The sequence below is a fragment of the Tasmannia lanceolata genome, unplaced genomic scaffold (genome assembly GCF_043159265.1).
Source record: "Tasmannia lanceolata isolate RefF3 unplaced genomic scaffold, GAP_Taslan_0.1 ptg000026l, whole genome shotgun sequence".
NCBI classification, from domain to species: Eukaryota; Viridiplantae; Streptophyta; class Magnoliopsida; order Canellales; family Winteraceae; genus Tasmannia; species Tasmannia lanceolata.
This window is the reverse complement of record NW_027518703.1, coordinates 8,154,653-8,277,163: the sequence shown is the minus strand read 5'-3', so window position 1 is coordinate 8,277,163 and position 122,511 is coordinate 8,154,653. Positions and strand designations below refer to the sequence as shown.

General features: G+C 38.9%; 9 protein-coding genes and 1 pseudogene across 13 annotated transcripts; 5 read left to right on the top strand and 5 right to left on the bottom strand.

Moving 5' to 3' along the window:
• Positions 1-1,882: 1,882 nt before the first annotated feature.
• On the bottom strand, positions 1,883-11,712 carry LOC143858659 (uncharacterized). 2 transcript variants are annotated; one of them, XM_077369359.1, is made up of 7 exons: positions 11,488-11,712; positions 11,171-11,292; positions 9,991-10,080; positions 6,424-6,476; positions 4,594-4,696; positions 3,962-4,084; positions 1,883-2,022 (listed from the first exon to the last, which is right to left on the bottom strand). In XM_077369359.1, exons 1-6 carry the CDS (start codon positions 11,675-11,677, stop codon positions 3,968-3,970), a joined length of 675 nt encoding a protein of 224 aa, XP_077225474.1. In that variant the 5' UTR covers positions 11,678-11,712; the 3' UTR covers positions 1,883-2,022; positions 3,962-3,967. The 2 variants fall into 2 exon arrangements, with proteins under 2 accessions (XP_077225474.1, XP_077225473.1); XM_077369358.1 differs by lacking the exon at positions 1,883-2,022 and having other exon boundaries at positions 3,604-4,084.
• Positions 11,713-14,299: 2,587 nt separating this feature from the next.
• LOC143858600 (uncharacterized) lies at positions 14,300-20,483 on the bottom strand. Of its 4 annotated transcripts, none has more exons than XM_077369283.1 (12): positions 20,344-20,483; positions 20,203-20,250; positions 20,040-20,091; positions 19,827-19,900; positions 19,197-19,327; positions 19,012-19,105; positions 18,786-18,896; positions 17,977-18,407; positions 16,744-17,868; positions 15,861-15,986; positions 14,953-15,020; positions 14,300-14,640 (listed from the first exon to the last, which is right to left on the bottom strand). In XM_077369283.1, the coding sequence occupies exons 1-12, from the start codon at positions 20,366-20,368 to the stop codon at positions 14,637-14,639; spliced, it is 2,289 nt and encodes a 762-aa protein (XP_077225398.1). In that variant the 5' UTR covers positions 20,369-20,483; the 3' UTR covers positions 14,300-14,636. The 4 variants fall into 4 exon arrangements, with proteins under 4 accessions (XP_077225398.1, XP_077225399.1, XP_077225400.1 ...); XM_077369284.1 differs by having other exon boundaries at positions 19,015-19,105; XM_077369285.1 differs by lacking the exon at positions 15,861-15,986.
• A 2,000-nt stretch (positions 20,484-22,483) lies between these two features.
• Positions 22,484-35,079, top strand: LOC143858730 (DEAD-box ATP-dependent RNA helicase 20-like). Its single transcript, XM_077369446.1, has 10 exons — positions 22,484-22,753; positions 22,837-23,096; positions 30,447-30,626; positions 30,737-30,898; positions 31,004-31,158; positions 33,728-33,820; positions 33,912-33,997; positions 34,084-34,310; positions 34,395-34,628; positions 34,758-35,079. Exons 1-10 carry the CDS (start codon positions 22,698-22,700, stop codon positions 34,817-34,819), a joined length of 1,515 nt encoding a protein of 504 aa, XP_077225561.1. The 5' UTR covers positions 22,484-22,697; the 3' UTR covers positions 34,820-35,079.
• Positions 35,080-37,195: 2,116 nt separating this feature from the next.
• On the top strand, positions 37,196-38,471 carry LOC143858515 (zinc finger protein ZAT2 pseudogene; annotated as a pseudogene).
• Positions 38,472-39,579: 1,108 nt separating this feature from the next.
• On the bottom strand, positions 39,580-53,342 carry LOC143858514 (glycine dehydrogenase (decarboxylating), mitochondrial). The gene is made up of 16 exons (XM_077369154.1): positions 52,595-53,342; positions 51,412-51,974; positions 51,025-51,270; positions 50,860-50,937; positions 47,905-48,005; positions 47,538-47,733; positions 47,318-47,443; positions 46,974-47,159; positions 46,250-46,363; positions 44,150-44,302; positions 41,553-41,741; positions 41,101-41,178; positions 40,885-41,010; positions 40,706-40,804; positions 40,351-40,468; positions 39,580-39,871 (listed from the first exon to the last, which is right to left on the bottom strand). Exons 1-16 carry the CDS (start codon positions 53,238-53,240, stop codon positions 39,777-39,779), a joined length of 3,114 nt encoding a protein of 1,037 aa, XP_077225269.1. The 5' UTR covers positions 53,241-53,342; the 3' UTR covers positions 39,580-39,776.
• A 3,330-nt stretch (positions 53,343-56,672) lies between these two features.
• Positions 56,673-66,150, top strand: LOC143858758 (enhanced ethylene response protein 5-like). Its single transcript, XM_077369472.1, has 13 exons — positions 56,673-56,954; positions 57,071-57,207; positions 57,300-57,393; positions 57,491-57,580; positions 59,951-60,016; positions 60,172-60,261; positions 60,406-60,462; positions 61,195-61,256; positions 61,584-61,671; positions 65,227-65,303; positions 65,377-65,451; positions 65,541-65,646; positions 65,731-66,150. The coding sequence occupies exons 1-13, from the start codon at positions 56,787-56,789 to the stop codon at positions 65,860-65,862; spliced, it is 1,242 nt and encodes a 413-aa protein (XP_077225587.1). The 5' UTR covers positions 56,673-56,786; the 3' UTR covers positions 65,863-66,150.
• A 6,900-nt stretch (positions 66,151-73,050) lies between these two features.
• LOC143858611 (uncharacterized) lies at positions 73,051-75,204 on the top strand. The gene has a single exon (XM_077369303.1). The coding sequence runs from the start codon at positions 73,340-73,342 to the stop codon at positions 74,810-74,812; it is 1,473 nt and encodes a 490-aa protein (XP_077225418.1). The 5' UTR covers positions 73,051-73,339; the 3' UTR covers positions 74,813-75,204.
• Positions 75,205-79,266: 4,062 nt separating this feature from the next.
• Positions 79,267-81,451, bottom strand: LOC143858715 (large ribosomal subunit protein eL22y-like). The gene is made up of 2 exons (XM_077369436.1): positions 81,139-81,451; positions 79,267-79,550 (listed from the first exon to the last, which is right to left on the bottom strand). Exons 1-2 carry the CDS (start codon positions 81,363-81,365, stop codon positions 79,406-79,408), a joined length of 372 nt encoding a protein of 123 aa, XP_077225551.1. The 5' UTR covers positions 81,366-81,451; the 3' UTR covers positions 79,267-79,405.
• A 3,184-nt stretch (positions 81,452-84,635) lies between these two features.
• LOC143858410 (putative serine/threonine-protein kinase SIS8) lies at positions 84,636-99,029 on the top strand. The gene is made up of 13 exons (XM_077369063.1): positions 84,636-85,269; positions 88,258-88,698; positions 89,485-89,588; positions 91,370-92,400; positions 92,806-92,846; positions 93,423-93,491; positions 93,616-93,716; positions 95,328-95,406; positions 95,486-95,584; positions 97,252-97,320; positions 97,640-97,689; positions 97,789-97,965; positions 98,372-99,029. Exons 1-13 carry the CDS (start codon positions 84,811-84,813, stop codon positions 98,451-98,453), a joined length of 2,802 nt encoding a protein of 933 aa, XP_077225178.1. The 5' UTR covers positions 84,636-84,810; the 3' UTR covers positions 98,454-99,029.
• Positions 99,030-99,423: 394 nt separating this feature from the next.
• LOC143858734 (uncharacterized) lies at positions 99,424-103,250 on the bottom strand. The gene is made up of 3 exons (XM_077369450.1): positions 103,093-103,250; positions 102,820-102,959; positions 99,424-99,991 (listed from the first exon to the last, which is right to left on the bottom strand). Exons 2-3 carry the CDS (start codon positions 102,923-102,925, stop codon positions 99,678-99,680), a joined length of 420 nt encoding a protein of 139 aa, XP_077225565.1. The 5' UTR covers positions 102,926-102,959; positions 103,093-103,250; the 3' UTR covers positions 99,424-99,677.
• Positions 103,251-122,511: the final 19,261 nt, after the last annotated feature.

Here is a 122,511-nt window from a genome sequence, read left to right as displayed (position 1 = left end):
GAGAGAAGCCCGCTATGAACGGCTCGGACCTCTGCCTCGTTTGAGTCTGCCACTCCGATAGGCCCCGAGTAGGCCCAGAGGACTTCCCCTTTGTGGTTTCTACATAACCCCCCTACTCCTGTCATTCCTGGATTGCCGATAGACGATCCGTCAAAGTTAAGTTTCAGGGACCCCGGAGGAGGAGGAATCCAGGAAGGGAGGATTTTCACTTTGGTAGCCGATTCCAAGCATATGATTGACCATCCTTCCCAGAGGTCGAAAGCTGAAACAAAACGAAACAGGGGAAGGCTTCGAGCCCAGGATATGACCGCAGCTATCAACTGAATATAAATCCAATAGGGAGATCTAGCCTTCCCTTCAAAGATACGAGCATTCCTCTCTTTCCACAAGAACCACCATGAGGCCAGGAGACACATCTTCCACAGCGTTCTGCCTTTCCTTTTCCAAGGAGTCCAGGCCCAACTCTGAATGAATTCAGCCATAGAGTTGGAGGGGACCCAACTGATTCCAAAACGAGAAAAAATAAGACCCCAAATATGGCGAGCAACCTTACAGTGTATGAAAAGGTGGTCAACGGATTCCCCAGCGGATAAACATAGAGGACAGTGATCTACCAGCCACATTCCTCGTTTCCTCAAAAAATCCATAGTTTGAATGCGGCCCCAGCTAACCGACCACCCAAAGAAAGCAACTCTCGGAGGGCAAGATTGTCTCCAAGCCGAGGAGGACACATGCTCCACTAAAGAAGGGATCAGATGGTTATAAAAAGATTTGACTGAAAATATCCCCGAAGGATTCCAAATCCAAATCCGACGATCTATGCCCGAAGACTTGATGAAGCAAGAATCCAATAAGGAGAGGAGGGCGCTGTAAGAGTTTAACTCCCTAACAAAGAAGTCTCTGCGAAACTTAGGAGACCAAGCCACCTTCCCATGTTCCCTTGCAAAACATTCCGATACCCAGGCCTCTTTCTGAGATGAAACGATGAATAAGTCAGGAAACATCACTTGAAGAGGATCGTCCGAACACCAAGGATCCTGCCAGAACCGAATTCGATCCCCCCTATATACTCTGAATCGGACGCCAGGAGCAAATAACGACTTCAACTTCAAGATGTCCCTCCAAACCGTGAGACCTTTGAGTTTAAAATTATCAACAGAGTCCCAATACCCATGATCTGAACCATACTTACTTCCAATGACCCGGACCCACAAAGAGGATTGTTCTTCGCCAAATCTCCACAGCCACTTGCCCATAAGGGCCTGGTTAAAACTCTGAACCCTCCTGATACCCAAACCTCCATTTTTAGTAGGCAAGCATACCATACTCCATTTAATCAGGGAGACCCCCTTGGAAGACCCTGATCCACCCCACAGGAAGCGTCTCTGAATTTGTTCGATGCGTTTAGCAACCGAGGCGGGACATTGAAAAAGAGATAGAAAATATATCGGCATATTGGATAGAACGGCCTTTATAAGCACTAATCTACCTCCTTTGGAAACCAACCGGCGCTTCCAGGTGGCCAAACGTCGCTCAATCCTTTGAATAATAGGAGCCCATAGGTTGTGTTTCGGTCGACCCACACCAAGAGGAAGACCCAGATAGGTTGCTGAAAAGACATCTAAACCACACCCCATAATTCCGGCGAAAAATGATGCATCGCTCTCAGAAACGTTGATCGCGAACAACCGAGATTTTGCGAAATTAGATCTTTGACCCGAAACCATCTCATAACAACGAAGCATAGCTTTAAGGTTAAGAATCTGGGATATGACCGGAGAACAGAACAGAAGAGTGTCATCCGCAAACTGAAGAAGCGATACTTCCACCTTACTCTCGCCACCCTTGATATAGCCCCAACTCACTTCCTTTTTTCAGCCTACCAGCCATCTTCTTCATTGCATTTTTCCATATAACATGATCAATGCTGACAAACAGCTTTTGGGTCTCACCCAGTGATGTGTAAGCGCAATCGAGATCAACACCGTTGATCTCACAGAACATCCAAGATGAGTAAGATTCCTGGACAACAACAATCGACAGTTTAGCTTTTCTGATGAAACCCAAGATGAGGCTTGATGAATCAAGGGCCTAGAAACAACCAAACAAGGTGATCTCAACGACATTTGGCTGGACATGTGGCCTCAAATCGAAACAACGGATCTGATCACAGACATGTGGCAGAAGAGGGGCTAAATAAGTGCCTTTTAGCATTTTCCTAATTATATACCATTGCTACTAGTAATGGTAAGGTGCATTCTTTTTCTTCACTAATGAAAAAAACAACTAGTCTGTATTCTAAGTAAACTAGTTCCATGATGATAGACTTGTTAGTGTGTGAAGATGTCATGCATCCCCTTATTTTATCACAATCTTGTGTCTTTTGCACTTGTAAGCATTGTCAAATCCCATTGAATTTGCAATCCTCTTCACCTCTATAGATCTCAAGTTTTGATAGTCAAAGATCACAAGGATTCTTTTAAAATATGAACTTGACTTAGGATGACTAAAAAGACACCTAATCACAGATGAACAGACACCCACCACTGACTAATTAAGATGCAAAATGTTTTAATAAGAAATCAAAGAGTTGACCTATCGTGCTCGTTGCTACGTCGCACTCGTGTTGAACCATATATATTCAGCAAGATATTAATCGTTTTTAATTGGAAAGAGACGAGTATTAGGTAGGCTGTTAGGGATGCAACTCGATCAACTTCTGAGAATTCCGGTTGATTTTTTCCAAAATCAGATCTGTTTTAGGTTGAACTCAAATCATTTTTAGCCAACTCTCTCTGTTACATGACTACAGGTATGAGTGTCGGAATCAGATATGAGTGCGAGTGTGAAGTTCAGGTGAACTCAAAATAACAAAAGGATTCCTAGATTCGGCAATATACTTTAATCAATTCTAAAATGTAATACTTTTATCCAATAATATGATTATAACAGGTAATATATTGGGAGTTGTAATTACATAAATATAATGTGAGGAACGATAGATGCAAGGGCCCTTTTTATGCAACGGCTCTGCGGCCCTTGAATAGATCCACATCATTTTTAAAATCGGTTGAGAAACTGAATTTAGTTGCACTTAATGACATGGATCTATTCAAGGGCCCTTCTTTAGCACTTGCTAAAGACGGCCCTTGCATCTATCATTCCTCATATAATGTCTTATTTTCATAGAGAAAACTTACTATTAGGATAGATAAAACTAAAAGCATGCCGTAAATGTATATTTCTGCTAGTATTAGTAAGAAAAATAAATAAATAAATAAAAGATATCTAGAAGTGTTTTATTTCCAAAGAGAACTTAAAAACATGCGGTAACTGTATATTTGCCGTAACTGGGGGCTTTTATATAAATTTTATGAACTGTTTCGTTTAGAAAATTATGGGCCACGTCCTGTGAGTAATGATATTTGATCGAAACTGCAATTATGAGTGGAATTAACTTATTTTTAGATATGGGCTTTAACACTTATATGTGTGATTTCAAATGCTTTTAATCATCTCTCGTTTCAGGAAATATTTGGCAAAGTAAACCCTTTTTACACACAAATGAGAACATACATCTATGCATCTAATTATGAGAAACAGTTATAATCTTAGATATTCAGTACTTCCATTTTAGAAATCTCCTTCAATACTCACATCTGTTGCTTGCTTCCATTCAAGCTCAACTTCTCCTCAACGGGGGAGAGACAAATTTAATGGATGTTACAGTGTTTTGGGGATGAATCGATCAGTGGGTTTGTTGGCATTTGACAGATACAAAGAAGTTTAACTCAGTTATTTTACAAGAGATGGATAGATGCAAAAATGAGAATGAGTAAGGGTGCAGGTAGTTCTTAGCCATTGGGATTGAAATATTGTTGTGGCATTTACAATAAGATTGATAGAAAAGGGCATGCCAATATGGCTAGCTAGGAAGTTACAGCAAAGTTATATTAGATACCTCTTATCACGACTTATTGTGAGTCTCCTCCAAGATCCTTTCAGTGGAAGCACCCGTCGAGAATCCTAACTTAAGCATGAGCTCCTCCAAGCGTTTCATATCAGTCAGGTAAAGATATCCAACCTACAAAAAGAAAGATAATTAGATAACTCTACCAAGCACAGCAATAATTATTATATTGATCTGCTAACTTTCAACTGTAATTGAATGTGAAATTCCGGAGAACACAATTTTATGTTGAGGAACAGAGTTTTTCAAGTCCAGCAATGGGATGAGGCAAGAGATGTTTATGTAACTCCTTGAAATGAGATGTCAGATTTTGAAAACTTATAATTAAAGAATGGAATGGTGAAAGCTTATAAGTAACAAATCAGGTTGTGAAAAGGGAACTTGGTGGAACAGCAGGCTACCACAAAGAAAAGAGCAATAGCATTCTTCATTTATCTGTGAAAAGTTTAAGAAATATAAAAAACATTTGTCGCCCTTGTATCATCAATCCTATTAAGTATGAATTGATGAACACATCAAATTAGGTGGAGCCCCTTGGAAGAGAAAAACAAAATGCATGGTCATGAAAGCTCTTAAACGATTTATTTCTTAAGGTTTCCAAAGGCTTGGATTAAGAAACATACTAGCGTTTCAAGTGATGATGCTCTATTGTAGACTGCTACACCAGCACGCTTTGTAGTGCGTGTTTTGTTCGATCCAATATTTTTTCCCCACCGAAGAATCTCCCTACACCAAATATTGGAGGAAGTCGTGATTAAGTCATGAAATATATGCTAATAGAGCAAAAGGAAGCTGATATTTACGAGCACATTATGACCTTTAGCTTTTAAGGCAATATTCAGCAACTGAGCAAGTTTAACTCAAGACAGTGAGCCCATCTACGACTACATGCACGAGCCCCAACATGCACCAAGGAACAGAGCATTTCCAAACAAGCAAGGGTGCCCATCTAAATAAAAATGACAGATTTGGAACCCGAAATAATGCATACTAATAATGTGTTTCATTGTTATTAACGTTACTCTGCCTTTCAAATTCTCAAACAAAGCAAAAAAGGAGCATTGATTTCGCACCATAGAAGAATGAGAGGAGGCTTTTAACTAAAATAAAAGAAAAATGCCATTAGCAATGCGCTTAAACTCTAGCGAAAAGAGGCCATAAAGAAGTAAATTGCCAATATTACACGGTCACTTTTGACATAAGATGGTGGTTGTCGGGCATTGGCATTCATGAACTTAGAAGAATATCTACAAAAATAAATGAGAAAGATGGTTGTATACTTGTGGGGAGAAAGAAAAGGATGGGATGGGAATAAGAAAGTGTCAGAGAGACAAAGCCATGGAGAGTAAAATCCACTTTCCCTTCACATACTCAGCGGTGACTAAACCCTTGAAATACTACCTCAAGGATCTTTTGATCGTTGCAGCAGTAGAGTAGGTAACCTAACCTACTCAAAATAAGCCTATTTTCCTCTCACTCCTCTTCAGGCATCTGAAGAACTCTGGCATTAACTTGCCCAGCGTTGTCATCTTCTTCCCTCTTCCTCCACAACTCTCATTTCTCCCCTTCCTCTCATTCTTGAGAAAAGAGGCTAAGATACGCCTGAAAAGTCACCAAATGAGAAGTCGCATGTCCATCAAAACAGAGGGCATGAATACCAGCTCCCTCCTAATCAAAATAAAGCGAAATAAAATTTTAGCAATCAATTCTTGAAATCATGAGGATGTTAACCACACAATAAGAGCAGGTTGGTTGAAGTGGAAGCATGCTTTAGGAGTTTTGTACAACCATAAAAAACCTACCAAGTTGAAGGGAAAGTTTTATAAGACAGCTGTGAGGCCAGCCATGCTGTACGGCTCAGAATGTTGGGCCACCAAGAAGCAACATGCTCATAAGATGAGTATAGCGGAGATGCGAATGCTTAGATGGATGTGCGGACACACAAGGTTAGATCGAATTAAAAATGAACACATCCGTAAAAAGGTGGGAGTGGCACCAATTGAGGAGAAGATGAGAGGGCACCGCTTAAGATGGTTTGGGCATATCCAATGTAGGCCTGTGAATGCTACAGTGAGAAAATAGGAAAGGTTGGGCTCTGTAAGCAAGACCAACATTGAACGAAATTCAAAAAACATGACTTGAAAATCATAATCCTAATAAAATCAGAGTTCCTTGTGATCGTTAGATGAAGCAGCATTTATGCATGTATTACTACCCTATAGAATATTACAATCATCATTTATGCATGTAAGATGCCAGAGTTACCATATGAATATTACAATCACTTGAAAGTTCTAAAATCAGAGTTCCTTGTGGTCATTAGATGAAGCATCATTTATGCATGTATTACAGCCTTGTAGAACTTTCACAAAGATCTCAAAGAGAACTTTTAAAATGCTTGAGGGACACTGGTAGAAAGATAATACATGGACGAGCCAAAATCTTGAACTAACCTTTCTTCCTTTGACAAGTAGTCTTCATCAAGAAGTTTCCTGAGCAATGCATCCTAAAACACAAAACACACGAGATAAGCTTTAAGAATCCTATGCATTTTTTACTATTTATGCAACTCTTTAACAAGTACTAGATACTTCAAATAAGACTAGACTCTTATCCAAACTTTTAAAACTGAAACCAAAAAATATCCATAGGAATTTTCTCAAGCAAGACAACAATGGGACGAGAAAAGATGAAATTAGATAGCCCGAAGTGACTATATATGTTGATTTATTCCATCAAAATGATATTATATGTATGTACGTATGTATGCTGCATGTATATATGTATATATATCCATGCGTGTAATGATAAATGTGTCCCCTATTTAACCATGAGCCAACCCCTTGTAGAGGTTTCATAACTGCTGAACCTTTTTGTCTTTAGTCATAAAACCACTCAAAGGGGATGTTACCATCTACATGCGCGCGAGCGCGTGGTGGTCATGGTCGTGGGTGGGTGGGGGTGCTAGTATTTCCACCCTTAAAATTAGGACTGCCACACATGACAAGAGAAGCTCACATGGGAGGAATTATCTAAGTTTCATGGGTGGAAAAACAGACATTTGCACACACATGCACGGCACATAACTCTATAATGATGCAAAAAAATGGAAGAGGAACGAGGACATGGCAAGACCCTGAATTTGGTTAGGTGACTCAGGCGCAACATTCAATCTTCCCTGAAAGATGTCAAGAACTGGCAATTCAGCAACAGAACTTACTCGTCACCTCCACATTCCTAGACAAGTGATAGAATGGAATTAGTTGACTGTAAATGGCAGAGGGGAGTCGCCACCCAAGTTTCTCAACTCAACTAACAACTCAACTAAGCATTTGTCCCAAACTAGTTGGGGTCGGCTTCGCCACCCAAGTTTCTATGGACATAAAATCCAAGAAAAGCACAAACAATTAGTTGATTTTAAATGATAGAGGGGGAGTCACCACCCTAGTTTTTACACACCAAAAGTCCAAGAAAAATAGAAACCTAACAACAAAAATATCTTTGGATCAAACCAAAGTCCAGGTAAGATCCTGGACACAGGGTTTTTCTTTTCATAAACGAACAAGAGGAAAGGCTTTCCCAATATAGAGTACAGATCCAATACCACGTATGCAAGAGTGTCGGCTACCACATTAGTAGCATAAAATAAGGCTAAAGGAAACCACCAGTCCAGTGAACAAATCTCAAATCTCATCGATGATGTATGTACAATGATCTGACCAAATAAAGATTAACAGAGTACCTTTGACCTTTCAAAGAGTGCTCAAACCTCAAGTTCACTTAAGTAGTGGACTCCAATGGGCCCAAAAGAAGCTCAATTGACTTCCAATTTAAAATCTTTAAATACCCATCCAACACTAGCCAACCGCATGTTCCCACTTGAAATCTCATCAAAGTCATGGGTATGCTTCCCATGACATGAGTTCAAATCCCCCCGGGCTTACCCTCCGCCCATGGTTTAAGGGTGATTGCGCGCATCCATAGGGAATAGTCCCGCCCTAAAAATTGGGGTGGGGATACCCTATGTCATCAAAGAAAAAAAATCGAAGTCAAGTTTGAGCAAACCAAGTTGGGTTCCTTTTCTTTCTGCAACTACTATTTTTGCTATCCCTCCTTTGGCTGCCAATTTCCAATAGTAACAAATCTTGAAAATTTAAGCCCCGATAGCCCTTACTAATAAAATCCTAATGAATAAAAAAGATCCTGATTTTCTCTAATGACTTCAACATGGATGTAACTTCATCTCCAAAAATTCTTCCATTCCTCTCTCATCTAAATAACCCACATGACAGTGTACGAAAATTACTGAATAGACCACCCGACCAAACCAACAGATTAAGTACAATATCTAGGAAACAATAGCATACTAAAAGGATTTAGGGGGAAACTCCGCATTGTCTATCCATCGAATATTGAAATGAAAGGAGATCAAGCTCTCTTATGCCTCTCGGCTCTTCATGTGCATGCTTGCGAATCGGATCTCGCTCTTCATGTGCATGCTTGCGAATCGGATCTTCCCATTTTTTAGATGATCATGATTGTGAGTCATATCCACAAAAGCTATCCAAAAAAAGGTCTCCAACCTTGGAGATAAGGGAGCCCCACACGGCCACACCTTGGCACAAGCTAGCTTACCCTAAACCAAAGAAAGATCAAGGACTTTAAAGAGACTGTACCTTGAGATTCCCACAACCAAACCCTTCTATCTATACAACCTACCTATGGATATACGCCTCTACCAACTTACCACGTAGGTTTGATAGACAATTTACCTTCCCATACTAAGTTTCTTCCAAAAACTAGTTTCCAAAGTCCAACTACTTTTTTTTTCTGATAGGTAAGCTGGGATCGAACCTACGACTTCAAGGTTGAGAACCAAAGCCTCAACCATTGAGCTACAAGCTCAACCCTCTTCCAGAAACAAAGCCCAACTACTTTACTCCTCTCTCACTTATAACACCACCACCCCCCACCCCCAAGAAAAAAAAAAAAAAAACTTACTACTAAACATCTAGGGCTTGGATGCCTACTGCTTTTCTCCATCTTTCCGTCCTTAATAATTAATACTCATGCCCTATAGGGATAATCGTATCAATAGAAGTAAGCATTGTCAGAGAGAAATTGACTTAGGCATCTTAACAACAATTGCGATGACTAGAGGTATACAAATCCTCCTTGGCTTGACAAGTGAGTAATGTTTACATAGTTACAACTTAAAAATCCTGAAGCTAAAGAGGAAGAAAAGCAAGGTGGCAAGATCATTTTTCAATTAACACCTACTGCCAAAGGTATAACTTTTCATATTCCAAGATGTGGAGATGAATATTATAGGCAGAAGACAGAGACAATATCATGATGACCACGAACAAGAAAATATGGCAAAAAGATATATCTCTATATACTATATAGGAGAAGAGAAAAGAAGAGAATTTTTTGAATTTTTGGAAAATTCTATGAGAATTACAAATCACTTTTTTGACTTTTTTTAACAAATGCACCCATTCAACTCACATATTTTCAATCCTACCCCCTCCTTTATGCTTTTTAACAAATGCACCCATTAAAGCCACATAATTTCAATCTTACCCCCTCCTTTATGGTTTTTTAATAAAAAATCTATAGGGTGATCTTAACCGTCCGATTTAAGAGGAATTATGGAAACCTCTATAGATTGGATGGCTAGGATCAGCCTATGGAAATGATTTTTGGGGCACAACCTATTTATGTTGTGTTCCATCACATGGACGGTTTGGATCAACCTATGACGTGGTCCGTACAGTTCTTTGTCGGCCCGTGCATCGCACGGGTTTTTTTACTAGTGTGTATATATATATAAGGCAAGGGCCATAATTTAGGTGCATTGACAATGTATAATAAGTTTTTTGCAAGACTGCAACCAATTCAATAATAAGTTGAAATAATTCAATCATAATCAGCAAAAACCAGTGCAGAAAACCAAAAAGATTGTTTCTGTCACATTGATAACTCAAACATCATTTAGCATAAGGAAGTGTACATGCCTGTGCTTCGCAACGTACTATTGCCATTACACGGGCATTGTATTCATCAATACTTTGCGTAGGAAACAGAAAGTGCCTACGAGCATATAACTGCATATTTTGACAAGGCATGGAAGTTAAAATCAAGCTAAAGAAACTAATTGTTCAATTCAGCATCGTGAAAAGAATAATATAAAAATAAATGTATCATCCATGAAAGAGATGCTTGTTAAAATATTTCGGGGCCGTTTGGATACACGGATTTTAGAATCCTGGATTTCCTCAAAATTGTAGTTGGGAGACAAGAGAAGAAAGAGAGTAGCCGTTGTTTTCTGATTTCTAGCCCTTCTTTCAGACAGCAAGAGAGCTGGCGATCGTCCCATGTTTCCAGGTTTTAGAAATCGCAGGATGCAGGAGAGATTTTTAAAACCTGTTTTTCTTACTTAAAATCCAAGAAACGCTGCAAGGACAGCATACCAGCAGCTTGGTCATGACCCTCTTTTACACTATTTTCAAACTAAAACCTGCATTCTAAAATCCGCGTATCCAAACGGCCCCTAGTATTACTGCACAGTATAAACAGGGGGGCAGATATCCGCATGATCATGCTTTGATAATGGGGTGAATATCCTTGTTGTACACTTTTCTAGCTGGCTTCTGAGAGCTTCGCCCCATTATCAAAACATGGCCGTGTAGATATCAGTTCCCTGTAAATATCATCAGCTATTCAGCTGTACAAGGTAGTCATTTGTTTTTCCGTATCAGGTAGTTACCGCCTCTTTAATCCTGTAATTGAATTACAAGTATATATTTTTCTTTGGTAGTTGGTCAGAATCACATTTCTCATCATTCAACAACTTCACAATTATCCACCTCACAGGATTAAAAGAGCATTAAAAATCCTCAACTTAAACATGGTTCTGAATCAAATTAAAATTACTCAAATTGGCAAAAGCAATTTACAATGCAATTGCCTTATATATTCCATTGTGCTCCAATCCTCAAGAACGAGTTCCAGAAAAGAGTTAGTATACATTCTAAGCACCAGTTCAAGCACAAAAATAATGACCATCAAACAACATGCAATGTTGCCATCGATATAAAACATTAAGCCTAGCTAAAAAGTACCTTGCATATAAACAATTTTATTGAAAAATAAAATGAGAAATACATTATGAATAATGCAATACACATGTTTTACCTCATATATGCAATCTCCCATATAAGCTAAGGATGCTGCGTTGTATACCGATCGTGGGTTTTTCACTTTGGGAGCAACAGGCACCCATGTCTCATAACCCAGATATAGTTCCTCCATTTTTCCTATTTATAAGGAATATAAGATTATATAAGATTATAGAGACATTGAAGTACGAAAATCAGTAAAATGGCCAAAGAAAGAAAGGAAATACCAAGCTCAGGTGTTACTAAGAATGTAAAATTACCAAAAATAAAACGCAACCCAGTTGCAGAAAAGAAAATGGACAGAAGAATAAGAAGAAGAGAGGGATTGATTGCCTTGTTTAAGGGTTCTGTTCATGTTGAAGAGCTCTGAAACATCCAAATCCTTCTTGAGGGATTTGGTGGTGGAGGGACTAACTGATTTGGGGATCTTCTTAGGGGGGTTTGGATTGACAATCGGTATTGGATTGGGGTCGATGTTCCATGAAGCTCTCAACCTCATGGAAGCAAACGCGGCGACAGCCATTTTGGCTTAGAAAGATGACTCAGGATTAGATTCTCTGTTTATAAAGGACCCACGATAAATAAATAGGATTTATCTATGTGATGATTTGGGCCGTTGATCTGTGGGCCACACATCCACGAGAATGCATTGCTTGTGGGTCCCACCCACACTAAATAGACTATCCCAACCCCTGTCAATATGTTGCATTTTACGGGAGATTTTATTTTTATATGGTGCCCGGCCGTATATTTAATTCAACAGTAGACCACTTTTTAAGGGTTTTTAAGGGTCTGCTGTTGGATCAAATATCAAGGGTGGTACTTTTATTGTACCATCTACGCTTGACTTCATGGTTAGGCACCGTATGATTTTGATCTAGTGGTGGCCCACCATAAACAGATCTTCGGGTGCAGCACATTTTGGCATAAGTTGCAGAACTAGTTATTTTAGATCTTTGTCATCGAGGGAGCAGATCGAGGTTTTTAGGACCTAAGTGGGGTCCTGCCTGTGTATGTGACTAGGTGGGAGCCAACCTAGTATGGGACAATTTTAAATGGCCTAGCCTAACAAGTTTCATCAGCTTTGGAGCTTCAGAATAGGTTAGTTACCTAACAGTTGGTATCACAGTGAAAGCCACCACAGAGTAAGCCAAGGATGCGGAGGCGCGGTAGAATGTTACGATTCTAAATGGAGGCCTTCCTGGGTATGGGACCCAGCCTCATAGCAAACATGTCTAAAGGGCCTAGCCTAACGAGTTTCATAAGCTCTGGAACTTTTGGCGTATGGGTTAGGTACCTAGGAGACATCCCTCTATCGTCGAAAGTTGCACTCATGGAATGAACCTAATTTTCCTATTGTTGGAGAGCAAAACTCTTCCTATTGTTGGAGAGCAAAACTATGGCGTATGCAACAGTATATGGTTATTAAATGAAAATCTTAAAAACAACAAGAAAGTGACATTTCTCTCCTGAAAAAAGAGGGAGTTCAAAATGGGTTTTGCAAAATCAGCTAGATACTCTGATAGACAAAATATATAAATAAAGGAATATTGAGGCAATTTCGCAAAAAGCCGCTCACTTTTTCAGGGTAGAACAGCCACCTCAGATGAATTAAATGAATAAGACAAATTCTGCTTCGAGGTGATTGTTCTCTCCTGAAAAACTAAGCCGCTAAATGGCTTTTTGGGTAATTGCCTAGACATTTCCATAAATAATTAATTCAGTTATGGAGGATGAGGTCCTCTGCTGGCGAGGGAGCTTGGCATTGGTATAAAAAATGAATTAATATTTTTTTCTGAATGGTAAAAATATTTGAATTATTATACACAAGAAATCTCTGTTTGAACAATTGGGTGATTGGAGGAAATGTCCCAAATTTCCATTAGACTTGAAAAAAGCCCAAACAGTGGTTGAAAGCTGATAAAAACTGATGAATAGTCCCACTTTAACCAAGGAGTTTTTCAGTTTCTCAATTTTAGTGGAAAATTTTGAAAGGCCACCAAACTAGTTTCCATCAATTATCATTCCTTAATCTACTACAAATAGATATCATTTGCTTAAGTAATCATTAAACTCTGTCTTCGCAAGCGTATGAAGAGGTCAGAATGAAAACTTACACTTAAAGAGCAATAGTCAAGATGACCAATAATATTAACTATATCAGCTTAAGGATTTAACATATTTAACAAGTAGTAAGCTTTCCTTTTGTGTTTCCCATTCCAATCATCAGATAGAATGTGTGTTCCCCATCATTGCAAAAAAAAAAACTATCCTTTATTGTTTACTGAAAATCAACAATACTGGCAGCATCTTAACTAGAAAGATGACCAGATGACTCTTGTAATGAAAGTCAGCTCAAGTCATCCAAACGCGTCTCGATTCAAATTTGTTACGAAGTCATATATTTTTCAATTTTGCAATCAATATTTTCTGCCAGTAGATCTTAACAAGCATATGGAAGGAAATGCCCAATAATATTGTAATTTTCTTTTTTTCGAAATGACTAGTGTTGTAATTTGCATCGAGTAGAGAATCACCCTCGATCCAAATCTTAGAAATCTATGTAGCAGTTACAAGTTGAACTGACATTATCACTCTAATGATTTAAATCTGGATTTTGCAGTCACAGATATTTAGTGTATATTCATTTTTAATGAACAGAAGAAAGAAAAGCTTAACTGAAGAAGTAAGCAAATTGTCAAACATTTGGGAAAGGAGGGGTAAGTTACTTGATCAAATTAAAATGAGAGAATTGAGTTCGATCTCTAAATCAATTTATGACTCTAGTTAGGGAAGAGAACATTGGATATTCTCAATTTGAATTAAAATGGAATTTCAATTAGGATCTTCTATGCAGCTATTCCGACACTATAATTAGTATTCCATATTAGTGAAACTACAAGAAGGCAAAGATATTGAACAGATACTTGGCAATAGGCAGAGGTAAGAATAAGGATCCTTTCAGATATTCTACAAAAATATCAGCGAATTTTAAACATTTTATTTCCTGATTAAACAATCTACCCCTTGACAAAGATCTATTATAATTGAAGACCAGCTGCACCGTGAAGTCCTCAAATGATTTCTAATTGTAAGCATGCACTTATAAGAGAATTAAATAATTATATTTATTTCGGTGCCATCATTTCATCTCAAACTTGGTATTTATTTACTTGTCAAAAGAATATTTACAGTTAAAAGTTCTTGAAACTCAGGATGGCATTTACAACAGTAGCCAGAGTAATCCAATCCTGCAAGGGTAGTTCACTTGCACGTTTTGGGCTAAGAAAATTTAGTTAATTCAGAAAAATAATATACAATGAAGGAAAAATCATTAACTTCTTTCTTCAGTGGGAAAGTGGTAAACTAACCCACAACCTTACATACGACATTTAGATCAATGATCACTAATGGCAGGAGGGTCAACCAGTATGGTTCGTGCTTCTGCCAATTATAGTTTCAACCTCCATCTCTCACATGCTTTACCTGCCAAATGAGGAAACATAAAAATGTAAAAAACATCAATATCTGTATCACAACTAAGGCACCATTCCTCTCGCCAAACAAATGAAAAATGGCCCTTCACGACAATGTCTTGAGGTCAAGTCTCTTAACTAACAATGGTGTACATGAGTTCTACGCCCCTATATGTACCTTGCCAATTGAAAGAGAGGTTTGCCATTTCACATTGTAATGGAGCATGTGGTTCTTGGATAAAGTAACCTCTGATGGAGCCGAGATTACTACCAAAAAATTAAATTATGAAATAAACAAGTCGTGAAGGAGCTATATAAGGACCTGTTATTTCGTGGTCTGTTGCTGAGAAATAGAGTTCCACATGCCACTATGACCACGACACGTATAACCTGTAACAAAAATTATTATAGACAAATTTGGCATTTTGTCCCTCAGTGACAAAAAAATTAAATAATACAAGTCTACCCTGTATGCATTTCACAATTGTACCTTATACACGTCATTACCAAAGAAGAGTAAAAACTAAACAGAAACCAGAAATACCATTGCTCATAAAAAAGAAAAAAGAGAGTGGACAAGAAGTGAAGCACGAGAAACAGATAGTAATATAATACCATCACAAATAACACAGGCTCGAGGATCTTAACAGCTAAAAGAACTACCTACTGAAATCAAGTAACTACTAATAAGTTATTTGATAATCAAGCAAAAGAAGAGTCTGGCATTATGACCTATACTCCAAGATAGTTGATGTGGTTCCAAGTACGTACTGAAGGGTATTGGTTTTCCAAACAATTGGCATTTAGTTTTCTGGCATTCTATGTTTCACTAGAAACAAGACATATTTAAGTGGATTGTCATTTGTGAGAGAAAAAGACTGAATAAAGTGTCATTTGTAAAATTCACTAAAGGGGAAGATCAATTGGCAAACAATCTTATCAATGTTTCTTAGGAAAGACAATTGGAACATTTCAAAAGCAACCCAGGAATAAAGGCTGTATTCTCCAACTTAATATATACGTTTGTATGTTTCAAATAGCCATTTCTTTCTAGCTAGGATTTATTTCATCATCCTTGTAGTGTCAAGTAATTATTTATCCAATTTTCATATTCCCTTCTAAAACCAATGCAGCATATCCTATTCAATCATCCAGTGAAGTTTCTATAGTGCTCTACCACGCCCAAAAAATGAAAAAACCAAAATGCAATAATACAGTAAGAGAAGCAACCTGTTCAATCAATCCTCCCGCCTTTCCAGGAACACCAATCGAACTTTCAACCTTCGAATTTCTCAAATTATAGGAAGATTCATCATCTTTATACACATCATCATGAATGTCATCACACATCTTACTCTGCATTTGTTTAGAATTACATAATCAAAGTTACAAATGCATGTACATTGTAAAGTAGACAATATAAGCATTCATACAAGCACGAATGGTGAAGGAATTTCAATCTCACAGACAATTTTGCTACTCAAAGAAAAAATATTAGATGATAATTAAAATTATATGAATTTTTGTACAGGGCATAAGCTCTGTGCATGATGAAGTCAATTATCGCTTAAATAAAACAAGAAACTCCTTTCCATGCACAAGGGAGAATCTAGAGAAAACCAATCATGCAAAGTAAATAATGAAATAATTAAGGGAAGGAAAAAATTGATAGATCATTTAGTAGATAATGTGAACACTCAAACACAATCTCCAACATTTGTCACAAGTAGAGAATGAGTTTCAAGTAAAAGATATAAATCATATGGATAGCAATTCAAGCAAATAAAGGGTAACTTTTTTTTCTTCTACAAATTATATGTGAAGACTGAAGAAAATAAAGAAACATAAGATACCACGAGAAACATACATCCCAATAGGTAAAAAATGGTATAGTCCACTAGGTACCTAAAAATAAAACTTCAACTAAAAACAATGAGTGTTCATGGTGATTCTCCAAATTGAATAACTAAATAATAAAGGCTATCAGCTCCAGAATGAAGCTGGGAAAATGATCTCAACTCTTCCAGGCATTCACGGAATGCTATATAACTCTACAAAGTTAATATAAATGCAATACAGTGCAGTGTGAAATTGGGCAAATAGAGCTACAAACCTCTTCTCCATGGGACAAGGCTCTCTCGCTTAGATGTGTGTCTGTAAAGATATTGCAGCCTTCTACAAGATTCCTCACTTGTTTGCTACTAGTTGTAATACACAAATGCCTTGCATCATCTTGGAATATCCATCTACCCAAGCGCTCAAAGGAACAGCGATCTACTTTACAATATTTCAGTGGTTCCAGTTTTTTGTTTGAAGATGCATGGATATTTAGCCTTTCCAAATCTTCTCTACAAGTTCTAAATTCTCTTCCATCTAAAACTTCATTAACAGAAGACTTACATTTGGTATCTACACTTTTATGGACTTCATTTTCTTGATCTTTACTTTTTTCAGTTGAGTTGCTTTCATCATCAGGGTAGTGCATTGGACCCACCTCTTCCAACTGCTCACTTTCCTGAGATGATAGTGCTCCTTCTGAAGTTCCATATGCAGTTTGTGAATCCAAACCAACTGGGCCAAATGTCAAACTAAAGGGCACATAGACACATTTGTGGATTTCATGGTCTTGATCTGTCCTGTTTTTGGTTGAGCTGCTTTCATCAACTGGGTTGTCTATTGCACCCAATCCCTCCAATTCTAATTGCTCGCTTTCCTGAGATGGCGGTTCCCCTTCTGAAGTTTGATACGCAGATTGTACATCCAAACCAACTGGGTCAATTGTCCCATACTCTTTCTTTTCATTGAATTTTCCTATTGATCCCTCAATTGGCTCTAGATCGTTATTTCTCTCTGGTAATTGCGACTCTGCGGCATCTAAAGACTCCGTTTTGATAGGCTTATGGTTTCCCAGATTCAACTTTTTTAAATTCTGGTTGTTCTCAAATCCTAATAGCTGTTTGTCCTTTCCCATAGATTTCCAACTGGTGTCTAAAGAAGAATGCTGCGTTTCTTGTGTTCTCTTAACGTAAAGCAATTGGAAATTTTCCAAGTTTCCTTGTGAGTTTTCCCTTGCGGGACTCCCAACAGAAAAAGAATTATCTCCGGTTCGTCCAGCCTGTTGTGTCGCTTTAGTTTTTTCTGTTTCATCTTGTTCTACATATTGCCCCTTCAAATAACCTTCCATGTCAATCTTGCCCAACTGGGACTTTGTTATTGGGATGATATGAGGTATCTTTCCCTGCTCGCATTCAAGTTTTGTGGATCTCAATCAAGAAAAACAAAGCATCTAAAGCATTCATTATAAACCAACAGAAAATGTATCACATGAAAACTGAGACAGCATTACCTGAGTTATACCACTTTCAAATGCACTTATCATTTTCCTAACATTGGTAGGACTTGTCCCTGGGAAAATCTTTGTTTCAGAACTACAAGCTCTATCTTGTCCTAATCTGCCATAAAAAGAATTTCTATTTTCAATATCTTCTCCCAATGTGGCAGAAAATGGATTGCTATTTTCAGTGTTTTCTACCAATGTAGCAGAAAAGGAAATGTTATTTTCATTAACAACTTCAGTGAGAATGGATTCCGAGCATCCTATCTGATGATCTAAAGCTTCCTGGGGAACGTCAGTAGGTGGTAATTGGGTCTTTAATTTTTCTTCAGAGCTGATGTAATTTTCTTCAGTCAGGTGGACTTCATATTCAGATGATTGTTCAGGGTGTTCTTGAAGTTCTAGTGACAATGGAGCCATCGACAAGTTTCCACTTCCATCTGCAGTATTCAAAATCGATTCGAGGCCCATTAGTGATACAAAAATCATCCTCTTCAACCAAACCCAAATTTAATTTTATGCAGTTGAAGAAAAACAATTGGTGAAAAATTAGTTGAGCTTTATGCAGTTAAACGAGATACATTGGTAACCAAAATTAATTGATTTCCACCCAAGGAAACAAAGAACATTGATTCCTTCTACTATGAAGAGAAAAGACAAGTTCTATAAGCAGAAGACGTTAGCATAATTATTTGATAAAAGGCAATGTATTTATAGCAAAAAATCCAAGCATCCACAATCACATAGACCTTCACTCTAGTAAAATGACTTTCAAGTGAAACATTGAAAATTGAAGTACAAGGAAAATAAATCCTTAACTGGGGTTACTTGCTCTGATTGATCATGCATGGTTCCTTCTCTTTGAATAGGACTGGATGACAATTCCTTCCCTTGATGAACAGGAATTGAAATTGAACCTTCACTGCATTCTTCTGCGAAATTTAAAACTTTTATTAGGACAACTCTTTGCTACTAAGGATGCGAAATGCTGAAAATCAAAAGAAGCTCAAAGTCCAACAGCAAATCACAAGCACAACTCGACACTACCACCAGCGGCAGCATCTTTGGCATTTTCCAAACTTGTATGACTATGAGTCCTCTTGATCAATTCCCCTTGTTTCTTCTTTACCACAGAGTCTCTCTGCCAACAAAACCCAAACACCAGACAAAATTAAATAGAAGCCATCTATTTGCAGATATTTCACAATCAGACACTGTGAAAATAAGCATACCACTTCCATAATCCGCTTGCGTTCTTCTTCATTAAGGATGAACTGCAGTTTCATGCGAACTTGCACACCACCTTCTAGGGGAAACGAATCGTCCCAAGAGCCCTTCTCAACCACAGACATGGTCTGAACATCTGACAAGCAGGATCAACTCTAATTATCATCCACCCATCCATATAAAAATCCAAAAAGGACTAAAACCAACAATCAATTCAAAGTTTCTGTAACGCCCTGAACAACTGTGTAGATATTGTCCGGTTCTAGGCGGCAGCCCTCCCCGGTTTTAAAACGCATCTACACAGGGAATGGGGGTCTACAACATATAACCCAGGAACTTTCTCTCTCCGCTTCCGATGTGGGACTATTACAATCCACCCCCCTTAAAGGGCCCAACGTCCTCGTTGGCACATCGTACTAGAGGAGGTACGGCTCTGATACCATATTTGTAACGCCCCGACCAACCGTGTAGATATTGTCCGGTTCTAGGCCGCAGCCTTCCCCGGTTTTAAAACGCGTCTACACAGGGAATGGGGGTCTACAACATATAACCAGGAACTTTCTCTCTCCGCTTCCGATGCGGGACTATTACAGTTTCAAACCCAAAAAGAAAAGCACTCTCAATCGAAACTGTACCTGTTCGGGATATCTCATTCCCCTCAGCATCACAGAGCGTCACAATCAGATTATCGCGGAGAGTCGTTAATGGGCTGAAGCACACATATAAAAGATTCAAAAAAATCACTACCCAGAACCAGGAGGAAACTGAAAAAATGCCTCTTATTGAATATAAGCAGAATATTGAGAAGAAAAAGAAGACAACAGAAGTGTAAGGAATTTTCTGCTCACAATAAGAATTCACCCTGGTCCCAAGTTTGATATTCCCTCTTCCCCATTGCAACTGCCAAGAATCAGTACGACAATCAGAGTATTCCGAAGAGGAGGGAAAAAAAATGATAAAAAAAATGATAAAAAATATAATCAACACTAACGAAAGGGTAATATTACTTACCCTTCACAGAAACAAGAGAGGATGATGGAGATGGCATCAAGTCCAAAACTGGAATGAATTTAGTCACCACGATTAAGTAAAGATAGCAGAATTCTTCATTTTTAGTTGAAGTTGAATTAGGAAAATAAGAACGTTAAGTACCTGAAACTTGTATGGCACCTGGCATTGGGTTCAGTGATTATGTAAGCCACACTTCTTTGGGGAGAGAGAGAGAGAGAGGGAGGGAGGGAGAGAAGACGAGTGACGATTGGGCCGATTGGCTGTCATTCGTTGCTGTCATGTGTACAATTTAATCCAACTATATTGGATATGTGGACGTTAAATTGAGTGGCCATGAAGATTGTGATGGGACCCAAAAAAAATGACTTGCCTACCAAGGAAATGGTACCTTTGTCTCTTCCAAGTGGTAGCATATTTCACACAGATCAAAATGAAAATTTTATCTCTTTTGCTCCCCTAGAGGTGCAGCTCGGGCCTGGTCGGGTCGGGTCGGGTCGAGGTCAACACTAACCCAGCCCGAGGTAGCATTACCTCAACCCTAATCGGACCCAACTCGAAAGAGTGTCAACTAGACCTCGCAAACAGGTGGGTTGGGTTGGGTTACCCATGGGTTATGCATGTGCGGATCAAATGGGTTGTGTAAAAAATGCCCCCCCTACAGGTCAGCACTTAGGTGACCCACACCCACTGCACGTGGGTTGGGTCATCAACTCGCAGGAAACCTGCAATTTTTTTACAAAGAGTAAGGTTTTTTTTTTTTGGGAAATGATTTCAGCACACCTATATTTTGATTAGACCTGGCAACGGGCGGGCCGGGCCGGGTTTGACCCGGCCTGTACTAGTCCGGATCAAATGGGCCGGGTCAACCCGCAGGTCACCCGGATTTTTGACATAATTTTTTAAGATTTTTTTTAAAATTTATATAGGGATTTGCTAGCCACCTTCTCCAAAGCTACCTTCTCCAATTGCATGATCATGCGCTCTTAGCCCGTTAATGTTGACTTTTTTAGAGTTGCTTATGTGCAAAAAGCAGGAAGTACTATTTGTGCAAAGGTGGCTAGCAATAAATAAAAATTATGCGGTACTAAATTTTATAGAAAAATTACGGCAAAATGGCACCAAAGTAGAAAAAATACGAAAACTATAGCAAAATATGACAATTACGGAAATAACTACTAAGAAAATGAAAGAAATATGACAATTACCGGAAAAGGGTAAATAAAACTTTTTTCCACTTCTCCACGGGCACCCGCGGGTCTTTAAATACTAAAAGACAAGATACATGAGTGCATGTTATCAAAACATGTTTGTGCTTAAATCATTCCTTCCCCCTTTTTCTTTTTTTGTGAATAAGGAAATTATAGCAGCAAAACCCAAGAAGAGACTTAGAAAAAATGCTCGGAATACCCCCCATTGCAAACGAACCCTTGTCCCTCTTATACTAAGTTGCATTTCCTCTTAATTTAGACCGGTCCGTTTATCTTTTTCTTTGATCTCAAGCTTCATATGGATTGCTTCTCAATGAAGTAACACAAAAATGCCCTAGTACCCTCCAAAAGAGATAAATCTCATCTTTTATTTGAAAGCGGTCCTTTATTGCGAGTTAAGAAATGCAGCCAATATCTACTCAAACCAAAAAAAAGAAAGAAAAAAAAAAAGAAAAAACGAAATGCGGGTATCTGCGGATTCACCTAACCCAACCCATGTTTTGGCAGGTTGGGTGACCCGCGTGTCAATTTTGACGGGTCACTCAAATACCAACCCATACCCGCATATTTGCGGGTCACTCAAATCCCAACCCACCCGCATATTTGCGGGTGGGTTGAGTCGACCGCGGGCACATGTCGATTTTGCCAGATCTAGTGTCAACATAACCCAACCCCCCCTTCAATTCTCTCAATCCTAACTCAACCCATCTAACATCTGGTCAAATCCGTGCATCAATGAAATCATGATAAGATTAGGGTGACAATGTTGGGTCGGGTTGCCTGGCCGCAACCCTAACCCAACCTATAGTTAAATAGGTCGTGCTTAAAAAATCATTTTCATCTCGGATGATCCTAGCCCTCCAATCTACAGAGGAACTTATTATGAAAACCACTATAGGTAGGATGGTTGGGATCATCCAATGTAAATGATTTTTGATACACACCTATTTACGTGGTGGCCCATCAAATGGGCGGTTTGGATCATCCTATGATGTAAGCCGTACTATTGCGGGGCTTACACCCCATCGAGAATGCATTTCATATAGCTGAATTAAGTGCTAGGGAGAGGCGAGAGAGTACATTTCATTTTTCATTTCCTTAGTTGTGTAAAGAGAAATCGCAAAAGAACAGAGAGCCCTCTTTCTTCTCCCGGCGAGAAAGAGATCCTATGAGCTGCTCTTCCTTCTTCTCTCCCCCTTTTCTCTATCTTCTCTACTCCCTTCCACATCTCTAATCATCTCTCTCTCTCTCTCTCTCTCTGAGCAGAACAGAGGAAAACACGAAGATATGAGCAGGCACGACAGCAGGTCTGGCGACCCCGGTTCGTACCGGGACAGGAAAAGGTAATTTCTACCCATTTCAGAAAAACCCATGTCCTTGTTCGTTCTAATTTCTCACCCTTGTTATTTTTTTCTTCATTTTTCAGTGATGGAGGGTTTGGTGGAGGTGCGAGCTACAGAAAAGAAGGGAGCCGGAAGGAAGACTCGGAGGGCTTTGGAAGCTCTCTTCCGAAGCAGGATTTTGATGGGTTGACTCCATTTGAGAAGAATTTCTATGTGGAGTCATCTGCAGTGGCATCAATGACCGAGGACGAAGTCGAGGCGTATCGTCTCCGGCGTGAGATCACCGTCGAGGGCCGCGACGTCCCCAAACCCGTCACTGATTTCCAAGTTGTTGGGTTCCCAGGTAATTCAATTCACCTGCCAAAGAAAACCCATTATTATTTTTTTTAATTCCTTTTAGTTGACTATGTGATTGTAATTTTTTCTGAATAAAAGGGAATTTTTCATTCAGTTGGGAGAGCTCATTGTTTAAATAGATATGAGGAGACCCATTAATTTTTTTGTTCATTTTTTGTCAATTTTGAGGTTTGGGAGGCTAGTTTATGTCATTTTTTTTTTAATAAAAGGGAATTTTTCGCTCAGTTGGGAGAGCTCATTAAATGATACTTGGTGCAAGTCTGAAGCCATAGTTCAAATAGATGAAGAAAGTTGGGACAGTTGTGTGACCGGTTGTGGCCTGTTATATGCCTATTAAAAAATTAGAACCACTGGATTTTGTTGGTGTGGTCTGTGAGTGGAGTTGGAGTTCACTACTAACTATGCCTGCTTTAGTGCTAATGGTTTAGGCTCATTGCACAACAAGATGCATTCCATTCAGAGTGTGATATTGCTTATGTTTTGAGGTATAACCATATAACATGGGGGTAAGACCTTAGTTACATGAAGCAGGAATGGAGGACCTAGCGGGAAAGCTGTGTTTCTCAAAAATCATAGGGAGAAGGAACCCCTAGATGCATATGCATTGTTTGTATTAAAGATTTTTTTTTTATATATATTCGGTATGATATGTTAACTAACTTTTATAGAGATTGTTATTGAAACATAGAATATTTTGATTTAAGACATGAAAATATCTACAAATAGAATGACATTGATTGAGTTAGAGGTGGTCGTGATGGGGCCTGAGGCAGTCTTGATGGAACCAAAGAGAAGCCTCTGGCCTTACTGAAGAAGAGAGGAGATTCTGAAGAGGGAGCGAGATTCTTGCTACCAATAGTAGAACTTGAAATCATATTTTTGTATACCTGGATGTTACAAAAGGTGAAAAGGCATATGGATGGATGAGGGGATGAGGGCTACCTGTAGGTTAGAATGGACGGTCCAGTTCTTTGAACCGTGGGCCAATATGTTTCAGAATATGGTACCATTTGGTTTTGTTTAAATTTAATCTCAAATTGTTCAAGCATTGTATGATTCACTATGCCTAGTTGTACCTTTTGGTTTTATTTAAATTTAATCTCAAATTGTTCAAGCATTGTATGATTCACTATGCCTAGTTGTTGGAAGATTGTCCCCCCCCCCCCCCCCCCCCCATGCCCCCGCCCCCGCCCCCGGGAGTGCTGAAACATCACTGAAAAAAGAAAGGAAAAGGAGAGGCCCTACGATCAAGCAAGTGAAGGGATACATCGAGAAGAAAAAAAACAAAGATACACCCGCTCCTCATGGAGGAAGATGATCAAACAACTCTAATATGCCTCTAGCAACACCACAACGCATAAGAGCATCAATCTCTCTATTTGCGGAATGCAAGATATGCTAGAGCGCAGTCACATGTCACCATGCCCCTCCGTTGTGTCCAAAACATCCTCAATAAAATCCACAAACCTCCAAGGATGACTCCTACCGAGCTAAACCTTACAAATAACATTGAGGGTTCGTTCAGTTGCACCTCGGATTTGGAAACGGAAAGGAAAAGAGGTGTGTTTTCCGTGGAAATGACACAAAACGGTCGTTTTGTTGCTGGGATACGGAAGGCGCGCGGAAAGCTCAACAATGACGTGCAATCCGTCGAATCCCAGGTGTCACCCCCTTTCCGTGACCCAAAATCCGTCTAAAACGGTCGGATTTGAAGAATTTTCCACGATAACGAGAGTCTCAGAAAACAAACCCCGACTTAAAAAACAACTGAAGCGGTTCGTCTTCTCCGTTGCCGAGGGTGCGTATTCTCCATCCTTTTGAAAAGCAAGAAGAGAACCGTCTTCTCCATCCTCTTCAAAAGCAAGAAGAGGATTCGCCTTCTCCACTCCTTGCAAAACCAAGAAGAAGGTATTCCTTGTCCCTTGCTCTTCTTTCCCTCTTTTTTTTTTTTTTTTTCCAGATTTGTTCTTGTACGTTTTTAGGTTTGATTTTTTTCCAGTTTTGGGCTTGGATATCTATATTTTAGGGTTTGATCTCATTGTTTTGGGCTTCGATCTTAGAATTTTAGGGGTTTGATCTCTCTATTTTAGGGTCTGATCTCTGTTCGAGGCTTGGATGTATGTATATTTGGGGTTCAATCTCTCTATTTTGAGGGTTTTTTTCTTCTTCTTCTCTAGATTCCAGTTTTTTATTTCTTTTTATTACAGAAATGATGCCTAGATTTAAGGTTTCTTCTTATATTTTTTTGATTCTTGGGTTTTTTTCTTCTTCTTCTTCATAACCGAGGGTTAAGGTTCTTGATTTTGGCATTTTTATCTGTTTTGCTTGTGGGTTTGAATCAGGAGTCTATTTGGCTTATGGGTTGTGTGTTTTTTTTTTTTTTTTTTTTGGTCATTTTTGTATGGGATTTGATTGGGGTGGGCTCTGTTTGGATTGGGGAAATGAATGAAATGGGTTGGAGTTTGTTTGTGTTGGGTAAAAGATGAAATGGATGGTTGGGTGTTCGGTTCAAGTGGTGGGTGAGGGGGGAGAGAAATGGTGTGGTGGGTTTGGTGGAAGATGATGAAAGATTGTGTTGGGGTGTTTCAATTGGGTTATGTTTGATTTTTTGTGAGTTATTTGTCGTCATGTATCTTCCATTCATTTCTTTCTCATAAGTTACAAGGGCTTCTTTCTCATGTCCATTGGTTTTCTTTTCCTTTTCCTGGCAACTGAATGCATATTCCTGCTGTTTCTTTTTCGTTTCCTGGCAACTGAATGCGCACTCCTACTTCTTTCTTAACAATTTCTTTTCCTTTCCATTTCTTTCTGCCACGTCATTTCCTTTTCTTTTTCATTTCCTTCGCGCAACTGAACAGACCCTGAGAGAATTGATATCCACTAAAAGAAAGTCCAGATGGGAGGGGTCGATGAATCAGATACTATGCAAAAGGGCATTGACTTTCACCTCGTTAGAATCCGCCTCATCAATAGGACCCAAGAATACCCATCGAACAACGCTATGAAGGCCCCCAATGCTTGAAAGACTAGGGCTCCCAAAGCTCGAACCGTCGAAGTTAAGCTTTAAGAGAAGCACCTTTGAATTTCGGAAGCACTGCCGCCCAACAAACCACTGAAGAGAAAATATGCTGTTGAATGATGCACACGCCTCTATTGGACCCTTCAAATATCATGCGGTTCTTCTCCTTCCAGATTAACCGCAAAACAACCAAAGCAATCCCCCCTTCCATGCCAGAGAGCAAAGGCCCAGTCATCAACCAGATTCACTACGGGCCTGTTTGGTTTGTAAGAAAGGTCTTTCCACCCTGGAAAGGTATTCTAAGGAAAACCTTTTATTTTCCTTTCCTTTCCAAGAAAGTCCGTTGTCGTTTGGTACAACAAAGTACAAACATGGAAGAGAAAGCCTTTTTCTAGAAAGATATTCCTCTCGTTTGGATGCATGCTGTTGGAAATGAAATAAGAGCAAATAAGAACATAATTTCCTCGGTTATCATTTGCCAAAGTCTCAGCTTCAGGTATAGCCACTCGTGTTGCCGTTCGAGAGATGTTCCATTGTTTTCCCCAGCCACCCGGATAGCTTCCAAAGTTGCCTCATCCTTTGAGGCTTGCTGGACACTTCTTGCAGAAGGGCCATCACCAAGTCTAACAGCCAGGTCCCATATCCCAAGCTCTCCTATTGCCAACCTGATCACCATCATGATCTATTCTAGGTATTCTACCATCATTTTAAACACCATCCGGAGCCCTTCTAGAGCTTACATGGCCATTTATTGAAGCTCCGTATCCATAAGAATCCCATACTTCAGAAACATCTGACCTCCAAGGCGGATCTCTTCCCCTCCTGAAACAATGCCCTCAGGCGAGAGCTACCGTTCTGCAACTGGAATCCTCCCATCACTACCTCTGCCCAACTTGGAGCTAGAGTAGTCGGGGAGACCATTATACTTTCTCAAATGCCTACCTGAGGATTCTTAAAAAATTTATGGAGAAAGAAGGGATTCCGTAGCACAAAAGCAAGGGAAGAGAAGACTAAAGATGTGCATTGTCAATTATATCCCTTTGGTACAATTCTCATGTTTTTTTTTTTTTTTTGAACGGTGGCAGATATCATTAAAAAGAGGGCGATTGAGTAAGTACACCCCAAGGAAAAACATTAGAGACCAAAAATACAAGGCACAAGAAGAAAAAATTACACCCCACTTATGGAGGAAGGAAATCAAAGAGCTCTAGACTCTGTTTGTCCACTCCCTGCCTAGCTAATCTATCTGCAGTCACATTTGCCGATCTTCTTACATGCATGAATGGTAAGGAAACACCATTCAGCCTAGCACATATCTCATAAATTTTTTTAGCAAATCTCCTAGGGGGGACAGAAGAGCCTCTAAGCCATCTAATGCCATTGAGAGAGTCTCCCTCTATTATTACTTTATCCACAAGGTCCCTATGAAGATGAATAATCCCCTGGCGAGCAGCTCTAACTTCCGCTTCGCTGCATCTGTTACCCCAATAGATCCAGAAAAGGCCCAAATGACTTCGCCCCTGTAATCCCTTAGAACACCACCTATACCTGCTGGCCCTGGATTTATGATACTAGACCCATCAAAATTGAGCTTCAGCAAGCCTTGAGATGGGACCTGCCACTGTTGAACAATAGAGGGTCTATTCTCTGTACTGAAACAAATCTCCTTGCATCTTTAATGAAGAGAAAGTGCGACGATTTAGAGACTCCCTCAAAAACTCTATCTTTCATTTTATTCCATAGAACCCACATTGTAGCTAGAAGAAATAAAGACCAAAGAACTTTCCCTCTTTTCTTCCATGGGACCATTGACCAATTTTCGAAAAACCCTTGAATAGAGGATGGGAATACCCATGAGATACCAAATCTGGACAGGATGCCACTCCACACCTCTCTACCCTCACTGCAATGCATAAAAATATGATCCACGGATTCCCCAACCGCTATGTATAGTGCACAATGGTTAACTATCAACATCGTGCGACGTCTAAGAAAGTCCACCGTCTGGATCCGGTTTCGCATAGCACAAACGCTGAAAGTACAATTCTCATGTTTTGTCATCTATAGCCCCATCTAGAATTTGCTCCACTTTATAAACCTACTTACAAGTTACAACTAACAACAATCTTGTCAATTGCTTTATCTATAATCTACATTTTTTTTACGAAGATGACATATTTTATTAATGAAAAAGATTGCATATGCACATCCACAATCAAAAGCTGCACAACATACAACAGAGTTACCTATCAACTAAGTGTTCGCACTCCTTGAGATGTGCAAAAAAGCAATCTCCCTACCCTGACCCTCTCGTGAATATCATCAATATATCTTGCGAGACACCACGTTCCTATTATGTCCTCATTCACCCAGGATGCGACATTTGAAGAATTTTCCTCGAACTCCATTCTTCCATCCATATGGCTAGTAAAAATGTTGATTGGTAGCTCTGCATAGCCCTGTAGCCCTGATCTCTTCCTCAGACGAATCCGTATGACTAATTGGCCATGTGAAGGAATAAAGGATCCGGACTTTGCTATCATGAAAAACTTCACCAGTGCCAGATGATCTGGGGTTTCAAACCATCACGATTGTCTTCCAATTCTTAAGAATTTGATCAAGAGGACTCATAGTTATACACGTTTGGAAAATGCCAAAGATGCTGTCACTGGTGGTAATGTCGAGTTGTACCTGTGATTTCCTTTTGGACTTCAAGCTTCTTTTTATTTTTAGCATTGCTCAGGATTAGTAGTGTTAAAGTATAAAAGAATAAATAACGCCTTCTCCATCAGCTTAAGCGTTTGGAGTTACTGGTTGTTTCTCATGGTATCAGAGCCAAAGGTCCTGAGTTCAAACCTCCTTGATAGCAAAAATCCACATGCAATGGCCAAACCCAAAAGACGGGTCACATGTGCCACGTGCAGACCAACCCAAAGAAAGAGGGGCCACACATGAGGGGGAGAGTTAGTGTAAAAGAATAAATAACGCCTTCTCCAATAGCTTAAGCTTTTGGAGTTATTGGCTGTTTAACAAGTAGCAAAGATTTGTCTGAATAAAGTTTTAAATTTCTCAGAAGAATACATCGAAAGTTCAATTTCCAATCCTGTTCATCAAGGGAAGGAATTGCCATCTAGGCCTGTAACTAGAGAAGGAACCATATATGATCAATCAGAGCAAGTAACCCCAGTTAAGGATACCTCGAAAGTTCATTTCTCAGAAGTTTAACAAGTAGCAAATATTTGTCTAAATAAAGTTTTAAAGTTCTCAAAAGAATACATCGAAAGTTCAATTTCCAATCCTGTCCATCGAGGGAAGGAATTGCCATCTAGTCCTGTGACTAGAGAAGGAACCATATATGATCAATCAGAGCAAGTAACCCCAGTTAAGGATTTATTTTCCTTGCCACTTCAATTTTCAGTGTTTCACTTGAAAGTCATCTTACTAGAGTGCAGGGCTATGTGATTGTGGATGCTTGGATATTTGTTATAAATACATTACCTTTTATCAAATAATTATGCTAAAGTTTTCTGTTTATAGAACTTGTCTTTCCTCCTCAAAGTAGAAGGAATCAGTGTTTATCCATTTAACATCTATCGTGCACATATTTCGGGAATGCAACACTTGAGCTGTTCTGTTGGCAAAATTTTCAGAATCTTGTGCGCAATTAAAGGTGTGAGACCCTCTGATTAATAATAATAAGGGGTCATTTGGATACACTGATTTTAGAATCCAGGTTTTAGTTTGAAAACATTGTAAAGAGGGTTCATGATCAAGCTGTTGTATGCTGCCCTGCCCTGTAAAAAATTCAGGTTTAAAAATTCTCTCCCCAATCGTGAGATTTCTAAAACCTGGAAACATGGGACGATTTCCTGCTCTCTTGCTGTAGGAAAGAAGGGCGAGAAATCAGAAAACGACGGCCGGTCTCTTTCTTCTCTCGTCTCCCATCTACAATGTTGAGGAAATCCTAGATTCTAAAATCCGCGTATCCAAACGGCCCCTAAATGTTCATAAAAAAGCAAAGTAGGACTTGTGGGAATTTAGGCTATAAAAAGAAAAGACAACTAGCTTTGGATTTTCACGACATTAAAATAAAAATAAGCAAGAAATATTTTCTCAAAATCTTGGAAAATGAATAATTTCCTGGTAAAAAAAATTAAATTTAACCTTTTCTTTTTAAATTGCTTGTTTGAAAATAAAAAAGAAAGATGATTTAATTTGTCTTAAAAAAATGAGGCGTACTTCTGTAATGCGGTCTTTTCCTTTGAACTTTTTTACTTTCTTGGAAGAGTGATGTTTTTACATTTTTCTTGACAACAGATTATGTCATGCAAGAAGTTCTGAGAGCTGGTTTTGTTGAACCTACTCCTATCCAAGCTCAAGGCTGGCCAATGGCTTTAAAGGGTCGCGATCTCATTGGCATTGCAGAAACAGGATCGGGAAAGACACTTGCCTATTTATTGCCTGCCATTGTCCATGTCAACGCTCAGCCATTTTTAGGTGCAAATGTTGATTCTTTTACATCCCTGAATGCAATTGTTGAATAATCTATGTTTTTTACATCAGTTGGGTGGACTTTATGTTGTGTTTAACTTTGACCTATGTTTCAGCTCCTGGTGATGGCCCGATCGTTTTAGTTTTAGCTCCGACTCGTGAACTTGCTGTTCAGATACAACAAGAAACCACTAAATTTGGGGCATCATCAAAGCTAAAGAATACATGTGTATATGGTGGAGTTCCAAAGGGACCACAAGTTCGTGATCTCCAAAAAGGTAGATGGTGCTAAAGTGAAAAATAATTATATTGTTATAGAACATATTCAAGAATTGAATGACTTGGGATGGAAAATGCTTTATGTTTCATGCTGTCTGAATCAGGCGTTGAAATTGTTATTGCTACACCTGGACGGCTGATTGATATGTTAGAATCACATCATACAAACTTGCGGAGAGTAACATACCTAGTTTTGGATGAGGCAGACAGAATGCTAGACATGGGTTTTGAACCTCAAATTCGGAAAATTATTTCTCAGGTACTTTTTATGGTATTATTTCTCAGATACTCATATGGTTCTTTTTCCTTTATCCATGCAAAATATCATTTTGGTTTTACTCGGGTCTTTTTTGGAATTTTAGGGTGCATTTTAGGAAAAAAACACTGTACGGTGCTCTCTTTGTTGGATGTTTTGTTTATTTTCTTTGTTGCAGTTATAAGATATCCCTACTGTCATGTCAATTAGAATTTTCAAATGGGATTATACAGCTTTACCAGTTCACTTTATCTGGTTTCATGTAAACTTGAGAAAATTTTGGTTGCATAGTCTAAGACTCTGAGTCAGATAACAAGAATCTTCAGAAGATTAAAAATGCATGACTGCTTGGACTTGGAAAGTGTTTCTTCTGTTGTACAGAGCCTTAAAACCAGCTTCAAATACCCCCATCTCAGGATGAAAACATAATTAATTTAGAATCTGTATTGTATTTCCTGAAATGATACGGTTAGAATTTCTACTTAGAGGGTCAATTTTGTTTCTGTTTTCTTTTAATGATAAATAAAAGGTGGCTACAAACGCTCATAGACCGAGCTGGTGACAAGCGAAAATGCAAGAAAAAACAACACAGGCAAACTATGGCTTTGACAGAATTGGGAAGTAAATGGGGGAGATAAGGGCAGGTCCAGAGACTCCTCCTTAGCTAAGTAATATGCTTCCTCGTTGGTGGACCAACGGGAATGCTGAAAAGAAATTCTGTGCCCCTCCAACTGGTCCATGATCTCATTGAATTAGTCTGCAAATTGCTAAGGAAAGCGTTTGTTGACCTGAATCTACTTGGCAACTTTTTTGGAATCACCCTCTACAGTGGAGAGCTCCTAATGATTCGAGTCCCAAAAATTGATACCCCACTTAAGCGCCAAAACCTCTGCCTCATTAGAATCTTTAGAACCAATATTGAACCATAGAGTTCCTACAGAAAAAAATGGTACGAAATTATATCCCCTCCCTAAGTGTACAGGAATTCCGCACGCTCACATCTCTATTCACTACAACCCTGGAGAGGCGAGGATGTAGCACCTTGTGAGGCTGGTCGTTACACCAATGGTCATGCCATAATCCGATCCTGTCTCTCACTCTGACCCTGAATGCCTTTTCTAAAGACATCCTCTGCATGGAAAAATCTCTCCAAACTCTGAACCGGGAGAGCCTAAATATGCCACCCGCCAACCACCCTCCAGTCCTTGCTGCACTTCCTATTGACAATGTTGACAACAAAACTTGTGTTTTCTTAACTTGTACAACTATTGTAAATTAAACCTACCTTTATCATGCTCAAGCATGATTGGTGTAAAAATTTAATATTTATTAGAGAGCAATCTTAAGCATGGTTGGTTTGAAAATTTAGTATTTATTTGGAAACAATGCCATGTGTTAACTAACCAACTTCTCCAAAAGCTTAAGCTGTTAGAGAAAGGCATTATTTATCTTTTATACTCTAACACTCCCCCGCACGTGTGGCCCACTTGGCAAACATGTGGTCCCACGTTTGGCTGACCATCGCATGTGGATTTTTTTGCTATCCGGGAGGTTTGAACTTGAGACCTTTGGCTCTGATACCGTGTTAACTAACCAACTTCTCCAAAAGCTTAAGCTGTTAGAGAAAGGCGTTATTTATCTTTTATACTCTAACACCATGAACTGTTCCTTTCCTGATGTGTTGAATTCTATATGATCACCAAATTTCTATTTATAGTATTCATGATATTGAAGCCATCTTAACCTTATTGCGTTGCAGACGACCCATAGAAAGTTTGAGTTCTCCATTTCTTTAAGTTGGAGTATTCATGGAGATGTATGGTTGTGGGGTTGATGCCGGACCTAGATATGAGTTCTTAGACTCTTAGGCAAATTTTCATTTCAGTCATCTAATATTTGTTTATTAAAGGATAGGAATATTTTGGAGGGGGATGGTATAGGGTATAGAGATCCTTAAAGTTAGGCAAGACACATGTGCCAGTCTGTTGTATAAATATAATAAGGGAAATGATATCAGCACAACCATGTTACCATGTTTTAATAGTTGCACTGTCCAGGTTGTCTTTTCTTTTCTAATAAGCTTGTGAGAGCTTTTTGGGAACTGTAATGACCTTTTGACAGCTCTTGAAATACTAAAAGACCAGATGCTTTAGTGGAAATATCAAAACTGGGTAGTGCTGATATCATTTATTTCATCTCTTAATTCTCTGGAATCGTCGTAGCAGCTTTCTTTCGCTTCTAAAATTTATTTCTTCTCTTCTTGCAAAATATTTATTGCTTACATTGTGTTAAGTTATTTTTTTGCCCATATGCTGAATGTGTATTGAAAACTAGATTTCGTTGATCCAATTGTGCATTTTGTGCAATGTTTACCCAAAGTCAGGGAAGTAAAACCAGAATGAATGGAGGCTGGCTTGCATCTCGATATAAAACTGAACATGCTAACTTAATCTGTTTATAAGAGTAGCATCAAGTTTGCAAACACTGGCCACAAATTTTTGTATATACAGCCAGATCATATACACCCAGATTGTTCTTAAAAGCTTGTTCTTACAAGCTATCTTTTTTGTAGATTCGCCCAGATCGTCAAACTCTATATTGGAGCGCAACTTGGCCCAAGGAGGTTGAACAACTTGCAAGGCAATTCCTCTACAACCCATACAAGGTAAAGGATGATCAACCTTCAAATTTCATCAATTCCAACCATGATTCAGTCTATAGCACAATTGACGGGATCATCCCCTGACTCGGCACAGGTGGTTATCGGTTCCATAGATTTGAAAGCTAATCATGCAATTCGGCAGCATGTAGAGATTGTTTCAGAGAATCAGAAATATAACAAGTAAGAGTTCATATCCTTTAGCCATAGCCATTATCTTTGCCGGGCAATTAATAGATGCAAAAGCCTACTGACTATATCAATGTCAGATTGGTAAAGCTTCTTGAGGATATCATGGACGGGAGCCGGATTTTGATCTTCATGGACACCAAGAAAGGATGTGACCAAATCACAAGGCAGTTGCGAATGGATGGCTGGCCCGCCCTCTCAATCCATGGAGATAAAAGTCAAGCAGAAAGAGATTGGGTCCTCTCAGAATTCAAAGCTGGCAAAAGTCCAATAATGACGGCTACCGATGTCGCCGCTCGTGGTTTGGGTATGCATATGAACAAATCTGTCTTTTTATAGCCATTCTCACGCGAGTGAACATTTCCTCATTCATTTAATTTGATGTTGGCAGACGTGAAGGATGTGATGTATGTCATCAACTATGATTTTCCTGGATCGTTAGAGGATTATGTCCACCGTATAGGTCGAACGGGTCGTGCTGGGGCGAAGGGAACAGCATATACTTTCTTTACGGCCGCAAATGCTAGATTTGCGAAGGAGCTTATTGGAATCCTCGAGGAAGCTGGGCAGACTGTGAGTTCTCAACTGGCTGCAATGGGGCGTGGTGCTCCTCCAGTCCCATCGGGTTAGTCCTCTGATCTGCCTCTTTTGAAATCAGTTTAAGTATCATTTGTAAGTTTTGATTTCAGTTTATGTATTAGTATCATTTGTAATGAGCGGAATTTTGTTTTCGTGCACTGTTTGTTTTGATCAGGTCATGGTGGTTTCCGTGATCGTGGAAGGGGCTTAGGCGGCGGGCGTCCATGGAGCAAATAGATAGAATGAGGGGAGGGGTAAAAATCTCCATTAACAAAAGGAGCTCATCACTGCAATCAAAGGGGCATGTAATTTTCACTTTTATGCATTTTTGGTCAGTGACTTTGATATCTTGGGAAAACTTGTTTGGCAAGAGGGTTATGTATTTCGTTGGTTGCATTGGAGGCTGTAGAATGGTATATGCACTTTGTAAGATAGACGAGGTCCACCTCACCTCTTACAGTTTCAATGAAGAGAGGGAACTGACCTCATTTTTTCAATCCCGTCAGCATATGAGTGAATTGAACTGAGTATCACTGAGTCCTTGTGAGCACCCAAAAATTGTTTTCTACCATTGATTGTGTACGAAGAGTTGAGGAGATCGTGTTCGGTGGTAGAACAAACTTCCTCTTCATCCTAGTAAGAAATATCAATATCATGCAGGCCCTGCTGCCAATAATAATTTCTCCAATAATTTATTCTTTTTTTGATCTGTTCTTGATTTTTTTGCCTTTGCTACTGTCCTAAGTCAGGACAGCCTAGGTATGAGACTAGGTTGACCCAGTCTAGTATCCGGCAGGTTTAAATGGCCTAGCCTAATGCGTACCATCATGTTTGGGGCTTTTAGTGTATTGGTTAGACGCTAGCATTTGGTATCAGAGTAGTTACCAAGTCATGCGTTCGAGTCACGAAAGAGGCGACGGCCGACCTGTGAAAAGGGGGACCTGCGGCTGTGAAAAGGGCTACCTAAAAAGTAAAAGGCGCCACAGCTATTTTAAAACTAAACTTCAATGTATCTAGTATGGGAAAACCGTGTCCTGCTGACATTGGAGGACTATTGCGAGATGAGGAAGGGAGAGTAATATGGGCATTTAGGGGTCCGATTGGGCTGGCAGACACTATTGAAGCAGGAGGTGCGTGTCATTCTTGAAGGACTTAAAAGCTTCAGGGTGTGGATTTGAATAAGCTAGTGATGAAGGGAGATTCTCTTAACGTCGTCAGATGGTTAAGTGGTGCACATAATCCCCCTTGAGATTTGCAGCTCTATTTGATGAAATCCAAGATAGATTGGGGTCGGCATCGGTGGCTTTCACCCATGTCAGACGATCAGCAAATGGGGAGGCTGACAAATTGGCGAGAGAGGGAGCATATTGAGAGGGTTTAGAATTATTTGATTTTCTTCCTCCTTAGTTGTATTGATCTGACAATTCAGATCTTCAGAAAGATTCTCATTGTATCCTTGAGTTCTTCTCCATCTTTCCTCTTTTAATGAAATCTTTTTACCATTAAAAAAAGGCGCTACAGAGTGGGCCGCAAGGACAGCGGATGTGGAAGCGTGATCGAATGTTACAGTCCGGAGTGGGGTCTACCTGCGTATGGGACTACATGAGACCAATCCTAGTATGAGACAATGTTTAAAGGGCCCAGCCTAACACATTCCTTCAACTCTTTGGCTTTTAGCCTATTGGTTAAGGTACCTAACAATGTTTTAGGAAGATTTGGTTTTGTTGCTTTTGATTTATTTCTTCATTTTTTGTTTCTTTAAAAGCAATTAGTTCTCTCCTCCATCAAATCTCATTAGGGTCTCTCTGTTTCCATGACATACATATTCTATGTTAGGGAAAAAAACCTGAATGATTTGAATAAAGGAGTTGTGGGTGACATCTAGTTCTACATCAGAAGCATTTCTGCAACTCCAGGATTTTGGAGCTCCCCAATTTACCATAGGAAAAATTGCCAATGGGGGACACCAAAATACAAGAATTGTGAACGGGGGACACACTTTTGAAAAATTGTTAGAGAGGGACGAAATGGGGTTATCAAGTCTCTAAAATGGGATTATCAACCCTCTAAATGGGGTTATCAAACTCTCAAAAGGGGGTTATCAACCCCCTTTAACAATTTTTCAAAATTGTGTCCCCTGTTCACAATTCTTGTATTTTGGTGTCCCCCATTGGCAATTTTTCCTTTCCCATGTACTTTACAATCCAATGGTTGTGATCATCCATGTCGTGGGCCCCAGCGAGGCAGCAACCCTGAAGCATGGTATAGCAGCACGTTGATTTGACAAACATCTTAATAAGTTTCAGCCGTTGGATATGATCCATCCATTGTACTATTGTAGGTCTCACCACAATGAACGTTTTTTGGTAGCCATTTTTAGGGATATGATATATTTCCTCCCTTTTCTTCCCTGGTACAGCCCCTAGTAGGGTAAAAGATTAGTCATAAATACACCAGAGTGGGGCTGTTCCAGGGAAGAAAAGGCATCAAATATGTCATTTCCGTTTTTCTTATTGCATTTTATCTTGTGGCGCCATTCATAACTGAAAATAACCGTATGAATTCAAAACCACCCACGAGAAGAAAATAACCGCCCAAACTACATGGTGGAAACGAGTCTTCACATTGTTAAGCTCTCTAAACTCATCCTGATCCGTACACATGAACACCCCAAATTCCCCAAGTTCTTCATCTAGGCCGCAAAGCTTTGAAAGCCTCATAATCGCCGGAGATAACACCGGTGACCGGATTGATGGCCGGAGAAAGAGGCGGTCAAAGCTCGGCCGACATGGTGATCCCGGCCCAAGTGATTCCGCTGGTTGGAAGCCGAGAAGTTCCAAGAAACCCAATGCCGCCTTGACGGGTGCGAAGATCACACGCCCGTGTAGCGAATGTGGGAAAAGATTTTGGTCTTTGAAGGCTTTGTTTGGACATATGAGGTGTCACCCGGAACGCCAATGGCGTGGGATTAACCCCCCACCTAATTTCCGCCGGCCGGTCTCGGTTGAGAATCAGCCCCCTTCTCCGATTCCCAAATTAACTGATGAGGATCACGAGGCTGCAACATGTCTTGTAATGCTCGCGAATGGGGTCACGACAAGCGATATGTCGCATTTTTGGGTGGATAGATGCTTGCCGGAATCCGGCGACTCTTTTTGGGAGCCGTCGGAGACAGCCGATGCTGCCGATGTGGGCCGATTAGAGACTTTGAATTGTCGGTTCGAGTGTTCGAGTTGTAAGAGGGTGTTTGGGTCCCACCAGGCACTAGGAGGGCACAGGGCTAGTCATAAGAATGTCAAGGGTTGTTACGCCATTGCGAGGAAAGAAGGAGAAGATGAAGATGGTGGTGGTGAAAGAGGGGAAGGGAAGGTTAAGGTGAGTGAAGAGAACATGGTGATGGGTTTGGAGCACAAATGTAGCATTTGTTTGAGGGTTTTCTCTAGTGGTCAAGCCCTTGGTGGGCACAAGAGGTTTCATTGGGAGAAAGGAGATGAATATGGGCTGAGTTGTTCTTCCACAACAAAGGGTTGTGGTTTGGACTTGAACTTGCCTGCCCCAGTAGAGAATGAAGAGTCTTCTTCTTCTGACCTTGTTTTGGATCTAAGGTTAGGGATTTGAGGGCTCTTGAACTTCTTCTAGCTTGAATTTTCATGGTTTTCATTTTGCTTCTCTCTATGGAGGATGTATGGGTATTTGGGTCTGCTTATGACATTGCTTTAGCTTTGATTCTAACTGTCTCTATGATATATTGATTTGGCCAAGATGGTTTTCCTACACTGTGTCCACAAATGGTAGACAAAAAATCATAGGTCTTTGTAATTTGAAAAAGGGAATTGAAGTGGGTTGTGACTTGCGACTATACTTTCTTCATAATTGATAAATAATTGGATTACTTGACAGTAGTGAACCTCTTGCCTTTTCTTTTATTTTCTTTATGGTAAGATTATTTCACCACATGCCTCTTCTTTTATTTTCTTTGGCGTTTAAGATTATTGTTAAGTTCTTCCTGTAGAATTATGCCTTTGTTGGATTTATTGTTCAGTTTGAAGATATGTGAGCAGATTTTGCTTGCCTGCAAGATTGCGTAGAATTGTAGCAGACACTAGTGTTAACTTATTTGCTTTCTTTTGGGGAATAATGCAACAAGATGCACCAAAGTGGGATATTCTAATTGGGCCCACCACCATGACATTTTTTTTTGTGGGTTCTAGTCGTCTTGTTCAATCAGTGGCTGGCAAATTCTCAGAATGTACTCCAGCTGTGCGGTTAGGATTGTCCTCTTGAGTGCGATTTCTACTCTATGACATCTCCATGATGGGGCCACTGAATGAATGGTCTGTATCATGTTTGAAGTCAAGGGGTGGGCCTCTTGCATGGTCCATTCGTCAATCTAGAGCTCAATAATTGCTTAGAAACTAATATTAATAGAACATGAAAGGAGAAAGGAGAAATATGGGCACCAACCGTGCCCTAAATCCCCTCATATATCCGTCAAAGCAGCATCGAAACCCATTCTCTTTGTATTTACCTCAATCATATTTAAGAGGGGGAGATGATGATAAATTTGCACCCCCTGTAGGATGAGTGGCACCCTTGTATAGTGATTTGACGTCAAAAAGCATAAAAAAGCTTCAGACTTTTAACGCTTTTTGACGTCAATTCACACAAGGGTGTGAATCATCCCACAGGGGGTGCGAATTTATCATAACCCCTGTTACATGGCAAGCATAAATGTATTTTCCCTCATAAGTACATTAGCAGGCTAAAGTACAAGGGGAGCCCACCCACTGAATGATCAAAGCATATTCATCTAAGGCCCATCTATGGATGATCTCTGTCCAGATCATCAATTTGATTCCAGTTTCATCAGAACATTTTGATGACAGACATTGGTCCAAATTGTCCGAATCTTTTTCTAGTTTTTCTTTAATTTTTTCTGATTTATGGTGAACAAATGCTTGGCTGGGATATGAAGTTGTAAGTAGTAAATCACCAGCTACAAACAAATAGATACTTTGGATACAATATCCTGTGAAGAAACTACAATGGAGAGATGGGGTATTTTGATTTAAGTACAGCATCAACTTTAAATATATAAATAAGATGGGTGAGTATGTCCCCAGAAGCTTATATACAGTTCAGAGAGAAGAGAAGGTTTAGAACCTCTTAAGATGCAGCAGCAAAGCTAACAAAATTAGGCAGTAGCTGCAGCTTGTTCTTCAGCCATCTGTGATACTGAGAGAAGGGTGCATATGAGGTTGCGATCGCCATAAACATTGTCCACACGCCCTGTTTAACAAACCCATTACTTAGCATCCATCATAGAGTCATAATCTATAGATATTCTGCTATAATGGGAATGACAGTGGGAGTCGGCCACGCCAAATTTCAATGGGTTTGGCCTTAACAGCATTTAAAATGGTAGGCGAAAACAAGGACAAGATAAAACTGACTCAACTTGTGAGTCAATGATTGAAGTGGTCAAATTTTCACTAACTTGGGCAAGTTGGGAGTTTGTGATTGACTTGGCAGGGTAATTCGAACTCAGACAAGAACTTGACTAAGGAAAAATTGAGCTTGGGAAATCGATGATTGACTTGTGAAGTTTCTAAAAGTGGTCCTCATATCAAACGACTGTTTGATTTAAAAGATATTCTCATATTGTCTCCTACATCTTTCTGTATGGTTATTCTCAATCAATAAAGTCACCTTTTATTCAAAAAGATTTTCTCATATGGAAGGAATAATGATGAGAAGATAAGCTATACCTGTTGTGGGCCAGAACTTGGATGCTCGGAGCCAAGAAGCAGGGAAGGCGGCATATTCCCTTGAGTATGGTTTTGTCCATGCATCCGCCATGAGCAGTGATGGTGGATGAGGAGCCCCCTGCACACATGACTCTTGTCAGTCACCCTTTTCTGGAAATTCATAATACGCAGACCCAAAACTAAACTCTGACGAAAAGATTGGATGTTTTGAACAATGAAAATTTTAAATTTTAAAATTATTAAAATGAGGATTAGTTAGTAAAAGGATCTAGGAGGAAAAAAAAGTAGACGAACTCCATATGCAAATTACATCAGATTATGACATTTGAGATAAAAAATAAGTGCCCATAAGCACCTTAAGGACATTGTTGTTAGCATCAGCTTTCCCACTTTCAATCTGAGCAATTTCTTCTCTAATTGATATAAGAGCATCACAAAACCTGTCTAATTCTGCCTGCATTGGAAATCAGAGATCCGTAAACTGACAAAAAATGTGAAACATGGAAAGAGCAGTCATTTATTTCAAGAGAGCACCTTGCTTTCACTTTCAGTGGGCTCAATCATAAGTGTGCCCGGAACTGGCCATGACATAGTTGGTCCATGAAATCCATAATCCATGAGACGTTTAGCAACATCTTCCGGCTCTATACCAGCAGTGGTCTGCAACAACAATGAAGTTTTAATTAGCAGAAGGGATACAAAAAATTACAAAAAGGAAAGAATACTGAACAATGATTAGCTTTCAAACACCTTAAAGCCTCTTAAGTCAACTATGAATTCGTGGGCAACCGTGCCATTAACACCACGGAAAAGTATGGGAAAATGTTTCTGCAAGAACCAAAAAAAAAATTACAGGAAAAAATTGTAACAGATATTTAAGGCTTAACATTCACCACTAGTAAAAAAATGTAGCACTATCCTTAAAAAGAGTTGCCAAACCAGGGTTGTGCCTGTGGTTTAACCAGAGAAAAGCATGTCTTCTGGCCCACTTTTGAAAGGTGGGTTGTTTTCTTTAGTGTGGTAAAACAACCAGAATGCCCCTGTTTCCAGAAACTAGTATATGGGTGTTTGGCACTAGTGGGTTTTGGAAGAAAGGAATTTAAACTGCATTTTAAAATCCTAGAACTTCATCCCCCAGGTTCACAAACCCCACAAGGATCAAATATTCAAATGAACAGGAGAACTATGGAAGATTCATGAACCTCCAAACGCTTTGCCATGTAGTTCGCGTTCAATATAGCAATCTTTGAAGCATCGGTGAGTCCTTTGGACCCCATCATGGCTATGTACGTGTATGAAATGGGCAAAATTAGTGCTGAGCCCCACGGTGCAGCAGAAATGGTCCCAAGCGGCTGGGATTTCTCAGGAGGTGGTATCCCACCAGTGGCCACCTAAAAATTAAAAAAAAAAAAAGAAAAGAAAAGAAAAAGATAGCAGTTAGATCCCAGAAGCTGCAAAAGCTGAAAATATGGATCCAAAGATCAACTACCACTGCCACTGAAGTCATAGTAACACATAAAACAAGTTAAGCATAGTTTATAGAAGTTTGGCATGTGTTCAATGCAACAAATTTGGCCGGGGTGGCCAAAATCCATCACCACTCATCCATATAAAAGACTAACTAAAAATCCGTCTATCAACCATCCAAATACATCTAAAATGTGAGGAATATAATAGTCTTCCAATTATGATTTATTTTCCATGTTTTAGTTTAAGGGATTTTACTTTCCATAGAATTTTATTTCAGTTGCCTATAAATAGACATCTTGTATTAGGGATTTTAACTTTTGATGATTATTGAATTGAATTGAAATTTCTCCCCTCTACAGATTTCTTCTTCTCATCTCTTCCCCGGTTCTTCTCTTGTTCTACTCATCATCTATGAAGAACCATAAAGAAACGAACCTCTCCTGACAAGTAATGTGGCAGGGAATATAGCAACATACTCCTCTTGGACTGACATGAGAGCTACAGAAAGTAGCAATCCATGACCATCCTCTAAAAGATCAACACCCGTTGGTATCTCATCATGCTCAATGGAATCATCAATAAAATCATCTGCTAGGGGCGTATCGGGCTCAATGCTGTCCACCAGTGTGCTAAAATCCTCTGTCAGAATATCCACGGGAGAGTCAACACTGCCACGATGCTCCTCTGTGTCAACACAAAGCTCGACAATCTGCTCAATCGGCACAAAGTTAGGGCAATCAATATTTCTCCCCTCTACAGATTTCTTCTTCTCATCTCTTACCTGTTCTTCTCATCTTCCCCTATTCTCCTTATATTCTTCTCTACTTCTTCTCTTATTCTTTTACTTCTCTTCTAATTCTTCTCTTTCTCCTATTTCTCTGTCCGGGTCCTACATCACTTTTCTTCAAAAAAAAAAAAAAACTATAGTTGCACGATGTGTATGCATTGGATGAATGAATTAAGCGACTCATCCGGTCAATTTGAGATTTTTATCTTCCTCTAATCTCAACTGCGGAATTTCCATGCACATTTGATATGACAATGGAACACTTTTTTTTTTTTGATAAGGAAGACAATGGAACACTATGCTTACTTTCAATCTTCACCAAGAAAATATGTTGGACAGTGATAGCTACAATTTCATGTTGAAAAGTGTGAATATTACAAAAGAAGAAAAGGTATGGTCAGCAGAACAAATGACGAGTTACCTATGAGAACAACTCACAACTAAGGTGATCACTTATGAATTGTGACGGATCTGAACCAAAAAATGGGATCCCATTTTTAAGAAAACATTGGAATTCATCACTTGTTTTTTCAGAGGGTTGCCAAAATGAAAATCATTTGACTCCTATGATTTAGCCGACACTTTGAATTTATCGCTAACACACGTGTCCTGCCGTGTCCGACACGACATGCATGTCCAGTCTTTGGACACTTTTAAATATATTACTAAGAGTATTAGAGTTAATGTGGACGTGTGGACACATATTTGTGTAATAATCAATAATTTCATGTATGTACGTGTCACCATTTCAAGATTTTTAGATGTTGCCATGTGAGACAATTCATATTCGTGTTGAAACTGAACACATGTATCCATATCGACAAATTATGATTATATATACTTTCTATTTTAGCCATGTCCCCGTTTCTAAATTATGGGGGTTTGCCGTGCCCGACACTCCGTGTCCGTGTCCACAAATCATAGTTTGACTCCCTTATGAAGAATGAACCTTAAGGAGGATCACTGAGGTAGCCAAGCAGGCATCCTAATTAGCTCTAGAGGAATTCAGCTAAAATTGGTAAAGAAGGCTTCCAGCTTAAATGAATCAGTGCACCATTTTTACTCATGTCCTTCAAAATGGAAACACATGACCGGACAACTGGAATACAGAATCATGTTCTTGACAGCAAACATTTCTACCAAGGCCTCTTCAATGAAAACTTAAAACTATACTACCACCGTGCGGAAACAAGCTTCTTCAAAGTTCCCCGCCTCCATAAACTTGGTACCCAACTATCATTTGAGAGATCGAGCATGACAATAAAATTTCCTTTAATGTGTTGCTCTCTGAAAAAGGTGTGCGCTGTAAGCCATTCGTTGTATACAGTTTCTATCCATTTATTAACTTAAATCTGCTACCAGGATAAAAAATGCAACCATAATTTTTTTGTCTGGGGAATTTGACAAATACGAAAGAGTCTCAATGAACATTTTCTCATGCCTATCAGCCTCCTTCACGCACATACAGTACTACACGTAGATGGAAATATTATAATATTCATGTTTTAGTGAACTGGATGTTGTTTTAACAGAATATCTTACCACAGGATGTGATGGCAGAAATGGTGCCAAGTGTTTTTTCACACCAATGGGCCCCATGCCAGGACCACCTCCTCCATGAGGTATACAAAATGTTTTGTGGAGATTAAGATGGCAAACATCTGCCCCAATCCAACCTGGGCTTGTTAGACCCACCTGCACACCAAGAGAAAGGTTCGCATCAATATAAGAAGTACACATGCAAAAGAACTATTGGGAGAAAAAAGAAGGCAAGTCCTATGAATCAGCTAATTTTCCATTAAAAAATTGCATACTTCATACTGACCACCAGACCCTTACAAGTAACAAGTATAAAAGACTCACATTAACCAAGTAACAAGTATAAAAGACTCACATTAACTAAGTAGTTTTCACTTTAAGCAAGTCTTGGTGTTACACCCGGAGGATGCAACCTCAACAACAGAATGAAGGTGACCAAGATTATTTAGATTAATGAGCATCATGCATGGGAAGATAGAAACACAAGCATAAATATAGAGGTTCACAATGGAAATAATATGAAGGCTCAACAGTAAGAGATGTTATATGGTGTAAGTAAGGGTGTCAATTTTGGCTCGGGCTCGGAAGCTCGCTCGAGCTCGGCTCGAAAAAAGCTCGGCTCGAATCCTTAACGAGCCGAGCCGAGCCGGCTCGTTAAGCTTAACGAGCCGAGCCCGGGTTAGGCTAGGCTCGGCTCGGCTCGGCTCGTTAAGGCTCGTCATGTAAACATTATCTTCAAAAACGTACTGACGGTGCGTATGTCATGTCAACATCGTATATATCAAACGGTTGAGAAAAATCCGAAATTAATTTTTTCCCGTAATTGTCATAACTTCGAACTTTTTTTGGTATTTTTTTCTTAATTGTCATAACTTATCACATTTTCTTGGTAATTTCTCATTTCAAACTTTATAAATTCGCTATTTTACTTTTTTGTTTGTAATCATTACGTTTTTTTTTTTTCATTTGCTTTTGCTACGGACCTTTGCGCTGTTTGTAATCATTACTTTTTTTTTTCATTTGCTTTTGCTACCGACCTTTGCGACATGGGCGAAACTTTATAACCAAGCTCGATAAAGCTCGCGAGCCTGGCCGAGCCTGACCGAGCCGAGCCGAGCCTTTAAGCTTAACGAGCCGAGCCGAGCCTGGCCAAGCTCGGCTCGGCTCGGCTCGTTTACACCCCTAGGTGTAAGCCAGTAGAATCAAGTATTTATCAAAAAGTACTGTACGACCCACACCACAGGATGATCCAAAAAGTCCATTTGATGGGCCACAATGTAAATAGGTTGTGCCCCAAAAAATCATTTCCATAGAATGATCCTAGCCCCTCGATCTATAGAGGTTTCCATAATATGCAGTTCCTTTATAGATTGGAGGGCTAGGATCCTCCTATGGAAATGATTTTTGGGCACAACTTATTTACGTTGTGGCCCATCAAATGGACAGTTTGGATCACCCTATGGTGTGGGCCGTACAATACTTTTTGCATAATAATGGACTATACAGACTTCCACGATATAAAAACTCCAAAAGTAAACTACCAAGAAGTACACAATGTGTCCTGCCAGCTAGATCTAAAAGCAAACTGGCCAGTGTTAAAAGCAAACTACAAGTGTGGCCCCAATATGATCTAGCATCAAGAAGAAGAAAGAACCCCACCCACATTGTCGGGCTACATAACACCATACTGACAACTGACCATAAAAGAGAGGATGAAGAAAACCATAAAAGAGAAGTGCACCCTAATCTGTAATCATGAACGGCAGACTAATATTATCATAGGATTGACAATTGCTGATGCAGGCACAGCCCAAAAGTAAGAACCATATCTTCCAAGGGTGAAAATAGGTTAAAAGAAAAAAAGACATATTTCCTAGGAATGATGTTCGCATGTAGCGCTTACCGTTTTCTTGTGTGTTTGTGTATGAGAGAGATGTGATACTCAAAACAAAGAAAATGGAGAATTTCATCCTGTTCGATTCAAGCTTGTGAATCTTTTTCCTAAGCTTCAGCAGTTAAAAGTAAATAATTCATATGTAACAACATGATGATGTGACTACAGTATGAAACAAACTATATAGGAACACAGATGAAGAAACAAACCTGTGCATTCATGTTAGCACCATCCATGTAAACTTGCCCGCCATTGTCATGAATTATCTTGCATATCTCATCAATGCCCTCTTCATAGACCCCATGAGTTGAAGGATATGTTACCTAAAAAATTTAGTACAGAATTTAGAAGAAATTTTTAGCGCACGTTTATTACATTCTAAGCAGATCCATTTAAACTTAACATGCATCTTAGGCATTCATTATTGTCCATGGCTCCATGCTACATTACTAAGATGATGTTATATAGATATGGGTGTCGGATGCCCAGTACTACTGATATATGGTTTGCAAGAAATTCATTGGTTATAGCACCGGTATTCACACTGGGCAAAAACTTACATAAAATTCAGTGACCTGTTTTTTTTTTTTTTTGAATGGTGAAATTCAGTGAACTGTTGTAAGATATAAAGGTCTGAAAATGAAATTGGGAGGGATGTGTATATCTCCAGCCATAGAAAATATAAACACATGGCAATCCCTTGAAATGTCGTGCATGAGCTCCATGAAGTGCTCGCGTCCATTAGAGGAAGGTTGATCCAACTGGACTACCAACTCATACAACATAGCATCCATCGGTGCAAAGCATAGATTGATATGAGCAAAATGGTTTTGATGGGAAAAAAGGAAGGGATTAACAACCTCAAAGAAGGGATTAACAATCCCAAATTAAGTGTAAAACACGCTACTAAATTCATAAATGCAGGATTCATACCATCAGAGCAGATAGATTGTCCTTATTAGCTTCAGCAGCTTTCCGTAACTCTTCAACGTTAATGTTTCCTTTTGCATCAGTTCCAACAGCGACAATTTTCATTCCACACATAGCCGCACTAGCAGGGTTGGTCCCATGTGCTGAGACAGGTATAATGCAGACATTCCGATGACTGTCTCCTCTGGCCTACAGTTTTTTAGCAAAACCAGACAATAAATTTCATGAGGTTTTGATTCTGTGCAACTCCATGACTCCTTTTGCCAAGACAACTTCATTAATGAAAATTTGCTACCATTCAAAAAAAAAAAAAACAATTTGCTGGCCTGCAAGTTTGGATTACCTACCAAATGGTATGCTCGAATGACCATCAGTCCAGCGTACTCGCCAGCAGCACCAGCATTTGGTTGCAATGAGAAAGAGTCAAAACCAGTGATGGTACACAGGAGATCACCCAAATCATTGAACATTTCCTTTTAAAAACATCCAAAACCAATACTGTCAAGACCAGTCCCATTCGTGAACAAGAAAAACCATGAGAAGTCCCACAAAGAATACTGAAGCTACCTGATAACCCATGGCTTGTTCAGTGGGGGCAAATGGGTGCATGTCCGCAAAGTTAGGCCAAGTCACAGGCATCATCTCCGCCGTCGCATTTAATTTCATTGTGCAAGAACCTAAAGGAATCATGCTGTGGCATAAGGAGAGATCTTTTGCTTGTAACCTATGAATGTATCTAAGTAGCTCATGCTCGGTGTGGTACCTGAAGAAGGAAGCAGCTTACTGTTAGAACTTGCAAAATGCAACTGCCACAGTAGCAAGGTTGCTGAAAGGACATAACTCAACTCAACTCAACTCAACTAAGCCTTTGTCCCAAACTAGTTGGGGTCGGCTAATGAATCCTTTAGAAACTTTTCATGAAGAAAGGACATACGTATTAAAAATCGGATGAGTCAAATAGGGGCTCTCTCTTACGAGCCCACCCGGGATCGTGGACTGAACCTCGGGTGCAAGGGATGCAGCAGTGAAAGGCACCTGAGAATCATAATCAGATCATATAACTGACATAAACTGTAGACGAAGTAACTGCATGAGATTGACACCATAAATAACATTTCATCCGGTACAATACCTGCCACATGGCGCTTAAGCGCACCAACAGTTTCCTCATATATATATATATATATATGAGAATAGAGTTCCTAAGGTGTCACCTCATATAGCTTATATGAGGTGGCGCTCACAAAACATAAAGGGCCCACATTTTTGGGGCGATCCAAACCACTCATTTGAAAGGCCCTTAGATGGATATGGTGCCTACAAAAAATCAGGTCCATAGGATCATCCTAACCCTTCCATTTATGGAGGTTAAAAATGGGCAGATTTATGGACGTTTATACCCATCCATTTCAACCTCCACAAATGGAAGGGTTAGGATGATCCTATGAAGTTGATTTTTTGGGCACACCCTATCTATGTGAGGGCCTATCAAATGAATGCTTTGGATCAACCAAACAAAGTGGGCCCCTTATGTTTTTAAGCGCCACCTCATATAAGCTATATGAGGTGACACCTTAGGAACTCTATTCTCATATATATATATATATATATATATATATATATATATATATATATATATGAGGAAACTGTGGGTGCGCTTAAGCGCCCAATCACATGGGGGCCCACTTTGTTAGGATGATCCAAAGCATTCATTTGAAAGGCCTTATCATAGATAGGGTGTGTACCAAAAATCAGCTCCATAGGATCATCCTAACCCCTCCATTTGTGGAGGACAAAATGGACAGACAGTGTTTGTCCACAAATCTGCCCATTTTTGTCCTCCACAAATGGAGGGGTTAGGATGATCCTATGGAGCTGATTTTTGATACACACCCTATCTATGATAAGGCCTTACAAATGAATGGTTTGGATCACCACAGAAAATGTGGGACCCATGTGATTGGGGAGCTTAAGCGCACCATAAGTTTAGTGAGCTTAAGCGCACCATTTTTTTGGTGCGCTTAAGTTGTTATAACGCCTCCCATTGGTGCGCTTAAGCGAGACCCAAACATTTAAACGAATAGGAGGCATTATAACAACTTAAGCGCACCAAAAAAAGGGTGAGCTTAAGCGCACCAACAGTTTTCTCATATATATATATATATATATATATATATATATATATATATATATATATATATATATATATATATGAGGAAAATATATATATGAGGAAAATATATATATACATATATATACATGGTTTTAAATTTCAACCGAAATCCGACCGACACCGAAACTACACAAAACTGAAATGGTCATTTATTTCGGCCGAAATTTCGGTTTTTCAGAAATTTGAGTCATTTGACACAAAAAATCTGTTTTTTTTAATATTAATTTAATATTTCACCAAAATTTCGACCGAAATTTAATAATGAATAAAATATTGTTTTTTTTTTGTACCAGATTTCGACTGAACTTTCGAAATTTCAAGGTCCGAAACCGGTACCGAAACCGAAATTTTAAACCTTGTATATATATATAATGGTTTTTTGGGGGATATCTGATAGGAAATAACATATGTCAAACTATGTTTGTTAATCATACAATATCATCAAGTCAAAAAATATATTCTATATCAACTAATAAGTACACATATGAGACAAGTCGAATGGGACTTCTCCGATATATGGTTCTAAATTCCATAGAAGCTGACACAAAACGGCCAAAATGTTACTGTTTTCATCCTCATTGAAACACATAACGAAATCAAAACCCATACCAAAACTGAAACCGTAAGTGTATATATTATATTAGTTCGGTCGAAGCTTGGAAACATCTCGCTTATGGCTAGAAATTTTAGAGTAAATCCTATAAAATGATGAAAATGTATGGAAATATATGCAAATGATGAAAATTTAAGATGAAATATCAGGAACTAGTTGAAAATTAAAAATAGAAAAAATAATTATTTTCTTACATTAAAAATATTTAAAAATCATAAAAAATAGAATAGACAAGATAATTATATAAAAACACAATTCATACTTTTGTAGTATCATACACTATATTTTGTAATATTATAACTATTTTTATTTTTCCATTTCAATAAAAATAACTATTTTTTTATTAAAAAATAAAATATATTAAAACTTTCGAAACGCTAACAAGCTAAAAGCATGTGCAAATTTAGTCATGCCAAAATTCACGTTATTTTTTCTCTCACTATTTTTACTTTTTGATATAGATATTTAATAAATTATTTAATGTAGATATATTAACCAAATTGTGTCACATAAATATATTTATTAGTTTATATGAATTGCACATGAAAGGTGGTGTGTATTATACTGTTATGTTTAAATGTTTATATGAATTACATGAGAAATGTGGTATGTGTTGAATTATCACACGTGCGCAACAGGCCAACAGCGCATGCGTTTGTCATTAGAAGTTTGATGCTGTCAAACCATTATGGGTAATTTTCTTGCTTATGTTATAGTTTTTTAACATGTGTATTTGTGCTTATTCTTGTATGTCCCAAAGTTTCACCTTAAGGCCCTGTTTGTTTTGGACTTTGCCAGCCGATTGTGAGTACAAACTGATTATTGGGCTCAAATTTACATTTAATTTTGAGTCAAATAATCAGTTTTCTACACAATTAGTTCTCCTAATCCAAAACAAACAGGGACTAAATATACATCTACCAATTAACTTACGTTTAATTTTGAGTCAAGGTTTTGCTTTCTGAATTAATATACAATAATTTCTCGTAGTCAAATTTACGTTTAATTTTGAGTTGGTGTCTTGCTTTCTCGATTAGACATATGACAAGAGATATCAAGTATTCTTGGATATAGATAGTATATCAATAGAAGGAGATACTCACAGGTTTACCACAAGCAAATACTTTGAAAAGCTTGTCCACATCCTCTAAAGTTGTTGTCTCATCAAAGGACACCGTTACCTGAAAGTCTACCAAACCTGCATCAGAGCTCATAATTCTACCTCAAATACCATATACCAATTAACATAGCTGATTTGAATTACTTACAGTGTTTGAATCTACAATCCGCAGATTGATCTCACTTTTATAAGCAGCATCAGCGATTACTTTAGAATCAGCACACTTGACCTTCACTGTATCAAAGAATGGAAGCCCTTGGACAGTAACTGTTCCAAGTTTCTTCAGCCCATACGCGAAAGTTCCAGCGAGACCATGAACACGCTCGCCAATAGTTTTGAGGCCTCCAGGACCATGATAGACTGCATACATTGCAGCCATGTTTGCAAGCAACGCCTACAGAAAAAACTACTTCAAATTAAAATTCAAAAAACACCCATCTTTTTTCTTGCATATACTGATAAAAATTCGACTAAAATTAAAACACCCATCTTTTTTCTTCCATATACCGATAAAAATTTGACTAAAATTCAAAACCTGAGCAGTGCAGATGTTGCTGGTGGCTTTATCCCTCCTGATGTGCTGCTCTCTAGTCTGCATTGCCATCCGAAGTGCCGGTTTCCCCGATGAATCAACACTAACGCCTATAATTCTCCCCGGCATCATCCTCTTATACTCCTGCGACGTAGCCAAGAATGCCGCGTGAGGACCACCATATCCCATTGGAACACCAAACCTCTGCGCTGATCCAACCACAATATCCACCCCAAATTCACCAGGCGGCTTCAGCATCGTCAGAGCGAGAAGATCTGTTGCCATCACAACCTTCACCCCTTTCGCGTGAGCATTCTTTGTGAACTCCCCGTAATCCAAAACCTCCCCCTCGGTACCAGGATACTGTACTAGAACACCGCAAACATCATTAGAACTGTAATCAAAATCCTTCAAATCAGAAACAACCACCTTTAGATCAAATCCATCCGCTCTCGTCTTGCAGACATCGATCGTCTGAGGATGGCAGTTACTTGCAATCAAGAACGTCTTTTTCTTGCTCTTCTGTATGTTGTTGCACATGGACATGGCCTCCGCAGCAGAAGTACCTGACAAATTTAGGATTTTCACTAATTTAGGATGATATCAATCAAACCCTAACTAGTGCTTATAGAGAGCACTTCAAATCAAGGATTTAAATGTCGGTTTCAGCCACCACCGAAACCTAAATATTTTGGTTTAAGTGGAAATTTCAGCAGAAATCACCTAAAATCCTGATAAAAATTTCGTTTTGTTTTTTAAAATTTCCACCGAAATGTATTAAATTTCGGTAATTTTAGTGAAAATTTCCTGTATTTTTCCGGTTCATACTTTCAGCTTCGGTCCAAACTGACACCAAAAAATTTCGGCCAAAATTTAAAACTATGTAAAATTTTAGGTTTTTTTTTTAAATCTCGACCAAAATGTATAAAATTTCAGAGGAAATTTCAACAATTTCAGTAGAAATCTTTAAATTTTGTTCATAATTTTTAAAATTTTGTTGGAAATCTTTAACGTTTTAGTGGAAATTTTCTAAATAAGGGTGAAAAAACAAAATTTCGGAATTTCGGGAAAATTTCAGGGAAATCTTTAATTTTTCTGATTCAATGTACTTTCGGTTTCAGTCCAAACCGAGACTGAAATATTTCGGCCGAAATTTAAAACTATATTTCAGATCTTCTAACAGTACCTTCATCAAGCAAAGATGCATTCGACATTGGCAAACCAGTAAGATCAGAGATCATAGTCTGGTAATTGAGAAGCGATTCGAGCCTCCCTTGCGCGATCTCAGCCTGGTAAGGAGTGTACTGCGTATACCACCCTGGATTCTCCATGATATTCCTCAAAATCACAGCAGGAACTGAAGTGTTATAGTAACCCATACCTATGAAGGATTTAAAAACCTTGTTCTTCGAAGCTAGGGTTTTCATGTGCGAAATCATCTGGGTCTCCGTCAATCCTTCATCAAATTTTCGCATCTTCATATCCGAAATCCGAATCGATTTCGGAACAGTCGCATCGATTAGCGCATCGAGGGTAGGAAATCCGCACAATTCCGCCATTTGTGTCTGATCATCTGGTGTAGCTGAGTTGTGCCGGCGAGGGAACGTGTCGCTCGGTTTCAACGATTCAACCGATACGGATCGGGTTTGTGTCGGAACAAAGTTCGGAGATCCGACATTTTTCCTTGTCGGATCGGAGAAAAGTGAAGGAGCGAGAGAAGAGATGTAGCGCGGAGAAGGGGGCGAGGGATGGGAAAAATGGGGGTTATATTTGGACTCGGAGAGGATTCGGCGGAGAATCGCCCGATTCGCGAGACGACGAGCTCGTTCCATGGAAGTGCGCAGGATAATAAAGTACGCACCCTGAGAAAAGGGGGGTGAGGATTTTGGAGGGAGGAGGAGTTAGAGAAGAAGAGGGTTATAAAAGAGAGGGGAGGTCCGGAATTGGTGGGTGACGTGGCAAGATTGTTGTCTTCCATGAGGATGGGAATTTGGGCTTCAAATACCAAATCCGAGAATGGGAGGTGGAAAATCAGGAAGAGGATGGGGTTTCAAATTTCAATGGATGATAAATTGATAATATTTTTAAAAAAAAACGTTTTTTTTGGTTGGAAAGTTTGAATTTTTTGGATTTTTTCTCAAGTAGTTGGCGGAAGATTTCTCCTTCACAACCTACTTATCGTTTTCTCCCACCTCAAAAAATGAATAAATTGGGGAGATTCTATGGATAAAATTGCAATTTTTTTTTCCACGGAAAAAATTTGGGGAAAATTTGGGTTAGGGTTTGCTTGCAATTCACCCCCTCCTATGATGAATTCCCCCCTATTTTTCAAAATAGACGATGATCGAAACCGTCCATTTGATGGGGCACACCGTAAATAGGTTGTGCCCTAAAAATCATTACCATATGACGATTCCAACCGTCTGATCTAAAGAGGGACTTATATTATGGAAACTTATATAGATCGGACGGTTGGAATCATCCTATGGAAATAATTTTTTGGGCACAACCTATTTACATTCTGGCGCATCAAATTGACGGCTTGAATCATCCTATGGTGCGGCTGTACCGTCCATTTTGAAAAAGAGGGGGTGAATTCATCATAGAAGGGGGGGAACTTGCCACCACCGAGTCAAAAATAAAAATCTAGGAATTCAAAAACGGGAGTTGGTGGGTTCTATGCTACCACCCTACACTTTCTTGGACTATAAATTCAGGCACTATGCGGCAATTTCCACCATAGATCTGTTGAGAGTAACATGTCATCTACATGGAGCCCACCGTAGGTGTAATAAAGACCAAAGATCTTGACTGGACTAATCTGGCCGTTCATCTATTGGATAGGGAAATTCAATTAGGATCATCCGTGCAGTATATTCTACATAGTGGGCTCCACTTGCTATCGATCAAAACCGTCTATCGGTTGCTTTGAATTGAATGCTAAGATTGTCTAATTGGCGTGACTTTGGGAGGGCATGTAATAGCGGATCAAAAATATGGGGACCTCATTTCTGGAAAATGATTAAATGATATGACTACAATATTCTAAGCTGTAGGGAATACCAAGCTGACCACATCTAATAGGTTCTCTACAATCCTTAGGGAGGCTGGTCCTGTTCCAAAAGACTGCATTAATGTTTGTATTGCAAGCATGATGGGAGTGGCATTTTTACCCCTTTAATAACATTTGGGAAGTGATATTTACGCCCCTTTTCATCACCAGGGACACCAGTGTATCAATGATTAAAGGGGGGGCTAATGTACTTGACGTCAGAAGGATCCAATGGCCTTGATTGCCATGTACACTGGCGCTGGGTATCCCTCGTGATGAAAATGGGCGTAAATATCACTTCCCTAACATTTTCACTCCCCACTTTAATCCTATGTTTTTTGCCATTGTAAGACAGAGACCAACAAAAGGGTGGAAATATCATTTCCCTCTTTACATTATGATATTAGAAAGGGTTGAGGATGCTGCCCTTATTTAATAATGGTTTTTAGGGGGGCATTACTATTTACTAGTGAATGAAAATATAATAGTGGGTTGGTGCTGAGATTTTGCTTTATAATAGTCATATGTGCACATGATAATGAATATACAACAAAGTAGAACAAAAGTCACCATAAGTCCTACCAAAGTCAGTAGAGGGGCTGAGAGCTGCACTTTACCTTATACTATATATATATATATATATATATATATATATATATGGAGTTCTTTTCATAAGAGGAGTGGGACCATCTTGCACACTTCAAGGAATATTCAATAAAAGTGTCCTTTGGAGTAATGGAATATCTTTTCATTTAGATTGACTATTAGTTTTCACTCCCCTTTGAACACAAAGTTTTGTTTATAGGGCTTGTCAGTGCCACCCCATGTGTGAGGACACACCCTCTCTCCGAAAGTTATCGGGCTTTTTAGCTGAGTGCCTTGGAGGGAGTTGTCTTGTACTCTTTGGCACTCTTTACCTATCCACAAATGTCGGTTTTTGCTACATGTACCCTTTTGGTGAAGGCAATCAGACCTTTTTTCTCAATTATGGCATAGGTAACTTCAACATTGGCATTGGCAGATATTGACTGTGGGGGGGGGGGGGGGGGGGGGGGGGGGTTATGGTATGTGCACTCTTCAACCTTAAATAAATTCTCAGATTTGAGGTTAGGAAAGTCACTTGGAGGGGAATGTGTCTGACTTAACTCAAATTATTAAGGGCCCGTTTGGATACCTCATATTTTGTATTTAGATTTGGAATTGAGTTTTGAATACGAAATGAATAGATCCGCCAACTCATGTTGAGTGATACAGAGAGGGAAGGGGGTACTTCCTATTGGAGGGGAGAGGTTGAGGAGCAAAGAGGGTGAAGGAAACTGCCACATCAGTGGATTTCAATTACTTATTTCCACAGTATATTTGGAAATCTGATTTTTTTCACTGTCAGTCGCTGATTTGGAAATCCAAGGATTTAATCTGGATCCAAATCACAACCCAAAAAGGGCTGCAAAATGTGAGAAATCCAAATCAAAATCTTCTTGGCATCCAAACGGGCCCTAAGCCGAGCATTACAAGGAAGTGGGTTTGAAAGGGAGTGACTCTAGTGTCTTGGACAAGTCAAATGTGACGGCTAACTTTTAGTATGCAAGTCCACACAAAGCTTCACACAACAGGTGATTGGGTTGCACAACCAAGTGGACCCTATAATAAAAAAAATGATTTGAGATTGAGGTGTGATCGAGGAGCATGTGATTTGGGCAAGTGCACAAGTGCACAACCCAATCTTAGGTAATGCATGTTGAAGTATAAATGTTTAAATAATACTAACTCTAATAGCTTAAGCTTTTGGAGTAATTAGTTGTTTCACATAGTATCACCGCTATTGTCTAGCAGTAGGCCTGGGTTCTAGACCCAACGCTCCTTTGATACTTAAAATCCATGTGTACGGCCAACCCAAAAGACTGATCACGTGTTCGACCAACTTAAGAGAGGAGCCACACGTGAGAGGAGCTTTAAAGTATAAAAATGAATAAATCTCTAACAGCTTAAGCTTTTTGGAGCAATTGGTTCGTTGTTTCACATTGCAAAGGATTATTTGATTACTCGAATGCAAGTAAATCACGAAACTCTAACTACAGATGCACCTCAAACATGTAGAAATGAATTTCGAAGATCATCGCCTAAAATATGTTGGAAGTGGGGCCTACAGTAACCACATTTTAGATTTTTGGTGGGTCCCACTTCGTATGTCTGAATCCAGAGTTGATTCCGCACCCTTAGCTCGTCAAACTGTGTCAGATTTCACTTCTCGTTATAGAGAGAGGGTTGAAGGGAGAGAAAGAAAGAGATGAGGTGAAGCTATTGTTATTGCATTACACGCGCGGCGATGGCGTACATGAGCATGGGGGAAGCTCATAGAAGAATCACAGAATTCTTGAATCGCTTCTCAGAAGCAGTTTTCTCTCAAGACGGACCCTCTCTAAAGCCTCTTCTCGCCGTCTCATCAAACTCCGCTAATCTCCTCTCCCTCGCCGATGCTCTCCGCGTCTTTCAAGTACTCCTCCTCTATTTTCTCCTTTCTCTTCAAACGATTAGGGTTAGGGTTTCTAGTTCAAGTTCTAAAATCCAAATTCTCTTCCAATTCTTTTTTATTTTTTATTTTTCCATCAGGATGCAAGCAGACTGATCAAACAGTCAGATAAATACTCTCAGCTCGGAGAAATCATCGTTCCCCTTCTTCGATCTTTTCAAAGTTCTCGGATCGGGCACGTGGTAGATGCATACAATGCTTTCGAAAAATCTGCTAAGTAAATTCTCATCCTCTTTTTTTCTTTTAATTTTTTTTTGAGTTGTTTGTGATCTTTTTGATCGATTTTGTTTTTGAATGGTGGAATTACAGCGCGTTCCTTCAGGAATTTCGGAATTGGGAATCTGCTTGGGCTATGGAACCGGTGTATACGATTGCTTATGAAATTAGGGTTCTTGCGGAGAGGGTAAGGATCTCAATCTTTGTGGTTTGATTCTCTTTTTTTTGGTATTAGTATGTTTCTTTGTTAGAGATTTCTGTGAATATTTTGTTCGCGATTGTAGGCTGATAGGGAGCTGGCTTCAATGGGAAAGAACCCTGAGAAACTGAAGGGAGCTGGTTCTTTCCTGATGAAAGTCTTTGGAGCTCTTGCTGTATGCTTTCTGATCCTTTGCCTAGTTTTATTTTATTTTTATTTTTTAGTTTTAATTTTTTATGTTGCTCTCTGTTTCCATTTGAATTGGAACATTCATTGTGAATCACTTTCGCCATTAAAACTAGCTAGGGATTTGGAAATGCTGTGACCTATTGCTTGTGAATGCTGTGCATGTGTGTGGCTTTTTACTGTGTGAACACTTTGGAAGCTTTGCTTTGTGGTAATATCAATGCATCTTATGCTTTTACTTTTATGCTGTTGTCAAGCTTGAGAAAAAAATTGCTTATCGTGGCTTCATGTAGCCTCAGCATATGGCAATTGCTGCTTGAATTTGTGGAGAAAACATCTGATTCTGAGATGAATCAACAATATCATTCTACAGCTTCATGCACTTTGGATCATGCTGTATTCTTTTGGATTATGTTCTATCAATTTTTTTTTTGAATGGTTGGATTATGTTGTATCATTCAAAACTGTTGTAAATAAAAGCGTGTCTTTCTTAGTCTCATATATTATGGGATTCCGTGTTAGACATTTGGTTTTTTTTATACCAATGGTACTTGTTCATTCCAAAGTTACTGAGTGAATTCTTTATCAGCATTGGTGCTGTTTAACTCTCTTCAGTGAATTATTAGAAATCCTAGACAGCCCTAAGTAACAAACTTAAAAATTCTTAACACACTGTATTTAAAGAAAACCAAACAAAATCCAAGTTAGAAGTCAATTAAATATGTTGTGTCCCATTGTAATCCATTCAATCCTTCTTGTCACTTGACGGTTGCTCTTGAATCAACCTCCCTATGAAAATTTGGACATTATTAAAAAAATGGCATATCGCCATTCATTTATCATGCCAAACTATACCCTTCAACTATTTCCATGATTAAGCCTTTGGTGTGTGCAGTTGCGACATCAAACTTCTCTAAAATTTCTGTGATCCTCCATGCCCCCTCAAGCTCGAGGCCTAAAAGCTTTATTGTCTCGTGTACCTTGCCTTGATAACTTCTTCCAAAACATTCCAAAGACCTCTCGGCTTATTTTTTTTTCTCTGATAGCCTCCATTGCTATCTTCCCCTTTGCTTGCCATCATTGTTATGTGGAAGATGTCCTTTTTTCTAGTGTGGTGATTGATGATTATGAAATCCAATAGATGAGGCTACCCAACATTGTACTTTATACACCTTATGTTCCTTTGGTTTCTAATGTCGAAAAAAAGGAGAAGACAAAAGAAATCGTGCCTCTTTTCTGCAATACTCATGCCTTTGCTTAGATTTCTACTTCATAGAAATAGCACTTTTCCTTAAATAACAAAAAAGGAAAATATTAAACAATCACATATTGTTCATAAACTCTTATTTACAAAGGAGAGCACAATAAGAATATTCTCCTTTGAAATGATAGAGGGAAATAGAAATATTGCCTTCTTGTGTGGACCTTGGTTTGCAAGTCTGAAAAGGTGAGAAGGGGAAGAGGGGTATTGGGAGGCTGGCAGAGATGAACGAAGCTCTACTTGGTAAGCAGATTTGGAGGTTCAGTGATGCCAAGATAGGATGAGGTGGATTAGGGTAGTTGGCTGATTGGCTCACTGAAGCGAACTCTAGCCTCACTTGCTCTATTGCTTGGAAAGACATCTATTGTATTGAGAAAGCCTTCTCGGAAGGCATTAGTCTTAGAGTCAGAACTCAGAACATGTGATAGGATCGGTTTCTAGCACAATCCTTGGTGCAAGGATCAAGCCCTTAAGAATATCCTTGGGCACATTTTTAGGATGGCTACAGACAATGATGCTATCATGTTGGAATCTTTTTCCATCATGGAAGGTGAATTGTCATGGTCTATATCCTTCAAGATGGATTTTTTGAGCAGGAGGTTGGGATGGCTTGGGAGATCATGAACAAAATAGAGGCTACCTCATATCTAGCATGCTCGATGAGAAGATGCATTTGGAAATTGACTTCTTTTGGATCCTTCACTGTCCAATCTTTCTACTAGCAGTTCATGTTGGTCAGGGGTAGAATGGCCCCTTTGTATAGACTCTGTCAATTTCCACCCTCTTTGTGTTTCAGCCTTCTCTTGGATTGCTTGTCTTCACTATTTTCTATTGGATTGCTTGTCTTCACTATTTTCTATTGGATTGCTGGAGAGAAATTGTTATGGGATCTCTGCCATTTCAATACCCTTTGGACATACTGGAAGGAGACAAATATGCCAGCTGCTTCTCCGTTCTGATCATAGGCTTGATCATGCTTATCATCTCCAAACTTATATAACTTCCTAAAGATTTCTTTCTTTTTTCGTTGGTATGTAGTGTATCAAAATTCTCACCTTGTCTTCATTAACCCTTTTTTATTTGGCTTGCATTTTGTAGGGGAAAGGTCCCAAACGTGTTGGAGCTTTATATGTGACTTGTCAGCTATTCAAAGTTTATTTTAAGGTAATATTCTTAGTTACCATTTAGTTGTCTATGGAATTATTTGCGGATTAATTATCTTGATTCTAGATTCCTCGAAAGGTTGTATTTCCTGTGTTTTTTGGTAAAGCATGGTCTTTTTAAGGTATATGCTAAAATCTAGTTTCAATGTTTTGCAGCTTGGCACAGTTCACCTATGCCGAAGTGTGATAAGAAGCATTGAAACTGCTAAGATTTTTGACTTTGAGGAGTTCCCAATGAGAGACAAGGTCTAGTTGCTCACTGAAAAGATTCCAATTTCCAGTCACTATTTTTGTATTCTTCATATTCATTGTGCTTGGTTAGGAACTGTTTCACTGTTTCATCCTGACTTCTCACCGAGACCACTTTCAACTTCTTATTTTTTATGACAGGTGACTTACATGTATTATACTGGCCGTTTGGAAGTGTTTAATGAAAATTTCCTTGCTGTAAGTAATGCAAATCCCTAGAAACTCCATGGTAGTTTCTTTTATGAATTATCAACTTAAATACATGATGTTGGACCAATGTTAGGTCCCTGCCCATCCCTTTTCTTGTAGTTGTACTCTTCTTTTCTCTTTCTTTGCTTTTGTTCTTTTCCAGGCCACCTTGGTCATGGGCTTGTTTCTCCATTTGATTTTAATGCATTTACCTTTCAAAAAAAAAATTCAGTATGTAATTTTCTGCACCTGTCTATTATTTGTGGTATGACCTTGGATAGGATAGAATGGAAGAAAATGATCCACGTAGAGGAACCCAACTAGAACCAGGAATAGAGCCAGGCAGATTCCTTTTACCTTCTTCATGAATTTTTTCTAAAGGATTCATTTAGCCACCCCAACTAGTTTGGGACAAAGGCTTTGTTGAGTTGAGTCTATTATTTGTGGTAAAAAATGACTTTTGAATGTTTCACAATTTGAAGTGTAGTGAGCTCTGAACTAGCACAGTAACACTCAGCCTTGCCTATTAGGATGGTATTTAGAACTTTCATGGTTAAAAGTGTGATGGATTGATCACTGAGCCCTTGTTATTAAGTATTGACTTCATTTCCTGATATTCTTTTTATCTGATGCAATACTAGGAGGAAAGAGATATTGTGGGTCTGATTTTTCTTTAAAAATTATATATATAGTTTTTACGGGGCCTTCTCGCATATGAAATCTGATTATTTTACATGACAGGCTGATCAAAAACTCACATATGCCTTGATGCATTGCAACCCACGGAGTGAAGGAAACATAAGGTTTGGTTCAGCTGTGCTGTGCTCCATAGGTTTTTGTAATTTTTACCATTTATCTAAGGAGAAAACGAAAGTTTATAGGAAAGATATTGACTTAATTGAATATTTTCTTTTGGATGAGCACGGCTGAGATAATGCTTTTGGTTCCACCTTGCCACTAGAAAATATTTTTCTGTTGTTTCTATTGCTTGTTCAACCCCGATTGTCTTGGTTCTACTTGGAATAGTTTTCCTTCAAACTCTAAAAATGTCGAACAGAAGCTATATCATATGCTATATTTGTTGCCACTATGTGTCTAATATGGTGTCTGGTTTTGATTTTGGGGAATAGGATGATTCTGAAGTACCTCATTCCTGTGAAGCTTTCGATAGGCATTTTACCTAAAATGTGGCTTCTGGAGAAGTATAATCTCGTTGAGGTACGACCTTTTTTTTACTGTCTATCTTAATATTAGAATTATGCATCTTTGTGGAATTTGTTTATATATTTTTCTTGGTAAGTCGATTTTGTTTGCTCCAATTGGTACTGCACATTATAAATACTCTTATATGATCCATGTAGTATTTGTTACACTTGCATGTCATGTTTGTAAATGACACCTTATAATGATGTTCGTAGTTATCTCCTTTGGATTTGACTAATATGGTCTGTCCTCAGTAGAGTTGTGCAGATATTTGATGAGGCACAGTCAAGAATTGGAAATAAGTCAGATCAAGTTTTAAAGGGCCTTATGAACAACGAGCTCCTCAGGAGTTCCAATGCCTGCTTTCCATGGTCAACCAAGAAATGTCAGGAGAAACTCCTATCTCGATCATGTCTGCGGTCCCTCTGGTGAAAGAAATTCAACATGATAACCACTTTCCCATTTGAGTCTCGAGGAGGGCGAGACTTAATATGACTTACCAATATGTTCCACTTCCTTCCATCTTACAAAAGTGATATCAGAGCAACACTTTTTGGTTGAGTATTTGAGTTGTCTTCAACTCTGCGTCTCTTATTCGACTTAGGGAGAGGGTTGGGGAAAGCATGGTGTGAGGCTGTAGCTTATTAGTCATTTAATTATGATTCCGGTAATCAACTCAACTCAACAAAGCCTTTGTCTCAAACTAGTTGGGGTCGGCTAAATGAATCCTTTAGAAAAATTTCATGAAGAAGGTGAAAGGAATCTACCCGGCTCTAATCCTGGCTCTAGTTGGGTTCTTCTACGTGGATCATTTTCTTCCATTCTATCATATCCAAGGTCATGTTCTTTGTTATGTTCCTAGCTGTCAAGTCTTTCCTCATTATTTCTACCCAAGTTGTTTTCGGTCTGCCCCTACCTCTTTTTACTCCATCAACCTGGCACGAGTCGCATCTTCTTAGTAGAGCATCCAAAGGCCTACGTTGGATATGTCCAAATCATCTTAAGCGGTGCTCTCTCATCTTCTCCTCAATTGGTGCCACCCCCACCTTTTTACGAATGTCTTCATTTTTAATTCTATTTAACCTTGTGTGGCCGCACATCCATCTAAGCATTCGCATCTCCGCTACACTCATCTTATGTACATGCTGTTTCTTAGTGGCCCAACATTCTGAGCTATACAACATGGCTGGCCTCACAGTTGTCTTATAAACTTTCCCTTCAACTTGGTAGGGATATTACGGTCGCACAGAACTCCCGAGGCAAGTTTCCACTTCAACTAACCTGCTCTTATTCTCTGGTTAACATCATCTTCAATCTCTCCTTCCTTTTGTAGAATTGAACCAAGATAGCGAAAGATATCCCTCTTAGGTACCTCCTATCTAGTCATATTTACTACATCCTCATTCCGCCTCCTTACATTACTAAAGTTGCACTCCATATACTCTGTCTTAGTCCTACCCAGTCTAAAACCTTTGGATTCCAAAGTAGTTCTCCATAACTCTAACTTCGCATTTACTCCTGCTTTGATTTCGTCGATTAATCCTATGTCATCTGCAAATAACATACACTATGGCACCTTATCCTGGATACCCTTCGTAAGCTCATCCATAACTAGCGTAAAAAGATAAGGGCTTAGAGCTGATCCTTTGTGTAGTCCTATTGTAATTGGAAACTCACTAGACGTGCCATCCGTGGTTCTCACACTAGCGTGAAAAGATAAGGGCTTAGAGCTGATCCTTTGTGTAGTCCTATTGTAATTGGAAACTCACTAGACGTGCCATCCGTGGTTCTCACACTAGTTACTGCTCCATCGTACATATCCCTAATCACATCAACATATTTAGTAGGCACTTTTTTCCTTTCAAGGATCCACCACATAACACTCCTGGGAACCCTATCATACGTTTTCTCCAAATCAATGAAAACCATATGAAGGTCCTTTTTATTTTCTAGAAATCTCTTCATTAACCGCCTAATAAAGAAGATAGCTTCCATAGTCGATCGTTCGGGCATGAAGCCAAACTGATTCTCTGATACCTTGGTCTCTTTTCTTAGCCTATGCTCAATTACCCTCTCCCAAAATTTCATGTTGTGACTCATTAGCTTAATTCCTCGGTAATTGGTGCAACTCTGAATATCCCCTTTATTCTTATAAATAGGTACTAATGTACTCTTCCTCCACTCATCAGGCATCTTCTTAGTCTTCAAAATATTGTTAAATAATCTAGTTAACCAAACCAAACCCACATCACCCATTATGATTCCGGTAATACCTTTAAAAATTCAAATTTAGACTAAAGTTTGTATGGCGTTTAAATAACTTAAGAACAAGGTTAGATGATACAAACCAGAGGAAGCATCCTTTCAATTAATGAGAAATTTACTCACCATTACCAGGAAGCACACTTCTCATAGTAGTAGCAGAAGCTCTAAACCCATCAAATTCCTCATCATTAGACCTAACTGTTTCACTCCCCTCTCATGTCTTTGCCCAAGCGACAACAGTGTTGCAAGATTTGTACAGAACTGCTGCAGATACTTAAAGAGACTTAGATCATTCAAAAAAAAAAAAAAAACTTAAAAGAGACTTATGGTTCCTGGGTTGAAGCTTTTATATGTACAATTTTACCTCCACACGGCATTGCTCCTTCAAGCTTTCGACCATCGCACAAAATTCCCACTGCTGTCTTCTGTGGGAGTCTGGGCCGTGACTCAGTCCGAGTGTGGCTATCCTCTCGGACCAGCTACTAAGATCATGTGCTTTTGACATAAGTAATTGTGGCTTGGTGTTTGGTGGATAATTTTCTTGAGATACCCATTTCAGTAAAGCAATGGTAAAATCAGTTCAGAGAAGTTGAAAAATTGCATGGGTGCTAATGAAGTGTGTAGCTAGTTTGGGGAGGGTGGGGTTTGATATTCAATGTTGCCTATAAAACATTGAAAAGGCTGTGAATCTTTAATGATAATGCTGATCCATTTCCCCCTATAGCAAATAAGAATTGCTGTGTGATTGCTCTTTTTATTTTAGGCTTGAACTGGTTTAGTGATTAGTTTCATGGTTTGTATGGGTGGCTGGGATTGTAACTGTGCCCTTTTCCTCATTCTTGGTGTGGGCTTGTCTATGGAAATTTCCTAAAAATGTTGCCCTGAACAATTAAATAGAGATAGTACTGGTAATTTTGAAATTTAATACTGTTAGAACTCAATCCTTGGTGTGCATAACTGTACATGATATCCTTCAACACCGTCTCTCCTTATTTATGAAGAGAACCCCGTTCCCCTGAACAGATTAACTATCATTTCCACTGTATGACCTAACTACCGTGGCGGTTGCCGCACATTGCCCTAGAGATGACACTATAATTAGCTGCCATCAACCCACAAGGTCCCTTCCCCTTCATCATGGAACAATAGAAGGGCACAATCTATGGCATTTTAAGAAATTATATAAAAAGCAACTGTACTCAATCATGATATTGTGTCCTCTACAGAAGATAAAGACATTTCTTGCTCAGCCATGACCAATAAAATATCAGGTAGAGATGTTTACCATTTTTTTAACTCCTGCAGTATTCTGATGTCGTGAAAGCATTAAAAAGAGGTGACCTCCGGCTCCTTCGACATGCCCTACAAGAGCACGAAGACCAGTATGTTTGCTCATCAATATTGCAAGTGAATTTGGTTTCAATATTCCATCTCTAAACTCTTTTGTGCCATCAGATTCCTAAGATCAGGTGTATATCTTGTCCTAGAAAAGCTAGAGCTCCAAGTTTATCAAAGATTGGTGAAGAAGATGTAAGTTTCTGTTCATATAGAACTGCCCATCCCAATAAAAATAGCAAAGAATACCATTTCCTAAACTGCAGACTCTTATTCTCTTGCAGTTATATTATCCAAAAACAGAGAGATCCAAGCAAAGCCCACCAAGTGAAGTTGGAAGTTATTGTTAAAGCGTTGAAATGGCTTGAGATGGACAAGGACGTTGATGAGGTACTTCTTGTTTTTCACTTGGCCGTATGTTCGGAATCATTTTTTGGAATAATTAGTCACTGGTTTTGCACACTATTATTACAGGTTGAGTGTATAATGGCCATCCTCATATACAAGAACCTTATGAAAGGGTACTTTGCGCACAAGAGCAAGGTGGTGGTCCTCAGCAAGCAAGATCCTTTCCCCAAATTGAACGGGAATCCGGTCAATTCGTAGGTATAATCAATTCCATTGAATTTTTCTTCCATCCCTCACCAAATTATATGGATGTATAGTCAAATGATTGTAGATTTGATAATGTAATCTGCTTTATAATTAGTCAGCACAAATGTAAGGAAAAAACAGCAGAAGAGCAGTAATCAGTGACACCAATTTAGATTGGAGATCAGAGTGTGCATATAAGCTTATACACGCTTGGATTCTACATTTCAATCAGGAATATTTGATCCCATGTTTTGTATTTGGAAGGTTGAGTTAAATTAGTGTGTTGAAATTTTCTCCTTAGTTTGTGTTGTTATGCTAAAGAAGGTTGCTTTTATGCTCCTTCCTAAAAAGGCATTTACTGAGCCCCACTTCTTCGTTTACATGATCTGATCCGTCGCTTGAGCCAAATGGCAACCATAAGTTCAGCTAAATGCCGTTTTAAGCCCTTGATCGGATGATCCTAGACCCTTGATCTAGCAAGCCTTTATTTAGGGTTTTTGCAAGGAAAGATAAATGGTTGATTTTTATAGTCCATCTGATAGACTACTGGATCTTCAATGGCCCAAAAATCATTCCCATCTGATGTGTGGACCATTGAAGATCCAGAAGTCAATCAACCAGATGGATGGTCCAAATCAATAAAAAGGTGGAGCCCGCTGTGGAATAGTGAGTGTGCCTCACCATTAGGGGTGGACATGGTTCCGGTTCGAACCGAGGAACCGAACCGAACCGGCATATATGGTTCGGTTCGGTTCCATATTTATATGGTTCGGTTCCGGTTCTGATATCCTGGAACCGATGGAAATTCGGTTCGGTTCTGGGTTTGGGATCCCGGAACCGAAAACCGAACCGAGAACCGACCCTCACCTTAAAACCCAATGCCTCATCGCTTGATAAAATCACCCCACCCCCTTTTAATTCACCCCTCTTTAACGTGTTGCTTTGCCTTTAAAATTTAAATTCACCCCTCAAATTTGTGCTTGATTATTCCAATTTGTGCATGTTTGTAGGTCATATATAATTTTTGCATTGCCCAAATTTGTGCCTGATTATTTTAAATTCGTGCATGTTAGTCTTTGTAATTCATATATAAACAGGACCAAACCGATTATAAATACGATTAGGCAAAATATCTACATTTGGTGAAGGTTGGGTAAACCCAGAACCGAACCGAACCGATTATATATGGTTCTGGTTCGGTTCGGTTCCAAACATATATGGTTCGGTTCTGGTTCCAATTTCAGAGAACCGATTATATATGGTTCGGTTCTGGGTATACCCCAAAACCAAACCGAACCGAACCATGTCCACCCCTACTCACCATGTTACTGCTGTCAACGGACTTTGTTGGTCCGAAGTGGGGGTGCAACTCGGGTCAGGTTGAGGCCAACCCGATTTCCAACCCTGCTGGGTTCAACCCGACGCAACCCGATTTGCAATTTCCTCAACCGACCCAACCCAATTTCCAATTCAGGTTGAGTTGGGTCGGGACCCGATTTGATGTGGTACCAACAGTTGACCACCTCAACTCAAGCCAGGTTGTTTTGGATTTTGAGAACCAATAGTGAGTCAGAATAATCAGTTTTTTATTGGTGACTCACTATTGGTTCTCAAAATCCAAAACAAACAGGGACTAACAATTAACAAAGGGAGATGTTATCCGCACTACTATATTTTGATGATCACACTCCTCACTTTATTAAAGTAAAGTATGGCCCGCACCGTAGGATTATCCAAACCGTCCATTGTGGACTATGGAGACTATTTCAATGTTGAAAAAGGAAAACACATACATAACTTCTTCAGATGGAATACAGTAATATTAATATAACGTAGGATCATATGTATATGTTGGAATTAACATCACTACTAAATGGGAATTTGAAATTTCCAATTTGGGTCGGGTCGGGTCAGGTCAGGTTGCCCGACACCCCAACCCGACCCAACCCGATTTTCAATTCGGGTTGATTTTTCCCAAACCTAACCCAACCGGATTTGCAAAAAGCTTAACCCGACCCAACCCAAATTCGGGTTGAACCCGACCCGACTTGCACCCTTAGTCCGAAGGATCCAAAGGAAATTGAAGGACGCGCTTGTGGTTGGGTTTTAGATATGAAGCGAAATGAATTTTTTGTAGTAGTAAAGAGTAACGTAAGAGGAGATTTTGACTATTCTTTAAGCTCACTGAAATGTGAGTTATTTTTTATGTTATATAAAAAGTGAGGGGGGTTTGCTGGTCGCAGAAGGCATTTCCCAGATGGTCTGTGCACGATGGATCAAATATCAAGGATGGGATGTTGTACATGTTTGTACGCCCTCCTTTCATCATATAATTTATCAACGCAAGCACAGAGAGTAAGATCCGAAGGACCACCTTGATTAGGATACAAACGGATCGTGACCCATGTTCAGGTGGATCCGATCCAGATTTGGATCCCTTGAGGGCCCTAATGACAATGACCTACTCACCTTGTGAAGCATGTCTTTTGAGTCCATAATAATTCCCACTTCTTCGGTTGTTTTGGCAACAGGTTTCTTTATTGTAGATTCTCTTCACAGAACGTGACACCATAATACAATTGCAAGTCGAGAGGCATCTATGATTATCAGAGTCTCGAACGTTTTGCTGAAAATATCAATTAGGCCATGTTTGGCAACTTAGAAAAATTGTGGAGCTAGTTGTGAAAGATTTGCAGGGGAGGGACACACATCGTTTGGATGTACTTAATACAGAAGTAAGAGGAAAGGAAAGTAGATTCTTATTTAGTTTTTCTTTTTTTTACTCTTGATTGATTTTAGAGAAAAGTCAAAACAGTTAAACAGGATTGCATTTGAAAATTTTAATGCAAATGACTGTCATTTGTGAATAGTAAATGGCAACCAAACGGTACTAGGAAAAGGAAAATGTGTACTTTGCTTGGGTTGGAAATGTGGAAAATGAGCACCAGAAGATCCGAGAGAGAGAGAGAGAGAGAGAGAGAGAGAGAGAGAGTAGGATGGAGCGACACTTTCGTATCTAAAGTGTTTATTCCACTCCTCTAAAGCTAACTCCACGTTTGGATACCCACAAGATTTAGATTTAGATTTCTCACATTTACAGTTGAGATTTGGAGCTAGATCAAATCCTTAAATTTCCAAATCAGCTACAACAGTGAAAAAAAAATCTAAGTTTCAAATCTATTATGCAAGACATTATTTGGAAATCAATATATGTGGCAATTACCTTCACCCTCGCTCCTCCTCAACCCTGCTGCAGCAGCAAGACGTCCTCTCTCTCTCTCTCTCTCTCTCTCTCTCTCTCTCTCTCTCTCTCTCTCTCTCTCTCTCTCTCTCTCTCTCTCTCTCGTACAACATGAGCATTGGAAATCTGATGTATTTTGTATCCAAAACTCAAACCCAAATCCAAATACAAAAGAATGAGGTATCCAAACGTGGGCTTTAATGGGTATTGGTTTTTTTTTTTTTTGATGAGTAAGCCGGGGTTAGGCAAGACCCCGACCAGATATCATTAAGAATAATGAAAATGTACAGAGATTAAGGGGGCTCGATAGCCAGCAAAAGGGGAATAGGCTCCCACATACATAAGAGAAAATAAAACAATAACCCAAGGACCCTCTTTCGCCAGAAGGAAGCACACTTATATACGAGCATATTTAACTTCATTTCGGTCCTCTTCGATGAGATGGAGGAGCTGGGGAGTGGAGAGCACTACCTTAATATCAGGTCCCTTTAAGGGAAAATTTACCTTGGAGAGCATATCAACAGGTCTATTTCCTTCCCTCCAGGAATGCGATAGTCTCCAAGCCTCGCAATGTTGAAGAGATTTGAAGATAGCAGAGACTAGATTCAAGCATTTCCATGGAGTGTTTGTTTTCATGGAGATGATGTCAACTACGAAAAGGGAATCAGACTCAATCCCAATCCTAGGGATACCTCTATATTTTGCCATGTTGATGCCATGAAGAATCGCTCGGAGCTCCAAAACATAGATGTCATCCATATCAGTTTCTACCGAGAACATGGCCAAGATCATTCCTTTATCATCTCTGAGAAGGCCCCCAATACCAGCACAATCAGCTTCAAGTGAAGCATCAGAATTGATTTTGACCAACAATATTTGACAGGCTCGGCCCAATCTGCTATCTTATACCCGAAGTTAGTGGCAGCTTAATGGCTCTGGCGTGTGGAACGTCCCTGCACATTGAGAGCTGGTTCATCTTGAAGCAAATATCACTTTGAATCTTCTTCAGAACCTGAGTTTTATGGGTTAATTTGTTTTCAAAAATTCTTTGGTTTTTCTCGTTCCAAATCTGATAGATAGCAACTTGGAACCCCATTTTGATAACAGTAGAGAGCTGGCCATTTCCTTTGAATTTGTCTCTAATCCAATTCTCCTCATCAGCAAGAGTTCTTAGGGGTCTTCTTCTCCATCCCACTCTCCAGAAAATGGACCTCCATATCCAGGCAGAGTACCCACAAGAAAAGAAAAGATGGTCCAAGGATTCATAGTGTCTTGAGCACAGGGAGCAGCTTCTGTCCTGCACAACGAATGGGAGTCTGTCTCTAGTGGGTAGCCTGTTTTGGAGGGCTTTCCACACAACTATGGCTTCCCTCGGAGTGATGCCATTAAACCACACCATAGAACACCAGGGGGGCTTTGGATTCTTAAGTCTGATAGATTCCCAAGCACTTTTGAGGGAGAAAGTTCTGTTCGCAACAAGCTTCCAAATTGGAAAGTTTACATGAGAGTCATTGTAAATACCTTTATCAAGGAACTTCTTCAGAGAGACCAGTGAGGAATTGGTGCCGTGCCGAGAAAAAACAGAGGAGATAATACCGCCGGGGTGCCAGGGGGAATTCCACAAATCAATCTTACCCTCATCTCCAACCGAGTAGCAGATGTGAGGCAAAACAGAGCCTCTAGGTCTCAGGAGGCTTCTGGCTCCCCAAGATGGCTTCGCCGGCATTGCCATGGTCCAAAAATCCTTATTTCTAACATACTTATCCCTAAACCAGGAAGTCCACAGAGAATCTTTAGAAATTACATTCCAAAGGTTTTTCATCTGGAGAGCCTTATTCACATCTCTCAGCCTTCTCAAACCAAACCCACCCTATGCTCTTGGAGTGCAAATAGTGTCCCATGATATAGTATGAAGCTTCTTCTTCAACTCAGAACCTCCCCACAAGAAGTCTCTGAGAATTCTGTCAATAGAATCAAGCACACCTGCCGGCAGATCAAAAGCAGAGGACCAAAAAATTTGAAAAGAGCACAAAGTGGCCTTTATGAGCTCCAACCTGCCCCCCTTGGATAAAGACTTTGAGGCCCAGCCTTGGACTTTCATTATGATCTTAGCAATGAGGGGCTGGGCAGTCCCTTGAGGAAAGCCTAGACGAGAATAGGGGAAGCCCCAAGTATCTTACAGGCAACTCACTTTCTTTAATACCGGTTGCTCGCAAAATTGCCTCAATTTCCCTCCTTGAGGTACCTGAGAAGAAACCTTCACATTTTTCCATGTTAGCATCCAAACCAGTAGTGTCCCTGAATTTTTTCAGACAATTCATCAAACCTTTAGCAGAATCATGGTCAGCCTTTGCAAATAACATGAGATCATCAACGAAAAGAAGGTGTGAGATTGAAGTCGTACCCTTGGAAAAAGGGGTATATATATGACCTTTCTGAAGGGCTTCTTCGAGGTAAACTGAAAGGATTTCCATAACAATACAAAATAGCAGGGGGGACAAAGGGTCACCTTGCCTGATGCCATTAGAGGAAGAGAATCTACCACAGGGAGTACCATTGATAATGATAGAGAACATGGGATTAGAGATGCAGGAAGTAATCCAATTCAACCAAGTTTGGTTAAAACCTTGCTTGGCCATGAAACCAATAAGAGTGGAGCGATTTATATTGTCAAAAGCCTTGGCACATGGAAGGAACATATTGATTTGAATGGAAATTATGTAAGAGATCATGAGAGAGCAGGATGTTTTCAAAAATCTGTCTCCCTTTTATGAAGGCTGATTGGGCAGGGTGGATGAGAGATCCAATAACTGATTTAAGTCTCAGGGCAAGAATTTTGGTAATTGTTTTATAAATGAAGTTACAAAGGGAAATGAGTCTGAATTTAGAAGGGGTGGATGCGTCCGGACCTTTTGGGACCAAGGTGATGAAGGTTGAGTTTACTTCCTTGAGGAGCTTCCCATTGATGAAAAAGTTTTTTTATAGCTTTAGAGAAATCAAGACCAACTAGATACCAAAATTTTTGGAAAAACAGAGCATTAAACCCATCAGGCCCCGGGGCTTTTTCGCCATCAGCTTTCATAACCGCATCTTTGATCTCATCATCCGTGACATCTCTGGTGAGGCAAGAAGCATCTTCCTCAGAAAGAGTGCGAATAGGACTCGGAGGCTCAAGAGAAGCAGACCGATCATTGTTCAAAAGAGCTTTGAAATGGTTTACAAACAACTCTGCAACCTCCACTGGATTTTCCACAAGGCTACCATCTGAATCTTTAGAAGCAATAATTTGGTTTGAATTCACTCTAAATTTCATTGCCGTATAGGAAAAACTTGGTATTCGAATCACCTAGCTTGAGCCAAGATTGCCTTGATTTTTGCCTTACCAGATTTTCCTCTAAGCTCGAGATTTTGATGAATTCCCTTTTGAGATCTTCTTTTTTCATCCGTGCAACATTTCTAGGATCAGCCGCAAGATTAAATTGGATTTTGTCCGGGTTGCTTTTGATGATGGAGGCATTGATATCAATTCTGCCGAATATGTTGCGGTTCCACTCAATAATATACCTTTTGACTTCCATGAGTTTCTGAACCAACCTGAACATCAGGTAACTTCAAGACTCCAAACTTCAATACCTTTTAATGGGCATTGTTGCGAAGTTGTTAAGTGTTATTTTGTCAAATAGATAAATATTCATTCATCGGATGGCCAAGAAAGTCTGAGTACTTGATGGCATATTCATTCATCGGATGGCCAAGAAAGTCTGTGTACTTGATGGCTTAGATTCAGTATCGAGTCTAGTTGGACAGTTTATATTGACTTATCGCAGTAGTATTTTATTATCGATACCATCTGTACATCCATCACCATGTGAATGGTAGAGATTGGGTGATTCAATCCTTTCCTCGGAACTTATAATGCTCCATAGTATATAGTCTCTAAATAAGCAAATAAGCAATGAAGCTCTGAATCTTCCAAAGTACAAAATGACAAATAAACCCGGCCTGAAAGTCCTTTTAAAAATCTAAAATTTTCTCAACCTAATTTCTCATTCGCCGAACAGCAATTTACCAACAACCACCAAGAGCAAATCTAACTTGAGTTTTACTCCTACAAAACTCCTTCAATCCTCTTTCCCCAGGTCCTCCATCCAAAGGAAAGAAACCCTAATCACAGCTCTGTGAAATCTTCTTATCTGCTCAGAGAGAGAGAGAGAGAGAGAGAGAGAGAGAGAGAGCAAAAATCTCTTGATGGGTTCTTCTTCTCTCTCAATCTTAGGTCCATCAAAACCCACCCCAAGCCCAGAAGAAGACCCACCAAACCCATCTACAGCTCTTCTCTCCAACACCTCAAATCCCTCCTCTTTCTCTGAAACTCCTCAAAAACCCAAAACCCTAATTTTCATATCCCTTCTCCTCATAACCTCCATCTCCCTCGCCTCCGCCACCGCCTTCGCTTTCCTCTTCTTCTCCTCTTCCCACTCCCCAAAACCCTCTTTTTCTGAAAAAACTTCACAAACAACCGCTCGTCCCCTTATCAAACTCCAAAAACCCATAGTTCTCCTAATTTCCTCAGATGGGTTTCGATTTGGTTACCAATTCAAAACCCAAACACCCAACATTGATCGCCTTATCGCCAATGGAACCGAAGCAGAGACGGGTCTAATCCCTGTTTTCCCAACCCTAACTTTCCCCAACCATTACTCCATAGTCACTGGTCTCTACCCTGCTTATCATGGCATAATCAACAATCACTTCATTGATCCGAACTCCGGCGAGGTTTTTACGATGAGTAGCCACGAACCCAGATGGTGGTTAGGCGAGCCGCTCTGGGAAACTGTTGTCAATCATGATCTCAAAGCTGCTACCTATTTCTGGCCTGGTTCTGAGGTAATCAAAGGTAATTGGAATTGCCCTGTTAATTTCTGTAGGAATTATAATGGGTCTGTTCCTTTTGAAGAACGGGTTGATACGATTTTGCGGTATTTTGATCTACCTAGTAATGAAATTCCTGTTTTTATGACTCTTTATTTTGAGGATCCGGATCATCAGGGTCACCAGGTTGGGCCTGATGATCCGGAGATCACTGAGGCAGTTGCGAGGATTGATAGGATGATTGGGAAATTGATTCAAGGACTGGAAAGTAGAGGAGTTTTTGAGGATGTTACGATAATTCTAGTGGGTGATCATGGTATGGTTGGTACGTGCGATAAAAAGCTAATTTTTCTTAATGATTTGGCCCCATGGATCGAAATTCCGAATACTTGGGTCCAATCTTATAGTCCACTGCTTTCGATTCGTCCTCCCCCTGGCTTCACTCCTTCTGATGTTGTAGCGAAAATAAATGAAGGTTTGAGTTCTGGGAAGGTTGAGAATGGGATGAAATTGAGAGTATTTCTTAAGGAGGATTTGCCCAAACGGCTTCATTACTACCAAAGCTATAGGATTCCGCCAATAATAGGGTTGGTTGAAGAAGGGTATAAAGTGGAACAGAAGCAATCGAAGCATAAAGAATGTGGAGGAGCACACGGTTATGACAATGCATTCTTTTCCATGAGAACAATCTTTGTTGGCCATGGGCCTCAGTTTGCAAGGGGTCGGAAAGTTCCATCTTTCGAGAATGTTGAGATATACAATTTGGTTACTTCCATTCTTAACATAAAGGGAGCTCCCACTAATGGGACATCATTGTTTCCTAATTCCATTCTCCTGCCTAGCAAGTGAGATCAGCTAGAGCAGCACTGGTTTGGCTGTAACAGGGACATCATAGATGGAAGGGTTGGATTTGTAGTGACGGGTATTATTTGTTTCTAATGTTCTGCCGATGCGTGTTCATGGAATAAATGGCATGGGCAGTTCTTGATTTCATTTGCTACTGGAGAGGGAACACGGGGTTTACTTATAGCGTTCGAGCATTGTGATCTTATATGAATTTTTGTTGAAGATTATGTAGCTTATGGATGGTTTTCTCTTTCCATTTTGAATATCGTTACGTTGAATTGCACAATTTTGCCATTCCATTGGCGTAACGAATTAAACACTTTAAGTAGTATGGGGGTTCTGCAAGATATCTTGTTAATAGTTAATAATATTTCTTATTTGTGTTGTGGAGGTCATGGTTGAATCCATTGTTGTCTGTCTTAACAGGTTGCTGAATTCTACTTTGTGTTTTATCATAGCTGGACATGTTAAAATTTGAAATGGAATATCAATAGTTGTAAATACTAAGTCTGCTCAGAGTACTGCAGCTTGAAGGCCCCTTCAGATATTTCTTGAATTTACCACATGTCGCTGCTGTATACTGTCTTTTGGTCAACAACTTCAAAATTGAAATATCTTATTTGCAATGAATACAGATTTTTCATCCAATTTTATCTTTGCTATCAAATACATAGTCATTCAAGCATTCCTCAGACTAGTGGGACTTGCAGCTTGTTCATGCCATTCAACAAACAGCGTAGGATTCTTATGAGAGAGCTGTACAGTGTGATTTACTGAATCTATATAGGGGCATAGTTATGCAATGAAGCACTAAAAATAACTTTGCAGCAGAAGCTGAGTAAACTTGTGTACATCTCTTTCCCTTTTGTGTGTTTTTCAGCAGGTATATGACCAGATGAACGACATTCTGAATTGTTTTGTTGGTGGTTTATTTTTATGCACCTCACATACTCATTGGTTTATTTTATTTTATTTTCGAATCGTTTTTTGGCTAAGACATCTTCTATATGCTGTTTTACTTGGCATACCGTCATGGAGTGAGGATCACCCCCTTCTTATCTCCGTAAGAAGGCTCGAATTTTGTTTGAGCATGGAGGGTTGAGGCATTAGGATTTTTACCAAGAGAGTTGAAGAAGAAGGGGAAAGGGGGTCGATGTTAGATGATGGAGGGTTGAGGCGCTAGGGTTTTTATCAAGAGAGGATGGACCTTTTTATTAAAACAAAAGTTCAAAAGAAAATGCGTTTAAAGGGAAAATATAGAAGATTCAAATTTTTAAAAAGACAACAATGTGTTGGATTCACCCGAAAAGATAGAATTCATACGAGACACGACTACGACAAGAATCCGGCCATGTCCTATGTGAATCCATGTCCGATTTGCGTGTCGAAACGTGGTGACACAAATTCGGCGTAGGGGGTAAAGAATTCGTGCAACACAAAATAAAAAAAAGCCTAGATGAGTGGAAGACATTGATGGAGTCTAGAATTGTGTAGCTGAGTCTTGAGAGTTCTAGAAGTGTGTACATACTTGTAGAGATCTGTTGGGGGTTTATAGAGTAACCAAGATAAGCATTTGTGCAGAGAAGCATAAAGTGTTAGCAGTTTCTATGGTGGTGTGGATCGCTGGATGATTGCCATGTGATGTGATCGGGGTGAGCTCCTCATTTGCAGGTCACCTTTGAATATTGTAGCTTCATGTAAGAGTTAATTGAGCAATACAAGGCATTCTTTCCATTCACTTGAAGGCTTCCTTGGGAGAGCTTCTAAGTTCTCTTCCCGTAGTTTGCACTAGGCTAGGCCACTTGGATTGGGCTGGCTCGGGATAATGTTGTATTATGGGTGCCACTGCCACACGGGTGTAAAGCAAAGAATCAGTAGGCCCTTCACAAGAATGTATTGGAAATGTATCGATATTGAAGAGAAGACCTAAAACTAGACTCATCGGTACTTTCTCCAGCCTACAGTGAGGTCTGATTCACTTTCCAGGCATAGATTCTCTGATTTTAGTTCTATTTCTTCAATGACATTGATGCTTTTGCTGTCGTCTGAGAACATTAAGTCATTTTCTCAGTGTATTCCCTATGGAGCCTTGCTGATCAGTCATAAGTAGGGATGTTTTGAAGCATAGTTGCAATAACTGGTCATCCATTCTTTTCCAAAAAAAATTCTTTTGGTGTTTTGCTGTTGGATTATCGGATTCAAACCCAACAACGGATGAAACTGAATGAAACTGTCTCTTTTCCTGCTATGGATTTCATTAAAGTTTCCATTGCTCTTTTGCTTTTCTTTTGTTTACAAACATGAAGATGTCTCTGTTGGATTGATATTGCAAATCAAATTTCTCGAGAATCACATGGACCAGAGATAAAATTACAGATTAAACATGTATAGAGAGAAAACCAGAATTCTGTAAGCTTATGGGTGTGTACTAACTAGTCACTTGTGTTTAGTGTTCTCTTAAATCTTAATCCCGTCCATTTAATAGGAAACACCCATATCTGATATCTTGGCCTGTTGGCCCCAACAAATGACCCCCAATGCTTCATGGACCTTAGTCTAGGTGACAGATGTCTTTAATTGATATACGGATTTTCTTTTTTCTTTTTTCTTTTTTTTGTGTGGTTAAACTAATGAAAGGAATCTGACAGAGACACCCCACTTATTTTGGTAATCATAGATACCTCTTGACTTACAATTGTGTTATGGTGTCACATTCTGTGAGCCTGTGAAGAGAATTTACAATAAAGAAACCCTGTTGCTTCACAAGGTGAGTAGGACATTGTTATTAGGGCTGTTAATGGATCAAAATCCGGATCGGATTCCACTTGTATCTGAGTCACGATTCTTTTGGATCCTAATAGTGGAATTCTACAGTTCTTGGGTCATCTGACAACTAGCAACGGAGCTTACAAAAACCATGAAGAATATCCATTATATAACATATACAAAAACACTCATATTTCAGTGAGCCTAGTGAATGGTCAAATTGTCCCTCTTACGTTACTCTTGCATTTGTATTACAGAAATACCCAATCTACAATAGAACAAGATCCATTTTCCTACATAATGGATTCCTTGGCTCGGCATGACTCCTTCAGGCATTGTTCAGTTGAAGTTGATTTCCTTTAGGCATTGCTAAGCTGATTCCCAATACAGCGAAAGGAAAGGAAACCACCTCGTATTTTCTGTGTGAAACGGGTTTTTTCGTCGAGGTCGGCTGGCCGCCCGAATATCACTCCAAAACCTACAGAGATGATTACAGTTTCATATTTGTTTCGCTTTGCTATAACTATCTATTATCATGCCACCAATCAGACCAGAGGATAGGGGAATCATGGAGCCATCCATTTTGAAGCCATGGAATGGAGGGTCGAGAACATTGAACTCTGACTTAAGTGAACAATAGAGACTGGGTGCTGCATTTTTTTCTAGTTTTACTGTTGGATGAAGTGTTGTTTTCTGTAGAAAACAGGCCTCCAAGTTTTCAATCTTATTTGGTTCTGCAAATACCCATTTGGATGTATCCAACCTGAGTCAGCCCCATCATAGGAACAAAATAAAGGGAAAATTACAGTGACACTCCCTCAACTTTATGACACATTCAAGGATAACCTTATACTTTCAAACTCATCAACTACACCCAGTGACCTTTCAACGTGTATAAGGTAGACTCCCTCTATTGAAACTGTATAAGGTAGACTCCCTCTATTGAAACACTATCAGTGCTGCTTAAGATCTCTGGTTCATCCCAGCTGCATATGAATCGGATGAGGTCTACCTTGTACTGAGTCGTTCCGTCAGTTTAAAGTGACGGACTGGACCGTCAACGGAGGGGGTCTCCCTTATACACATTGAAAAGTCAAGGGGTGTTGATGAATTTGAAATGATAGGGTTATCGTTGAATGTGTCATAAAGTTGACTAGGTGTGACTGTATTTTTCCCCAAAATAAAATTATAAGCAATGATAGATACAAGGGAGCCCTTGCATAAAGAGCCGCAAAAGGGCCCTTCATTGGATCCACATCATTTTCAATTACATTTTAAAATCTATTGAAAATGTAAAATCAGTTACATTTTATGACGTGGATCCAATCAAGGGCCCTTATGTGGCTCTTTATGCAAGGGCTCCCTTGTATCTAAAAGTATAGCCCGATGTCTAAATTTTGTTAGTTTTACTGTCTTGGGTACACAACGATGATCTCAACCAAATAAGAGTCGCTAGTAACCAAATCAAATCATAGCCAAGCTTTTGTTCCATGTTTTTTTAGTATCTTGAGCACACTGCAATGATCTGAACCATCCATACCGCGGGCTTTTACCATGTATGGTATAAAAAAATATCACAACCAACCCACAATCCTTACTAGGTCACCAAGAAGGTATATAAAATAACACAAGCATCAAACAATCCTCACTAGGTCACCAAGAAATTCATATAACAGATATGGAGAAGCAAATAACAAACACAAAGTAAATTGATTCATTTAAGAGCATCACAGGGCAATGATAGCATAATTTGTTCCAAGGCAAAACTGGTAATATGGTCTCTGAAAAGGATAACTAAACATTGCAAAGACGGAAAAAACAAAGAAAGGATCAATCTTCTTCTTCGGCTTCATTTTCAGCAATATTGAAATATCGCAGCTCATACATGTTGCGGTCCTTATTGGAAGCAATGACGCGCAGCCAATCCCTCACATTATGCTTCTTCAGGTACTTCTTCGTTAGGTACTTCAAGTACCTGGACCAACATCCCACAAAAAAATGATAAGAAATGTTGCACACCGTTGCAAATTGCATGGAAATGGACAACGATCAATTGTCGACCACCAATCAACCAGAAGCATAGTATGGATGTGGTTACATCAAACTGACAATGCAGTGGACACTGAAAAACTGAAAATAGCAAAGCAGAACCATCTTGCATTGTTTCATCCTATGTTACCAAAATGTATAACAGCAATAAAAAGGCAAGCCACATTACAATGTGTTTGGCTCGAAGAAACAAGAATAAAGTACTAGATTAATATGCTCCTGGGTAGAAATATGTTGTAAAATTTGCATTATTTTAGTTTTTGGTTTTCAATCTGTGTTGTTTATATAGACAGTCATTGTTAACAATTTGTAACCATCACATTTAGGAACAATTTGAACAGACTAAGGGAAGTTTGACTCGACATAAAAGTAAACCCATTAGCCTAAAGCTATAGAATTTTTTTTCCAATTATGACGAAAATTTATCATAAACAGGGAAAAACAAAGCCAATATCGAGATGGTCAGAAGAAATAAAAAAGAAACAAAACTAAAACACATCAGGATCAAACAGCTTCATCCAAAGGGAGGAAATCATGAACGGACGATGCTCATCTAGAACACTGCTGGAACCAAAGAATCCTCATCCAAAGAATCCTCATCAGAATTTACCAACTTGCAGCTAAGGAGCTGCAATGATATTCATAGGTAGAACATTAAGATTTAAGATTACTTATAAATTTAGGAAGTTTCACTCCAGAAAGGAACTGCAACAATAAACGCTGAATTCACCTGACTAATTCCGGGACGTAACCAGCATTTGGAAGAATAAACAGATAAAGAGAACAACAGGTAAGGCTTGAATTCGAATGATTTCAGTGTTGTACCCAGACATTCTTTATTTTAAAAAACAATAAAAATTAATGATTCACCACGTGAAATAACCCCTTCGGACAAGATAAACTCCGATAATATGCTTCGAGCAATGGAAACCTCGGCGTTGTAGAAACTTGCATCATTGGCTAAGTTAGAATATTTTCTTTCTCCATCTACAAATAGATTATTCTCTGAGATATACCCTATATAGCGGGTTGTAATGTGCCAGCAATCAAATATATGATATGTGCATAGACATGGCTTGGGTGGGAGTTTTAGAGGAAGTTCCATTTGGTATAAATAATATGTAAACAGCCGTTTTTCATAGGAATGAAGAAAATTATCCTGGAAATCATGTCTTTGCACACAAAGGAGGACTAACCCATCCCTTGAAGTGGGTCAAGAGGCTGATCTTCCCTCTAAGAAAATCAATTACATTGCAAACTGATTTGGGTTGGTAATAATACATCATTTAGCCCAGTTTTTTTAAAAAAACTAATATGGTCATTGGATTGTTCAAATTTCCAACAATTGTTCCTAACTCGATAAATCTGAAACCAGACACAACCCTGTCTATTGACTCTTGTTCCATTAAATCTATGCAAACAGTCCAACAATAACAGATACCCTAAAAACCCAAGAAAGTAAAAAAATGCATGAAACAAAATGAGATCTGGGTCTGATCTTATTTATGATATACCTCTTGGAGATTGGGTTTTCAGAAGTTACAGAGATCTTGTCCTTGGTGCGAGAGATGGTGATGGAATCTCCAAGGGCTCCCGCCTTTCCTCCAACTTTGATCCTCTCTTGCAAAAACTTCTCCAAAGAGGCGATGTCCATGATCTTGTCCTCCACAGGCTTCGCACAGTCGATCGTGAAGCTCGATCCCTTCTTCTTACCACCCTTCGGAGCACTTCCTCGACTCATCTTCTCTCTAGCAACAAAACCCTAACCCTAACCCTAACCCTAATTTCTCCAATTCGACTTCACAAGAGTGGGAGAGTATTTATATGTCGTTTGTGTTTGGTTGGAGAGTATATGTGAGGAACATCGAGGACTTGGGTTCGAAACTCTCCGTGTGTTTTGTTTTAGTTAATACAAAGAGTCTTGGGCCCACCTATGGTTGATCCAAACCGTCAATTTTATAAGCCATATGTTCGATGCCAATGCCAATTTTATAACCCTAACATTGTCTTGATGGACCAAACCGTATGTTGGATCGAAACCATTTGTTGATGGACCTAAACCATATGTTGGAGGCCTTATGTTGATGGGCCTAAACGATATGTTGATCGAACCTAGTTACATTTGGCATGATGGGTCAAGGGTCTATGATCATCCAAATGTAATCTCAACGCCATTTGACAAGAATTATGGCATTTTAATCAAACAAACAATTTCTGGTAAAAAATGAAGCAGACATGAGGCCTCATTAATGCGATGTTTGGCAGTTAGGAATTTTTTTTTCATGATAAATCAGTGTCTGGGAGTGGTGAGAGGGGTAGGGGATGGGAGTAGGACAGACTTGAGAGGGCACGAATGAGTTGAGAGTGTGAAGTTGCTAAAATATCAAGAAAAAGTTTATCATATTTTAAGCCCACTCAACATTGTGTAAGCTAATATTGTAGGAAAAAAAAATCATGATAGCCAAACACGAGCATCTTTTAGAAAGAAAATGTAAAAGGGACTTTCTTAGTATGAATTTTATTTTCTTATTAGCAAGTGAAGCCCAGTATTTTTCGTAACGTACGGTGGACCCACTTTTTCGGATGATCCAAACCACAACATATTTACCCTGTGAATCATCTCCGTGGGATGATTCGAATCGGAGGGCTAGGATCATCCCATGGAGATGATTTGTGGCGTAAGATCTATTTATATTGTGGCCCATCAAATGAAGTGTTTGGGTCATCCTAAGAAGTGGGTCCCACTGTGTTTTCTGAAAAACACTGGACTTCAAGCGCACACAAGGAGATGATTTACATTTCCAATCACAAGATATTTACGTTGACTAATCCATGATTTGAGTTCTTAACAGAATCGTTTATTCACTTTCCCTTTTTAGTCCTCTATGGTAGACATTACTTAACTGTGTGGAGAGAGAGAGAGAGAGAGAGGTTTATTGTGGGAGACTAATATCTGCACGACCGTATTTTAATAATGGGACGAATTTCCTTGTTTGGCAGTTCTCTAATTGGCTGCCGAGAGCTTTTGGGAGTCTTAGTAGCTTTTAACATCCGGTTAAAAAAGTGTAAAAGAAGGAGATTAGTTCCATAATAAATAAAAAAATGGTCCACCAGATAACCCCTTAAAATTTCTTCTCTAGGGTTCGCCCTTTATTTTTACTTGGGACAGCCTCCTCTAGTGTATTTATGAGCATTCTTTTACACCACAAATGGCTGTCCCAACTCCTTAGGAAAAAAAAGGGGCCAATATATCATTCCCTAAAAAAGCCTAGAATAAAGAGAAGGGTATCATCCATTTATGGTCAATGCTGAAGGAAAGTTACTTTTACGCTCTTTCCTAAAAGACATTTACTGGGCGTCGCTTCTCTTCTGCCTTTTTTTATATGATCGGGTCCGTTGATCCGAACCACGACCGTAGATCGGGCCAAATGCCATTGAAAACACCTTGATCTAGTGATCGTAGGTCGTCGATCTACCAAGAAAAGCTAAACCATTGATTTTTGGGATGTCTGTATGAGATGAGACCAGGTGGGTCGTCTACATTCCCCCATATGTCTCCTAGAGGACCCAAGAAATTGCCTTTTTACAATTGTATGTAAAGTAGACTTTCTGCCCCCTTCTCTCTTACAATTTATAAGATAATGAGATCGATACAGAGAAAACAGTTGGATTATTAGTCACATATTATACTAATATGCTTATAAGTTATAATAATACACCACTTCCTATTAGAGTACAAGTTTACACCTCTAATTCTCTCATATCTATCAAATCAAGGGGGGTGTAAACATCAATTTCTGAAAGGTAAACCAATATAATCAACCCATATAGTCTTTCCCATCTATTATAAGATAACAAGATGAAGAATGTGATTGCCTCTTTGATAATGGCTAATCATATGTTGTACTTAAAAAAAATACAACTGCTTCGTATTAGATTACAACTCTAATTCTATCTCATACCTATCAAATCAAAGGGGTGTAAATATCACTTTCGGAAAGGAAAACCTATGTCATCCATTGTAAGATAATGAGATGACGATTGAGATAATCCCTTTGATAAAGGTTAATCACATGTTGTACTTATAATAATACACTGCTTCCGTATTGGATTACAACTCTAATACTCTCCCAATGGGCCCAACCATACATGTGGTACATGTGATCACAAGTAAAAAGAAAAAGTAATGTCATTCCATTTTGACCAAAGACCCACCCTCCAAAGTTGGAATTCCCATCATGATTTTCCATGGTGAGGAGGGATTTGAAGTTTTGTCCAAAATCTCCAATGTAAGAAATTTTCAGCATTTTACCCTTATCAGAATACTCCACTAATCTACTTAACTTCATTTTGAAATTAAATAAACATCCACACTCGCCTGTTCTAGTAATGACGCTCCAATTTTCAATATAAGAGGAACGCTGATGGCAATGACTCAATGTGGCTAGGGGTGAGCATTATTCGGTTATAACCGAATAATCCAACCGAACTGAACTGATTTGGTCGGTTAGGTTTTTTTCCATTTCGGTTCGGTTTCGGTTAGTTTTTTTTGGAAATTCGGTTTTCTAAAAAAATAAATCGGTTAACCGAAATAACAGAAATTATGATAAAAAGTGCTATATGTGCACTCCGTAGAATAATCAAAACCATCCATTTGATTGATCACACCTTAATTAGTTTGTGCTCAAAAAATCATTTCGATATCCTAGCCCTCCGATCCAAATTAGGATTTTGCTTTTTTCCCTTTTTTTCTTCCACAATTCGGTTATTCGGTTATAACCAAATAATCGAATTTTTTTTCGATTCGGTTTGTAAAAATTTCGATTCGGTTTCGGTTGCCGAAATTATTTCGGTTACCAAATTTCGGTTATAACCGAATAACCTGGCATACTAGACTTACTAGCATTCTTCTACGGAAAATGATGAGTGGCATTATCAAAACAGACACTTACTGATTTGGTTCGTATTTCATTAATAAATTAAACAAGTAGGATTAAGTTAATCCGCTCGAGGGATAGCTTAACGACGAAGACGTGGGAAGAATAATGGAATCTACTTTCAGTTAAGACCCAAAAAAAAGCAGAAGAAGAAGAAAAAAAACACCGACAGGAGGAAAAAGAGAGAGAGAGAGAGAGAGAGAGCAAGGCGACGGACTATCTACCGTTCGATGCACAAGAGACCGATCCATGTCGAGGATGAAACATCTCCTTCGGAAACTCCATATCGGATCCAGCGTTAACGCTCACCACAGATTGGGATCAGAAAACCCTTACCCTAACCCTAACCCTAACCATAATCAAGTTTCAGAAAACCCTAATCAAGTTTCTTCTTCTTCTTCTTCTTCTTCTCCTTCACCTTCTACCACTACTTCTTCTACTTCTTCGGGTTCTTCTACAAATAGAAATAGGGTTACGGACGGTGGATCCGAATTGCGGCCTGCTGGATCCGATGATGCTGTGGATTTTAATTTCTTAGAAGAGGAGTTTCAGGTTCAGCTTGCTCTTGCAATTAGCGCGTCGGATCCGGATACACGGGAGGATCCGGAATCCGTACAGATCAAAGCGGCTAAGCAGATCAGCCTCGGTTGTTCTTCGTCTGCGCCGGATGAATCGTTGGCTGTTGATTATCTCTCTCTTCGGTATTGGGTATGTTGCATCTCATATTCTTCCAATTTTAGGTTTTTTTTTTTTTGGGAATTAGGGCTCAGTCTATGATTTTTTATTTCCATTTTTTTATTATTGAATAATTAGGGCTCAAACTCTGCATGATGTTTTTGTTTGGGGAATGATTAGGTTTAGTATGATGTTTTGATTGTGGTTAACTCACTGTGATTCAGTTTTATTGGATGCAATGTGGATGGATTTTACTGGTTGTTTTATCATTAAATTACAGATTAGGATTGCAATGATCTTTGTTTGTTTCCACAATGGATAATTGTCCTGGTTGAGAAGTAATTTATGGGATTGAATGCATTGTAGAGTAGAACTCAGTGAGAAATTTGTTGGCACATGATACTTACTACAAATAAATTAGTGGGTGTTGGGTTATAGGCAGGACTTAGCTTCTTTAAAGATTCTTTCAGTTATTGTTCTGTCGTAGCTTTGTACTGCATTAGCATAGCATGGATTATATATAATAAGAATAATAAGAACAACAATCTGGTATTTACATTCAGCAGTTACCCATTGACCACAAAATAATTACACTGAATGTTGAATTGACCTTACAGTCTTTGAAATCAATTAGCTGTTATTCAGTATCTTTGCAATGTCCATACTTTATTTTTGGAGCAACAACTTGTCATGCCCCCGAAAAGAATTTTCCAACTGCCCATTTCTTCTATCATGCTATCATGCCGATCTGTTGTTGTTGACACAAATTAAAATTTCTCACATCCATACTTACTTTTGGTGCATAAAACTATATTTAAAGACTTGGTCTCAGGTGCCAATTCTTTTTAGCAAACACTGCCTGATGAGGAATTTATTGGCACAGAATAATGACTACAAATTCTTATAGTGGGTGTTAGCTTCTTTAAAGATTCTTTTAGTTATTGTTCTGTCTTACTTTGTACTGCATTAGCATATCACGGATATTAGATATAATAATCTGATATTTACATTCAACAGTTACACATTGACCACAAAATCCCTACACTGAATGCTGACTTGACCTTACAGCATTTGGAATCATTTTCTGTTTGTCAGTATCTTTGGGTTGTCCTTACTTTATTTATAGACTTGTTGTGCCCCTCAAAGAATTATCCAATTGTCTCTCTCTTCTGTCTTGCTACTGTTCCTGGTCTGTTGTTGTTGACACAAATTAAATGTATTCTCATCCATAATTTCTTTTGGAGTCATGGTGTTTTGCCCAAGGTTTTAAATTTTGATTTTGGTTCCAGTTTCGGTCGCCACGGGAACGGAAACGTTTCGGTTTCGGTTGCAATTGGAAATTTCGGCGGAAATCCTGTAAAATCATGAAAATATATGGAAATGTATCTATATGATAGGATTTTATGATGACACTTCAGAAAATGCCAGAATAAGCACAAATGCATAGAAACCATCACACAAGCAAGACACTCAACCATAATGGTTTAACAACATCAAACACCTAGTGACATGCGTTGTTGTGCCTATCTGATAATACTATACATACCTCATTTCACATGTGATTCATATAAATATTTTTACTTAATGACTATACCATATTTCACATGCAATTCATATAAATATAACTATGTAACACATATTGATATACCATATCACTAATACACTTATGATTTTGGTTTCGATATGCATTTCGGTTTCGGTATGCGTTTCAGTGGCGGTGGAAATGGTAACATTTCGGCCATTTCGTGTTGGTTTCAGTGGACATTTATAACCATAGTTTCGCCCCGGCCCCCAGAGGTAGGACGTTGTGGTACCTTTTCCTAGTTGCCACTATGTGACTCATGTGCAAGGAGTGCAAAGTATTCAAAGACAATTCTTCTCAGTAGTAGTTCAGTGGGCTTGACCCTCCGTATATTTAGTAGAATCTTGGTGATATCCTTCCATAGCTTGGGAGGTGATTAGGATGGGCAACAATCCAGACGGACTTCTCCACCTCATGGGAGGTTGAAGCTGAACTTTGATGGTTCGAGTTTGGGTAATCTATTATTCTTGGTCTGACGTGTTGGAGGCCTGTTTAGAAATGCTAACAGTGAGGTGTTGTTGAAGGATGCGATTGAGGTAGATGCTCGGGTGCTTCTAATTGGTATGCAAGTTGCTATGAGGGACTAGACCCATTCGTTCCACCAAAACAGAGGGACCAGATCCATCACATGATCATTGAGGGATGTTTCCTTAATGTCTTAATGTGGGTGAGAGATAGGACACGCTTCCCGTGGTGGTGTGCAAATGCCATAGGGGAGATCATGGACTCATTGGAGGGTCTCAATACAGAGATTGTCATGTGTGGCGCCTGGCGAACTCGGATGTTGATTCATTAGTGTGGGTGGGAGTGGGTAGAGAGGAGCTCTGGCTATTTGTTTACTTTCTACCTTGAGAGTGCTTAATGGGGGGATCAATTGTTGGCGGTTTCTTTGATTCTTTGTATCTCCACTTTTCTTTCTTTGTTCATTTATCTTATGTACTTGCCTTTTGGCCATCTCGGTCATTGGGCTTTTCTCATTTCTTCATTAATATATGTGCCATTCAAAAAAAAAAAAAACTGCACATTCATTAGACAATACCTGCCGCTAACGCTGACTTATACTTTGTCCTTACTGAGTCCAAGTTGAGTTTTGGTTTTCCAAACCTTGTTCTAACCATTTTACTCCTTTTCTATGCAGATATGCTAATGAACACTTCTGCATATAAAAGGAGTAAAATATTTAGAACAAGGTATGAACAATGTTATGGAAAATTGTAACTTCTCAAACAAAAATGTTACGGTAATGAAGATTAGTTTAGTAAATGTAGCTTAAATTCATAGATATTTCTGAAGCAATATTTTCCTGCCGGTTGCAGTTCAATTATTTGGTTTTAAATTCTGTTATTTGATATTGTGTTAATTGATTTTGAAATTATACAAAGGCTGTTTTGCAATTTTGATCTTAATATCTAAATTGGTTTCATGATGTTTCTGTACAGAACTATAATTTTGTCAATTATGATGAAAAAGTGATGGATGGATTTTATGATGTCTATGGCATTATGTCAAATCCAAGCTTGCAAGGGAAAATGCCTTTGCTGGTGGATCTTCAAGCAACATCTATTTCGGACAGTGTTGACTATGAAGTGGTTTTGGTAAACCGAACCATTGATTCTGCACTTCAACAGATTGAGAGGAGAGCAGTGTCTGTCGCTATGGAATGCCAAGTGGCTGAGCTTGGCCCAGTTATGAGTGGTTTGGTTCAGAAAATCGCTGATCTTGTTGTTGAAAGCATGGGTGGTCCAGTTGGTGATGCTGATGATATGTTAAGGAAATGGACCCTTAGGAGTTACGAATTGCGGACCTCTCTAAACACCATCATTCTTCCTCTTGGTTGCCTTGAAATTGGATTGTCACGCCACCGAGCCTTGCTTTTTAAGGTTGCAACTGTTGCTGTTTTCGTTTAACATTATATATTGCATATACTTTGTGCTTAATGTTTGCATCCTTCATCATTTGATATTCAACCGTCACTATTGTTTGTGCTTCTACACTCTAGGCATATTATTTGTATTCATCTATTACTTTGGTCTCAGTATTTACATTGCATGGTTAAGAAATAATTTTAATCTGTGACACGGGAACAATATGTAAATAGCTGCATTCCTAGATTTAGATTGCAATATGCCATTCTGTATTTCATTTCAATAAAAATAAAATAAAATAATAATGCCATTCTGTGTTGGTTGCTAATTGCTACCTAATTAGATTCAAATTGGCTGCTATTCAAATGCAGAATTTTGCATGTCTCGAAATTGAGTTGGTCATCTATGAGAGCTGGATCGGAGCTGCTCTCCATTAATTAACAAAATTACCCATATATGCACCTGTAACACATGACACACACATTACTGCTGCAAATCTACCCCTACAACCTTTAGTTGTTAGAATTATGCACTATGAACATTGCATGCATTTGCTAATAAGTATTCCTAGTTCACACTAGGAATATGACGCTGATTGCCTGAGATTTTTGTATGAATGAACAAAATATGACGCTGATAGCCTTATAGTAATTAAAATGCTAATTCGCCATTGCCTGCTCTAACAAAAACCATCATTGACTGAAATGTGGACACTCCTTTTTAGTGTATATCCTAGCAGATCTTTACAGATGCTTATGATACTATGAGGCATATGCATTGAAGTGTTGAAACTGTTGCCAGGTACTAGCTGATCGGATCAATCTACCGTGTAGGCTGGTCAAAGGGAGCTACTACACTGGTACAGATGAAGGAGCTGTGAACTTAATTAAAGTTGATCACGAAAGGTGATTATTCATTTCATCTTCTCTGTTTCTAATTCTACTTGTGAAAGAAACTTGTGAGCCTTTTTATTTTGAGCAATAAAGGAGAAATAAATTAATAGGCAAAAACATACCCAGTACAAAGAAGGGTGTGCATGGTTTGCTTGGTTGGGCTGTTTGGCTTTGCTTTTGTATTTCCCTTTTATCTTATTAATAAAATTTTACTTCCAAAAGCAAATAAGGGGATGTGATCGAATGGACCCAAAGAAGAATACAAAAAACACTACCAAAAGGGAAAAGGCGAAAGGCTTACCCAATCCGAGGATCATCTTGGTTGACTCCTCTAGTAAGCTTGTGCAACATCCCTGGTACTCCTGGGAATGTGCCTCTCTATGAAGGGGTTAGTTCCCTACCAAGATCAGGGTGTTCTCAATAAAATCAGCTAATCTCCACATTCTAGGCCTCGATCTCTTAAGACACACGATCATGCTAGCCGTATCTCCCACCACCTGTTCCAGTCAACTTCTCCCTGAAAATTAAGGCCTGAAGAAGAGCCCTCATTTCTACTTAGTTTGTCTGTAATCCCAGTATGTCTAGATTGTGCTTTAACTACCCCCACCAACCGTTCCTAAAACCTCCCCAAACGATTTTTAGGCACCACCTCTCAATGTACAGCACGAATGTAGGACAAGTATCATGAGACTCCTCACAAGGAGCGTAGTTTTCCATGGGGAGCATTTTGATCCTGCTAGAATTTCTGTTTTCATCTAAAAGGTGATTTTTTATAAAAAAAAATCTTTCCACACATAAAGATTTTGTTGCTTTTTTTATAATGGTGGAAATTTCATTAAAGAAAAGGAGAAGACCGAGATGGTCGAAATTCCAAATAAGGTGATCCGCCACATCGTTTGCCGATCTCCTGATATGCTTGAAAATGATAGAAGAGTCGCCAATTTTGTCTTGGATCTCATAAAAAAGGTGAGCAAAGCGCCAAGGAGGAACAATATCGCCTTTCAACCACCGAATGACGTTCAACGAGTCACCTTCCACAATCGTCTTGTCCAAGAGATCTCTACTTTAGCTTTTTAAACCCTGATGAGCAGCCCTAGCTTCTGCTTTTTAAACCCTGTTGCTAAACAGTGGTTCTGTTGTTGGCATCAATGTCTTGGTACTCCCACATATAGTTAGGCTGAGTGTAGTTAAGCATGACCAGATTTTATAAAGGGTTGGCTTCAAATGGATTTTTTAGAACCTAATATTTATCTACTTGTCAAAGTTAACCCTTTTATTCATAGTAAAAGAAAACTCTGCCCTATTTTATTCTTTTGGATTTGGGAACTTACAGGCTCTGGTTCATCTGCATTCCTTGCCTACAATTTTATTTTTTCACGAGAGACATGGAAAGAACGTTGTTATTTCACTATCAACTTCCTTACTTCCTTTGTTTTTGTCCTTCCAGAAAATAGTGTTCCATTCATGGTTGTTATCAGCTTTCTTTATCAAGTTTTAAACAAAAATCCTGTATGCATACAATGTGTAACTTAACATTGTAATGAACTGCGATTTACTTCTGAAATATAGCCAATTTTCATAGCCAAAGGGGACTATTTATTTTTCTTCACATTGTTTCCACTGAAGGTTCATATTCCTAAATGTTCTTTTATACCTGATATTCGAACTAATTGCACATTGCTACTTTGATTCTTTCTAAATCATGTGGTTCCTTATCACATTTATATAATATAATGGCATAACTGTTCCGATGACAATGAATGAGATGCTAATTCATTGTGTATTGCTTACAGTGAATACATTATTGATCTAATGGGGGCTCCGGGCACATTAATTCCTGCAGAACCCAGTAGTCTTCTTCAAGATTCTGGACTTCATATATTAAGTTCCGATACCATTGCAAAGACTGTCAAGGATTTGTGTTTGGCACTTGATGAGAAGGTCAATTGCCAATTTGAGAATAATGGTGCAAGACTGGAAGGAAATTCACATGATCCCCCTTTTAATCCAAGAATTGTCAGTTCAGAGTCAGCTGAAACATCGGGAGTAAGCACTCAATCAGGAGGGAATGATGTGCATCTTTCCGAAAAATATCAAACTGCGAGATTTGAACATGAATTTGGGAAGCTTCTTCCTTCATTGGGTAGACTGCGTGGAGGCTCATCGGGAGTAGAAGAAACAAATTCACCTGCCCAACAAATGAAAGTTAAAGATGTTTCCAAATATGTGATCAGTGCTGCACAAAACCCAGACTTCGCACAGAAACTGCACGCTGTTCTCTTAGAGAGTGGTGCATCACCTCCTCCAGATTTGTTTTCTGATATAAACCCTCCACGGGATATTGTTGAACAAAAAATGCTAGGTCAAATCTGCTTTATGGAAAGGACAAAAGTGATTGAGGAACCTCAGCCAGGTGGTGATAATTTGTTGTTTCCCATTGGGCTTTCTCCGGTACCTTTTGTCGGAGTAAAATCCTTTGCCCATTTTGATTGCGAAAACAAACAAAACCTATCTGCAGAGGAGATGGCTTCAATTGCATGTGCAGCTGAGCCATGCCAAAAGCAACTTGCAAGTGATTTAACTGGGGGTGGTGCTCAATGCTTTCAAGAAAATGCAGGAAGGAATACAAAACTAAGTTTTTCTTCACAGCAGTGTCAAGAGAGCGTGGGTGAATCTATGGCAAAACAAAGAGAAACAGCCAATAATGACCCACCTATTGCAAGCAGTGTTAACAATGAAAGGATTAATAACCCTATGCTGGATGATGTCGCAGAGTGGGAGATTCCATGGGAAGATCTTCAGATTGGTGAACGAATTGGTCTCGGTAAGCATCATGTTAAACTTATTTTCTTAATAACTTAATGAAGCGTGAAGTTGATAGTTTGCCCCAGTGGTGATGACCTCAAACATGTAGTGTTGAGGTCAACACTTGAAACTCATTCTTATATATAAACATACATATACACACACACACGCGCGCGCACGCAGATATATATATATATATATATATATATATATATATATATATTTATTTATTTATACACATATATACATTTAGATAAAGAACTTATGGAAGCATGAAGTTGTATGCATCCTCTTTTCTCGACTACTTGTATGTATTGGCAAATAGGCTGAAGAAGTGGACCCTTATTGCTTAGATGGGATTTGATTATATCGTGAGATTGTATGGCTATTTACTGACATCTATTTGCAATCTCTTATATTGCAGGTTCATATGGGGAAGTTTACAGTGCAGATTTGAATGGCACTGTAAGTTGTACTCACTGTATAAAGACTTCACATCCTCATTTCAATGTTTCATTTCTTTTTTCCCCTAGAATGCACTATATTGTTTGAATTTCATTTACAACTGGCAAAAACTGCTAATTCATTTGAAAATTGCAGGGTTGGGGTGTGTATGGACTATGGAGTGGTGAAACTTGTGATTGTAATGAATTGAGTTTTATCCCCAGTATAAACATAAATAGAAGATAATCATACATATATGGGGATCATCTTCATCCATTGTTGTGTGGTTAAAGCAAAAATGACCAACAAGGAGACACCAATCCTAATAATTGCACACAACTTAAAAATCTTCTATACAAAAAACTATACGAAACATGCCTATGGTATATGCTGATCTGACAAATCATCTTGATTGCAGATCAAGCCAAAAATAAAATAAAATAAAAAGTGAGCAGAAAAGGTTTGAAGTGGTGACCAACAAGGAGACACCAATCCTAATAATTGCACACAACTTAAAAAGCTGGTATACGAAAATTATACGAAACCTTAGGATGCTTGTGGTTGTACTGAAATTGTGGAATTGGCACTGTATGACAGGAAGTTGCTGTGAAGAAGTTCTTGGACCAAGATTTCTCAGGCGATGCACTGGAGCAATTTAGATGCGAAGTAAGAATCTTAGACATTATATTTTTATTCATAAGTTGTTAGACTATAATGAAACAAATTCCTGATTTCGTGAATTTTCTTTTGAAAATGTTCCAAGTTGATGTCTGCGACTGGGATTGTGCAGATTAAAATCATGCTAAGGCTGCGACATCCAAATGTTGTTCTTTTCATGGGAGCTGTTACTCGTCCTCCAAATCTCTCAATATTGACGGAGCTTCTCCCAAGGTTCGTCATGTATACTAATCTTGTTACTTTTGGTATATCTAGAGGAACAATAAATGGGATTCGTTTGCCTCAAAACATTCCACTCATCTAATGTGTCTCTTGAGTCCTGACCATAGTTTTAAAACTCTCCCGTGTCATCGTGGACTCCCTCGAGTCGACTCCCTTTTACGTTGGCCGTGTTCCGCGTTTTGCCATACAAAGTCAATATAACTCTCCCAAATTATGACCGCGTCAACTGAGTACTCAGCCGTGTCAACCGAGTCGACTAAGATTTTCTTCAGCCGCGTCTTGACTTTAATCTTGGATGCAATATAACGATTATTGAGACATGTTCATACTTTTATATGTGATGCTCTTAGCCATTCTTTATCTGCTTACAATACTAATTTATTCCTTGCAAGATTTAGCCGACACTTTGAATTTCTTGCTGACACACTTGTTGTGCCGTGTCTGACACGACACTCGTGTTCACCTGTGTCGACACTCTGTTGGACACTTTTAAATGTATTGCTAGGAGTGTTAGAGTTAATGTGAGTACACATTTGTCTAATAATCATTATAAGACGGCTGTGAGGCCAGCCATGCTGTACGGCTCAGAATGTTGGGCTACCAAGAACCAGCATGTGCATAAGATGAGTATAGCGGAGTTGCGAATGCTTAGATGGATGTGCGGCCACACAAGATTAGATCGAATTAAAAATGAAGACATTCATAAAAAGGCGGGGGTGGCACCAATTGAGGAAAAGATGAGAGAGCCTGCTTAAGATGGTGTGGGCATATCGAATGTAGGCCTTTGGATGCTCTAGTGAGAAGAAGTGACTCGTGCCTAGTTGATGGAGTAAAAAGAGGTAGGGGCAGATCGAAAACAACTTGGGTAGGAACAGTGAGAAAAGACTTGAGGGCTAGGAATATAATAGAGAACATGACCTTGGATAGGATAGAATGGAAGAAATTGATCCATGTAGACGGAACCCAACTGGTGTCAGGATTAGACTTAGTCAATTTGAGCCGGGTAGATCCTTTCACCTTCTTCATGAAAATTTTCTAAAGGATTCATTAGCTGACCCCAACTAGTTTGGGACAAAGGCTGAGTTGAGTTGAGTTGAGTATGTACGTGTCATCATTTCAAGATTTTTAGATGTTGACATGTCAGACAACTCATATCCGTGTCGAAACTCGACACACGTATCCATATCGACAAATTATAATTATATATACTTCTATTTTAGCCGTGTCCCCGTTTCTAAATTTCGGGGGTTTGCCATGTCCGACACTCCGTGTTAGTGTCGACGCTCGACACTCGTGTCTGTGTCCACAAATCATAGCTTCAAACCATCACTTTGTACATGTAGATGGCAAGACTTTCATTATGATTGTAGCACGCATTCTCGTTATTTATTTCATAGAGAAGAAGCAAAATGAGAGTTCTTTGATATCTATCCTATAGCAATACATCTTGATTCTTGAATTTCTCTCAAGGGAATTTCATATAGGTTACAGCTAAATATCACTCGTTCACAAGCTGCACTTTGTCATCTTGTAGAGGAACAGAAGGCTCCCTTGATATTGATAACTGTGGTAACCTGTCTTGCTCCTTTCATTTGTCTGCAGGGGGAGTTTGTTCAGGTTATTGCACCGTCCCAACATTCAACTTGAAGAAAAACGGCGGTTGAAAATGGCATTAGATGTGGTATAAATTGATAATTTACCAAACTTCAGTGACTAGTTACATATTGCCTTATACCTAAAGTTGGGTTTATTGCTTGTAGGCCAAAGGGATGAACTACTTGCATACAAGCCATCCCACTATTGTGCATCGGGATCTGAAGTCTCCAAATCTTCTCGTTGATAAAAATTGGGTAGTTAAGGTATGATTATTCCCAATTATCTAATCTGAGTTCCTTTCATTATATTTTATATGAATGGTAAATTTTGGTCGCATGGTTCTTTTCAATTGAAATCCCTATGATAATGGAGACAATAAAATTGAGAGAAAATGGAAGAACCAAAATAAAATACAGAAAGCACAATGAACTCTTACTCTCCTATCGTTATCACCTCCTCCTTAGTTCTTCAAACCAAGCCACCTTGTTTGCCAAGTTGACATTCTATATTTTCTTCTTGACCTTAATATAGTGTGTTTGGATGCCCTTATTAACGTAAGAAGAAATATAGAAAGTACGTGGAGGAGGCCAATCAAGTCGTGAATAGAGTAGAAAAGGAAAGATGGAGAACGGAGTTCATAGGGTTTTGAAGCATTTGCCACACTCCAATAATCTTCTCTGCATATATGAAAAAATCCAATATTACAAATGGGAAATGTTATCAGCACAACCATGTTTTGATATTTGCACAAACACATCTTCCATTATTTAAAGAGCGGTCAAAGCCTCAAACGCCATTACTGTTCCCAAAAAAGCTCTGACAAGCCAATTAAAAAAAGAAAAGATATGCTGCATTTGTGCAATTATAAAAACATGGTTGTGCTGATAACATTTCTCATTACAAATATGCCACTATCTCTAATGTATGATGGGGCCCATCCTAAATACATGAATAACACAATATAAACTATCGATGGGGCCCATCCTAAATACATGAATAACACAATATAAACTATCGATGGGGCCCACCTTAAATACATGAATAACACAATATAAACTATCCTATCTCTTAACCGCCCCAATTTTTTATAGTATCACCATTGGCCTCCAAATATTCCACATTGGCATTTAATGTGTATATTGATTTTTAGCACAGACACATACCTCCTAATGCTTTAGCGTCTCTTCAGCATGCACGTTGATCAACACAGTATTTGTTCTTTTAAAGCAGCCATCATGAATGTTGCTTGACATGTTACCATGAAGGAGCCTTACTACCGCATTTCTTGATCTAGTTTTTTTTTGTTTGAAAGATTATAGTATGAAACAAAAGGAAATCTGTCTGGGCATCTGAATGCAAAAGCCGCATGGAAATATATACCACAACAAATGCCAGAATTTCAACCCACTGTTGGCAATGTACAGCATTAAAAACGCTATCAGGAAAGCGCATTAGAGACTCTAGTTTTGATACTCCATGGATTGCCTTTTCCTTTCCCATGATTGATTTATGCCTCAGAGAGGCCAACGATATTGATCATTCGCTAGCCAAGAGGGTGTTAGCCGAGGGACAACCTCTGCACTCTTGGAATTGTAGTCATTTTCTAGATTTTCTATTACCTTAGTAAATATGCTATCTTCCTCAAAAAAAAACAAATGCTAATGGTATGCCTGCCTTCCATTGCCTCATTATAGATTGGAATGGAAGGGGAAGGGGGAAGGCATGCGACATTTATAATATCATTAACTCTGTGGAACATTCTATATTTCATTGCAATTGAAGGTTATTATCATCAGAAAGTTGAGAATACATGAGCATTCATAAAGTCTTCAACCGTTTAAATGATAACAAGACGGTAAAATGGAAAATGATGCTTCGATTTCTCCACAGATGTGACATTCTGATTATCTGCCATCACATATTTCTGCAGGTTTGCGACTTTGGTTTGTCACGTTTGAAGCACCACACTTTTCTGTCTTCAAAGTCTACTGCAGGAACGGTAATCTTTCATACCATTTCATGCATTCAGGGTTATCATTTTATCCATGAGGCACACATTTTACATATTTGGTTTGGTTTGATTATTGTCACTTATATGCAACTGTTAATCTTCTATAGGCTATTCATTTTACATATTTGGGTTCAAAGTTAGGATTTCACTGTTTGGTAGTAATATTATGCATTCATTCAAGATGGCAATTTCTTATCTTGCTTTAAAATTAGTTTAATACATCTGCATTTTGCTTAAATAAAGTTATCTTCTTTTGTTCTTTTTTCCATTGTAATGTCAAAATTAAGCATTTTCCATTTAATTGCAGCCAGAATGGATGGCACCAGAAGTTTTGAGAAATGAACCATCCAATGAGAAGTAAGTGCATTCTCTGTGTTTCTTTCGGGAACCATTTATAAGGTGCTCCCTTTCATTCCATTATGTTTGAGTATTCAAGAGGATGTTGCTTTCTTGCAGATGTGATGTCTACAGCTTTGGCGTGATACTATGGGAGCTGGCTACCTTGCGTATGCCATGGAGTGGGATGAACCCAATGCAGGTAGTTGGAGCTGTTGGGTTCCAAAATAGGCGCCTTGATATACCAACAGAGGTTGATCCCATGGCTGCACAGATCATATGTGATTGCTGGCAGAGGTAGGCTTGCACTCCTTAGAAATTTTGACATGCCACAACAAGCTCTGGTGGATTGCTAACTCATATTACCATTTTAACCATTAATAAATTATAGCATTCTTTTGGCTATTGTTTTAAATTTCGGCCGAAATCTGTAATTTCTGATTTCGATTGGGTCCGAAATCTGAAAATTTTGGATTTCGGCCGAAATTTGGCCATTTTGACCGAAACTGTAAAAAAATTCAGCCGAAGTGACCGAAATTTGAAGACCAAAATTTCGTTTTCAGTAGGGACTGAAACCGAAACTGAAATTTAAATCCATCCTTTTTGCTAAAGCTGATCTTTTATTTGCTATTTTAATGGATTAAACCTCGAAAGATCAAAGTGATTTCCATTCTTCTGACAAACTTTTGGGTTGCATGTGCAGTGACCCAAATCTGCGCCCATCTTTTGCGCAGCTCATGGCTCCTCTGAAGCATCTGAAGCACTTGGTTGTCGAGGTCGCCTAGAGTCGCAGACTCCTCTGATGGAAGAGGAAATAATGGTGGCTAGCCCCTATTATTGGTGCCTCAGTGGCATGACATTTGTTTAAGAATCATTCGACGTAACCTTTCAGAAAAAGAAAAAAAATAAAAATCATTTGACGTAAGTCAAGAATTGCTATCTTGAAAAAAAAAAACAGATAGAATTCAGAACTTGTGGCCTGCTCAAAGTGGAAGACCACATGAGCCAGGCCAAAATGGACATGCTCTGTTAGACTACGGCTGTGCGAAGTGCAGTGGGAGACAAACAGTGAAGTGGAATTTAAGTAGCAAAAATTTAGGCAATGATGCTAAAAGAATCCAGTATAATAATCTTATCACTGTTGCTTTTTTTGGGGTGTGTAATTCATTGAAGCTTTGGAGCTTCAGCAATGTATACATTTTATTTGTACTGATAGCTGTTGTGAAGAAAAGGAAATGAAAAAAAAAAAAGAAAAAAGAAAAAAAAGAAAGAAAGTCTAGATGGGAATGCACAAAGGTGCATTCCTTTATTATTTACGGATAAGATCAGATCTCAAAATGCATTTGTTTCTTGCTTCTTAATCTCCCCATATTGTTGTACTTACAGTTTGCAGCAGTTCATTTTGTTTGATTATTAATGGCCCTTATACAGTGCCTATTCCGGAAGAGGTGGAAAACTAACCCCATAGTATACGTTAGATTTTAGATCCATTCTCTGCAAGGAAAACGGACCCCAAATAGACCCTGGTCGGTACTGGTTGCTTCCCCCTGAACATAAAACTGCCTAATATTTGCAAGGGGGAATGATATCTCCCCCCCCCCCCCCCCCCCCTCTCTTCTAACGTTATTCGTTAAGTTTTAAAGGCAAAGAAAAACATTAAAACGGGGTGAATTTATCCTCATGCAGTGAACCATTCTCTCAGAAACTGTCAAAAGGGAGGGGGTGAAGAGAGGGGGATTTCCAAAGAAAAGAAACTGAAAAAGTCATACTCTTTCCCTTATCAATTCAAGAGGCCAAATCCTCCTTTACTGCAGTAAAAACAAAAGCATTCTGCACATTCAATCTAAAAACTAGTGACCTTCTCTAAGGCAAACAAGAAGATAAAATTTGCAACAGATGGTGCTACTGATATACCAAGAAAATGAAGCCCGCGAGTGTGAGAAAGCAAACACCAATCAAAACCAAAGTAACAATCTCCAAACTCTCAAACTGGAACAGCAGTTTCTTACTTAGATGCTTTGGATGGATTTTGCCCGAATAAACTGTTTTAGGATGGTCTTCTCTTCATCAATTCGCTTCTTCTCTAAAGCATTTTCTGGCTTGGTCTTCCTCTTCTCTTCCAACATCCACTTGAAAAGCTGCCGCTGCTCGTTCTCCGGGATGGGTTTGTGTGCCTTTACGGGCTCTACGACAATTGGAGTGGTCAATGTTTTCTCTGGAACTAGTACAGCTGTACTTGCAACAGGAGCGGATGGAACCTCCTTTGCAACTTCTTCGGCTTCTGCACCTGTATCTTTGTTTCTTGTCGCCACATATAGTAAAGCTGAAATACCACATCACCATCATTAAATAACGAAATTACATAACCTGTATTAAGATCATGAGCAGTTACTCAATGCTATGCAATCAACAAATGCTTCTGGACATTATGATTTTGTGTAGCACCACGTTGGGTAAGCATTTTTTATATATAATTTCTTTCTGTTGAATACAAATGGTGAAGATTAAGACATACTAGACTATTAAAACATTAAGTAACTGAGGTTCTTGATCTTGAGCAACTTGCAGAGGTATAAATGCCCAAGATGTTGAATCCGATAACATAGCTAGTCTCACAATACAATGTGGAAGGAAAGAACAGTAAATTGTGGTAGACAGGGGAAGTCAAACTGCTTTTCATACAAGTCCATGAATGGCAATCAATAAGAAATTTAGCGGCTCAAGGAGAAGGAATGGGATCAGATATAGGAGGGAAGCTGGGGTATTACTATTTAGTAGAGGAAATCCCTGGATGGTTAAAATCTCAAATTAACACATCTTTATAGCCATGCTGAGAAATATAGGCATCTTCGAGCTTAAAAGCTAAATCCAGAAACTCATTGGAGTCCACGCAAGGATAGGCCCTCTCTACAGATAGGACTGATAATTGTCTTCATGGTATCAGCACCCTGCATGTGGCGATTAGATATGCAGACGTCAAAGGCCAGTTGGTGATGCCCTTGTCTCATCAATGATAGAATCAAAGTCACCCAATGATGTAGCCCATAGTTTAAACAAATTAGACCACAAGTCAGCATCGAAGGGAGGCTTTTAAGTTTTAACAAGAGCAAAATCTTGTGGTGGAATGGTGGAACAGATGTTGGTCCATGCCCAAACTTCTAATGTTGTATGCCATCTTGTTGGTGGGTTTCGCACATAATGCTTCTAGCTGTGAGGATTGTCCTCAGATATTAATTACTGATACATACAAACAGGAAGAATACAAGATAAAGTCTTACTCATGTTATTGTATGTCGTCGAGGACCATAGTTTGAGGTGGAGTATCTTAACAAGATAAAAAGAAGGATGCATTTGCTGTAGACATACTCAACTTAGATGATGAGTGGTGATGAGTGGTTTTCAGAGAAAAAAATCCAGTCGTTCCAATTGGTAGCTACAGAGTGCAGGTCTTCTGTCTGTTCTGTATGGCTTTAACATGTTCGATTCAGTGACTGTGGAGCATATTCTGATTTATCGTAGCTGGAAAATTCAACTTTAGAACTATTTCTTTGGTCTATTCCTGCTCCTCATTCAATTAACATTTCTGGGGTTTTGGAGATGGTGGGTATGCTTAGAGGGTGACAAACATGTAAAATGCTTATGGAACTTCTTTTCCCCTTTGCGATATGGCTCATTTGGAAGTATACGAATGCTAGGGTATTTTCTAGACAAGCTCAAAATCTAGGTGATATAATTAAGCAAATTAAAGATGCATGTTTTTTTAAACATTTTGCTTTTAATATGTTAGTCTCTGACTGGGTTGGTGATCACGAGGATTATGTACCAATCAGCAGATACCCACACGTTAAGTCTCCTCCTATGATCGGATGGTTCAAGCTCAATTTTGACAGAAGTAGCAAAATGGCTTGTAATGTCTCCGGTCCTCCTCAATGAGTAAGTTTTCGTGGGACCAGATCTGATTCTAGTAGTGTATGCACTTGTTGAACCGCCAAAATTTGCTACTGTGGAGTACACGCTTGGGTCCCAAGCTACAAGCACAACCAGCTCGCAAAAGGGGTCAATAAAGATGCCGGCAGTAGCATGTACATGAATCTTCCAGTTTGCACCTTGCAACTCCCACATACACAATAATTCAGAATCATAATAACCTGAGGTTGGATTTGACTTCCCAAATAATTGCTGAGCTTAAAATGCCTCAACAGACATTAGCCATCCTGGCACGAATAGAAACATGACTAATATCCTGTGTCTAAAGGCAAGATATCTCTAGCATGACACAATTATCCATATGTATCCCCTCATCGCATTATGATTATCCACAAATGGGAGAAATGACAGAATGGTTGCTCATTTATGCCCCATTTGGCTGAGTGCTAACATGAATGAGGATCTCATCTAAAACAAACAATCAACTTGTGTCAAGGCTCTCTACATTCATGAGCTCACGGCGGCCAGAATCTCATCAAGGATAAATGCAATAGGGATGCTACAATGTGGAACTTAGCTCTTTATATCAAAAGGGCAACAATAAGGGTGTTAATTCCTCACAAATTTCATGTGATTCATCATGTGGTCCATGTCTTTAGAAGGAAGATTAACTTTTCAACAATTACTATTAAAAAAAAAAAAATCAACAACGAAAGAAACAACTGTAGAAGCTAACCATGCATCTCATGGGACTCAAATCTGCAAGTCTTGAATCAGTCTCGCAGTGCAATATCTTCCACTAATTCATTCTTCAATTCCTATGAATTCTTGCATTGACCAACATTTCTTCATTCAGAATCAACAGAAGAGGAAACCAATACTAAAATTACAGAGTTAGAATGACGACAAGTCCCATTTCAAAAACACTCACAAAATAATACTAGCACATATAATTCACTGTAAAAATAAAATAAAAAATACTAGCACATATGATCTACTCTCCAAGACCCAACTAGACCAAAGAGCAAAAAACCACAGTCTAACTCAACAATTATCCAGCAAAATTTCATAATTTCATTTGAGTACAATATTTCAATCAAGGGTTTCCACTTTCCACAACACTGAAAGTGATAATAGGGAAAAAACTCAAAACCCATCTTCAATTAAAGCTCAGTTATGGATTCTGTAGCATAAAAGACAGAGAGAGAAACGAAAAGAACAGACCTCCTACAGCGAGATTCACAGTAAGAAGAAGCGGCCAAAAGAACTTATGACGACGAGCAAATGACTCCTTCGGAGGAGGAGAAGGAGGTGATGGAGAGGACTCCATTTAGACAAGTTTTTTGCCTTTGGCTTCAATTGTCCTGCAATAAAACAAAGAGCCCATCATCAATCTTTCTTTCTATTATTCTCTGGATTTTCTTTTGTGGGCTTTGGGGGAGTGGAAACAATCAAAGAAACCATGAATCAGAGGAGGCTCTTTTTCTACCATCATACCTTTCTTGGGTTTATTGGTGTATACTTTGGACCATTGCTCATTGTTCTTCAGCTTCGTTTCTACTTCTTATTGGATACGGTTTCTGTGGATATTTTCTTCATTTTTGTCTCTTTTGGATTGCTTATAATGGGACGAACTCACTTTGTTTTACATCTTTTAACCAGCTGTCAAAAGGGCTATTACAATTCTCAAGAAGCTCACAGCAGACTTTAGCAGACTTTGGCAGCTGGTTAAAACTTGGGATGCTAACTTGGGTCGGACTCAACCTCAACCTGAAGGGTTCAACCCGATTTTGGCTTGGATTGGGTTGGCATTTCCTCGTGTTGGGTTGGGTATGTTGAAACGGTTGGTATTCTTGATGCTTGAAGCATTAGGCATATAGCATAAAGTGGAATAGACACGTTGCCTCCACCCCTATTTATACTTGGTATAAATATGAAAGGATAAGACAAAAGAGAGGTTATGGGCTTCAGCCCATATGGGCCCATACACCTAAACCATGATCTATGGGCTTATATGAGAACATATCCAACAATCTCCTCCTTATGTTCTACGTATAGCATGATCCATAGATAAATAGTGTGATGTTCAAACAAAATATTGAACTATCCACATCACATTATCATAAAAGATCTGTAATCCAACTGAAAACACGAATACTTTTATGAACAAGAGTTTTATATACAATAAACTCAACCAAAAGGTAGTTTCATATATACATGAACCACACTGATATCACAAGAATTCATTCATGAGGTATGATTCTCAACAAGATCCAAAAAAATTCACATATAAGTGAACTCTATACACATACTAAATAAAGGCTCACAGTCTTTACAACTTTAGAAGATTTACTCATCAAGTAAGTCATATTCATCAAAGTCAAAATCAAGATGCACTCCTCCTTTTTCGCCAATCCCTGTGAATTACAACAATATGGATTTCATGAGAATGAATCCAATCATGTAAAACATAAATTACACATATGAAAGTATCTAGTTCTTCTACCTTAAGAAGAACTTAGTACAATCTCATAAATGGCTGAAAAAGTATCAATATCACTCTCACCATAAGCATCATTGTCAAGTTTCAATAAAGAACAAGACCAAAATAGCTTGTTTTGCAAAGAACCATTCAACATAATTGTCAAGTTTCAATAAAGAACAAAACCACACATTTAGTTTCTTTTGCAAACAACCATTTCATATTTCATAAAATATTAAGTGCGTGTTTGGCGTACCGTTTAAAACACCGTTTTGGGGCCAAACGGCCGTTTGGGAGTGTTTGGGTGCGCAGCCACTGTTTGAAATGCCGTTTGAAACACCGTTTTGAACTGTTTGCAAAACGCCATTTTGAACTGAGTTTTTGGGCTGTGGATTTTTACGTGTTTGCCCTCACCAAAACCCATTTTCCTAAAATCACGAAAGAAAATAAAAGGGGAGAAATCTCGATACTATTTTTAGCTTCTATGCACAATTAGGTTTTTCTCTCACAAACTTACCTTTATCTCGTCTCCTTGCCTCTTCTCTCCGTCTGTGCAAAGCAAATCATCACCAAAAGAGACAAGGTATGCACCTCTCTCTCTCCGTCTCTGTTTTTTTTTTTTTTTTTTTTCTGAATATGGAGATGGGTCTCTCTCTCTCTCTCATGCTCTGTTTTTTTTCCCACCATTTGAAACTCTCTCTCTCTCTCTCTCCTGTCTCTGTTTTAAGCTATGGCCATATGGACGGTTTGGATCATCATATAGTTTGGTCCATACAGTATTTTTTGAAAAATAAAGGGTGATAAAGGCTTACACCGTATAAAATCTCTTTTCTTTCTTTGTTGATTTTTATTCACCTATTGTACTATGAAGTCTTTGGCTTTATTGACTTCTTACAATAAAATAGTAAACAAATATCTGAATGAATCTTGGGAAAAGTACAAAAGATCTAAAAAAGAACTCGTGAATCATTGCAACCAAAAAATATGAATCATTACTTTGATATAGAATTGTATTTATTTATTTTTTGGTGCCTTGTCATACTTGTGTTTTAGACATTTTAGTAGAGATTTTATGTTATCCATATTTGTATGTGTGGTGAGCATTCGATGTGACCCCTCTCCCATGTGCTTCTGGGGTATATGCTTCTAAAATTGTATATTTTTATTTGGTAGGTGAGTTAGCGTTTGGTCACACTCCTACCAGATTATTAATTAATAGATAATATAAAGAGAAATGATATCCACCCTCTATGCTTTGATAATAACACTCGCAGTTTGTTAAACCTTTTGTAATTGTTTTTTATAGTTTTTTTAAGAATTGTAATATCTTCTAAGAGGTAATAAGGGTGTTTGTTTAGGATTTTTTATTGGAGTTTTCTTTTCAATGAAAAATGAATGAGCTGCTAGCAAAATGGGATTTTGTGTGGAAAATAAAGACGAAACCCTATGTTGTGACACATGCTCAAGAAGACAAGGAAGTGAGTTTGAAATCCCAAGAAATGCAAAAAAAAAAAAAAGACACTGGAAATGACGAAATCTTTGGTCAATTTCCCTTTTGTCATTCCGAACAAAATCCCATTCTGGAAGTGTTTTCCAACATTTGGTTAGCTCATTTTTATGGATAGAATATCCTAAATTGGGAATTGTTGTTGTTTTTACGGAAAATTCCAAAGCACGTTGATGTTGGAATTTATTATCCATAGAATTTTCTTAAGAAACATGATATGTATATTGAGGAATGGATAATTACATATGAGTTGGGAGTCCCATTGCAGCCGTCATTCGATGATGACGATGTTTACTATCCCCAGCCCATTGATTAGTTTTCTATCTGTTGGTTGTGAACTTTTGTTACTTGGATGTTGACAAGTGAAGTTATTTTTTATCTTGTGATTGATGGTTGTGAACTTCTGATAGTTTTTTGGCTATTGCAACTTGTTGCTTGTTACTTTTATTTTGAACTGGTTGGTTTTTATATGTTAGTTGAACAACTTTTTGGCAATACCTTTTTCATTCGTTGATAATTTATTTTGAACTGTTTTTACACTACAGAGGCCTAGAGCATACCAGTAACATCTTCCCTTGGTGTGCCATACGGGATTTGAATATGCTAGTTGTTGGTTTTTGATTTGCAGGGAATATGGATTCAGGAGATGGGTCAGATGCATCAATTGAATCAATTGACAGTGACAAAGATTATGATGATGAAGATTTGATGGTCATGGTTGTTGAAGGTGTGCAAGATGCAATTAGGTATTAATATTCTATGTATTTTTGCAAGAGACCATGCCGAACAAGTAAATACACTGGGCATAAATTTATCATGGACCTATTAGATGGTGCACCAAATCGATGCTATGAGCAACTTCGTATGGAGAAACATGTATTTAGGAATTTGTGCAATTTATTCAAAACAAGATATGGGTTAACACCAACGAAAGCAATGTCTATTGAGGAGATAATGGCAATGTTTCTGATGACATTAGGACATGGCGTTTCTAATAGGTATATGCAGGAGCGGTTCCAACATTCTGGAGAGACAATTAGCCGGCAATTTCATAAAATCTTAACTTGTGCAATGCGATTTTCGTCTGATATGATTAAGCCAGAGCCTAATTACAATGATATTATTCCTGCATACATCCAAAATAGGGCAAAATTTTATCCATACTTCAAAGATTGTATTGGAGCTATTGATGGCACCCACATTCCAGTGATTGTGCCTCAAACAGAGCAAATTCCATATCGAGGAAGGAAAGGTTACACCTCAATGAATGTCATGGCATGCTGTGACTTTGACATGCACTTCACCTTTACATGGGCAGGATGGGAAGGTACTGCTCATGACACAAGGATTTTTTCAGAGGCACTGCGTATGCCGGATCTTAATTTTCCTCACCCAAGGGGAGATAAGTATACAAATAATACTGTAAATTTAATATATTATAATATATAATATCTTACATAATTTTTTTTCAAATTTTGATGTAGATAAATATTATGTGGTTGATGCTGGCTACCCCAATATGAAGGGATACTTGGCCTCATACAAGGGAGAAAGGTCACATGTTCCAGCTTTTCGACATGGTACTCAACCAATAAGTGGTTCAAATGAGAAATTTAATCAAGCACACGCCTCTCTTAGGAACATTATAGAGCGCACATTTGGTGTATGGAAAAATAGATGGGCCTTGCTATCCCGAATGCCTAAATTCGATTTAAAGACCCAGATACAACTAATTGTAGCATCAATGTCACTGCACAACTACATCAGAAAGCATGCAAGTCGTGATGAGGAGTTCGATAAAGCTGACCATGATGATACATATATGCCTATTGTTGATGTTGGTTTGGGTTATGATCATGCTATGGATCAGAATGACACATTTGACTATGCACATGATGATGCTTTCATGGGTTCAGTTCGGGACCGCATTCGTGATGAATTATGTGATATTTAAATTACTCATTGTGCCACTTTTAAATTTATTTTTTGTGAACAATAATATAACTATTTATGGCAATGATGTTTAATTTTAATTGAGTTTGAATGAGATCCTAATGACCTTTTAATATTGGGCCTAATGAGAGAGTAGTTGAGTTACATTGAGGCCAACCAAACAATGCCCTTTTTGGTCATTTTACCACTAAAACTCCATTTTGGGGCATTTGCAACCAAACACACAATACCTCCATTTGCCGTTTAAAACCCCGTTTTGATCTGGCCAACCAAACATGAAAACGCCGTTTCAAACGCCATTTCAAACGGTACGCCAAACACACCCTAAGTCATCACGCCAAAACACACAAACTGTGGGAGGAAAGAAAAAACCCATGGCCAAGGTTGGAAGAGAGAAATCCAATTTCACCGACCAAGAAAGAGGGAATTACACCCTACCAGTGTGTATATTCTTCTCTTCTTGATTCCAACTGTGGAATTTACCCACGCCCAAGCGATTCAAGAACTCAGGGAGAAACCCACTTCAATCACGGATTCTGTGGGTGAAGAACCATGTTAGATCCTTCACAAAGAGAAAAGCAAAGCCAAAAATCTGAGTATATGCTTCAAGAATGTTGAAACAGTTGGTATTCTTGATGCTTGAAGCATTACGCATATAGCATCAAAGTGGAATGCTAAGACACGTTGCCTCCAACCCCTATTTATACTTGGTATAAATATGAAAGGATAAGACAAAAGAGAGGTTATGGGCTTCAGCCCATATGGGCCCATACACCTAAACCATTATCTATGGGCTTATATGAGAACATATCCAACAGGGTAATGGTTGGGAAAAGCCGGGTTGAGTTTGGGTTGAGGCCTTAGGCAACCTGACCCCACTTGAACCTGACCTTTCCATAAATTTTATTCTGATCTTCAAAATCTAAGGGTTATGTTTTTCTTTGTTCTTTTCTTTTTCTGTTTTTGCCTTAGACTAACCTAAACCCAACCAAACCCGATTTGAAGGAAAGAAACGAGCCAGACAGGCTGGGTTAGGGTTGAGAGATTTAGACGTGGGTCGGGTTAGGGTTGACCATCCTCTACGGGAGGCTTGAGTTGGGTCGGGTTAGGGTTGAGAGTGCCACCTCGAGTTGAGGCAAGTTGGCCTCAACCCGATCCAACCCAACCGGAGTTGCACCCTTAGTTAAAACATATAAAACAGGGTGAGTTCGTATCATTATCAAAACATGGTCGTGCTAATATCTGGCCTGGAAGTAAGGGGGAATAGAGTGGTTTACAGAGTACCAAATTAAACCCTATTCATCCCTGTCATTTTTCCTTCTAAAATTGCAGTTTTGGAGTCTCTGTCTCTTCTCGACGATGTCATATTATTTCTTTACTCAGGTTTGAATATCGTGAATCTTTGGAATGTTTATGACTTTATGATAAAACATCAAGTAAGAGAATGAGTTAATTTGAGGAAACTCAGGCCTCCAATGAGTTAATTTGAGGAAACTCGACCTCCACTATGCAAACTGCACTAAATTTGATTATTCCTTGCACCTGATATAAGATAGCAATAACATAAATAAATAAAGCATCTAAATAAGCAAAATTTATTTCTTACATTCCCCCGCCCTTGATTTCAACCTTGTCCCCAAGGTTGGAGATTGATCTTGTGCAAGACTTTCCAAATTTCTTCTCTGTTCTCCGTTTCTTTTTTCTTGCTCCCTCCTTTTTGTCTTTTCTTTGTCTTGTAATTAGTCATCATCATCAAGGGTTGAGGCCATTCCAATTGCAAACTGATCCCATCATGTCTTTCTTCAAAGCTTCTTCGATGTATTTTTTAAGATTGATTCATGGATGGTTTCAGGTGAGGATCTTCTCTATAATGTTGGAAAGGTTGAGAGGCATGACAATTTTTTGGAGAAAACTTCGCTCCAGCCTGGTCTGGAGGAACTTTCCTCCAAACCCTTGCTAATAGTTAGGGCTGCAACTCGGGTCAGGTTTTTTCTCGGAAAACCCACGATTCCCAAGCCCGGCCCTACCCATGATAAATCACGGGTCGGGTCGGGTTGGGTTTTTTTATGTTGACACAATTTTTTAAGGAAAACTCTTGTTTGGCAAGGCAACTCAACTCATAGAAGTAGAAAAACTCAATCATGGCAAACTCTTTAGTGCATTAACTAATAACTAGTCCAAAGAGAGTAAATTGATGCATTACCAAATGAAAATGATTATACTTGAAATACTCAAGAGGGGGGGGTGAATTGAATTTAACTCAAAATTAGGCCTTTTGAAAATTACCTATGAACCCTAATTGGAATTTTCTTCACTTAGTTAAATATTTGGTTAGTGTAAATAATTAGAAACAAAAAGGAAATGTCAAACCAAAAGTTAATAATGGAAATGCAAGACAAGAAAGAACACACCGATGTATAGTGGTTCGGGCAAAGCCCTACTCCACTCTTCTTAAGATCGTCCTTAAGGATTTCCACTATTGGAGACCTCCACGATGCCCGGCTCCGAGGCGGTTACACTTCCAAGGGATATTAAATGAGGATGCCCTTACACCTTTACAAAGACTCTCCTTCTCCGCCGAGTTCTAAGCGGTTGCTCTCTAGGGAATTAAAATAAGGAATGCCCTAGCCACCTATACAAGGAATGAAGATTGAATAGCTTGGCTTCTTCTTGAAAGCTTGATGCTCTTTGTAGATCCTTGATTGCTCTTCAATGATGGTTGCAAGTGAAAGCTCTAAAATCCCAACTCAAATAGATTTGCAAGTTGCAAGGCAAGTTTGGGGAAAACAAAAATCTCAAGCAATAATAGGTTGCAAGTTTTCTTTGATGCTCAAGGATGTTTTCAAATGATCAAGAGAGTGAGAAAAACTTCTCTACATATTGTATTTATAGCCTCTCCAAAGAATATGACCGTTTGGGGGTGGAAATATCAAAATACAAGAATTAATTCAAATCCCAACGGCTATATTCTGAGCTGTCGCAGGGTTCTCGGAGTTCCGAGAATTCTCGGAGTTCCGAGAAATATTCTCGGAGTTCCGAGAAAATGTCCAGACGCTACTGGACCTTTTCTCGGAGTTCCGAGCTCGGAGCTCCGAGAAAAATCTCGGAGTTCCGAGAAGCCTAAAAATCCGCAGTTTTTGATTTTTATTGCTTGTTTGATTTTTAGCTTTTTGGAACTCAACTCCTATGGTTATTTTGGAATGTTCATGAGGGTCCCAACATGTTGGTGTAGACACCCCATTTTGCTCTACCTTAATCGATAAAGAAATTAGGGTTTGTTTTCCGTCGGTTTTCCAATGTCTTTCTTTCCCGCATCCGTTTGTTACATTTCTAAATATTTTTGGTCATTTCCGTCGTGTTTCGCATTTTCCCGCTAAATGTTGAGAAGGATTATTCAGAAAAATCTAAACTAGGGAGAATTTGTACCCGTTTGTGTGGGACCCGCTGGTGTGGGACCTGCTAGTGTGGGACCTGCTAGTGTGGGACCCGTTTGTGTGGGACCCGCTGGTGTGGGACCTGCTAGTGTGGGACCTGCTAGTGTGGGACCCGTTTGTGTGGGACCCGCTGATGTGGGACCCGTTTGTGTGGGACCCGCTGATGTGGGACCCGCTTGTGTAGGGCCCGCTGATGTGGGACCCGCTTGTGCGGAACCCGCTGATGTGGGACTCACCATTAGCATGACTTAACTTTCTCTACCATTTCCACTAACTTCATTTTTCCCTTTAAAATAACACCATTATCTCCATTACCATTATATATTCCATTATCCCCACCACCATTCCCACCATTACCATTATATATTCCATTATCCCCACCACCATTCCCACCATTACCATTATATATTCCATTATTCCCACCACCATTCCCACCATTACCATTATATATTCCATTATCCCCACCACCATTCCCACCATTACCATTATATATTCCATTATTCCCACCACCATTCCCACCATTACCATTATATATTCCATTATTCCCACCACCATTCCCACAATTACCATTGTTTATTTCCATTATTCTCCACCACACCCACCATTCACATTATATATTCCATTATTCCCCACCACAATTCCCACCATTACCATTATATATTCCATTATTCTCCACCACACCCACCATTCTCATTGTTTATTTCCATTATTCTCCACCACACCCACCATTCTCATTGTTTATTTCCACCTCTCCACTAAGTTTTTCACTATATAAAGAGAGGTGATGAGAGGAGGAGAAAAAAAAGAAACAACACATTGTTTTTGGATAGTTTTCTCTTTCTCTCCCTCAATATCTCTCACTCTCTCACTCTCACACTATCATTATCTACTTTCTCTCCTTATTTGTTTCTCCCCATCTCTCTCCCTTGTTCCATATAAAAAAAAATATAAAAGAAAATAAAACAAAGAAAAAGAGAAAGAAAGCGGAAGCGGATCAAGCGGCGGTGCGATTTTCGAATTTTTCGGCTCTCGGATTCGGCGAGGATTTCGATCACAGGTAGGTACTTAATTTTTAGATTTTTCTAGAATTATTTGGTATATTTGCATGATTTTTAGTATTTAATTGGATTTAGTTGAAAATTAAATATGTATGCTCAAAATCATGATCTCCATGAGTGTTTCGAAAATAAAATATATACTAAATGAATTCCAAAATTAATGAAATTTCGTGGGAAACTAATATGATACCAGTACATTCTACCATAAAATTTTGAGAATTTTGAGAATTTGTTTGGTATATTATTTTATGCTTTCTTTGAAATTTACCAGCTTTTGGAGGAATTGTTACTGACATCAGATAACAACTAAAATTCTTAAAATTTTTACAGTAGTCTTCAATCTCACATTTCTAGTTACTGTAAAAGTTTCAAGTGATTTGGATCTGTTTTCATATGGGATGTAGGGTTAATTCATAATCTGGTCTGAAAATTAAAAAATCTGAAACTGATAGTAAATGGTTTCCAAAATTCATGAAAATTTCTCAGTATGTTATTTTTACTTATATCTTATTAATGTAGAAATTTCATTGAATTTAGATTCATATTTCTAGTGGTTTCTGTGTTATTTGTGCAATCTGGTCAATCAATTGTTAAATCGAAATTAAATATGAGCTTAATGTAAAAATCTGTAAAACTCTTTCCGTAAGTTACATTTCATCATATCTTGCTGCTGTAGAAATTTCAACTCATTTCGAATTCGTTTGCTACAATTTCACTTGTAAAATCACTCATATGTTTAAAATTGATAAAATTCATTGAAAATCCGAAATTAATTGAAAATCATCTGAATATTTCTAAAGAACCTTAAATCTCTGTCACACATTAACTCCTTAATCCATTGAAACAGAAATCTTAGGATCATTAGAATTCCCTGGAAAAATGGTCAGTGCATCCATAATCGTATCCCAATTGCAACCGATCTTTGACAATTTGAATACTTAAGCTATAGCATGTTGTTGGCTCCGAGGTTACTGTCCACGGAAATCCTGAGATATGCCAGGCGATAAGATGTTATAACCTAAGTATTAAATTGCGCAAGGAAAGAACGCACGATTCCCTTCCTTGGATGCTATTCTGGGCCGAAATTGGTGAACCCTAGAACCATTGGTAATCCTCAAGTGTCCATAAATCGAAAATCCAGGAAATCTGAAATTAATTAACTTCAAGAATTTGAATTGATTTGTCTCGAGTCTTCCGGAACCATTGGATTATGGTTTCCAATCTAAGAACCATTAGAGCCCAATTTAGGAACACTAGTGTTGTGTCGTGTCCTAAGTTTTAGGGAGTCCTAGAGTTAGGAGTCCAGCCTCATCACGGACGCTTGCTATGAATAGCAACCGTACCATAGGTCTAATTACACTAGTCACCCAATCTTTCCTTAAGACAAGCCTAGTAAACTAGAATGTAGGCAAACCTGCATTAGTCTAAGGAACAACTTGCATTTAGGTAAGAATCATACAGCATCTTAGATGAAATCCTAAGATAATAAAATCCTCAACTTGAATTAAATAACTACTTTTAAAACTGTTGAAACAGTCAAATCCGTCTAAGTCGGTGTCCTAGTTGAGTTAGGCATAAGTAGCTTAGCTTAGGTGCACCGAACTACGTCGACTCTGATCCCAGTGAGGCTTGGGTACGTAGGCAGCTTGGATGTCTGACGGCATACCACCCGCGAGTCGGCACCACAACAAATTGTGGTGTTTTGTATATTAATTTTCTTGTAAATGCTTAATCAAATCACTTAGGACTTTCCATGAAATTAGAATTCTAGGAGAACTTTCACTTAGAATGAATCCAGACAAATTAATAAATCAAGATACACATCTAGGATTCACATTGAAATTAGATCATAGGATGCATGTCACTTAGTTCGCACATTAACATAGAGTTGAATGAGCCATTTAAAATAAATTTAAAGGAGTTAGCTTTTGGAATCGAAGACCGATTATCGGGCAGGAATGGTGCATGTGGCGGATAACTCCCCATACCTTCCATTCTCGTAACCAGGTAGCGAGTCTAGATTTCTGGTTAATTATGGGTCCTAGATCCCACATCTAGGTGGCGACTCTGTCAGTCTCTTTCGTGTGGAATTCGGATTGCCTTAGTGATCCCAAGTTCACAGGAAAGATGGATTCAAATCAACAATTAAAAAACACACGCCAATCGCGTGGATACGAGAGACCAAAGGAGAGCGCGCGGCGGCTCGCGCCCCACGCCCCTCTCGCGGGATCATGTCCCACAGTTGGTCCACCACATAACCATTCACTAATCCATTTTAAGTTCTTAAGTGTTCTTTGAAAAACAAATTGAAAACACTTTGAAAACGTTTTGCCTTGACTTGAAAATCTAAAGAGAAAGGATGTACAATGATACCTATGCAATCTTCGATCCCTCTTTAGCTTAGGTCTTCAAATGATCTTCCATCTTTGGATGCTTGCTTGAGTGATGATGTGAGCTACACTTAGCTCCTTTGGCTCTTGTTTGGTACACCTTTAAGCATGACCAAGTTGAGTGTTGGTTTCTTCAACGATTAATCCTATCTTAAACACAACACTTCAAAGCAAATTGATTAGTATTCAAAAACACAATCAATTATGTTTAGAATCATCAAAACAAGATAGGAGAGTAGACCCTTGGGCTTACAATCTCCCCCTTTTTGATGATGACAAACAAAATTGATTATGAGGTGTGTGTGGAGTGACATAGTAGGCAAGTGAATACTGGAACTCCCCCTCAATATATGCACACATATAAATGATACAAGTTATAAGCAAGTGGTGCATATAGTCAATTGAATAGATAATCAATTTCAAACTTCTCCCCCTTTTGTCATCGACAGAAAGGGTGTAAAAAAAAATTTAGGAGTGGATAACTCCCCCTAAATCAATGCTTATGGTATAAAAATATATAACCAAGTAATGCACATATACCTGTTCATGATCGAGATGTTGACATATGTCAAGATGTTAGGTATTTTAATTAAAGTGAAGATACCTCTCCAACTTAGAAAAACTAAGAAGGCTAAGAATATCAATTGAGTGATTTTTAAGATTAAAAATTTGACATCTCATTCATGCAGATACTACCAAACAAAGATTATATATATAAATACTATATAGATAAGCTGGTTAAAGGCACAAAGTATTTATTTGGCAATTTCTTTGATTTGATCCGCACTCCATATGTTTAAGGCACTTCGGATATAGCAAATTCTATCATCACTAAGGGGTTTTGTAAAGATATCCGCTAATTGTTCTTCAGTGTTGATATATTTTAAGCAAATATCCCCTTTTTGTGAGTGATCTCTAATGAAGTGGTGCCTGATCTCAATATGTTTTGTTCTTGAGTGTTGTATGGGGTTCTTTGTTAAGCTTATAGCACTAGTGTTGTCACATTGGATGAGAATATTTTTCATTTTGATTGCATAGTCCATCAATGTGCTTTTCATCCATAGGACTTGAGCACAGCAAGCTCCAGCTGCCACATATTCTGCTTCTGTTGTGGACAGAGCTACTGAATTTTGCTTCTTGCTAAACCATGAAACAAGTGATTTACCAAGAATTGGCAAGTCCCACTAGTGCTTTTCCTATCTACTCTACATCCAGCAAAGTCTGCGTCTGAATATCCGATGAGAGTGAAGGAAGATGATCTTTCATACCACAGTCCTAGACTTTGGGTTCCTCTTAAGTACTTGAAGATCTTCTTAACTGCTGATAGGTGAGATTCTTTAGGATCCGATTGAAATCGAGCACAGAGACAGACAGTAAACATAATGTCTGGTCTGCTGGCTGTCAAATAGAGCAAACTACCTATCATACCCCTATACAATTTCTGATCCACAGATTTGCCAAATTCATCTTTTTCTAGCTTAGCAGAAGTACTCATGGGAATTCTTGATGTCTTACTGCTATCCATGCCATACTTCTTTAATAACTCCTTTGTATATTTTTCTTGATTTAAAAATATTCCATTTTTGTATTGTTTAATTTGGAGTCCTAAGAAGTAGGTTAATTCTCCCATCATGCTCATTTCAAATTCATTTTTCATTAAGGTTGCAAATTCATCACACAATTTTTGATTAGTTGAGCCACAGATGGTATCATCCACATAGATTTGGACAAGGAGGATATCATGATTTTCTCTTTTGATAAACAAGGTTTTATCCACCTTTCCCATCTCGAATCCCTTTTCAACTAAGAAAGTGCAAAGCCTCTCATACCAAGCTCTAGGAGCTTGTTTTAATCCATATAAAGCTTTATCAAGCCTGAAGACATGATTTGGATGTTTGAAGTTTTTAAAACCTGGAGGTTGCTCAACATACACTTCCTCTTGGATATAGCCATTTAGGAAGGCACTTTTGACATCCATTTGATATAGTTTAAATCCTTTATGAGATGCATATGCCAAAAGTATCCTAATAGCCTCCATACGGGCAACAGGAGCAAATGTCTCATCATAATCTATCCCTTCCTCCTGATTGTACCCTTGGGCTACAAGCCTAGCTTTATTCCTAGTGATAATTCCATTTTCATCCAATTTATTTCTATACACCCATCTCGTGCCAATGACTGGATGATCACTAGGTCTAGGCACTAGCCTCCACACTTTGTTCCTTTCGAATTGACTTAGCTCTTCTTGCATAGCCATCAACCAATATTCATCCTTTTCAGCTTCCTTGATGGATTTTGGTTCTAATTCGGATAGGAACGCCAAATTGTTACTCACACTACGATAGTATGATCTAGTTCTTACTGGCAATGTGGCATCACCTAAAATTTGGGATTCAGGATGATCTACCAACTATCCCCAGCCAAAAATCTGAGCAGAGAGGGTGGGGGGTATTTTCTGAGTGTGAAAGAGAGCTTGGAGGAGGAGGGAAATCCCATTTTCTTTAAGATCTAGTGAAGGAGTGGAGTTCGTTGACGAACTCGGTAAGGCTCACGAGCGTTCTTCTTCTAAAGTTGGGTCTCACCATGAGAGAAGAACATGAAGCATCAGTTCTGGGACCCCTTGAGGATTCGGATGATGAACCTGCTCAAAAGAATTTTGGTAACTTGAAGATCAACTGGTCCCCGGGCATTCTGAGAAACTCCAAAGAATTTCTCGTTCAGGCATCTTCTGGATTGTTGGAAACTCTGGATTCCAGCTTACCTGAGCTGCTGAACGAAGAGCAACAGCCATTGACCTTCACTCAGTTCATCCAATACAAGTTAAGTAAAGTAGAATCCCTAAGTGAAAGACTTCTCAAAATCAAAGCCCTTGTTGACAATGAAAATATAGATAACTCCTTGACCTTGAAAGCCAAATTGGACATCCTAAAAGAGATTGATGCCGAGATTTTTCACTCTCCAGCCCATTCTATCCTTTCTACTGAGTCCAGTTCCTCATCAAAAAAGAAGAGTAAGAACAAGAAGAGTAGAAAGAAGGCCAAAGCTCTTTTTCAGCAGCAAATTGAAGATGAGGAAGAAATCTTCTCTAGCTATGAAGATAGATTGAAAATCAGTCTGGCTGCTTCTCAAACTGGAAACCGTCCATTTGTTGAGGATTCTGCCATTGCTGTGGAAAAAACCTCCAGTCCAAACCAGGAATCCAACTTCACAATCCACTCCAATGGTTTGGACAAAACCAAATCCAGTTTCGTGCATTACCCTTTGGTTATTGCCCAAGATCCTGTTGATGTTCTTCTTCAATCAGAGCTCCATCAGTCAAAGAATGACCCAACAAAAATTGAGAAGCTTCAGGCATTAAATGGCAACGACAGCTCTTGTACTACCCTCTTAAATGAAAAGGACTCTCCTAGCTCTTCTTCTTGGCTTTGTCCTGTGGATCCAACTTCCAACTTCGTTTTGGGTGATGAGAAGACACTTTTGTTGACAGCTAGTACTCTCCCCTTACACCCTTGCACTGATCCTAAGGCTGCTAGCTTACAACCTAGTACTGGAGCATTAAATTCAGCAGGAGGTACTGATGTTGCCATAACTGCCATGTCTGCTGGTCAAATGAAATCCTACACAGTGCAGAGTACTAGTGCGGTCATTACTGGTTCAGCTTTGAATTCAAAGACTTGCTTGTTAGGTGGACCCTTGGTGAAATCCACCAAAGCTAGTCTAGCTCATGATTCTCAAGGCTGTGCTGGAAAGGGAGGGGAATCAACCCATCTTTCTTCCAGTTTTGAAATCAGTGATAGCACTGCCGCTCTTTACCCGCATTCTTCATATCCCATTGAAAAGGACCTCCATGGTCTTCCTACCATTGCTAATCATGGATCTCCTGTGGATGGCTTTGTTCCCAATCCAGCCACTACCACCCTCGCCCCTGGTAATGATTATCCAGTGATCTCTTCCAACTTCGGTTCAAGCAGAGACCCTCTAGTTTCTCCTGTTATTTGCATTACTGCTCCAAATTCAGCTGGTGTTGGCCCTCTCAAGAAAAATGGTGGTCTTTCTGATGCAAAGGCAATAGGGAAGGAGATTTCTTCAGCAAATATAGTTGATCTACTACCAGCTGTAAATCTCCCTTGGAAAAATCTGTTCAATGATCAGAATTCCACTCCTTGCACTGCAAGGCATCCTATCCCAACTAAACTCACAGAAATTTCACCAGCTGAGGAAGAAAAATCAAATCTGGAAATTCTTTTTCAAGATGAAGAGATCCAAAGGTATGAAAATCAGTGGGCAAATTGTCTGGTGGGGTATTTCCTTGGGAGACGGCCATTCTTCTCCACTCTTAAAGATACCCTTTCTAGGAAATGGAACCTTACTGGCCCTCTCCAAGTTGTTTCTCTACAAAATGGATTCCTTTTGCTAAAGTTCTCTTGCTCTGAAGAATGTACTAGAGTCCTGGAAGGCAACAACCTCCATTATGGAGGAAAACCTCTTATATTGCAGAGGTGGGATTCTGATTCCTTACTTGAAAAGAAAAAATTGCCAGAAATCCCAATTTGGGTTCGTCTTCCTGGGCTTCACCTCAAATTCTGGAACCCTCACTGCTTGAGTAGAATTGGAAGCATGATCGGAAAGCCACTTTACATGGATACCCACACAGCTGAAACTTCAAGACTCCACTTTGCAAGAATTTGCATCCAAATTTCAGCTGAGCAAGACCTCCCTGATTCTATAAAGCTTAAAACTTCCTCTGGGGAGATCATTCAAGAAATTGTTTATGATTGGAAGCCCAAGGCATGTTCTAGGTGCAAAGATTTCAGCCATTCTTTGGAGAATTGTACCTTAATTTCTTCTCATGTGGTCCCCAAAAAGGTTTGGAAACCTGTCCAAAAGAGTGTAGTCCCTGAGCAAGCTAAGTCTTCTCCCGAAAATCTTCTTCCTACCTGTAGGAGCTTGCCTCCTAATCAGAATCTTCTCTATAACAGATTTGATGCCCTCTGTGATCAAGGAAATATGGTATCTAAGGGAGAAACCATCACCCCGATTCCCCCAGACGCAATTGACAAAGGCAAAGCAACTGTGATAACAAATGTGATTAATAGTAGTAAGCCCCCATTAGATAGCCCATTATCTAATTCAGCTTCTATTCCCTCTTCTTCCAATGGAGAACCCTGGAATTTAGTCTCAAAAAAGAAAGGGAAGGTTTTACCTTTTGTTCCTCCCCTTCCTGGGTTTCGAACTCCACCAGCTTTCAAAGGCCTTATCCCTGGAAGGTTCTGATCCTCAGTGGGCTATAGCTACTTTTCTCCGGTCCTTGCTTGGTGGGTTGCTATTGTCCCCCCTGCAGTGTGGGAGCTTTGCCCATGTTTCGGGCTTGTCTTGTATCTTGGGGTTTCGCCCTGTTTTGTTGCTTTTGTTTGGCTTGTTGCTTCTTTGTTTTCCCCTTTATGTTAGGGATTGCTCTCTTGCTCCTTGTATATCTTTCGATTTCAATTAATATATCTGGTAGGGGTCCTGCCTAACCCCAGCTTACCCATCAAAAAAAAAAAAAATGTTCTCCTATCCCTAGGCAATGAGTCATCATTTTCATTTTCTACTTCCTCACTAGGTAATGTATGACTTGTTGATGCATGAGGAGGAGCACTCAATTTTGGAAAAAGATATTCAATGGGTTCATCCTCATCATGTGGCATTTCTTGTGTTGTTGGCTCTCTTTCATCAAATGTCACATGCATGGATTCTTCTACTACTAGGGTTCTCCTATTAAATACTCTATATGCCTTACTATGAGAAGAATACCCTAAGAATATTCCATCATCCGATTTCCTATCAAATTTGTGTAAATTATCTTTAATGTTCAAAATGAAGCATTTACATCCAAACACTCTAAAATAGCTTATATTTGGTTTCAAGTTTTTCCAAAGCTCATAAGGTGTTTTCTTAGAAATTGGCCTTAAATATACCCTGTTTATAATATAGCAAGCGGTGCTAACCGCTTCCGCCCAAAAATATCTAGGGAGATCATTTTCATGCAACATAGTTCTAGCCATTTCTTGGAGAGTTCGATTCTTTCTTTCTACTACTCCATTTTGTTGAGGTGGTCTAGGTGCGGAAAAATTATGTTTTATGCCATGTTCATTACAATAAGTGTCAAAATGTACATTTTCAAATTCAGTTCCATGATCACTTCTAATGTAAGAGATAGCAACACCTTTTTCATTTTGTATTTGATTGCACAATGTAAGGAAGTTTTCATAAGTTTAATCTTTGTGTGCTAGAAATATGACCCATGTGAATCGTGAGTAGTCATCCACAACTACAAACACGTACCTCTTTCCACCTAGGCTACTAGTCTTCATTGGTCCAAAAAGATCCATATGAAGTAGCTCCAAGGGGTAGGAAGTTGAAATCATATTTTTAGGTGCAAATGAGCTCTTCAATTGTTTTCCTAATTGACAAGTTCTACAAATGTGATCCTTGATGAATTTGAACTTAGGCAATCCTCTAACACTTTCTTTTGAGGAGAGGGTCGAAATGAGATCCATTCCGGCATGACCCAACCTCCTATGCCATAGCCAAGAATCCTCACTAATGGCATTAAGACAAGTTACATTTTGGAGTCTAAGATCATCTAATCCAATTGTGTAAATGTTATTGTCTCTAGAACCTATGAATTTGACTACTCCATCTATCTTATTTTTAACAATGCATTTATCGGGATTGAAGACAACTTCAAAACCATTATCACATAATTGACTAATGCTAATAAGATTATGGGACAAGCCATCAACAAATAGTACATCATGTATGGGAGAGGTAGAGTTACCTATGGTGCCTTCACCTTTGACTTTTCCTTTCTTATTATCTCCAAAGGTAACGTCTCCACCATCCTTGAGCGATAGGGATGCGAATTGAGTAAGGTCTCCGGTCATATGTCTAGAGCATCCACTATCAAGGTACCATGTGTTCTTCTTGTTATGGCTTTTAAGGCATACCTACATATGAATAGGCAAGTGAGATCCCTTAGGTACCCAAATCTTCCTAATCTTGCTATGTTCATTTGTTTTCACATTAGAGTTCAACTTAATCTTATCTTGTTTAGCATGTAAGCAAGCAACCTTGTAATGACCTTCTAGACCACAATAAAAGCAAATTTTTGTACCGCTAGAAGAAACCTTTTCAAGTTTAGTTTTATAGTTGGATATTGTGGTGTTCCATTTATGTCCAAGTCCACTTTTGTCACTTGACATTCTTTGAAGATTTACAAGCCTATCCAATTTTAATGAACTATTTTCAAATTTTTCAAAAAGTTTCTTTAGTTCATCATACTCAAAAGATAATCTACCATTTTCATGCTTTAGATTGTTGTTTTCATTTGAGAGTTCTTGTCGGTTTTTATTTAAGATTTTGATAGAAGCATTTAACTCATGAATTTCTACTTTGTATTTTTCATTCTTATCATCTAAAAATTCATGATCCTTTTTTAACCAACCAAATTCTTTTGTCATGTTAGCAAGAGAATTTTCAAGTGATGCAATTTTATCAAATTGAATTTCAAGTTCATCATTTGCATTTTGTAGGGAATCAAGAACTTCTTTTAAAACAATAACATCATTTAAAGTGTTTACCTCATTGTTGTCGTTTGTTGAGGCCATGAAGCATACGTTCCTTGCTATCAAGCAATCTTCGCCATCATTTTGTTCGCCTTCGCTTTCAATTTCCTCATCCCATGTGGCGGTCATTCCTTTCTTGCCTTCTCTTCTCTTGAAGCGGTTGTTTGAAGTGGGTTCATTGTTGAGTGGACAATCCGGGCGAATGTGTCCAAGCTTCTTGCAACCGTAACATCGTGGTTGAGAAGATCCATCACCGAGTTCTTCTTTCTTCTTGAATGGAGGGTTTGTCCTTCTATTTCTCATCCCTCCCATGTTCCTTTGCAAGAATTTGATCCTTCTTGTTAGGAGGGCAACTTCATCTTCCATGTCTTCTTTTGCATCTTCATTTTCACCTATATTACAAGCAAAAGCAATTCCTTTTCCTTTTTCGATTTTAGTTTCGATTTCGGGTGCTTTTGTTTTGAAAATCATTTCATGGGTGATCA

Excerpts from the sequence above, each read along its gene's own strand:
- LOC143858659 (XM_077369359.1), bottom strand. The coding sequence starts at position 11,677 with ATGGCTGTCGCCGCGTTTGCTTCCATGAGGTTGAGAGCTTCATGGAAC. Across the intron at positions 4,697-6,423 it reads TACTTGTCAAAGGAAGAAAG|GGAGATTCTTCGGTGGGGAA; the intron begins GTTAGTTCAAGA and ends TATTTGGTGTAG. Across the intron at positions 4,085-4,593 it reads CATCATCACTTGAAACGCTA|GTTGGATATCTTTACCTGAC; the intron begins GTATGTTTCTTA and ends TTCTTTTTGTAG.
- LOC143858730 (XM_077369446.1), top strand. The coding sequence starts at position 22,698 with ATGAGCAGGCACGACAGCAGGTCTGGCGACCCCGGTTCGTACCGGGAC. Across the intron at positions 33,998-34,083 it reads GAGAATCAGAAATATAACAA|ATTGGTAAAGCTTCTTGAGG; the intron begins GTAAGAGTTCAT and ends TATCAATGTCAG. Across the intron at positions 34,629-34,757 it reads TGCTCCTCCAGTCCCATCGG|GTCATGGTGGTTTCCGTGAT; the intron begins GTTAGTCCTCTG and ends TGTTTTGATCAG.
- LOC143858715 (XM_077369436.1), bottom strand. The coding sequence starts at position 81,365 with ATGAGTCGAGGAAGTGCTCCGAAGGGTGGTAAGAAGAAGGGATCGAGC. Across the intron at positions 79,551-81,138 it reads GAAAACCCAATCTCCAAGAG|GTACTTGAAGTACCTAACGA; the intron begins GTATATCATAAA and ends ATGTTGGTCCAG.
- LOC143858758 (XM_077369472.1), top strand. The coding sequence starts at position 56,787 with ATGGCGTACATGAGCATGGGGGAAGCTCATAGAAGAATCACAGAATTC. Across the intron at positions 56,955-57,070 it reads ATGCTCTCCGCGTCTTTCAA|GATGCAAGCAGACTGATCAA; the intron begins GTACTCCTCCTC and ends TTTTTCCATCAG. Across the intron at positions 60,463-61,194 it reads TTAATGAAAATTTCCTTGCT|GCTGATCAAAAACTCACATA; the intron begins GTAAGTAATGCA and ends TTTACATGACAG.
- LOC143858734 (XM_077369450.1), bottom strand. The coding sequence starts at position 102,925 with ATGGAGTCCTCTCCATCACCTCCTTCTCCTCCTCCGAAGGAGTCATTT. Across the intron at positions 99,992-102,819 it reads TGTGAATCTCGCTGTAGGAG|CTTTACTATATGTGGCGACA; the intron begins GTCTGTTCTTTT and ends GTGGTATTTCAG.
- LOC143858514 (XM_077369154.1), bottom strand. The coding sequence starts at position 53,240 with ATGGAACGAGCTCGTCGTCTCGCGAATCGGGCGATTCTCCGCCGAATC. Across the intron at positions 51,975-52,594 it reads TGCATCTTTGCTTGATGAAG|GTACTTCTGCTGCGGAGGCC; the intron begins GTACTGTTAGAA and ends TAAATTTGTCAG. Across the intron at positions 47,444-47,537 it reads AACAAGCCATGGGTTATCAG|GAAATGTTCAATGATTTGGG; the intron begins GTAGCTTCAGTA and ends TGTTTTTAAAAG.
- LOC143858410 (XM_077369063.1), top strand. The coding sequence starts at position 84,811 with ATGTCGAGGATGAAACATCTCCTTCGGAAACTCCATATCGGATCCAGC. Across the intron at positions 85,270-88,257 it reads ATCTCTCTCTTCGGTATTGG|AACTATAATTTTGTCAATTA; the intron begins GTATGTTGCATC and ends GTTTCTGTACAG. Across the intron at positions 97,321-97,639 it reads CAAAGTCTACTGCAGGAACG|CCAGAATGGATGGCACCAGA; the intron begins GTAATCTTTCAT and ends ATTTAATTGCAG.
- LOC143858600 (XM_077369283.1), bottom strand. The coding sequence starts at position 20,368 with ATGCCAGGTGCCATACAAGTTTCAG. Across the intron at positions 20,251-20,343 it reads AGGTGCCATACAAGTTTCAG|TTTTGGACTTGATGCCATCT; the intron begins GTACTTAACGTT and ends AATTCATTCCAG. Across the intron at positions 18,897-19,011 it reads CAAAGATGCTGCCGCTGGTG|AAGAATGCAGTGAAGGTTCA; the intron begins GTAGTGTCGAGT and ends TAAATTTCGCAG.
- LOC143858611 (XM_077369303.1), top strand. The coding sequence starts at position 73,340 with ATGGGTTCTTCTTCTCTCTCAATCTTAGGTCCATCAAAACCCACCCCA.